At 39.7% G+C, this 144,179-nt stretch overlaps 1 protein-coding gene, 1 long non-coding RNA gene and 2 pseudogenes across 3 annotated transcripts; 3 read left to right on the forward strand and 1 right to left on the reverse strand.

Annotated features, from left to right (window-relative positions):
• Positions 1–5,008: 5,008 nt before the first annotated feature.
• LOC120584215 (uncharacterized) lies at positions 5,009–28,351 on the reverse strand. Its single transcript, XR_005647992.1, has 6 exons — positions 28,143–28,351; positions 25,243–25,353; positions 23,993–24,159; positions 16,109–16,177; positions 14,747–14,819; positions 5,009–5,132 (listed from the first exon to the last, which is right to left on the reverse strand). It is a non-coding gene; the product is annotated as an uncharacterized LOC120584215 (long non-coding RNA).
• On the forward strand, positions 15,908–16,026 carry LOC120590435 (uncharacterized; annotated as a pseudogene).
• LOC120590533 (uncharacterized) lies at positions 26,609–26,728 on the forward strand (annotated as a pseudogene).
• A 279-nt stretch (positions 28,352–28,630) lies between the features above and the next one.
• On the forward strand, positions 28,631–66,148 carry TMX3 (thioredoxin related transmembrane protein 3). 2 transcript variants are annotated; one of them, XM_039839917.1, is made up of 16 exons: positions 28,631–28,676; positions 29,660–29,714; positions 34,438–34,477; positions 35,659–35,782; positions 42,786–42,831; positions 44,152–44,232; positions 46,688–46,787; positions 47,451–47,528; positions 51,514–51,580; positions 52,541–52,639; positions 55,381–55,438; positions 55,604–55,657; positions 56,405–56,461; positions 59,741–59,870; positions 61,140–61,208; positions 62,669–66,148. In XM_039839917.1, exons 1-16 carry the CDS (start codon positions 28,631–28,633, stop codon positions 62,927–62,929), a joined length of 1,365 nt encoding a protein of 454 aa, XP_039695851.1. In that variant the 3' UTR covers positions 62,930–66,148. The 2 variants fall into 2 exon arrangements, with proteins under 2 accessions (XP_039695851.1, XP_039695858.1); XM_039839924.1 differs by lacking the exons at positions 28,631–28,676; positions 42,786–42,831.
• Positions 66,149–144,179: the final 78,031 nt, after the last annotated feature.

The raw sequence follows: 144,179 nt of genomic DNA on the forward strand, positions 1-144,179 counted from the left end.
TGTTAAATAGTTCCTCTTATTTTACAAAATTAAGAACAAATTACCCAGTTTCTTAGCAGTCCAGATTTTGCCCAAGCCTGTAAAACATAAAGCAAATGGAAAGTTGGCCATAATGCTTACAAAGCAAGCCAAGCCAGACAGTTTGGGTCAAAAAGCAACGTTTTTTACCCAGCGCTTAAATATTAGAAGTTATTCACAGCTGCAGATAATTTGTACGCTACAAGTTCTAAGAATATGGTGCTGAGTATAGTTTTGTCCTAATTATCTGGTTTGGCTGCCTAAGCTGACCAGCTTTACAGGCTGATTTCCAACTTTCCATTTCACCTTGTGCTGGCAACAAGAAAGACTTCAGTAAATAAATCCATTCGAGTGAATAAATCTTCATTCTGTTGAATGGTACTAGGTTGTGTACAAGGCTCTGGAGGGCTGTGACTTTGATAGCTGAGCCAAGGTGCTCAAGTTTGGGGTCGAGAACTCTTGGATCTTTGGCTGATGTCATGGGAGAAGAATTTGATTCTGCTCCTCATTACGTTTGATTGTGTACCTGGTCACATTAATCTCTAACCTTGGAAATGTGAAGAACTGAAACAATAAAAATCAAAACAATTGCATGGTAAAACGGTAATTCGAAAGCATTACAAAACAGGAGACATCGATTTACCTTAAGTGGCTGTGACCAGACATTTAAGAACTAAGCATCTTGAGAATTCTCACTTCCAAGCGATATGCGTGTGTGTTTATATTTCATAGTAACAACTCACATGTGCAGAAATGTAAATTTCTCTGTTTTCTTATGACTAAATTCAACTTTCAAGTGACCTGAATTTTGACCCCTACTTCCACTGATGGCAGAAAGCTCTGATTTTCCCCAGTTCAAGGTAACTCAGTCACGTCCACGTTGGAAATTGAGACCTTGTCAGTAGATATCCAGATGGATCCACGGCCACCTGTCTGCCTAACTCCAAAGCTCTTCATCCCCTGACACCACCTCATTCTGTAAAGCAGAGGACCCCTCACCTCATTTTACAAACTCACCCCGTGTGACACAAGCATTAAAATGTGTATTCAAGGTTCCTCCAAGGCTCCTTCCCCTTTCTTTTCATAGGCGTTACCTGGGTCCCACGGAGCGAGAGGTAAAGAGAAGCATGTGATTGTCATTCATCCTGAGTTGGAGATGTGGGCCGTCTTAGTCACTGCGATCTTGTGTCTTACTACATCCTGGTACTTGCAGGTGTTTGGAAGCAGTATCTGCCACGGGTGTCACCAGTCTCTTACGGCAATTAATCTTGACTTGTCACACATTCTACACTTTCTCATTCTGGCGCACGGGTTTTCTGAGGACTTCCTCTCCCATGACAGGCTTGGGAACCATGTAGTACGTTGAATTCGAAGAGGCTATCGTCAGGCCCATGTGCCTACACACCATCCCTCAGCCACTGATCATTTAAATAGATTTTATGTTTTGCCCCTTGCAATCTGGAAGGCCAGGCACGAAAGCCCTAATCTGTGAATCTCCTAAATCTGTCACTACCCCACTGAGAGGCTTCTCGTCATCTGCCAACATTTACACAAACCAAGGCCCCTCAGAACCATTTTTTCTAACCTAGAAACTAAAACGTTTTTCTTTCATGATAAAGCAATAAGTATTTTACAATATCAAAGATTTCTCCTTTGAATAGCACAAAAAATTATCAGATTTGTATGGGAGCACAAAAGACCCCAAATTGCCAAAGCCATCCTGAGAAAAAAGAATGAGGCTGGAGGCATCACTCTGCCCGACTTCAAATTATACTATAAAGCGACAGTAATCGAAACGGCATAGTATTAGCAGAAAAACAGACACACGGAACAGTGGAACAGAATCGAGAGTCCAGAAATAAATCCATATTTATATGGGCAAATAATTTTTGACATAAACGCCAAAAATATACAGTGGAGAAAGGAAAGCCTCTTTAATAAGTGGTGCTGGGAAAACTGGAAAGCCATCTGCAAAAGAATGAAACTAGATTGTTGTCTATCACCACACACTAAAATTAACTCAAAATGTATTAAGGACCTGCATATAAGACCTGAAACAACAAAATGCATAGAAGAAAACATAGGAACTAAACTCAAGGACCTTGGACTTAAAGAGGATTTTATGAATTTGACCTCAAAGGCAAGGGAAGTAAGAGCAAAAATAAATAAATGGTACTACATCAAACTGAAAAGCTTCTGTTCAGCAAAAGAAACCGTCAGCAAGGTAAAGAGACAACCATCCAAATGGGAAAAATCTATTTGCAAGCAACACCTCTGATAAGAGCCTAATATCCAAAATATACAAAGAACTCACACGACACAACAACAACAACAACAAAAAAATTCCAATCAAAAAATGGGCAGAGGACCGGAACAGACACTTCTCCCTAGAGGACATACAAATGGCTGACAAATATATGAGAAGATGCTCAACATCGCTAGCTATTAGGGAAATACAAATCAAAACCACAATGAGATACCGTCTCACACCTGTTAGAATAGCTATAATCAACAAGACAAGTAATAACAAATGTTGGAGAGGATGCGGAGAAAAAGGAACCCTCATACACTGCTGGTAGGACTGCAAGTTGGTACAGCCACTATGGAAAACAGGATGGAGGGTCAACAGAAAACTAAGAATGGCTCTACCAAGGATCCAGCAATCCCTCTACTGGGTATTTACCCCAAAGACTTGAAAACTCACATCCAAAAAGATATTTGCACATCGATGTTCATAGCAGCATTATTCACAGTGGCCAGAACATGGAAGCAACCAAAGTGTCCTACGATAGATGATTGGATAAAGAAGCTGTGGGACATTTACACAATAGAATATTACTCAGCCATAAGAAGAGATGAAACACTGTCATTTATAACAACATGGATGTTCCCTGAAATAATCATACTAAGTGAAATAAGCCAAACAGAAAAGGTTGAAAATCACTTGATATCACATATGTAAGATATAAACCAAAAAGCAACAAATGAACAGGACAAACAGAGACTCATGGACAGGGACAATGGACTAGTGGTTACCAGAAGGGAGTGGGGAGGGAGAAAATAAAAAAATGAAATGTTTTTTAAAAATTATGTATATATAGTATGAAAAAATAATAAACTAGATTAAAAAATAAAATTTAAAAAAAGATTTCTCCTTCAGTAGTGTAAAATTCTACACTCAGTATTCTGATCTTGGCTATCAATTTTTAAAACTTAGCTTTTAAGAATCACAGAGAATCCTGTCTGCTTTCTACAAAGCTTAGATCTTATGAATCGAAATGCATTCAGCTTTCCAATGTCATTACAACTTTGCCTTTGAGAAAAACCTTGCAAAATTACATAAGCTTCTTTATAAAAGAAGTTATTAGCCATCCCTTTAAGAACAACATACAATGAAAGGAAGCACTTTTGATTAAATAGTGAGGGGTGGGAATTGGAGCAAAGGAATTATCAGAAACCTTCCAGGATTCAGGGAAAGAATATGATCCAGCTCAGTTTTGTGACAGGTTGAGTCACCAGCCCCAATCCTCTGTTCCCTGATAACAGCGTGCAGCACGACCCTGCCCTGGCTTCGTGGAGACGGAGGACACTTCCCCGAGTTACCAGTAGTGGGCTTCGCCGTACAAGCTCCTTCACTCAGTGGAATATGGGAAGAAGGAGCGCAATGCCACTTCTAAGCATCGGTCTTAGGAGCACCAAGTACTTCTTCTTGTGCATCTGTCATTGCTACACAAAGGGCTTTCCCCTGGTAGCTGCTGCATTCCGGCCTGGGCCCCGGAATGATGAGCCACGATCATAACTGAGCCCAACCCCCAGAGGGGATCTAGGCACAGCCAGACCTGCATTCTATTCCTGAAGAAACCACGGCAAAGCCTAACCAAGACCAGCTGACCTCCAGCCGACCCACAAATGCATAAGAAATGAACACTTACTGCTGTACGCTGAGATGCCGTGGTGTTTGTCAGGCAGCAGTAGCTGACTGATACTGTTTCAAATGGAGAAATATGGGTATTATTTTCCTTTTACTGTGTCAACTAGTAGAGATTTAAAACCAAAAGAAATTGAGGAAATCGTGATTTTTAATAAAAGGCTTCTTCCCTTTTAGAGAAATCATCAGTCTCTTAGAGAAATAATCAGACAGCCTCTCAAAGGGTATTCAGAGGCGCCACTACAGTCAGCGGGCCAAATCTGCCATTAAATCCAGAAATGCTCTTTTTAAAATTCCAGGCAAGGGTCCCATGGCCTCTGCGTCCAACCTCCTCGTCTCAGCTACCACCCTTTGCCACCTGGACTGTTGCAATCGCCTCTGGACTCACCTCCCTCCCAACAACCACTCTTGTCACTACCTGGCCCGCTCTAGTCTGTGCTTCAGAGTCATATGCTCAGTGCAATTATGACCATGTTTCTCCACAGTTTAAAGTCCTTCAAAGTTTTCCCATTTGCTTTAAGAGAGAGACCCAACTGTCTAACACGCTCTACAAGCATCAGCCTAATGCATTTACCTTTCCAGCCTCGGTTCTTGAACTCGGCCAAGCTTCGCGCAGACCAGCCATTAACAATTACCGTCAGTCCCCGGGACAGAACTTGTCTCTTCCTCACTCACATCCTCACTTACCGCCAGCCGTGGTCTTCTAGCCTCTTGGCCAGTGAGTTCTGCAACTCTCCATCCTGAGAGTCTGCCTTCCGGTACCGACTCCTTCGCTTGGGTTCCTACTGAAAATAGCGTGAGACAAAAGTTAGGGCACCTGGGAATGTTCCAGGAGCAAAAGTAGGAGCAGAGAGAGTGAGGGGCATAAAATGGAAAACAGGTGTGCTAGGAACTAAATTGTGTCCCTCCAAAATTCATGTTGAAGCCCTAACCCCCCACATGATAACATCTGGAGATAAAGTCTTCGGGAGGTGATTCGATTTAGATGAGGGCATGAAGGCAGGGCCCTTATGAAGGGACTAGTGTCCTTATGAGAAGAGACACCAGGGAACTCGCTTCCTCTCTCTCGTTCCGCCCGTGAGGACACAGTGAGAAGGCAGCCAGCCATCTGCGAGCCGGGAAGAGGTTCTTACTGGGAACCTCATCAGCAAGCACCTTTATAGTGGACTTCCCGGTCTCCAGAACTCTGAAAAATAAATTCTTGTTTAAGCCACCCAGTATTTTATTATGGTAGCCTGTGTTGACAATACAAGGTGCTGACAAAATTTTAATTACTGAAAATCTGGTAGGTTTTTAATAATAATGTTTATCAATATTTTTTTTTCTTTGTAGTTAAAGATTTTTATGTCTTGTTTAAGAAATCCTATCCTGCCATGCAGAGATATTATCTATCGACTTAACGATTTTTAGTTTGGCTTTTTATATGCCTACCTGTAGTCCACCCAGAATTTTTTTAAGATGTGACGTGGGAGTCCAATTTCATTTTTCTCATATGGGTATTCGACTCACTCTGGTATGAGCCTCCACAAATTCATTTACACACGACTCCACGGTAATCTAGTTAATAACGTAAGCCCCGCCAGGTTGCTCTGTTGCTTAAAAACCTTCAACGGTTCCCCACTGTTTATCAAATAAATAAAGTCCAAGCTCCTTGGTATTTTATGTGAAGTTGATCATAGTGACAACTCCACATTCTTCCAATTCCTCTGCTCTAAGCACAAGAAATTACTTAACTCCCCAAATACATGACATTCTCAATGAATTTACCTTTGACTCATAACGGTAACCTTGCAATGATACAGATTCTGTGCAGTTAAAGAGAAAAAAAAACAGCTAATTTATGGGCTAATTTTCACAGGACTGGAATATAAAACCAAAAACTCAGTAGGAGAACTTCAGACAAAAATTTTTACCCGCAGAGATAAAAGTTTCAAGATTGTATTTTTCTCAAGGCCAGAGAAGAAGACGCTGGGCCATCGCCAGTCCTGAAGCATACCATCACTGTCCTCAGAAATTCAGTGACGAGGGACTCGGCCATTCCTTTGTGTGATCCCAGTGTGGTTTGGATTAGAAAAGAAGTGTATCGCATTGAGTAACAAACTGTTTAAGATTCCTCTCTGAGAAAAAGTTAATAAATCTTCCAACAGCCCTTTGAAATTTTTGTATTAGAATAGGATTCCCAGCTGAAAACACTTAAAGTGTTTTTTTAGTAATCTCCAAATGTTTTATCTCCTCTTCAGGTGATAAATTGCATTCAGACAGTTAAAGTAAAGGTAACGCTAAGAATCCAGAAATTATGCAAAGTTTGATTCCTTTGAAAGAAGCTCTTAATATGGTAGTGACATATTGAGTGACTGGTTTCCAAGCGTACATCTGGAGTCTATTTCTAAGGATTAGGACAAGATGTCATACATTATATATATTTTTTAAATTTGCTATAAGTTAGTAAAAACATTGAAGATTTACTCTCTGCTGTGTTAGATAACTTACACGACTGTAAACAATATAATTGAATGGATGACAGAAATACAGATGAATTGTTTTGGCACCATAAGGAAACCCAATAAGTGGCGCCCTTCATCCCCACCTGAGTTCTGAACATACTAAAAATGAGGCTGGGAATAAGGCCTTCGGAGGACAAACCATCATCTTTATCTTCCACAAACGTAAGTTGTAGGAGGCAGCACCCGGTAGGCGGTGAAATGAGCTCCCTGATCTGCAGAATTAGTCCTAGTCGCAGAAGCAGCTAGAAGGCCGCGTGTCTTCCTACAAGGACCAGGCCCCCTAAGCGGACGACACGGTCTACGGCGCAGAGGATGTGGGTTGCCTGCGGCCCGGCTGGCGCCCAAGAGTGGAGCAGAGGACCTGATGAACCAGGTTTCTCTTCTCAAACGTCTCGCCACTGCGGTACCACCACCCCCATCTCGTGGGGAGCGACGGAGAAGGTCACCGAAGAGAAATCTCACCTCCTAAGAGAGGGGAAGGACAGGTCGATCCCAGCAGGGAAGAACAGGTCTATCCCAACAGGGAAGGACAGGTCTATCCCAACATTGCTCAGCCGTTCATTCTCTTAGCTCACTGGGCCAACCCCATGGCCCACAGCATTGTATATTCTTCTAGAGGAAGGAAAACAAACGCCAATCCGGATGTCCCGTGTCACCTTTGCCTGACTGCATCCCGATGCCACTGACCACTCCCTTGGACAGACTCTGAGTCGAGCGCTGGCTGCAGCTGTGCAGATCCGATCACTGCAAACAGTGGCAACAGCAGCGGCGTGTCCACGCTCACAGAACGACACTGTGGGTGTCTCGTCTCTGCTGCACCTTCTCTGGGGCCTTCACCGGGGCCACTTGGCAGCTGGGGGTAACCGGTGGGGAGCCACTGAAGACGTCTTCGCGCACTCGTCTGGTGAACATCACTAAGGGGCTGTCGGATGGGACCTCAGCTGGTGCCGCTGGCCAGGGCGCTACGCTGCCATTCCAGGGGGCCTGAGCTTCGTCAGAGTCTGGAGACCTCGGTGCAGCTGGACGTCTTAGACAGTAGCTCCAGGCTTGAGACAGGAGGCCCGAGACGACCGGACGAAGCCGTGGGGCTCCTCCTGACGCAGTCCCCGGATTGAGGCACATCACTTCTGCTGCATTCTATTCTTCACAAGCGGGTCACTGGAAACGTCCAGATTCGGGAGGAAGGGACAATCCCCAACTCTCATGAGAGGAATATCAAACTGTTTCCAGACACGTTGTAAAACTTCCACAATCCAAAACCTGTGAGTGTTGATTCTGTCTCAAGAGGACCCGAAATCAGTCAGAAGATTATGTTAACCCTGGACACGCCCACCACCCAGACTGGACCTTACCTTTCTGCTCCATTTCCACCCAAGGTGCATCCAGGTGAGCTTGCAGAGAGCTCGAGGCAGGAGATCTAGGGGACATTTTTAGTAGACTTCTGACCACACAGTCGGGCTGAGTTGTCTAACCCGTAACGCCAGTTGAAAACCATCAGAAAACAAACTAATCCTCAGGCTCAGAACTTAGACAGCACTTTATAAACTCTATTACCCTCTGTGTGGGCTGAATCATGTCACTAAAGAGACATACTAAAGCCTGAGCCCCTGGTGTCTCCGGATGTGGCTTCGTCCAGAAACCAAGGCTTTGCAGAAGTGCTCCAGGTGCGTGTGAAGACGCGGTGACACTGGAGCAGGGTGGGCCTTTACGCCAGCAAGATGGCGCCCTCCTGAGGAGAGAAGGGACAGAGGCCCAGGGAGGACGCAGCGGGAGAACAGAGGCAGAGATCTCAGTGACGCACCCACAAGCCAAGTGATGCCCCGGGCTCCAGCGGCCAGCGGAGCCTCGGAAAGAGGCAGGAAACGGTTTTCCCTCAGAGCCCCAGAAGGAACCGACCTTGCCGACATCACGATCCTGGAATTCCAGGCTCCGGGACTGTGGCAGTAGATTTCTGTCATCTTAAGCCCTTGGTTTGTGGTCATTTCTTACAGCGGCCCAAGGAAACGCATATGGGCATACCCCAATTTATAGCGCTTCGCTTTATTACGCTTCGCAGATGCTGCATTTTTCACAAATGGAAGGCAAGACCCTCCACCCGCCAGAAGACTTGCTTTATTGCAGTGGTCTGGGCCGGACTCCACGGCATCTCTGAGGTCTGCCTGCACAGTCCGACTCTGTTTGGGGATGTTTGACCGCTGGCAGGTTTTGAGCCTCAGGCCTCCCTCTTTTGCTCCTGCCCCACATCTGGGAAAGCAGAGAATGTCAGGTGCTCCCTCCTTCGGCACCAGCGGGGACTTTAAAACACCTGCAGGGTCCCCAACTCTGGCCGTACCCACCAACCATAGCGAAACCCCATGCCAGTCTCCTCCGCCTGCCTCCCAAGCCGTTTGGGGATTTGCTGTGACCATCAACCCTGCTCTCACTGGTAAGCCTCACTGCGTGAGCGATCAACTGTTTTGTACCATCTTTGTGTGTCTATGCTGTCATCACTCTTGACATCTGAACCAAATTTTGGATGGCGGTCCTTTCTTTTTCTTCAGGATGGCCAAATACAGAACACACCTGCCTGACTGAAGCTGAGACATTCGCAGTACAGGTCAGCCTGCCCCCGAGTCTCATCTGTAGCACAATTCTATGCCATTCACCGTGTTCAAAACCTCGTCGTTTCTATTTCCCTCTTTGAGACTCATGTCCCCGGTGTCCCGGGACTGCACCGAAACAGGCCGTTTCAGAGAAGCATCGGTTCCCCGTGAGGAAGGACTTCAGTGCCTGGCTCGTCGTCTCGCCGGGTCAGCCCACTGAGCTATGCCGCAGCTGGCCTGGCCCCCTGGGTGTGAGCGCCAGCGCTGGGTCCAGCGCTGAGGTAGAGGCTACCATGGGTTCCATGCCCTCTCCCCTTGCAGTGTGCCCAGGAAACGTGACCACCTGAAATCCCAGAGAATCAGAGCCTGCACTGACGACCTGGATGTGACAGCAAGGAACGTGAGCAGCGCCCAGGGCTGCGGAAAACACTGTTGGGGGCCCAGATCCCCTCTCTGGCAGCCCCACCCATCCCCATCGCTGCTGGCCAAACTCACAGACGACGCCTGTGAGCCGCCCTCAGCCAATCAGGAGCCAGCGCGCCTTTGGGCCCAGGTTACAGCCAACAAGCGACTGCCACAGGCGGGAGATGCAAAGCTTGAGTATTTTGCCTTAAGCTAACGCCAACCTTCATGCAACCGATGCCCCAGAGCTGCTGTTGTCTATGGTGGCACTAGCCGCATGTGGCTATGGAACACTTGAAACGAGATACACTGTTTACACATTGGATTTTGAAGATTTAGTATCAAAAAGAACATAAGATTTCTCATCGATGTGTTTAATACGGATATATGCTGAAATGACAATATTTTGGCTGTACTGGTTTAAGTAAAATGTGTCTAAACCATCTGTTTCTTTTTACCTTTCTAAATGTGGCTACTAGACGGTTTAAAATTACAGACATGGCTCGCAGTGTGTTTCACGTATTTGCTCTGGGCAGCAGCACTGCTCCGGAGCGTCCGCCTGGACCCGTCTGAATCTAGTCTCCAGATGACACTCGTTCTTGCTGAGCTAGAAGCCCGACCTGCCCCACTTCCCCAGAGCACACCCCTCACTAAATCACCAAAACAGAACCCGCCTCAGAACCGAACCCGAAATACTTCATGTTTTGTATAACTTAGGTCTTCAGTGCTCCGGAAATAACTAGATAGGATGTAAATCATCCAGCTAGGACGAAATGAAGAAAACAGAACATATATAACAACAAGCACTAGGCATCAAGAAGATTTCGTAAGAACGACGTGCTTAGCTTGCGGCATGAGGACATAGTGTCAAGTGGCAGGCCTGGTGCAATGACGTAAATGATGATTTTGATCAGAATGCTAGAAAAATACAGTATAAATCATGCAGGTCTTACATTGGCTCCTAATCAGTCAACGTTAATTCACTCTCAAGGTGGGAGGAGACCTTTGAGTTTTACAGATGCTATTCTTGGGCTCAATATTTGAGATTATCATCACTGCTTTTGATTAAGTAAAAATCCACACGTCATTAAAAATGTGGGAACCCATAGAAGGTGATTAGGATTCAAATCTTAAATGACCTTAAATTTCAGGCCTTCTCAAAAATGACATCCCCTGGGAGCTTTGTACTTTTGCTCAGTGTTTGTCGTAGGACAGCCTTCAGAATCATTACTACAAATACTAATTTCAAAAACATGTGTGTTTAAAATTCTGAAAATTCTTGTCCAGTTTAACTCTACTATACAGTGACAAAATATCTGTTTCATAGAAAAGGGTAGAGTATTTGGCATAAAGGTGTTGTTAGAGAAAAGTGTATCTGGTCACTGAAGAGCTGACTGACTTCATGAGAAGAGTGAAGATTAACGAGGAACAGTGCCAACAAGCCGGCCTGCACAGCCTCGTACGACCACACAGTGGAGCTCTAACACAAGGTGCTAAGGATGGAGTAAAATCTTCAGAAGAGATTGTCAAAAGGAACATACCCGATAATGTGATCATTTTGCACAGTGACAGATGATTACTAGACTTAGTGTGGTGATCGCATCATAAGGTATATAAATGTCAATTCACTATATTGTACCCTTGAAACTAATATAATATTGTATACCAACTATACTCATATAAATAAGTAGATAATTCGCGGATAAAAAATGTTTAGTTAAAACTATTGTGAGCAACACAGATCTTACAATATTAGGTGTTTCTAATTGGTGAGTTTATACTGAATCTCACATCTTATTTTTCAAAAAAAGGTATCTCTTATTGGACTGTTCCGGACATATGACAATCTGCAGCTTGGTGAAGACACCTAGTAAGAAGTATGAGTAGTGTAGAAAACCAGGGCGTGTGTGTACTTGAGTTTCCTTACCAGACCTTAATGCCAAATAGGATACACACAAAAAAAGCATACCTGGAAATGCTAAAGTAAATTTAAGAACATCAAAGACATAGATTATAAAATTTACGTATTATAATATTATCATCTATATATAATACATAGTTATCTATTATAATCTCTCTATAATCTCTCTATAATAACATATATTATTAACCTAGGTTACAAATTTATAAAGCTTACAGTGAGTTAGAGATTATAATAACATATATTATTAACCTAGGTTACAAATTTATAAAGCTTACAGTGAGTTAGAGCAGATCACCTGCAAAGAAATAAGGATCAGAAGGATGAGACAGCACTTCAAAAATGCATGCAAGGGAACGAGGAGTAGTATGCTTTTTCAGTATTTAAGGAAAGAATTTCAGATATAAAAATATATGCCCAAGCAAATGTCCTTTTAAATACGCCGTTACAATAAAAATATGTCGACAATATGAAGCGTCAGACTTTTTTTTCCACAAAGGAGTCCTTTATAAACTTTCATGAAGTAAATACTGACATGAGTTGCTCCAAGAGATATGGAAAGGATATTCACATGTCATCATAAAGCGAAAACACCAAATCCCAAAGAAATTCAAACTAATATCCATAAGAACTCGGTTCTAAATTCTAGAAAGTATCAACAGGTTGAGAAAGAAGGAGAATCGACTAAGTGCTTGCGCGTTTCGCACACTCTGTCTTTGCTCTGCCAAGCTGTGGAAAATAGATGGACAATGTCTAGAGGATGGTAATGAATGATCAAGTGTTTTGTTTTGTTTTGTTTTTTCCAGAAATGCACTTAAATGGTTACGATCTAGGCTGAAAAAATATCTAAAAACGTGGACATTTATCAAAGCCTGAGAGGAAATAAATGTGAGGAACTCACTTTCAGAATCCTGAATTAGGAGGCTTTGCGTTAAATCTAAAATAGACTTAAAATTGTGACACACATAAAATCCTTGGCATTTATGGATTCCCATTTGTGGTTCAAATATATGGGATGCATAACGTTTCCCCCTAAGCCAGGTAATGAGAGTAATCTCTTGCTATTGTCAAACCCGTGGCATTCAAAACTGACTGAACCGCGCTGACTGGAAAATGTGGTTTGGACTTTAAAGACCCCGCTGTCCTGACTCATCTCCACACCTCTGATGTAATGAACGCACCGACACACAGACATGTCCCTAGTGTCGACTTTGCAGAGCCCTGGGCCTCCTAATGAGCCCTGAAAGCACCTACCCTGGGGGCAGGTGACTGTTCTTTCCTGCCTTTCCCAGAGGACAGGTCTCCTTTCGCTGCCATAGCAACCACTGCAAAGGGCTTTCGGACTTTTTAAGCGTCTTTGTGGGTTTCTCTGCAAAGATACTCTAGACGCTTTCAAAATCTTGTCTCAGAGAGCGAGGCTTTGTCCGTAATAAATCTCTATAAATAAAGCATGGACTTTGTTATTTCTCTATTTGCATGTGGATCTGGAACCTCTCCTGGGAAAGGCAGACAGAACTTGGGTCAAATTGGTCGGCTGCTCAGACCTAGCTCTTTGATTCTCAAACACATGGTTCCAGCAGGTAAATAACAAAAAAAAAATTCAAACCTAACGGACCTTCTAGGCAGATAGAAACAAGAGGAAAATATCATCACAATATGGAGTAAACACGTGCAGTCGAATATCAATTTCCTTTTTAATAATTGAACTTACAGAGATTAGTTGGAAGGTCACTTAAGTAAGTTCTCATTTCAGGCAAATAATCAGTATAGTTTATTTCCTGAATCTCAGTTTACTCATCTGTAACAGTTATCGATTCGTAACAGTTGAAGTTGTTAAAAATGCGTTATATGCCAACACGTGTGATGTGCCTGGCATGCCATGTGCCACAACAAATGCAAATTTACTTTGCTTCAAGAATGGAAGGGTTTATTTGGCAAAGCCAAACTATGGAGAACTTGGACCCTAAGCAGCCAGTAGTTTGAGCCAGATAGTCTCAAAAAAATGACAGATCCTTAATATTTCCTTAGAAAAGCATTACAGCCCCATTGAAATCTATATTTTCGGGGCCTCTTTCGCAGACCTTCAAGTCCTAACTTATGACTCGAAGTTCAGCCTGTCTCTCCCTTGGTGGAAATCGCAATGTCCTCTCTTCCGTCTGCTCCAGTGTTGACCACAGGTACTGTGATTCTCAAGGGGACTTACCAGGTTAGTAATTTTGATGTATTAAGTAAGCAACATGTGATGTGTATCCCTCCCCTTTCCTTTATGAGTTTCTCATGTGTTTCTTAATGAACAACACATTTTCAGTTCTGAGTCTGGGGTCTTATCTTCCAGGACAAGGACAGAATATGCGAGAGGTCTGTCCTTGGTGTCTTACTGTCAGACCCATCTCATTATCTCCCCTTCACTGTCCTGGCTGGCTCTGGCTCCAGCTCTGGGCTGCTTCAGTTCAGAAAGACTTGTGAGTTCACATGAGGATCATAAACTAAGTCTGTTTAGCTTCCACAAAACCTTCCCCAGCTCTTACATCTCTACGTTGTTCTTATAAATTGGATGTCCCTAGGCTAGGTCACCCTGTGGGAGCTTCTCAGTCCAAGGTCCTTCCACTCTTGTTAACCTGTCATGGTCCCTGGTCTTAGTTTGTAGCTGGCATGGCAGGAATGACTTGAAGTTCCAGTCTTCTACCGAAGGGGTTCAGAACAGGACTCCCTAAGATGTGCTACACTGGTATACAGATTATTTTGAGCTGAAAGCAATCGAGATCCTGCAGGCTCATGAGAAACTTGTACCTCTCCCCTTAAAGAATTTAAAGTGGGGGCCTGGCCCATAAGAAGAGTTGTCACCAGAAATAACTTTTTATAAGCTATCTGCAGGGCAGGGCAAACATCTAACTACTGAACATCTGTTCTTCTCATCATCCTGCCAACAACCTCTCCCCCCACTCTGAAGCCCCGAGGTGCCTTCTCTCATCTTTAGCTCAGAATGCCATTTAGAACTTAACTTTCTGCCTAATGTACACAGGTTCCCATATCTACATATTACATCCCATATGTACATCCCATTAACATCTTCTGTTATTTAATTATTCGACCAGCCAGAAGAAACTAGAAGGGCACAGGAAAATTTCTTCCTCCCTGAAACTGTCCATGGTTCTGTGAGCCATGACATCCTGAAACATTTAAGACAAAACTGGAAAACTTCAACCCTGAATAGATGAAATCATGTCATCTGTGGTCAGGTGAGAGTTACGAAAGAAAGATAACCAGGAGACATTCCTACGAAAAGCCCTCAAGAAAGGCCAAATGCCCACTCAGGGGAATAAGACCTCAAGGTATAATTATTTCATGAGACCTGAGTGGGGTCTTCCCTACAAATACTAGAAATACTTACACTACAGAGGGTACTTGTAAAAGCCTTGTACTCCAGACTCTGGCCCACATGAAAGAGGTTCAAGATTCCTTCCCTGAAACAGAATGTTACTGAAATTAACTGCCACTCTGAACTAGAACGTTTGAGTACTTGAACATACATCAAAATGGAGAAAGTTCCTCAGAGCATCCCGGAATACTAAACTCAGAAAACTGAGAAATTATTTCTATTTGGAAAAGAACAAGACATATTGAATAGACTATAAAAGTTAAATTTGGAAAGCTGTAAACTATTCTCCTTTGATATGAGATATAATCACAGTTTTATATAAAAGAATTTCCTTCAAAAAGAGCTCGGACTACACTGATTCATATAATTTTCTGAACTTTTATTAAAAGGGAAATGGCATTCAGAGATTTCAGTCTTAAGCGCAGTTGTCTCTTTGAAGCGCTTCCCTCCAAATGAATTTAACGAATGATATATACCCGAATTAACATTAATGTGTAGCAGATTATACAATGAGCAGGCACTCCCATATACATAACACACATGTAACAATTAATAAAATTAATTGTACCTCCCTGTCTACTAACATGACCTAGAGACGATGGCACCTCAGACTAATAATGTAAGCGTGAAGCCCAGATTATAGTTTTTATAAGCAATTTTCTATAAAAAGGAATCAGTGTGTTTTGGAGGGATAACTGATTCCATGTGGAGAAGGAAGGTAAAAGAGAAAACAGGGCTTCTTTATCAGAAGCCAAGGTTCTATTCAAGGGTTAGTAAAATCAGGTCAAAAGGACACAGGAACCAAATTCTAGAGGTTTGATTGTGACAATATGGGCATCCAAAATGGAATAACGATTGTGGTTAATTAAAATACAGTAAATCTACTAAAGTCTTGACTCCACGATATACAAAAAGATAAATACTTAAATATGCCGAAGAAAGTCAAGAGTTCAGAATATATTCCTATTGGATCTTATTACTCAGTCCTTTTGGTATCGTTGACACATTTATCATATTGATGAATGATACGGCCTCTAGTAAATATTAAATATATAATCTAAATGGCGTTTTATGACTCAGGGGAATGGCCTCATAAGTGTGGAATCCAGGCTGACGGAGACATATGAGTGCTATCATTGAAAACAGAAAGGTTTGCATACTTTTAAGCATATGGTCTATGGCCATGCTATCCTGAACAAGCCCGATCCCGTCTGATCTCAGAAGCTAAGCAGGGTCGGGCCTGGTTACTATTTGGATGGGAGACCACCTAGGAAGAACAGGTGCTGTAAGCGTAAAAAAAATGCAAGATTGCATTATGTTTACAAGTGCTTAAAGCTCAGAGGAAAAGGTATTTACAGATCTAAATGTTCTAACCTGCTTGTCCTCGGTGCAGCGGCAAACTTCTGTGAGCAGATGAAATTACCAAGTGAGTGAATCGCTCCTCTGTTGAAATCATGAAAAAATTGGCATAATAACTAAAAATAAGGTTCAAAGTGTTTCTTCAAGGTTACAGACAAGAATTTAAATTATCCTCTTGGTCTAAATCTCCAGAATAATCTAATTAACTGGAATATTAATTGCCTTCTATAATTGGGTTGGCACCTTTCGACCCTAGGGAGATTTAGAAATAAACATAGATATTTCTAAAGAAAAGAAAATAAAGCATTGACATTTTTGTAGTTTTGTATTTGTAATGGGTAAGAGAATCTGACCTGTAATGATGACAGCCTTACATCTCATCTGAAATACATAATCAAGGAATTTATTTAGATAAAATCTTACATTTTATATGTAATATTAAAACATCTAAGAGAAACTTAGGTGGACTGTAGTCTTATAAATTTTACGCACATCAACAGTATGAGAACTGCTGGTGTTCCTCAACCACATACAAAATGAAAATCAAATAGTATGTAAATGAGGTCTTACTTTGAATTACATATTTTAATGGCATGGAGCATCTTTGCATATTGTTTAATATCTCCTCTTCTGTAAAACAGTTGTTATATATTTTGCTCATTGTTATGTTATGCATTTTTCATTTTTTCTTAATCAATTTTTCCTTGATTTTTTTTTATTAACTAATCCTTTTTTAATTATATATGTTGCACATAACAGTTCCAGCTCTGTTGGTTGTTATTCACTTTACTATCTCGACGGTGTCCTTTCAACAAATGTATCAGTCTTTTCCTTCTGACTAGCAATTCATATGTTTTAGAAATTCTTTTCTTCACCACAATATCAAAGGTATTCTCACACATTTCTTCTAAAGAAATTAATATCTTGCTTGTTCATTTGTCTTCTTTCTTACTAGAATTCATTTATGTCAATCGTGTAAGATTTGGATCCAAATCAATTGTTTTGTCTTTACGGATATTGTCTCAGTTCAATCCGTTCTTGGCTCCCGTGTGATCTGTTATGCATGTCTCTGAGCTGCCTCTCTAGTCCATTGGTCGCTTTGTCTGTCTCTGGGCCAGCATCAAATCATCGTCATTTCTATGGCTTTAAGTGCTGATGTCCAGAAGAATAAGTTTTTTCACCTTACTCTTTTTCTGTATGAATGTCTTGGCTAGACTTGGATGTTGGCTCTTCCATACAACGTTTAAATCAGCATGTCAAAGTCCTTAAAAAAACAAGATTTTCAATGACATGCCCTTGAGTCTATAGATAATCTATAGATAACAGATAACTGTGTGATGTTGAGTTTATTGGTGTCTTTTTAGCTTATTTAAATAATGTTTATAATCCATATGGCTGTCACACACGGCAACATTTTTTAATAATATTAATGTTTTTTAAATGTATGTTTTCTTTTCATCATTCCAAAGAAATACAGTTAATTTTTGCATAGTAATCTTATACCTACCCACTCTGGTAAACTTTGTTAGCGCTAATAATTTGCATGAGTTTTTTAACTTTTTCAAAATACAGTCTTATCTATAATTAATGACAGTTTACTTCCCATCCTTATGCCATCCCTTTTTCTTCCTTATTTTACTACACAAGCCAGAACTTTAAATGCAATATTTAATAGGTATAGTAATAAACTTCTTACCTAGTTACTGATATTAAAGGAAATTTTCCTATTTTGTTTTACCTTGGCAATAACGTTTGCTATAAGTTATTAATCTCAATTATGTATCCTGGTATTTCCCAACCCTTTGAGCATGATCACACCCACAGAAAATGATAAATTTGCAGGGTGCATTGATGTAAATGGATGAGGCTGCTCAAGGCAAGAAACAGACTAGGTTGATCTGCCTTCTCCAGGTCATGCCAGCTGCTCCTTAGATAATTTGGTAGCACAGCTGCAACATATTCTTGGTGCACGGGTTTAAAGCTTTACTTTGATCTAAGGAATGCAACTAGGGGGACCAAACCGGCCCCATACTTTTGTTTCTGCCATTGTTCAATCCTCAGGTAGTATTAGCAACACTGGCTTCAGTTGCAGGTATAAAAAGCCAAATCAAGATTATGCAGCACGCCTGTACACGCCATCCAAGACCTCCTGGAGAAACAGGAGAAGAGCCAGCATGGTCTGCTTGCCTGCTATGTGCAGGACCTTCTCCCAAAAGACAGTCGCAAATGTTGCCTTTCCTGTTGGCAAGCAGCATCACTTTATTAGCAACGTGAGCTTCGGCAGAGCCTAGTGGCATGTCACCGTTCAGTCCACCACTGCATGGCCTGAATCCCAGCATGTCCACTACCGTCATGGACCCACTTTGCCACCTTGAGAGACAGAACTAGAGCATCAGCATGATTCCAGCCACCTTCAGAAACTAGAGGGGTTCTTTGCTGAGCAAGAGAATGTTCCACTTTGATACACGCTCAGAATGGCTACAGTCATCCCCAAAAGCGGTACCTGACACGGGGTTTAATGTCCAGTTCTCTACGGCTCACCTGCCAGGCCAAATTGCGAGCCCAGAAGCACCAGTCCAAGAGTCAATACGCACTGGCTGGTGGAGATTCTGTGTCCAGTTTTCACTGCCAGAAACGGGGCCTCTGACTCAGCCCACAGGCTGCTGACCTGCTTTTGCCTTTTTCTGTGAGGAGCTTACCATCTGCTAGACACCGGACAGCTGCTTTCCCTGTGGCACTCCACTCTGGAACTGCCACCTGTGAACCAGGCCAGTTCCCTTACATCCTTGGGAAATTAGTGAAAATTCGAGGCCCATCCATAACCGCAGCAGGCATATGCTCAGGTGGCTTTATGAGGGTCCAGTGGAAAATAGGCTGCTTGCTCACGGATACATGGAGTCCCACTGTGTACCATGGCAGGATGCGTCCGTACGGTTATTTCCATTATGATGGAACTTCTCAACATCTCCTTCCTTGTCAGAAAGTTTTTTGATGTTACCCATGAAACAAGGAGTATTTCAGCAGTTGATATACTTCTATGTCCTTCAGTTAAACAAGTCTTAATAAATGGCCTATACTAGCTAGTAACTGTCCTTCAAAGACAAACACAAGAGAGCAGTATCAGATAATTTTCTAGTCCAAAAATGCAGAGGTCACTATTGACCACAATTGTTGGCTTTTGCCAAAGACTCGAGTCTGCATGAAGGCGGATGGCTGACATTTAGAATACTGTTTCAGCATTAGATCCTGTATTAGTCAACTCAGGCTGCCATGATAAAAGACCATAGATGGATGGCTTAAACAACATTTACTTCTCATGATTCTGGAAGCTTGAAAATCTGAAATCAGGGTGTCAGGTTCTGATGGGACCTCTCTGCCTGGCTTGCAGGCGACGGCCTTCCTGCTGTATTCTTACATGGGGGAGGAGAGAGAGCGATCCTGTCTCCTCCCTTGTAAGGGCACTAATCCCATCATGCCCCCGCCCCCATGACCTCAAAACCTAAATACTTTCCCACCTCCAAATACCATCCCATGAGGAGTTAGGTCTTCAGCAGATGCATTCAGGGTGCCACACCGCCATACATGACTGTAACACATGATCCACGTGAAAAAGCCTGGGCTACAGCCTCCACAGCTCCAAAGCTTGTTCTTGTTCGGGTTTCCGATCACATATGACTTTGTCCAGATTGTTTAAATGGATAGTCCCAATAGTGCTCTTAAACAGTTCAAATGATTTCTTCAAAAGCCAAATAGGCCTATTAGGCATTTGGTCTCCTGCTTCGTCTGTGGACCAGGGAGCAAGAACATTTTATTCCTGGCGGTCTGCAGTGCGTCACAAGATGCTCCAGCCTGTGTAAACCCCCAAATAGTCTATGCAAGGTCCCGGGTTTTTTCAGCATTCATTAACGATCCTGAATCAGCCATATGATTTATGATCATTGTAAAGTTGCTTTTAGCTTCATTCTCAGTTTTAGAAATAATCATAATGTCACCAGGAGCATGTACTAGAACCCTGTACAGCTGTATGGTACTAGATACGTCTCAGTAAATTGAGACAATACACAGCGGAGTTCATTTATTCTTGAGGTAGATGCATCCTGAGAACCATTCTACATGAATGCACGTTGCTGTTGACTCTCCTTGGCAACACTTATTGAAAAAAAACCATTGGCTAGGTCAACCACAGAATCCCAGTCACCTTTCGCCTGTTGAAATACTCTGTTTAGCAGCTGAACAATCTGGACAAGCATTAGAGTTACTATGAAATGGGGTCCACTACACCACAGGGTCAGCCTCCACGACCTATCCATCTTCCTCAAGGGCATCAGCAGGTCATTGTTGAGTATGTGGCCCCAACACACCTACACCTAAGATGTCCTTAATTAGGGTGGTAATTTTGTATTGCCCTAAGCATATGACAGCATCTTTAGATTAACTGTTCCAGTCGGTTGAGGTACTCCAACAGCTCCCATCACTCATATCCAATTAGGACTGGGTATAGGGCAGATCTACAAGTATTTTTTCTCAGCAGAGTGGGGAATTTTTAACCAATCATTACAACCATACTAATTATATATTCAGGTAAAAGGAGACACCCCCATGGTATCTTTTTAAATCATATATTTCAACTTTTAAGGAGACTTTAATTTTTATTCTTTTTACAGTGGTATCTCCTGGTTCCCCTAAATTAATTCTATCACCCCTAATGGGCTCATTAGCAGGCCTAGGTAGCGCTCCTGTGTCTGGGTGACCTAAAATCTGCAGGCCATTCCACCCACACATTCATAAAAAGGCCTGGGTTCTCCCATGGGGATTTGGTCAGGAGATCCTGCCCTTCATGTCACACTGTTCCTCCCTGGCCACATGTGGTCGGCAGAATTCTAAAGACGTAAAATAACAGAATTCTGTTGTTTTAAGCTACAGTAAAAGAAAACTGCTATCTTGCCTCGGTTTTAAAAGGGGGCATTTTGGAACTCAGTGCCGTGGGCTCATGAGTCTTACTCTATCTGAAATTCCTCTAATCTTGGACAAGACAGCATATCTGCTTTGGTATTTTTTAGACCTTGGGAAGTTTGAGAGGCAGTGTTTTTCCTTGGCTTCCTCTCACATTCTATCAAGGTTTTGGTGGGCACTCTGCCATTTTCCTTTTTAATGCCATTTTAAACTAGTCATCTGAAGATTTCCAAACTACTAGGTCCTGAATTCTTGCCTTTTTCTTGTTTTGATTCCTTCCCTTTGTAAAATCCAAACCTCTGTATTATGTGAAGTCTCATAGGAGGAAACTGAGATAAAAGATCCAAAACTGCCTCTTTTACATCTTTTGAGGTCCTACGAGAGGTATCGCATATAGTGTGTGTGGTGGTGGGGCACCTCTTATCAAAACCTGGGTGAGGGGGACCCCACGGGGAGCTCATTTCATTATCATGCAGCCAGTCCAGCACTGTCTGCATCAGCAGCATTTCTGCAGCTTCAGTAGATACTGACATTTAAATGACAAGGGACGGGCAGACCAATTACCCTTCTCTAATGTGAACGTCTCCTGTTGTAATCCATTCCAGGCAGCAAGGACTTCTCCTTGACCTATCTCCACAAAGACAGCAGCCAAGGGAACACCCTCAACGAGTGCGAACATCTCCCTTAACTCAACAGTGTTCAAAGCCAGAGACACTGCTACCTGATCTAATTCTCAGATGCCATTTTAACAGAGGTCATCAGGAACTGCTTGTGACAATCTACAAAAGGACTGTTTCATCACTGAATAATCCCTTACTGATTTCTGCCCTGTCATCAACTGTCTCACTTGAATGACCTTATTGTAGTGTGTCTCATGGGCTTGGCCACGCATCAGAAGTTAAGCGTGCCCAGGCTCCTTCAGTTAGAGCTCCATTAGCCAGCCGGAGAGGATAAGGTTCAACTCAAGGAGATTCTGAACTCTCACTTTTGCTAACACTAAAAGCAGCAGCTAGAAAATTGATTTAGCCAGCCGGCCATCAGTTTGCACTTGTCTTCTATTATGCTAGTGTCTGGCGTTCATTTCTAGGTTGCAATGGAAAGTCTTATCAGTAACTGATTTCAAAGCCTGTGCTACTTTAAATCATTTACTGCGGCTTGGCAACCACCCCTGCGTCAATAGTTCATTTCCATCCCCTTTATCAGAATTGTCCTTTTTCTAAATAATGCCTAAGCCATACTTTTAGCAAAAATGAGTCAGAGTCTTGTAAGAAATCCCATCTCTAATGTCAACTGTACTAAGACAGGGTTTGAATGCTAAAGAAGAAAGACTGTTAGGACCCCAAATAACAATACAAATCTATAATTTATTAGAGAGAAAGGAAACCATATAACGACAGTGTTGCGGTAGGATTTGGATCACTGTCAAAGGCTGTCTCACAGCAAGGGGCCTGGGGAGGCCTGGTACAGGCTCCTACCTGTACCTTCCATACAGTTCATGGCTGTAAGCACTGTCTGTTTTGAATCAGGAACCACCTTCCTATATGTACACAGTACACCTTGGAACTAGAGAGTCCAGGAATCTCGCTGTGTGTGTCTTTGTTTGTTTTAATATTTTACATATTCCTGCTACAAAATCAGCCTCAACAGTAGTGATCTCTGGAGGTCTCCCTATGACCAGTTGCAAATCATCAGCCTCGCTCTTACCAATAAACAATGCTGACGAGTCGGTAAAAACCACCCTAAAACTTCTTGGATCCATAGTTACAGAAGCAGCAGTGTTAACCAGCATGTTTCCGGTACTGGGATCAGAGCTTAGCGACACAGCTCAGGCTAGTTACAAGACTGCTGGAAACAAGCCTGTTCAGAAAAGCATCCTGAAGGACTGTCCTTCTATTCCTAATTTACTGTTATCGGGAGTGAATACGTATCAGATTCTTTTATCACATTTATTTAAATGATTACATATTTTTCATCTGTTATGTTACTGTGGAAAATTTACATCACTTTTTTCCCCCTAATGTTAAACCATGCTTGCTTTTCTGGAAAAAAAAAAAAATGCAATTGCATCTTTTTTTTGCGGGGGTGGGGTGCACTGTTGTATCTGGTCTGTTAACATTTTATTTGGAATTTTCTACTTTTGCTCATGAATGAATGGACTTGTATGATTCCTTTGTCACGCGTGCAATTTCTTACAAAGTTTATACTAACCTTGTAGAATAAACTAGGGGTGCTTCCTATTTTTCTATTTTCTGGAAGAGTTCGTAATACATTTTTTTTCCATAAAAGTTGGATAGCAACACATTTTCTCTATGAGACAATTTCAAACTTCTGATTCGACACACCTACATCTAACATGTCCTTAATTAGGGTAATTTTGTATTGCCCTAGGCATGATTCAGCTTCTTTAATGGCTATCCAATTATTGTCTTTCTAGTTCCTGAACCAATCTTAGTAAGTTATATTTTTATAACTTTTTGATTTTGTTTAATTTTTCATATATAGGTGATGTTATTTATCATTTTAACCTCTGTTGTCTACATTTAAGTCTTTCTTTTGGTCTTCATATTATTAATGTAAATAACGTTGAATACCACTTCTGTCAACATTATTAAAATATAACTCATCATCCTCTCATCATGTTAAACATTTTTCAGAGTGGGATTTTTCCCCCAGCACTGTATGAAAATTCTAACAATCCCACTTGAATGATAGTTCTAACTAACTTTAAGTTGCAAACACAGTCTAATAATGGAAATATCCAGTCCTACTATTAATCAAAATTCTGAACGAGATTTACCATCAAAAATTTCTCTTTTATCTCCTCGAGACTGTTTTAGGCTGGAAACTTGAAGTAAGAAAGGGGGTCTTGATTTACCACCTCTTTTTTGCCTTCCCCAGGTAGCTAACTGGGGCTTTACTTTTCCAGGGTTGGTATAGCTGTCTTACTTGAACTGGTCCAATGTCACATTGGCTTCCGCTCCTCTGGGACTGTACCTTCTCTGGGCCTGAAGGGTTCAGCCTGCCTCTTGGAAGGGGCCCTGATTCTTGGCCGCTTCAGATGCTTTCTCACTTCTTCATTCTCTGTCCATGCTCTCACTCCATTCCTGAATTCACTGTAACGAGATTTGTCCATTTTACCGGTTGGTTGAAAACATACACTGCGGGATGTCTTTGAATCTCTCTATTGTATCTTGTTTCGTTCTCTCTCTAAATGAGTTAATCTATGTAAAGCATTTAGAGCACGGCCTAACTATACATATGCTGTATCAGTGATAACTCTTATAATCCACTCGGAAGTGAGCTGTGCTAGGGTCCATTTTGTTCAATGCTGCATTTTCAGTGCATGAAACAGTTTCTGGCAAAATAAAATAAAACAAAATGAATGGCCTCATTTATCTTTCATGCCTTCCTTTCTTCTGTTGTTATTTCTCTTCGTCAGGATAGAGTTTAGTTCACTAAACTCTAATATTCATTCTTTTTTTATTCTAAAATAAAAACATTTATGTGTATAAATTTCTAAATGAAGAGATTTTGCTGCATCCTACAACTGTAATAGGCATACTTTTTATTTAGTTCTATGTATATTTTAGTTTCAATTTACTTTTATTTTTTACAAAGATGGTATCTATAATTTTTTTTTTATATTTCCTGATTTGGGTCATATGTTTATCTTCTGTTATAGATTTATAATCTAATTGAGTTGTGATTAGAGAATATATTGATAATACTACATTTTTTTCAATCTGTTGAGACTTACTTTACGATAAGCTAGGTACCTGATTTTCTTTTGCCTTTTCTGTGTGTACTAGAGAAGAGTATGCATTCCTGTTTATTGAATACAGAGTTCTATAAATATTCACTTTGTCTTCAAACTTTTTGTTTCAAGACCTCTGTACATTCTTAAAAATATATTGAGGACTTCGGAGACCTTTTTTTTAATACTAACAATATTGAGCATATTAGAAATTGGTACTAAGACATTTAAAAATACATACTGTCATTTAAAATGAACAATAAAACCATTATATAACATTAAGAAATAACTATTTTTTTAGCTCATGTATTTTATCCACAGCAATCTAAAAATGAATAGTATTTCCTGACTTTATCTTCCCTCAACACTACTGAAAGAGATCTGCAGGCCAGAAGCAACAGCATCGCTTGGAAACGTGTGAGAAACACAAAACCAGACCTACCAGCTCAGATTCTGTAAGGAGTGGTCAGAAACTGTGTTTTGTCAAGTTCTTCAGGTAATCGATGCTTAGTACAATTGGAAAAGCAGTGCTTAACACTGTATAATGACTATTCTGTTATAAAATAAAATAAATAAAAATGAAACATATAGCTTTATTCTTACTTTTAAAGTTTTGGTAGAATCAATACACAGGATAATACACAAATTAAGGGCAGAGCTCAACGCATTTTCAAAGATGTGTAACTAATGCTCAGGTCGAAAAATAAAACATTACCCATACCCTTAACTTTTAATACTATTGCTTAATTTGCCTGTTTTTGAGCTTGTGACATACGGTATCTTTCTTTGTTTGCTCACTTCTTTTGCTCAACGTTTTGTTCCTGCTACGCATCTGTGTATTTTCTGTCCAGAAGTTCATTCTCTCTCATTGCTGTATTCTGCTGTAGAGGTACGGCACGGCTTATTTATTTTACTATTAGATATTTGAGTTGTTTCGTTTTTCACAATTACAAGCGAATCTGCTATAAATATCCTCATACATGCCTTTTGGTGAGGATGTGTACGCATTTCATACAAAGTATATATATGTTTAATACGTGTTTCATTTGAAAGGTTTTGGAAAAACAGTCACATTTAATATAGAACATTCTAATCTCAAGGAAATTCATCACTACTGGAGAAAAATAAGCAGGAAAAACACAAATTTTTCATTATTTAAAAATATTCCACATTGTAATATGAACTGACTAAACACAAGTTTTTAGCATATGTAAATTTAGCCTGTTTTCTGTACAAAAACTAAAAATTTGGGGTTTTTTGAGCATTTTAAGATTGGCTAGCTTAGTGGTATGTAATGGAAATATAATGCATGCCATATATTTAATTTTAAATGTTCTACTAGTCACATTAAAAAACAAACAGGTGAAATTAATTTTAATACAATATTATAATTGCAACATAATCAACATAAAATATTGAGAAATTTTACTTTCTTTCTTATGCTGTCTTCAAAATCCAATGTATATTTTACATTTACAGTATATAACATTTCACACTCTAAAATTTCATCAGAAATTTTTCAGCTATGCTTAAGTTTTCCAGTAACTGAATCGAGTATGTCTTAAATTTAAGCTTATTAAAATTAAGCACTAAAAGTAGACATTCAGTTACTCCATCACAGTAGCACATAGCAAGAGCTCAATAGCCACGAGTGGCTTGGTGGTTACGCTATTAGAAAGCACAGATCCAGATCTACAGTGGTTTTTGTTATCTTCCACATGCTAATTTAAGCTGTGATGAAAATGCTACACACACACACACAAAACATGCTATGGAAACTAAAATTGCTTTTTAAAAAGGAAATCCCCATCTATGGCCATGCCATCCTGAATGTGCCCAATCTCCTCTGATCTCGTGAAGCTAAGCAGCGTTGGGCCTGGGTAGTACTTGGATGGGAGACCACCTAGGAAGACCAGGTGCTGTAAGCGTTTTAAAAAAAAAAGAAAATCCTTTTTAAAAGAAAATGCAACGTAGAAGTTTTTGCTAATAATATTCAATCTAACATAATAAACATTATTTTACCAAAGGTACAGGAGATGAAAACAGCAAGGCAAGTTCTACAGGGAGCTGTCACTCATGCGCATAGTTAGGGGAGGGCGGGACTAACAGGAGAGAAGTTAGGGAAAACAGCTGATGGAAGTACTTGTACATAGCACATAGCTATGATTTTACTCTGTATTCCAGGGAGAAGTATTAATGTTTTAAGTAATCTGTTTTGATTTGTATTTTCAAAACACCGATCTGTCCATTGATGCGCAGGATGGTTTGGAGGAAAGTGAAACTAGAGGCTAGGAGCCCAATTAGGTTATTTCAATTACCCAAGCAAGAAAAGACGAGAACCTGACCTGAGGATAAGAGATGGAGAAATGCAGACAGATGCAAGAGATATTTAGGTGACAGAAGCAGCTAGATGTGGCAACCAGCTGGATATGGAAAATATTAGGTTGGTAAGTTACTAGCCTAACTCCCGGGGAATGTGACTGGTTTACATTTGTATCATTCGCCAAAATAGGATCATTGAAAAAGACAGGTAAAATGGAGGGAGATTATCCTAGAGCAGGAAGAAAACCTGAGAGGCAATGCAGTGTCCCAGAAAGAACACCAGCTCTGGAGTCTGAGACTTTGTTTCAAATAGCAACTCTATCATTTTTAGTTATTAATCTAAAAATCTCTGAGCCCCTGGATTCTCATCTATAGTTTCTACTTTGATAACTTTTATGAGGATTAAATATTTATGTATGTTAAGCTCTTAGAATAAACTAGATGCTCAAATAAAAAATATATTTGAATCTGAAGGTTTGCATTGGATACTATGCTGTATGCATAAAAGGGATGGAACCTAGGGTTTACTCTGTATCAGATTATAATCTAATTTTCTAGTCTTTCTAGTAATTTTCTAGTCTAGTCAAATCTCATAGCAATGTTTATGAGATTTATGCCTGCTGGAATTTTGTACCTAAGGTGAACAAGGCTGACATCACAATTCATTTCTGTTCTCATAACACACATTCAATAGCTAACAATCTAATCCTTTTGGTATTTTATTTCCTATAAATTTTTCATCTAAATTAGATGTAATCATTGTTGCAGAAACCATCATATAAAACTATATCGCTTTTATAAATTATTTTTTTGTGTAGAAAATAGATAGCAACATAAATATTTTATGGTATTTGACTTATCTCAAAAAGAAAACATAGAGGAACAAATGAGAAAAATATATCCCACGATTAACCATTTTTTCAGGTTTCGAGATAAGTTTTTAAAAGGGATTCCTCTAGTTGGAAAAATGAGTTAACGGAGCTTTCTATACTACCCTTTCTAACCACTGCTCACGCCCACCTCTCCAGGAATTCAGTCGCTCACAGCACGTGAGCAGCACAGCGAGAGAAAGATCTGGCAGAATCCAAACCCAAGCTGCATGGTCAGAAAGCGTCCACCTCAAGTTTCAAGTTTAGCGGGTCTTTAACTTTCCGGAAACGCCCCCGAGCCACACACGCCGCCCCGCCCTCACACGACGGCGACCGCACGCGAGGTTCCCACGCTCCCCGAGGCCGCCAGGGGCGCCAAGGCCGTGAGAGGGCGACTGCGCGTGCGCCCCGGCCCTGCGCGTGCGCCGTGGTTCCGCGCATGCTCGGAGGCGGAGGCCGGCGGGGGCCGGGGAGCGAATGGGAGGCCCGCCCGCCCCGCCCCGCCGCGCCCCGCCGCGCCCCGCCCCGAGCGCCGAGCCGCCCTGGCGCGCGCCCGCTTCCCTTTCCGGAGCGCAGGCGGCGGCCCCCGGTGTCTTCCTCTCGCTCCGCAGAGTCGGCTTGCGCTCCCCTGTGGCAACCATGGCGGTTCGGAAGCGCAGGGACGTCCTGCGGCTCTGCGCCACTGGTAAAGGCCGCGCGCGGGCGGTGGGGTGGGAGCGCGGTCCCCGCATCCCGGTGGGGTCCGGCCCGGGCGGAGCGTCTGTGGCCGCGGGTAGGGGAGGCTGCGGAGTCCGCCGAGATGTCCCCGCCGTCGCGGCTCCGCGCGGCTGAGCAGATGCCGTGCGGTCCTGGCTCCAGCGCGTCTCGGACGGAGACCTGCTCCCGACGCGGGAAGATGCGGCCGTCTTCCGTTCGAGTCTGATTCTCGGGGTGTCAGGAAGTTTCAGGAGCGCCCGCCTCACCGACATGCATGAGGGATGCCATCCCTCCAGCTAGCAGCCAGACCTGGCTTCGGCTTTAGGTTCTCAGTCTTGTCACGTCCAAAGAATTTCTACCCATCCAGGGCCTAAGAGAGGGGTGCCCAGGGACAGACGTCAGCTTGTCGGGCTTGTGCAGTGTGAAAAGTGCCCTGTGTGCCAGCACCAGATACCCTGGTTCGCGCTGTGGTGTGTTTCCATCTTCAGCAACTGTTTAATTTCCACTGTGTGACACGCTCTTCTGTAATCATTAGAGGTGTAGCCGAACTTTGTTGCTGCCTATAAACTGGAAGGAAAAAACAGACGGTATTTTGAATGGCATTTTGAGTTTATACCGAAGAGGTAATTGCTGCTAGAGAGAAAGGAGATATAGAAGAATGATTTGTTTCTATTCCAGAAAGATGGAAGGGTGAAGAGGAAAAAGGATGAGAGTAAATGTATATTTAAAAACAACCTCTGTGTCTTAGATTTTACAGCGTAACTCGCCTGTCACCATATGGTTGCATGCAGAGTAAAGATTTATTGAACACATGAAGTGTTGATGCTTTTGCATCACTTGTGCCCTGGGATGGCTCAGTGATGAATTTTTTGGTAGGCTTTAAAAAAATCAAAAACATGGGGGACTAAGCATATAGTACGAGTCAAATGGTAAATCAGCATTTTTGATATACGTTTTGTCTTTTTTTTTCAGTTCTTTTACTCGATATGGCTTTCTGTAAAGGATTTGTAGAAGACTTAGATGAATCGTGAGTATACATATTTTCAAATAATATCTTAACTTCCAACTGTGAATGTTTACATGAGTCTAATCTTTTAAGAGAGACAGTAATGACCAGTGCTTGTACAACACTAATTTTGTTCTAAAACTTGTCCTAAGTGCAGTATATGTACAAAATGAGGTTGTGCTCAAAAGGATCTTACTGAGGTATAAGACCAAAAAGACCGTGGCAAGCTTTTCTGTACTTTGTCATTTCACCTTGTATGCGTTAGTTTTTCTGCTTGAATCGCTCTTGAGTGTGTCCAGGTATCCAGTACAGCACCACTGCGGGCATCAGAAGGCCTTCTAGCAGCTGAGTCCTGCTCCAGACCTAAACCCTGTGTGTGATCTGTCAGGCACTTGTAAGGCTTTTCCTGGCAGGGCTCAAGAGGGGAGCCACCCTCCCACCCCAGACCTGGTGCACAGCCAACAGTCTCTGGAGGATGTTGGAGTCATGCACCAGCCTCCTGGGCCAGCCATGCTCCCACGTCTGCATTCCTAGCCCAGTTGCCTTTTTGGGGGGCCTCACCTACGGCGTTTCCTAGGCACCTCTCCCGAGACTTCCTTACTGAGGGGCTTAGCTGAGGCACTGTTCTCCTCTAGGACTCAGTGCCTTTCTCCTCCTGTCCCTTTCCCCTCTCCTCCCCTCTGCTCATGGGGGCACAAGGAGGCAGAAGCCTTCGGTTCCGTGCTCCTCAGCAGTGCCGCGCTTCCTGTCTGTGCCAGCCCACCTGACCTATGCCTTGGTGCCGTTCTGCTTGGGAAAATAGAAGCTGAGGAGCTGGCACCTGGTGTGCCTCTCGGCTTGCATTACTGCAGGAAGTGAATAAAGCCTTGTCACTCTCAGCTTGGCTTGTCCTAAACAGCCACCTCAGCACAGCGGAGCTGGCGTAGCAGCAGGGCGGTTGGTGGAGCGCGGTGCTGCGTGGATGAAGGGGTGCGTGGGGGCCCCGCCAGCACTTCGCCAGCCATGCCATCGGGGGTCGGGGACTACTGGTGGAGTGTTTGTGGACACTGATTCCAAGGGGAACCATTGTCAGCAGGGTCGTAACCTCATTATGCTGTGTCGCTGTACATGTCCTCCTTTAGAGTGTCCTAACAGCGGTGACTTTTCCTGAGGAGGAGGCGGGGGATGAGCAGACACCCAAGACCCTCACCTTCCTCAGCTGGGTGCTCTCTGGACCCTGACAGATGTGGCCCACCATCATGAGTTTCCTGTCACCGAAAACCATGTCTGGTCCCCCTTACAGAGGTTGTAGAGCCCCTGCCAGCCATCCCAGTGATCCCTTCGGTCTGCACTGAGGGGTTAAGAATAGTTCATAATGAAACTAAAACAGACGCGGATTTCTAAGTGTGTCCTCACTGCTCCTGCCTGTTACCAGACCCTGTTAAGTCTCCTCAAGAAGTCAGCTCAGTTGGTCTGTGACAGTCCAAGTCTTAACTGACAAATTTATGGGTATGGGAAAAGCAGCCACCACAAGAGAGCAGAGACGGACCAGCACAAAGAGTGACGTAGGAGTTGGAGCTGCGTGCCTTCTCTTGGATGACCTAGACGAAAGGCTTTCAGAAAAGAGATCCAGGTCTGGTTCCTCAGTAATAGGGTCCCAAGGGAAGAGATGGATAGGCACTTCACCGTGGGCCTGATGGCCACATTCCAGGCCATGAGGGGTCTGATAGGTGGTCCCACTAGGGACCACAGGACAGCCCCGGTGACTCCTACAGATGCTGTCCTTCCATCCTGCCCAGTGAGTCTGGAGACGAGTCAGAGCGCCCTGGAACAGGTGCCCAGACCCTGACAAGTTGTTAGGGTGAGGCTTCTCCGTCTCCTAGTGAGGCGGAAGGTTCTATGCCAAGGTCAGAGCTCACTAGGGAAGTGGGGCAGAATTGCACTTGTCAGGCCTTGTGGATTCAGTGCACAGGTGAGTGTGATCCCTACAATCCAGGATGAGGAGGAAACATAAGATGCCCTCCAGTCTTGAGTCTGGTAGCCACTACGAGCACCCTGGCCCAGGCTGGCTTCGGTGAGAACTTTCGGGCCCCTCCTTCTGAACGTGCTGTTGGGATGGACGTGGAGTGTGTGTGCACTCCCGCTCGCCTCTGTCCCCTAGGCCCAGTGGGAAGCGCTGTAGTCAGGGCCATCTTAGTGGAGCACGTGGAAGACTATGAACCTAACCCAGCTCCTAGTGCCATCGTCTCCCAAAAATAATAGGGGCGGCCTGCAAATAAGAGAAATGACTGTCCTGAGTGCCGAGCCGGAGGGACCCGAAGAGCCCTGTGGACTGTCTCATTCAGCAGCCTTGTCCAGCTTCGCCCAAGGCCTGGGTGCTGGGAGGCTCGCTGTCAGTTACAGGTAGCTCAGTGCCCTGGGGCTGCCCTTGACACTGGTGGGGCCTGACTTCAGGAAGAGGCACCAAGGGGTGCCCAGTCTGGGGCAGTGGACATCACAAATGCTTTTTTCAGGTTTCTCCCCACTAAGCTGATCAGGATCAATTTCTTTCATGTGTGACAGATTCGGCACACTTTAATGTCCTCCTACGAGGCTGTCTAAATCTCACCCATGTGCCATCAGTGGGTAGCTCGTGGTCTGGAAATAGGCCTGCTTAGGTGGGAGCATTGGCCTTCCCCTATTTGGATGACAACTTCCCAGAGGACCCAGACAAGGGCAGGGCCCAGCAAGGGCTGGACACCATGGCAACATGGCTGAGCTGTTCCTACAAACCAGGTACAAGGACCTAGTGCCCGACCGAAATGCCTGGGCATGACGTGGGAAGCAGTACAGCATCTCATTCCAGATGAGATTGCTACCAAACTTTTGGCCCTTTCTGACCCAAAAAATAGAACAGAGGCCCAGGAATTGATGGTCCAGTTCACCTGCTGATGCTGCCACCTAACCTGTGTGGGGATCTTGATAGCACCTATTACCAGGTTACCAGAAAGGCCACTGCCCTTGAGTGGGGCCCCAGTGAACAGGACCACCAGGCCCCCAGCGGGCCACCAGGCCTCTTTTCCCTAGACCCCAAGGACCTACATCTGCCATTACACATCTTAGCAACCTCTCAGTTCACTGATTGTGGCCTATGGCAGAAGGACAGTACCACGGGCCCGCATGAGCCCATGAGCTCCCCAGGTTGGCTGAAAGACATACACCGTTGAGAGGCTCTGGTTGGGCCTCGGTGGACGAGTGCAGTAGGCTCACGAGCAGAATTCCAGCCACGCCGCTGAACAGGGACGGCTCTGGAATCTGGTGAAGTGGAAATGACACACACAGGGTCCCGGCTGGAGTCTCACGGACGGCCCCACGAAGAGGCATAACTCTCAAGGAGCCGCCTCTGGACCACCCCTGAGCCAGGTTCACTGATGGCGCCTCCCAGCTACATTGGAATGGAATTGGGTGTGGCCCCCGTCCATCCCGAGAGAGACCTGTTCTTCAAGCGTGGCAGAGGACCTTCGCGCAGTGGCGCCCCCATGCGTTGTGGAGGACTACAGTTATCCGCCCCGTTGGCCTCTGCCGCGCACTCCTCGCTCCAGCCCCAGCATGTGAGCACAGCTGTGTTTTCACTGACTCGGGGCTGTGGCTCGTGGCTTGGCCGTTTGGTTGTGTGGCATATGAACAGACGAGACACTTGGTGAAAGAGTGTTTCTGCTCCCAGTGAGAGTTTTGTGACTTACGTGGATGCTTACCAGAAAGGCCCCTATTCTGACAGGAGGATGTAACTAAGGAGCGTATCCTGCTTATCAGCTCAGCACAAAAAAGGAATTGTTCTTCAGTCCAGAGCAAGCACACGTGCAACAGCCGCCTCCTGCATCCACGAGAGGATGACCCGTGGAACTTCAGATACTGTCCTACATTGGGCTGATGTGCACAGACCGACACTGCTGTAAGAAGACCCCAGAAGAGCATGAAAAAGCCATTGCGTTTGTCAGACCCTGGATCGGGCTAACAGTCCTCCCCAGGAGCAGTTCGCTTCCAGCGGGCCGGGGCCTCCCAGCAGTCAGCACACTGGGCCCCACATCCCACCCAGAGCCTTCCCCTGGATCCTGATCGCAGTTGACACTTTCTCTGGATTCGGCCTGGCCATCCTCGTGCATACCACTGATTCGGGCCACATGTCCAGACCCTGCGGGAACACGGTTTCCTGTCACGCCCCCTGAGAACTCTGCATCTGATGACAGCCCTGGGTTTGCAGTGCAGGCTACACATCAGGGGCCCGGTCAAGGGGCGCACAGTGGACGCTCCATGCTCCCTGTCATCCCTAATCCGCAGGGGTGGTTGAATATTTTAATGAACAATTAAGTTAAAGGACAGGCTTGATAAATTGTTGGGAGGGGACAAGATTACTCTCGCCTGGATTACACATCTCAGGCCAGCAGTCCAGGGTCCCCTGGGTGGTACTTTTCATTAGTACTGCGTGTTTGACCAAGGTGTCTGCTGGCCACCTTCAGCTGTACACTCTTATACAAAACGGGAGCAGAGCTTAAAGATTTGGATTCACCAGCGTCGAGGATTGACCGAGGGCGCTGTTTTTGTCCACGGCATAGAACAGACTGTCGCAGGTGGAGGGATGTGAACACCTTGGGACCTGAGAGCTCATAATGGAGCTGTGCTCTCTTGGCCTTCACTGTAGGTTTAAGAACCTTATGACAATATCTACCCCTTCGCTCGTGTCTGCCTAACTACCTAACAATTTGTTTCCTTGTTTTCTGTTTTTTAGGTTTAAAGACAACCGAAAAGATGACATTTGGCTTGTAGATGTGAGTATGAATTTTTTGTACTAATTAACCACCTCTACCAGTTTAACTTATGTTCTCCACCCAGATATATCCAGTTAGTACTTGCGTATTTTACTCAATTTGTTTTCTCTGAAAGTACTGTTTGGGTTTTTATATTAAAATGAATCTCAGAGCCTTATGGTTCCTAACAAGAAACATGGTTTTGATGAAATTCTGATGAGGTTGACTTGTGAATTATTTCCGAGAAAGATTATGGGATGATTTTATTATAGAATTTACCCTTGCTTTTTAATATTATCCAAGAGATTGTATGAATTAATGTCACTTGACAGTCAAAATCATATTTCATCTTAATAGTAAACAGAGGAACAGTTTTCGTCTTCCTTTCCTCACTTGCAAATCTGGGATGTATTTAAACCTTATGGTGTTTGGGATCCATGTTAACGTGCCTCCATACAGAAAGCAGACTGGCAGCAAAAGAGAGGGCATAACAGTGGCAGATTGACAGTTGTCAAAGCCAGGCAATGGGGCATGAAGGCCCGAAGTTTAAATCTCTCTCTTTCTGTGTATGTTTGATCATTTCCATAGTATAATGTTGAAAAATAGATGTCTTATTTCCTTAAAATACAACGAGCAGGTTGTTATTCCATTTAACTAGAGGTGCCTAATTACCGCCCCAGCCATCTGGTGTTGAAGGAGGAAGAACTGTGGTTTTAGTTTAATCAGCCTGACTTGTCCTGCCAAACGTTTGTCAACTTAATGATCTGCCACGTCTTACCAACGGTTACGCGTAAAGTAGCAAAGGCACCTACTTTGTTGGAATTTTTATAGTAGAAATAGATTGATGTTTATCATATACACGTAAGGGGCATGTACATGTACCTAGTGGTCTCGTGTATAACATGGACACACTTAGAAGCAAAGATGTTTTTATCGTAAATCATAGATCTGTTTTAAACAGTTATTAGTAGTCATTTCAAATGAACTCAGCGGTAGTGTCCATGTTGCATTACATGCTAGGAGTTAACCTATCTAGGCTTGCATGTGTCTTATTTCATAATCACTTCGAAAATTATATTTAGATCTTCTGTCTAAAACAGATTATTATCAGATCATTCATTCGAAGAAATTCTTTAAACATTAAGCTTGATCACCACAGTAGCACAGCATTTTCAGGATAGTCTTTTTTTTTTTTTGACAAGTTTTATGCACCATGGTGTGGTCATTGTAAAAAACTGGAACCGATTTGGAATGAAGTTGGTCTTGAGATGAAAAGCATGGGTTCTCCAGTTAAAGTTGGAAAGATGGATGCTACTTCCTATTCTGGTAAGTATTTATTTACTCAGTTTATTACTTCACTGTCCTCGTAATGAAAATGTTTTAATTATGCAGAGCAGCATTCAAGGTAAGAGGCAGAGAGACATATTTTTTTGCTCATGTAAAACTAAAGTTGTCTTAATTTAAGACTGCTTTATGAGTTAAATGAATTAACCATCGACCGTGTAACATGTGGTGTATGTTAATGTAAGCTATTGTTCCTGCTTTGAGCCCACCTGAGAAAATCAGCACCTGAGGCGGCTACAGAAGCGTGAATGGTAAACCATCAACGTCGCCGTGGGAGTTAAGAGCGAGAGAGTGTCTGAGCGCTCTGCGATGGCGTGGTGGTGGAGAAGGTGGGAATCTGAAGGATGAGTTGCGTTAGGACAAACACAAGTGAGGGTCAGGAAAGTATTCATTTAGAGAGACTGTTAAAGCAGAATCCTAGAGCAGGAAATGAGCGTAAACAAGTACTTGCCGGGGAGCAGACCGTCTTAAAGCAGAGGCGGAGGAGATGCAGCCACTCCCCGTGTTTGTAGATAGAGCCGCAGGGGACGCAGCCACACTCGTCCGTTAGCTGTCGTCCGGGGCTGTTCTCATGTTCCCGTGGCTGAGTTGAGCAGTGGTAGCGGACACTGTATGTCCCACAAAATATTTATTTACAATCCTTTACAGAAAAGTTTACTAATGCCTGTCTTAAGGGATTCGAGGAAAGACAAGTATGAGGTATAGAAATTTGGGAAGAGCGTGACTTCGGAAAACTGACCTGCATCCACATCCTGGCTCCGCCCGCTCCTGTCGTGTATCGCACCAGGAAGGTTTCTTCGCGTCTCTAATTTGTACACTGGTCCATGTTTATGGTAGCGGCTCTTTCATCGGTGGTTTTGAGATTTCGGTGATAACAACACATGTAAAGTCCCTTGTAGCATTCAGCAATGCAGGCTCCCTGTTTCTTAATGAGTAGATGGAAGTGAGTGGTGTGACTTCCATTTTGAGAAGTCAGCATTGTGCTCTGGGTACGACTCAGGAGACAGACCTATGTCTTCATTTCAGCTCTGCCGTGCCCTGTGGCTTTGGGGAAGTGCCACAAAACACCATAATTTCAGTTTCCTTGTTTGTAAATGGAAGCGTGGTGTACCCCTCCAGGTTGTGAGGATTGTATTAATATTTCCAAAACCCCTAAGACAGTGGTTCAGACATGTAGGGTGATAGTGATAGTGCCATAATTTAAGGGCCTCTCAGGTGGGAAAACGTGTTCTGGATTTTATCTGTTGTTAGTTGAGAGGCAATGCATATTTTTGAGTAGGCAAGTAATTTGAAAAAATATTTTTGGCAGCAACGTGTACAATGGAAAGAGCAGAGACAAGACAAGCCTCTAAGTCAACTTTCGTGTGCATCTTGGTGGAAGATGCTGGAAGCCCAGACTTGAGTGAGTGGCAGTGGAGCAAAGAGGAAACAGTGATCCTTACAGATAGTTTCAAGGGTGAAATCACAAGTGTGATGGATCAGCTCTGTGATGTGAAGAACAATAATAGTGTAAGTTTCTTAGTGTAGTTACTGAGCTACGCTACCACTGGTTATATGAAAAATAATAACTTTGATTTTGTGTGCGTTTTCATGAATTTGTTGTATTTTGCTTTGTGGATGTTTGGAAATAGGGAACAAGAGTACAAGATGTTAGAGCTGGAGTTACTGAGTCACAAACGAATTGTTGAAACTTTGAGAGGAGGAGAGATCAATAGCAGGAAGTTACTATAAAGGGAGAATAATATGCTTGAATTGATACTTCTTGCAATAAGCTTTTAACAGTGTTAAAGAAATTATTCAGCTGTTGCTCATGAAAGTAAATTATTGTGTTTAGGCATATGTGTTGATTAGATATGAATGTACATATATTCATTCATATAGTTCATTCATAGTCAATATTTACTTAACTACTATTTGTCAAGCCCTGTACTAGTCTCTATAGATTAAAGAACCAGAAGAAATCCTCCTTGTCATGGAAATCCTTACAGTGTAATAGAAGGAGAAAGAAGAACTAACCAACAAGTGCAATAAAGTCTTAAACATGGCACATTCTCGTGATCAGTTGAATTATCCTGCGAAGTAACAGTAATTTATAAAGGAAAGTGGAGTACAGAGATAATCAATAAAAAGAGTATCTATAAATCAGTAAAAATCTTAACGGTGAACTACTCACGCGATGCTACAGTGATAATCAACCCGTTACATAAAGTCAAATTTTATAGAATGTAATTCATTAGCTTATTATTCAGTATATGTTATGTGCCCCTATGATTAGGGAGAAAAATAACCAAGACTGTTTTCCTGAGTAGTTTAGAGAGGAAAGTATTTTAAATGCTGTGACTAAAAAGCAATGTTCTTATAGGTCTTAGCTTTTTACAGACTTTACGATGGGACCTAATCATTTTATTTTCATAAACCATTAAGAGGTTTAAATTTCACCTGTGGTGTCATGATTATAATAGATTTTATTTCTTTTTCACTTAGCATTTTGTTATCCATTATGTTGAATTAATATGAAAGAACTCTGTAGAGCTTGCAGTGTATGAAACATGTCGTGTAACACATCTCAAGCAAGCGTCTAGCTTTGGGCAGGGAAAGGGGCATGCTGTATGCCGAGGACCACTCCGCCAAGCGTTGTGATGGTGCTTCATACAGTTTCTGTCCTTTACTCCATGGATGGGGACCAACAAACCCCCTCCACCCCCTCTCCCAGCCTGCACCCAGCCTGCATGGTGATACCTGCCTGTAAATCCTGTGACTCCTCGAATTATACAAATCATTCAGCAGGCATTTAATGAGCACTTACCATGTGCCATGATACGCCAGGCACGATCTGGGCATCGGTGATTACACTAGTAATAAAACAAATGTTTCTGCTCTTATGGGATGTATATTCTAGTGGGAAAGACAAACAGTAACCAGTGAACATAAGTAAAATTAGTGTCGATGTTAGTGGTAGATGCATTTTCTACTTTATTATGTAGTCAAGGAGATGTTCTATGTGCTATGGAGAAAAAGATATTGTCTTCTTAATATTTTTTTAAAAAGTTGATAAGTGTTTAAAACCCACTGTCTAGAGATTACAAATAGATTTTTGGCATATAAGTCTTAAAGGTCTCTTAAATTCTTCAAGGCAGTTCCAGTACAGGCATTTGAGTAGACTTTGGAATCAGAAACGTAAAGAAATTAAATTTCTTTTTCAAGCTAGCTGCCAACGAAATTCTATGTCTAACTTTAGAATACTAGAGAATTGGCTGTTTCCTGGGTATCTCTTCCATCCCCTAGGTCACTTTATAGGCTGTCACAGAATCAGTGTTTCTCAGCATTTAGTCTTCATACTACCTGCATTAGGATTACTTGGGGCGCTCGTATAAATTCAGATTCCAAAGGCCATAACAGCCCTACCAAATGAAAATTTCTGAGACTGGGTCATGAGAATGTTTCTCCATGGACTTCAGGTGATTCTGCTGCACGCCTAAGTGGGAGAATCTCAGAGTATTATTGTAATGGCTAGTTATTTACGGGGCTTTGCTTTGGGGTGGGATGAGATTATTCAGTGATCAAGTATAGAAAATCTCTTATAGAGTGTTAGAGAATGGCTTATTTCTCAATCATGTAATTGCAGGAATTGGAAGCAAATATACTCAGTGTATACACTCTGTGCGTAGAATTCTTGAACTGGAGAAATTCGAACTATTGTGACATCCTGTCCTGTGTGCTTGGAATTGTACCAAAAATTTCTTGATGCATGGTATTAACTAATAATACTATAACCAAATAACATTAAAAAATGTATGTTCAACGTAAATTTAGATATGTATTTTAGCTTCTCTTTTTGTACATATCCCTTCAGAAATGAGTGCTAAAATTGTTTCATTTCAAAGTTATTATGTTACCTGTAATGATGTATTGATTTTTATTATGAAACCATTGAAATTGTGTATTCCTCAACCTAAGTTTGGCATAGTTTTACGGTAAAGATCATTTTTTACCTCTTCTCGATGTATAAACTCATCATGACATTTGGCCAATAACAGTCTTATTCCAATTCTTTGCTCACAGATTATATTTAAAAACTAATTTTAGCTTCTATACTCTAAGTCCTTTGGTTGGTGACTTGGAGCTGTCGGCACTTGGGGCCAGAGAATCATGCCCTGTGGGAGAAATGGTTCCACGCACTGTGGAGCGGCGTCCCTGGCCTCTAGCCACGAGATGCCAGTTGTACCCTCCCCGCCCCACCAAGTCTTAGCAGCCGGAAATGTCTCCGGACGTTGCCAGGTGGCTCCTGGAGGGCAGAGTCCCCCCACCTGGAAATCACTGCTCCACTCTTGTCCCTTTTCCCGTCAGACACGTAGCGACACCAAATACTAAGAAGAGTAGTACTTTTGAGCTGACGGGGACTTCGGATTGAGTTTAGCTCCCTGCCCTGCCCACCGTCCCGTCGTACAGATGAAGGAACACAGGGTAGTTAGCGGGGGAAAGACTGAGGAGTTTCAAACAATAGACTTACAGGCAGAAGCAGAATTCGGCCCAGAATCCGAGCTCGCCGCCATTCACCCCCACGCCAAGCCTCTACCACCAGCTGGTACCACTTCAGGGAGAAAACGGAGGTGAAATAGGGGACTTCACGTTTCACCTCCATTCACGAACATGTAAAATGACAAAACTTCAGGGCAAGTTATTCATTTTACAGATAGATTCTGTAGTTTGCAAAAACGATTGCTCACAGATTTCTATACAAACCATTCTCTAACATAAAATAATAACAAAAAAAAAAATTAAACTCAGCCCTGAGTTTCAGTGTCAGGCCTGCTGCCTGATCGGCGCTTGCTTGCAAGTTCCCACATCTTCTTAAGTATTAGTATCGTTATCTGAAAAACAACATGAGCACACTTTCCGCCCCGCAAAATGGTTTCGAGGTGTAGTTGAAGGTATATTCAGGCCAGTTATGAGGCATTCTGTACGTGCTGATTCTTACCACTGTTATCTACGTTGGCGTGTCAGCAGATAACTACTTAATATCAGGATCAAGAGTAGAGAGGAAAGGGACCTAGCACTTGAGGGTCTCCATGTGCCAGATTCTCTGTTCAATTCTTTTTCACACGTTTCCTCGTTTTAAAATCTCCCCCAGCAGGAGAAGTTGGAATCCCATCCTGGGTCTTTAACTCGTGCTGTCGTGGGGCGCTTTTTTTCTTATACACCCGATTGCCTCTAGGGAAACCTAAGTTTGAAGTTCAGGAGCCACTGTCAGTTGCAATTCTGTCAGAAATGAAAGTTCATGCTCAGGGAGCTGAGGGACTACCGCGTGGGTGGCGGTACACGTCCCCGTCTGACACGTGAAGGCCAAGGTCAAGGAAGTCCGTGCTGGGATTGAGTGTCTTAGTGAGTGATGGCGTCGCGTTTCTCTTGGAAGCCTGTTGTGAGGAGCACAGCATCAGGCTATAAAGTACCACCACTGTCTTCCCATTGATTACATACTCCATTTTTTTTTTAATTTGATTTTCATATCAGTAAATTTTACACAAAATTATATAAAGAGTTGTTAATGGGATGTACTCTCCTATCCAGTCAGTCATAAGTTTTGGCAGTTTTTCATGAGTCTTAGTCGAAGGTCATGAGGGCTCGTATTCTCCTGCCCCTTTGTTTGGGATAGGAGGCATTAAGAACATGCTTCACTCACATAATCTCCCCCAAATCCTTTCTGTGAAGACCGCGTCTGTAACAGCAGTCTTTAATTAGACTACACTTGACACATTAAGTCCTAAATTAGAGATGGGCACAAATGAATTATGTAATTGGCCTCAGTTCACATGACTATTCAGAGGCAGGACCTATATGTTTAGAACCTGAGTTCTTATTTTTGTTACCTCTGCTATTTCTGTTGCCTCTAATAAAAACCAGGTCGATCATTTTCCAGTCCCCTCTCTCTGTATATTTAAGGGAGAACCTCTGGAGTTGACAAAGAAAGGCAGAGAAATTTTGGATGTTATTTGTCACAAGTTCTCTTTGTCTTTATTCTTGCATATTGGTGGGGAGTGTTTTGAAACCCAAGATTAATGATTACTGAAGTGATTGGTGAACCAGAACCCATGTATACAAGTAGTGTCCTTATACCTAACTGTGATAAGGAAATATCCTGGAAATGAAGAAAATTAACAAAGGGAGAGATCATGTGAATAAATACGGTTTATTTATAGTTGTGTAAATATGTTTTATATTGTCTTTTAAGTGGGAATATTTTTTTCTTTTTTGTCCTAATTGCCTTGAAGCTGTAAACTAATACAGTATTAATTTGCTATTTTGATTTCTATAATTTTTAGTCCTGTTTGCTTTTGTTATTATTTCTTTCCTTCAAAAAAATGCCATTATGGCAGCTGCGTCTCATTTTAATGCAAGGATTTGAGAATAGTCTTCGTGACGTTTGGAATTATTCTAGGTTATTATAAAAAAAAACTTTTAAAACAAGTAGATAAAGTTGCTTTTAGACCATTAACTATAAAAATTAAATGATTTTGCAGATACAGTTTGTTTTTTAAATTAAAATGTAACGCCGTTCTTTAAAGTCTCAGAAGACATTAAAGGAGGAAACGACTTTTTTTTTAAGAAGTATTTGTCCTGGAAATGAATTCAAATGAGAAATGAGACTTTATTTATATATGTGTGTATGTATACCTTTTTTTTTTTAACAAGAATGTCTTTTTAAAATTAGTACTTTAGAGATAAAATTCTAACTATTCTTTTGACATTTTTTTATGTTGTCATACATAGTATTTTGTGCAGCCCATAGGTTAGATTGTTAAGTGATTATTTTGTATGAGAATGTTATGTTCGTTTGTTAGCGTTTATTCTTTTTAGACTTAAAAACAACATATCTCTGAGTTTGTGTAAATATGTTGATATATTTTTTAAATAAAAGGCTCATTTATTACTCAGTTTCTCATTTTTTAAAAAAAATTTAGAATTATTTATTCTTTTTCTTATCAAGGCATTGCTTCAGAGTTTGGAGTTCGAGGTTATCCAACAATTAAGCTGTAAGTTGAGTGTCGTATGTTTATATGTGTATTTTTATTAGTTCACTCTACTTACGTTTAATCACATTAGTTTCTAGTAGCTTCCTTGGAAGATTGAAGATTTGAGTTCAGCAGTTCTTTCTAGGTGCACTGTGTGGTCAGAGGAAAAGGGGCTGCATCTTTATGCTTTTCTTTGTATTTAAGTACATGTGTTGTTTATGGCTGATTCACTACATGTATTTTGAGTGCTGTGCGACGGGCACTGTGCAGAGCAAGGTATGAAAGGTCTTTTATTCTTGAGTTCGAGACTATATTCTGCTTTGTCATGTGAATCTTGTCTCCTAACAAAGTTTACTTTTCTATAATTGTAATAAACATTTCATCAGAGAGGAAAGAAACAGAGAATCAAATTTATGGATGTTAACTCTGATTTGTACGTGTCGAGCAAGTCTAATATATAGCGCATAAGCTGGAAGAAATGGTGTGATAATTCTAAAGGGCTTAGTTTATTTTGTAATCGTGATTTTACTGAATTTTCTTAGGAGCTTCATCCATATCCTTATTTTGGTAATGTAAGGAGTTGAATCATTTTCAAATTAATTTTTATAATAAAATGTTTTTATTTTAATATTTTAAGATCTCAAATTTCCAAATTTGAGTGATTTAAATTTTTTGTTTAATGGGTTTTGTGTTGACTTTCCCCCACTTTTTAAAAATATTTGCTAAACCTCTTCTATTTTCTTGTGTTAAGTAAATTATCCTTTCCATTTTTTCTGTTTAATTATAAACGTTCTATTGTGCTTTCACAATTTTTTTTTTAAATCCCAGTTGGACACATAATTCATTGGCAGGCTTTAGGAAAATACCTAATTTTCTAGAGTAGGTGTTCTTATGCATTGTTTTACTCTAAGCTTGGAGCATCTGTCAAGTTGCTAAGATGTCGTATTGTTTAAAATTTGTTTTACCTCTACCAAAATATTTTCAATTTCCTGTCCTTTTACTTACCTTTTAAAAAAAGAAGAGGCGAGAATTATAATGTTTTGACAGGCTCTTGACCATGAATGTGTAGGTTATTTATTAATTAGAAGGCATAGATGCATGTAGCTATCAAATACAGAGTAAAATATTTTCATGTAATTTTAATAAAATACAGCCTTTTTCTTTATATTTTGAGTCATCTGTCTTCTGAAGCCAGCTGGCTACATTTCATGTAGTTATGATACTTCTAAAACACCTCTGCATTGACTATCTTGCATACTGTAATTTTTATAATAAAGCGATCAACATTAAATATTAAAACAGTTGAAATAATTCAAGCTTTTTTCCTTTTTTCTCTTTAAGATTAAAGGGCGACTTGGCATATAATTATAGAGGACCACGAACTAAAGATGATATTATTGAGTTTGCTCACAGAGTATCTGGGTAAGTTTTACTAGGAAAGACCTTTACTGTATGATATTAATATTTAAAAATTAAATGTACTTTAGTAGAATGTTATTCAACACACATATTTTTAGGGACTTAACCTAAATAAAATTTGTCTTTATGAGAAAAGATAAGATTACATAGCATATATAAAGAGATCCTTTAAAAAAAAAAACAAAACAAGGATTTGTGATTTGTATTATAGACTTCTTAACCTCACATTTAAATTCATTTAGTGTATAGAAGAATTTTCCCTATTTTTAATAATACATTTTCAAAATTCGATTACTTCTAACAACCTTGTGAATCTTAATTTTTCTTTTATCATTTCGATTTTGTACTCCCTGGTTTATATTGTTACCTAATTTCAGAGTTTAAGAGAAACCCCACAGTACTAAAAGCCCAATAGACTTGGGCTTTTAATCCCTAGCCTGTGTACTGGAAAATGCTTTTTAGATGCAGCTAAAATACTTCCCCTGATCTGTCACCCTCTGCTTTATGCCTTCTGTGAGGTATTATTGCACATTTTGCTTAGGATGTGACATAATTAGAACCCAGAGATCTATTTGAGTTACAGATCTCTGAGGTTTTACTGATAAGGAAACAGATTCTTCTATAAGCATGTCCTGTGTATTTGAATGCAGTGATTTTGTTTTTTTAATCTACCTCTTGCTCGGTTATAAAGAACATTGGTGTTTATAATTATGGAAATGATTATGTGCATCTTTTTGAAGAGAACATTCACATAGATAGGTTAACTTATATTGACTTTGAAGGTAAAAGGAGTCAGATATGTGGTGACAGAAAGAAATCTAACTACGTGAGGTGAACACAATGTAAATATATATATGCCTTACTGTTAATACGTACAACTGAAACTTATCAGTTGCATTAACCAGTGTCACCATAAAATAAATAAAAAAATTTTTAAAAGCAGAAAAAAGGAAAGTATAGGCACTTTCTTATGAATTTGACAGGATATATTCCGTGATAGCTTTAAATAGCTTTAATATAAATTGAAATATTGGGATGGAGTTCTTGGGATTGGCATGATACCAGTTGGTTTGAATTATTTGAGAAAAGACACAGTTAGGAATGAGCTTTATATATTAAAATTTGCAAAGCTTGTTAATATAATTTTCACTGTATTTTCTCATTGTATACTACATTTTCTCTATTTGTTCTGTGAATTAATAAATTTTGAGATACCTTTAAATTATATGAGAGGATTGCTAGTAGGATGTACTTTATTCCCCCATAATTTAGGTTAGCCTTTATGTTTTGGCAATTTTTAATGAGGTCTAGTTTAAGGTTAGGAAGGGTTTCCCCCGACATAACTAGGGGTGACTCGATTACAAACGGAATTTCAGGAGTCCATTCTGAAGTTGCATCACTTACCAGTTAATTACCAAAGTAAAAATAAGAACTGGAATAGAGTGATGCAACACATCTAAAGAGTTGTGCATTTTGAAAATATGTTTGCCCTTGAAAAATATCTTTTGTTCTTTTTGCAAAATTGGTGGAGTAAGAATTTCATACGCTACATTTTTTAAAAGACTGTTTCTTCTTTTATTTTTTTTAATAGTATTTTGTAAGTGATATATTTTGTAACAACCTTTGACGTTAATTCATTTCTGAGTCTGTTTGGCTTTGAAATATGCTTTTATAATAAAATCTTTGTATTGTTTTTATCAGTTTCTAATGTACTATTTCGACTACCATTTTTTATTTTTCCTGAAAGAAAAACATACTTATGAAACATTTCAGATTTTAACCTCTATCGGGTATTTTAAAACTACGTAGCATTTAAATGGGGATAGAGTAAGACATAAATATTCTTGACATAGTATTATACACTCCTGGGATAGTATTTCACAGTGTGTTTGTGTGAATGATCTTTTGAAAGGAAGAAGAAAATAATTCTCATGTGGATTATTTTGTTTTTGCTGAAGAGTCTAAACAGATGTTTTTGCCTATCAAAATTGGCTAAGATGATAGTACTCTCTAAAGGGATGTATTTGAAACTTAGTCTTTAAACAGAGATTAAATTGCAGGTACTGTATTTTTGTTATATGACTGTAATAGTGGCGATGGCCCACAGTTTGATAAGATTTATGTGAATTGGGTGATACATTTAAAATGCAGTTAATAAAACATTTAAACTTTATGACCTTGGACACAATAGGCTGACACATGAATAAGAGTAAATAAATTGTGCACCATCTTTAGGTCAAATGCAAGTTTGTTTTCAGTTTGTGTTGCTTTTTCTCTTTTTTTTGATTTGGTTTGGTTTGAATTGTGATAAGCTTAACACAAAGCTTATCACCGTATCAATTGGACATGTGCCGTTCAGCAGTGTTAAGTGCATTCACACAGTCACATGTGTGTGTGTGGCCGTTCAGCAGTGTTAAGTGCATTCGCGCAGTCACGTGTGTGTGTGGTTTCCCATCAGGGCCCTGATCCGGCCGCTGCCCAGCGCGCAGATGTTCGAGCACGTGCGGAAAAGACACCGTGTATTTTTCGTTTACGTAGGTGGGGAGTCACCTTTGAAGGTATCAAACGATTTTATTTTTTAATCCAAAAACATAGGCATATTGCAATTTAATGTTCTGCATAGTCACAGCCTCACTAAAGACTCAGAATTGCTTCACTCTTATCGGAGATAATTTAGTTCAATCTAATTTGGAAATTTTTATAATAAAAATACTTTCTCAGATATAGTGTTTGCCTTTATGAAATAGAGTGAATAAAAAGTAGGTAGATGGTGCCTGCCTTTGTATTTCTTCTATTATTGATCTGGTCGTTTAAATTTTATATTGCTTTTTTGCATTTTGAGTCTTTGAGACCACAAAATGCATTTGAATGTAAAATTTTTAAGGGAAAAGATCATTGTCTTAAATTATTGTACAAATATGTATGTGTGTATACACACATCTTCCTTTAATCAAATTAAAATACACCGAGCTTATGCTATATTTAACAAACTATTTAGAGAGGTGTGAAAGCACTTGGTTACAGTGGTCTTTTGCTTTAGAAGTAGTTTATTGCATTTGCTTAAATTTCATCTTTTCACATAAAAGGACTTAAGGTAGAAAATTGTAATGAAACTGCTTAGTGATGATACCACTTGCACTGAATGTTTAATGAATGTTTAATGAGGAATGAATTCGGATCTTAATATTTAAAAATCACCTTTTTTGTTTGCATTTTCACAGGAGAAATACATAGATGCTGCTTCCGAATTAATTGTATATACATACTTCTTTTCTGCCTCAGAAGAAGTGGTTCCTGAGGTAATATTTAAAATTGAATTTTAATGACAATTTCGTTTTTCTAATTATTACTTGATTTTATCTATTGGATTTATTGTCACTGTGACATGTGTGGAAACAGTAAACATAATAACTCTGAGGGCCCCAGGTTGCTCATTGTTAATAAGCAAACGTCACCAGGTTGATAGCATTAGGGCTTATTATTATTACAGTCATGCTTTTTTTCTCTTTAAAATAATAACAGTAGTGAATGGTGATACCTCATGCCCTCGGTTTGTAAGTAGTGGATTTGCTTATATACATATATTTATATAAATTAAATAGCAACTTCCTATCCCCTAGTCATGTGCCACACACTATATTAAGCCCTGGATGGCGACAGGTGAGACAGTCAGGATTCTGATGAGATGGAGCCGACGTTCTCACAGGTGGAGGGAGCGGACTGAATTTAGTGTTACGGGTGAGGTGTTCTGTTGGGTCTTCAGAGTGAGATAGTAATCATCAGTAAACAAGTCTATAAACATTTCATAACTGCTATGAAAAAAATAAAGGAGTACTGTGTTAGTAGGGACATTTACAGTTGAGGTGGCTGCTCTGGATTCGTTGGTCAAGAAATGTCCGTCTGAGAAGATAATGCCTGAACTGGGACTTCTGTGACATACAGGAGCCTGCAGAGCTCTGTGGCCAGAGCAAACCAGAATCAGGGAAGTGATACTGCCGTGCATGCCCAAGCCGAGAGCGCGCCTGGCATATCTGAAGAGCAGAGCGGCAGGCCAGTGTGGCCGCGATGCAGTGAGAGGGGAAGTCGGAGGCGGGCAGAGGCCCTGGAGGCCATGGCCGGCGCGCGTGAGCCGGTGAAGCTGGTGAAGGACTGGGCGTTGAGTTTATTTTAAGGACATTGGTCTGGACGAAGTGCAGAATGAATTGGATGGGCATTTAAGTAGGTCTGGAGACATGAGTTGAACTCTTGAAGTAACACAGGAAGTTTGGGCTTGGAGGTTAGTAAGAGAACTGGAGAGAAGTGAAAGAATCGTCATGTTTTTGCAGACGGCGTTGGCTGAGCTTGCTGAGCTTGCTGAGCTGGAGGGAGAGGGACAAATGAAGGACGTTCATAGGGTTTTGATTTGAACCACTAGGGAGATGGTGTTTTCATGAGCTGTGGGATGTGGCAGAAGGAACACGTTGGGTAATGGGAACGTGATCAAGAGTTTGGAATTGTGCGTTTTGATTTGATTCGGTGTATTAGACATCTAGGTCCAAGGATCAGAGACGCAGCTGTGTATAGGGTTCTAGAGTTAAGGCTCTATAAACAGATTTCTTAAATGTGGGATGTAAAATTTTAAAGAAGTAAGAGGATCCAGGACCTAAAGGTGGCAAAAGAAAATGAGAAGAAATAGCCAATAAGTAGAAAAACAAGATGAGTGGCAAGCCAAGATTTAAAACAAAAGCGTGTAAAGCGGGCGTGCCCAGTGAGTGAGCTCCTTGCAGCGTGATCCTGTGAGGATAGGAAGGTAGCCAGAGAGAAGCAGTTTCATTCACACTAAGGGGGACACGTGCCTCCTCACTGGTGTCATTTAAGAGAATGCGGGTAAGAAATCGGAAGCCACAAGTATAGGCTTCTCTTCAGAAAAGTTTCACTGAGCAGGTGACCTGAGAAATTTGGCAGTAGCTGAGGGGAACCGTGGAATAAATCAAGGGAGCTTTTTTTTTAATCAGTATAAGTTATAAAAAATCAAAACAATTTTTTTCACAAAAGTATGTCATATGACACTTTTTTTGTTTAATTTTGTTACTGTTTATTTTTTATTAAATTTATTGGGGTGACTGGTTAGTAAAATTACATAGGTTTCAAGTGTACAATTCTGTAATACTGAGGCAAATGCAATCAAAACCCCGATGAGAAATCACATCACACCTGTTAAGTATTTTGTTTTAAGACAATTACAGTTACCTGGAGTATGTGTTTAATGCTTCCCGTAAAATTTACGTAGATGTTTATCTTATAAATATGTATTTTGAAATGATTTTCCACTCCTTGGGGAACTGCCACCAGTTTCCGGTCAGCTTAAACTCATTCAGGTTTGCCTGGTTTGGTCTAAGAAGTTATTTTGCCATATTTTTTGTGTATGCATTCGTTCTTGACAGGGAGGGAAGGTATGCTGGAAAATCAGCTATGCAGGCCATCGGAGTCTAAACAGATGCCTCAGAAGCTTATGAACCACCGTTTTGGAATGCCTTAGGGTATCTTAATGTGATATAAAGGCCTAGAATGGACCAGAACTAGAACTTTTAATACACTTTCATCTCCTAAGTGCAGTGGGGCCACACTGAGTTAGTGTTAGAAATGAGAATGAGTACCGGACGCTCACCTGTGAAGCTATTCAGGGTGTTTCACTTGGAGCGTTCCAGGCCCTGACACCGTCTGACTCCATCTCTGTCCTCAGATGATGATGGGGTGTCTAAGATGTCTGTAACATCTGGGTGGGCACAAACGGCGTCTGCTACATGGGCGGGCTTCTTGGTTATCAAGCTGTTTTTATTTTTATTATTAGCCTTCTAACTAGTTTCTTTAGCATTCTTTAATCCTGCAAATATAAATATTTGTTATGTCTTTTCTAGTTCTGAGTGTGTGGTTGCAAAAGTTGGCTAGAGGGGGGTGATCATTCTTTTTCAGAATAACATGAGGATTTTTACTCCCATAGAGAATTCTCAAATAAGGACAAAGCCCATGATTTTATGTTCTTCTCATACTTTGAATTTTAATGTGTGGTCATGCAAAGCTTCTTTAGCTCTCCAACTAGTACTTATGCAAATCTCAATAAGTGTAATAAGGGTTTGATGAAAAGATGAATTAAGACAATTTCTGACTTCAGGATACTTAAAGATGAGTGGAGGAGATTGTCGTGCAGATAGATAACTGTAATATAAGATAGTTTAGGGGGAAACAAGGAAAGAGGAGGGGGGATTCACAACACGTGGAGACAGATGGCTGCAAGGTTTCGGCTGTTTAGTAAGTCATGGTGTGGCCCACTCAGGTAGCTTCGAAAGAGAGATGCTTAATGTTAACAATACTTGGGAAGCACCTTTGTGGTTGAGTTGCTAAGACCGGGTGGTAGAGATGTGCGCATTGATTCAGCCTCACGCAAAAGCTTTGCACTGCCCTTAAGATAGTCATTCTCGTGGTGCCGTCCCGTTTTTTAGTAGTGATGTCACCAGATCCTTCTGTATTACCTGAGATATGCCTCCTCCCTTTGTAATCTGTCCAGGACTGCTGTTCGTTTTTATTTTATTGTTATTGTTGCTTTTTTTTATTAGTTATATACTGATTGATTTCTTTATTGTTACTTTCGGTATTACGCCATTCCGTGGCTTACCCAAATTGTATCTCTTCTGCTCCAATACGGATTTCCCTGCTATAATTTCACTATTTTGAAATAATTACAACACAGATCATTATTGTAAGAAGCTACCTTGGGAATAAATTCCTTATTAATTACAAGTTCCCATTTATAAAGCGCTTTACAGTATAAGCCTGCTCTCTCGTATGTCAGTAGATCTGACTCCCAACTCCCTGCTGAGGTGGGGCTCAGCGTCCCGGATTTTCAGAGGAGGACGCCGACTCCCCAGGTAGCACGGTGACTCATCACACAGCCCCGCAGTGGTGGGGAAGGGCTCGAGCCTGCCGCGCGGTCGTCCCTGAGGCGCTGCTCTTCTCCCGCCCGGGGCCACTCGGCCTTCGCTTCCCGTGGGGCCCTCAGTTCCCGAGCTCCCCAGGGTTCCGCCACAGCACGCGGCGCCGTGCCGGCGGATGGAGAAAGAGACAGCAGACGCAGTCTGCGAATGAACTTGAGACTGACTGTGCTCTTTGTAACTGCCTGTAACAATTTTGTCAGTGTGTGTGTGTGTGTGTGTGTGTTTCCGGTGTTACCCTTTAGTTGTTTTGAAAATATAGCTATCAATTGAAATTTTTTGAACGGTAAAGTTATTTACATGTCTGATTTTGCAGTACGTGACACTGAAAGAAATGCCTGCCGTGCTTGTTTTCAAAGACGGAACTTACTTTGTTTACGACGGTAAGTTCCCAAGTCGTAGCTCACATAAAACATTTCAAACTTAAAATGCTGTGCCTATTGTAGGACTTGGGTGTTGATGAAAGATTTAGTAAATGCGGCTGCTGCTTGCGTTTCCATTACTTGAAAGACTGATGATGCGTTTTTCTTACCCTTCAACTTTAGTTTTTCCATTTAGTGTTCTTTCATTAAAGGTTTCATTTTTCTAGGTCAGGTTGTTTGCCTTTTTGAGAAGTAAAGGCGATGCAGTTTCTATATATTACTTTAAGACATCCAAATTTAATTGTTAAAAAGACACGACATTTCGGACACACAAACAGGTGAAGCAGTAAAAGGTCTTCAGCAGTGGCGAGGCCTGTGGCTTCCTTCGCTCCGTCTCCCTGGCGGACGGGAGTAACCGTGCACCTGCCGCTCAGCGTGTCTCATCGAAGCAAACACTGGGTCTATTTTTTAAATATTGTCGTTATGTTAAACAGACATCATAATAAGGAGAATGCTGAAGTACTAAATCTCTACGTACATGCCCATCACCCAGCCTAGACACTTACCAAGATCTTAGCACATTTGCTTCAACAAGTTTTTCTTTGTTGAAGTGTTTTAAGCAAATCCCAGTGGCAGTCCATCACTGCGCGCTTCCTCACGCAGCTCTTTAAAAATGTGGACTTCTTTTTAGATAACCACATGCTGTTACAACATTTAACAAAAGTAACAAAATTCCTTGGCATTATCAGAAAGCTATTCCCACAGTTCCCAGACAGTGCCCTCAGGTGTCTCAGGGCAGTGTGACAAACTCGCAGTGAAGAATTGTTCTGTGTATTAATGTTTGTGCATCTGATCACTTAGAAGAGATTCTTATAAGTGAAATTTATAATTTCAGATTATGATCATGCATCAGCCATGTTATATGGCATTATAAACATTTTACAGACATAATTACACTGTAACATCAACTTTGTTTTTAAGAGTACGAAGATGGTGATCTGTCATCTTGGATCAACAGAGAGAGGTTTCAGAACTATCTGACTGTGGATGGCTTCCTCTTGTATGAACTTGGAGACACCGGTAACAAACATATGTACAACTCTCTCCCTCACCCTACAGAATTTTTCCTTAACTGATCACTTAAATCAGATTCGGTAGAAAATGAATTTTAAGCTCTATTTTATAATTTCTTCTTTAGACCTGAATGCCAGTTTTACCTTATGAGAATATAGATTAATATTACCAAAGAACATATCTTAATATGTAAATCAAAGATTAGCTAGGGATGGCTTATTAGTAGAACTGAGAGCAACAGGAAAACGGAGCCTGGATAATAAGGAAATGAGAAAAATTAACTAACCAGGAAGCTGATTATAACCAGCTCAGGAGGCTGATTTTGTGATAGAAGCTGAATAGAACTCACAACCTTTAAAGCCTGCTTTTGCTTGTGAGGAAAATACGAGTATCAGATTTGCATGATTTCTTAAAGCTCCGTGATCGAAATTGACAGCCAAAGCAAATACAAATATAGATGCAAAAAAGAAAGCTGTACGAAGCTAACCGTATGGTCTCAAATACATGAAAACGATGAAAATTATAAGAAGCTACCCCTGTAAGCTTTAGAAGGAAATGTTCCATAAATTTATAGCAAAGTTAGAATGGAAGTCACGGTCACTGCGGCATCTGTTTCCATTCACGACTTTGTGATGAGTGGGATGGAAGGGGAGTTTTAGATGGAAAGACCGGGGACTTTTACCGAAGGCTCAGCTGTTTTATTTGAGAAGTAGCAGGCGTTAGCTTTCTCTTCCTGCCGTCCTGCTCTTGAACCTGATTGAGAATACAAAGTAGAAACACGCTCATGGTCCTGCTGTTTCGTAAATCTTTCTTAGGATGGTGTTCGTTCTGGTCTGGAGCCTGCTTTTTAAAATTCTGTATCTGGTGGTAGTTCTGTCTCGCTTGTCCTTCTGTGGGGGCACACGTCAGCTCAGTGTTGCGCGTTGACATGGATACTGTCGAAGATTGTAGATTTACTTGCTAATTCTTTCAGGCCCATGTGAAGGGAAAAGGGGGAAAATGTAGGAATACAGTCATTTAGCTTTCAGTTATTGTGATCGCAGGAGACAGCCTGACCTCAAGGTAATTAAAATAGGCAGCTTGGGCCCGGTTTCTTCTCCCAGAGTAATTTGGAAAGAAGTTGGCTGTGGCAGTTAGTGTTCCTGTCGTGTGTCCACCATACCGCCCTTGCCAGGTATCACCTTCAGCCATCATTTCACCTGGCCACCCATCATAAAGGCGCCACCACCAACTTCTGACCCTGGTGGCTTCAGACACTTCGTACCTTCCGAGAGGGTCTGGAGCCCGCAGCTTCAGACTCCTGCCTGAGTCTCCAGCCTCATTCTCTGTCGCCCTTCCCCACCCTCTCCCTTCTGCAGCCGCACTGACCAGAGGCCATGTGCCTCGCGCCGGAGCACCTGCACACACCCTGTGTTCTTTCCCTGGACACGCGCAGTTAATTTATGTTCACGCGTCAAACTCAGACCGAATGTTGCTTCCTTAGGAAAATCTTTTACGGACCCCTCAGAACTACTGTGGTTTGCTGCGTCGGCCTCCTTTATAAAAACACCGTGTTTCTCCCCTTCGGAATCCTGACTGCTCAGCGCACATCTCTTTGTGATCGTCTCCCTGGCAGACCCGTGTCTGTGCTCATCGCCGCGCCTGGAAACTAGCCCAGGGCTGGGCACACGCCTCGGCCTCAGGAATCATGAAATTAATGCGTGAGAAGCTGCATGCTTGGCCTGTGGATGGATGCTCTTCATGATGTAGGCATTTTGGAAAAAACTCATGGAGCACTTGAGAATGAAAGAAGCACAGAAAAACCAAGCACTGAATAGTGAATGAAATAACATTTCAAGAGGAGAAGTCGTTATTGTGGAATAATGTTTTCAGTTGAGGGTTAAAGGAAGAGTCAAGATTGTGTAGAATTCAAGACACTCGTGAGCACTGTGGAATTAGGAAAGAAGCGTTAAGATGTGGGGATTATCTTGAAAGATTATTGATTTAATCCTAAATTTATATACCTGCTCTGAATCAGAAACTGTCCCAGTGTTGTTGAACATGTCATGTCAGTCAGCTCCCTTATCAACTTGGCAGTAGGTACTAGTTTCTAAAAACAAGTTGAAGTTTACGGAGGTGAAATCACACAGCTGTTAAAGACGGTGCTTCCCCAGTGTCCTCCCAGGCCTAGAACGGAACAGGCCCTGCTGGGTTAGTTTCTGGGTTTCCGACTCCAGTGCACTGGTTGTCATGTCACGGTGCCTTCCTGGAGGATATCTGTCAGAGGTGGATGTGATGTGTGGTCTGCACGGGGATAGGTAAATCTTACGAGCCGGTTTTATTTTGTGTATTAGTGCTGGCAGGTAGTGGCCCAGGGCACCAGAGGGAATAGCAGAGTCAAAGTCTTTCTCTTGTAGTAGACCATTCTTTAGAGCTACGGTAATTAATAGTAAATTTCCTTATCAACTTATTTCTTATGGTTTTAGCTTTTGACAAACCACTTATTTTAATCATTTTGCGTGTTGTATAGAAAAATACAATTTGTGTATTTGAATTGTTAAGTATTTGCTATTTACATTTCGAGGATGGGAGGTGGGAAGGGATTAGCACTTGACGTTGACTTACTGATTTCACTCTACTGAGTATAACGAGTGGGATAATTAGAATTAAATTCTAGAAGTAATGTTTACTGATTCCTGATTCACAGCTATAATAATGAAAAAGTTTGTATAGTTAAGCTTATTGATATGTATCATTCTTAATTTCAGGAAAGCTCGTGGCTATTGCAGTTATTGATGAGAAAAATACATCAGTCGAGCATATCAGGTATAGTGCCTTCAGATACCACCTAATTCCAACTTTACGTGGTTTCAGATAAACTTCATATAGTATGTTTTCTTTCAGTGTTAGCTAAGGCAGCAGGTATTATTATCGAATAATTACAATTTTTAAGTGAAGAAATGAAATACTCATGTATTTGTTCTTCTGCAGATTAAAGTCAATTATTCAGGAAGTCGCTAGAGATCACAGAGATGAGTTCCACAGGTAGGTGCTTACATTCTGGATGTTCTTCGGTCTTGGTTTAGTTTGTAGTATAGTAACCAAAAGTAATTGCATTTTATACTTTCAAAGATGAATCAAGAAGCTGAAGTGAATTATAGCATATTGCATTTCTGTATGAATTGTTTGGACTTGAAATTTGTTGAAATATGTCCCACAAGTAGAAAAAGAACCCTTTATAATTTGTATTACACCTGCTCCTTGATTTGGGGTGAGTTTGTGGTAAGAAGACATGCGCATGTGCTCATACATTTGAGATAAAGGTAGAGAAACAATCACAAGTCAGATAGACAAATGATGATCGTTAACAGGAACTCAGCATAATGAATGTAAAAACAAGTGATTTTTTATAGTGTGCTAAATCACTGCTGCCATAAGAGACACTCAGTGTAAATTCCTTATATTATTTAATTATTCCCCTTTTATTCTCAGTCCTCTAATGGTGTATTGGTGATATATACTTATTTCCTGTTAGAGTAAGTGGGTAATTTTTCTTAAACATGTTTACTTGGAAAAGCTTATGTTGCCTTGCACTTTAATTATATGTAAGCAAAGTAGAAATATCTCATAATTTAATTCTACCTGTGTGTATTTGTATCTCAAAAACCTGTAGCATTCACACTCTCCTACACATTGTGATTCATGTTTACATGCTTATCACCAAGTTCACTTGTTTTTTTTGTATTTAATATGGCGCTCTCTCTTTTTTGTTTGTTTGTTGTTGTTGGTTAGGGATTTTCAGTTTGGACATATGGATGGGAATGACTATATAAATACCTTGCTAATGGAGTAAGTAAAGTGCTAAATGATTTTGCTTTTAATTCTATCAATTTTTAAATTTCTTTTTCTGAGACAGACAGAAGGAGTAATAGCTGAAAAAAGCAAATAAGTGTTTGGTGTATGTTGTTGCAAATATTCTTCCATTAAATACTTCACTTTAATTTTTAAATCTATATTTGAAACTCTTATATTGTTCTATGCTAAAATATTTGTCTCCCAATTCAGTGTTAATAATTTATAGTATTTCGAAAAGAAGAGATTCGAAATCTTATAAATTTTGTGGGTTTTGTTCAATACAAACCATAAGTTCACTTTTAACGAACAAATGTAACTTAAGTGGAAAATTTAGCATTCAAGAATTAATAGCTATTCTAGAGAATTTATTTTAACAGGCTAAAATAACTTTATAAGAAAAATGTGCAATTTAAATTTTCATTGATTATGTTTATGACGTAAAGATCCGATTTTTCGCTTCAGAAAGTTGATATTGGAAAACATTTGCCATACCTACACTGAATTAATAAATTTCAGATAAAAACCTATTCAGTGGACACTTAGTGAATATTTACTGTATTTTATACACTGTTTGCCATTGTTGATGCAAAAAATGAGTAAGTTAGGGTCCTTGTCTTCGTGTGCTTATGGTCCGCTGGGTAAGACAATGTGATTATCACAGAACTGTGGGAAAAGGTCTGTGTAGTAGGGAGTTCTGGACACAGACCCTCACCCCCACCCCAGTGCACACAGGTGGAGGGGCTCGGAGAACACTTGCCGGAGGAGCAGTAACTAGGAGAAGCACTGAAGTTTGAGAAGTTAGCTGATGGGAGACCGCAGAGAGGTTATTTCCGGCAGAGCATAAGAGCAGACAGACACAAGAGACAGTAGCAAACGGGGCTTGGAAGGGTGGTGGCGCTCAAAGCAGCCCCTGGGACAGATGGGGAAGCTCACTAGAGGCAGGCGCGCTCGTCCAGCGGTGTGGAGGCCCAGGTAAGTCGGCCGTGGTGTGCTGTTTCTCCTCTCCCTTAGCTCAGGAGCGTGGGTGGAGCAGGTGGCTTCATTCACGGGTGCAGCGTATGGGGTTAAATTAGAGTCTTCCATTTTCCAGGGAAGAACAGTGGGGAAATGAAAACCAAACTTAAAAACTCAAAGTGGCATTCATAATTTTCAATTAAAAAGCTGAAATTATAGTGTTATTTTTCTTCATTTGTATTCAGTTTTTGTCTCTTTTATTCTAATTTGAGATTTGCCAGAGATATAAAGTACCAGAAATAAAATATAATGAAGAAATTGTGACAAACAAAAATAAAACAAATGATTTCTACAGTCATTAAAAGTACTTGAAAAAAATTGGTCCTGAATTTTTAATACTCAAAACAATGTAGGAAACCATTGTTTAAACAGAGTGAGCAAGAGGTCAAAACAATTTTGGTCCAGTGACCAACTGCTCGACCCAGGATGATGTTCAGGATATCTAGAGATAGGTAGGCAAGGCGTTCCTTCGTGAGTGTTCCTTCGTGTGTGAGTTGTGAGACAGTAGAAATTTTGAGCTGCAGTTGTCAGAAAACAGCAGTGATCTCTACCACCACCCCTTATAGTTTGGGGTGTTTCTGTTTTTGTTTTTTAATTCATATTGTGCTTTTTGTTTTTTCGAGAGAAGTGAGAAGGCATATGATGGTCACCTAACAATAATTGAAAGTTTTTATTGAGCTCTTACCCTGCAACCAACACTGGACTAAGTGGTCATTGTATGTTTTCTAACTTGTACAGTAACTCAGCCAAGTGTAAGTGCCATTATTGTCTACATTTTATGAAAACGAGGAAATTCATATTTCTTAGAAGAAACTCAAGGAAGTTAAATGATATGCCAAAAGGCACCCAACCAATAAGTGAGATCCAGTCCTCAAATCTCTTGCTCCAGAAGCACTTAACTGCTGTGACATGAATGGTGACAGATAAAGTCGTGTAATTTAGTAAAGATTGATGCCTAAAATATTTTTAACTTAGGACGGATACATGATATATAAAATAAGTACATTGCAGTATTGATTATATTTTTTATTTTTTCTCAAAATAGGGTACTGTCAGGCCTTTGGTCTATTAAATTATTTTGTATTGGGATTTTGTGAGTATAATTAAAAGGGAATAGAGTGAGATAATGCTATTTTCTATCGTTATTCAAACCGAATGATTTCAAAATGAATAGTTTCTAGTTCAGCTGTATTTAATTTTTTCATGAGATGTGTTTTTATAGGAAGGCCAGGTTCTAATCCATTCTATAAAAATGGGTTGTTTTTTTTTTTTGCTGCACATGCACTATAACTAAACCGCAGTCATTTATTCTCCCTCCCTTGGCTGGGTGTGGCCGACCATGGCTGGGCCAGTTAGGCTCAGGTCTACACCACGTCTTTAATGTCCTTGACCCTGGTGGGCCGTTTTTCCTGGGAATATTCTTCTCATGGAGCCACCAAACGCCAGAAGGCGAGCCCCGCCACCCCAGCAGGTTTCAGGCCTCTGCTCCGCCCCTTCTGTCGTCTTCCACTTGACCAAGTCACACAGCCGTGCCTTTGGTGGTGCTGCAGAAACCGATCTTGGAAAGAAAAATAATTTCAGTGCAACGACCCGCATGGGTACTAGTGCAGTTTTCTGTCTGCGAACTGCGGTGGAGTCTAGTGGCTCACGGAGCGGTGATGGCCTGTGTGTGGGACATGGGGGGTGCTGACAGTTTGGAACGGTATGTGTGGGACACATGTTATGTCCAAGGTGCTGAGCTGAATATTTAATCATTTGGTTTTTATAACAAGATAGGCGCCCCGCCCCCCACACACAGCTTTTATTCATCTGTAAATGAAAAACACTAAGCTTAAAAAACTAAATTATGCAAAAGCCCCAGTTCTGAAAACAAGCAGCGCAGCTCCAGAGAATATGCCCTTCCCACTCGCCACCTGAGCGCCCTCAGAGGTGGGATGTGTGTGATGGACAGTGATGTGTGGCAGGGAGTAATACTGCCCTGAAATTGACACTTCGTACGTAATCATTTTTACCCTTAAGTTTAATTGTGAATACTCAGTTGTCTGATATTGTATGTTAGAGTGTTTTTCATATCACAGTTTAGCTATTTTTTACATAGATGCAAAAACTGAAGTTTATGTAGGCAAAAGGAAGCAAAGCCATCAATATAGCTCCCGCCTTTTGTAATTATAATGACTTAGATATACTATAAACAGTTATCAGAATAGTTGTCATCTCTGTTTGATGTGTGTTTTGATTTCTCTGGTTTTCTGTTCTCAGCGAATTGAAAATCCCCACTGTTGTTGTGCTGAACACTTCGAACCAACAGTACTTTTTACTGGACAGACAGGTTCAGAGTGCCGAGGACCTGGTCCAGTTCATTCGTAGCATTTTGGACGGCACAGTAGAAGTAAGTCGTTCGTGTCCTTTTCAGAAGGATGGAGGAAAGGATTTCCTTTCCTTCTGATTCTGAAAGGGAGAGTTGGCCATCCCTGGGGGGAGGGGACAGTCACATCCTGCAGACAAGGTTCTTCGGTGGCAGAGGCCGCTAGTGGGGTGGACTGCCCCTTACAAGACTGCCCCTTACCTGGAGGGCCTTTTGGGGTGTCACGGTGATCGCAAGGCGCTGCTGCCTTGGAGTCAGGTGTGGGGTGTGTACTGTGCAGAGCTGTCTTCCTGGCTCGTAGAAGCTTCCTGGGTTCAAGAGTACGACTGGCTTCAGTTACTCAGATCGGTTTCCTAAGAAAACCTGTGAGTAGGACCACAGCTCCTAAAGAAATAGGAAATACATTGAGAATCAGAGCCCCAGAGGAAAGATCCAAATCCTGTGAAATGTTTCTCGGACATGAGAAGCAGATGGTCTTAGCTGTCTTTTTTTCTATAGTTCTTACTGCAGCGTTTTTCAGACAGTGGGTTGTGACCCATAGTAGAGGGTCATGAAATGACTTCAGCAGGCTGTGACCAGTGTGCACCTCAGCTCAATAGACTAGACTAAAATAGAGAATATGAACTTTGTGCTTTCATGAAGTTTAGTTTGTGAGAATTTTGTTTCAGCTTTACACGAACTTTACATGGCAGTTGGCTTACAGAGTAACAAGCATCTCTGCTTTGGAAACACTTAATCACGTAGTAGAATTTTGTGTTTGTGGAAAACACCTGGGTGAGTGGGCCCCGTTTGTTGTAAGGTGTTGGAACCCCGCTCAGACTGTGTGACGATGAGAGGTCTCGCTGGCTCACACGGCTCGGGAATCCGAGCACCGGGTCAGACTCGGGGGCTGCACGCCAGGAACGTGGCTGGTCCCATCAGGAACCTGCTCTCAGGCTTCCCTTGCTCAGCGTCAGCCTCAGGGGACTCTCCCTACGCAATAGCAAAGGTGTTTCACGACCTCAGATCAACTCAGGACGGGGCGGGCCTCGTGGACTCGGCCCGGTCACCACAGCCGAGCTGCTTGGATCGTGAGTGGAAGGGTGTGTTCTCGGGGGAGAATCAGAGCGTACACACGGGCAGCCGAGAGGCAGGTGGCACGGAAAACACCGGAAAGGTTTACCGCATGGCCCTCGCAGGTGCTTTGTGTAGTCTGTGCATGACCCTGACCCGCCGTGGTAAGGTTATGGAACAGGAAAATGGAGTGGTGGTGCTTCAGTGACGATTCAATTAACTTCTCCTGTTAAATTTAAGGCTCAAGGAGGTGACAGCATTTTGCAGAGATTGAAAAGAATAGTGTTTGATGCCAAGGCTACTGTTGTGGTAAGTTGTCACAGTTTGTTTAATGTCATTGAGAACTGAGAATATTTAGATACATAGTTCCTTTATGTCCAGCTAAGGTGAAATCTGGAATTTCAAAGGATTGGGTAAAAATACATCCTTTTAATTGGCAAAGTAAGATTACTAGTCTATTTACATTAAGAAATTGTCTTCATCAGGTGAAAATAGTTTCTCTGTTCTTCCCCTGATGGTTGGTGATTAACTGGAATTCAGAGCCAGCTAACTTGATGGCATGAACTGAAGCGTTTCAGAGTCTCTTCCCTCCTGCCCTGTTCAGCCCTTGGGTCTGCACCCTTCCTGCTTCGAACTCTCAGAAACCTTTATCAGCCTGGCCTTGACTGTCAACCACTGTGACAGCAGAGGCACCCTAAATTTGAGCCTCACACTTAGTTCTGGTTGCCTACTGGGAGCAAGCCCATCGGTATTTTCATTCATTCTGGCCAAAAGCAGTCATCAGATTAGAGCTGGCGAGAAATAAATTAACAGTATTTGGCTTATTCCATGTGTCCTTCAGTTTATTAGTGACCCGCCTTTATTTCTCTGTTGTCACCAACGTGGACTGGCCCTTAGCATATGTCCGGCCGCTGCTCTGGCTGCTGCTTGCTGTCCTCACTTCCTCTTGCCCTGTTTCCAGCCCACTCTGTACCCACAACAGAATTTACATTAGTAAAATGATCGGGTTTGCTCACTTTCCGTCCCTTTTCCTGCGATGCACATCAGAATACTCTTCATCCGGGGCTTGTCCTTGGTGTCTGGGCGCTGTGCCAGCCCCCCCGGGCCTTCTGGGTAGTGCCGACCCCGCAGCATGGCCGGCCTCGTGCTCACTCTCACCCAGACTTCTGCCTGAAAACACCATGTGTGAAACTGGCTTCTGCTGTCCCAACCCACAGTGACCTTGCTCTCCTCTGAATTTGTCTCTGTGGTTCACAGAGTCAGAGTCACAGCCCATAGACTGCATCAGAGTCGAAAAACCTATTCAGCGAAATTGCTTTTACTTTGGGGGAGCTGAGGAGACAGTATATAAATTATTAATGAAAATTATTAAGTCACTGTCGCTTTTCTACTAACCAGATGAGTAAAAGAAATGTCACGTGTAGAGAATGCGTGCGCACCTTCTCAGCAAGCAGAGCCCCGTTGTCCACGGAGCAGCTCGGGAGCTGCTGGGCACATGGCTCCGACTGCCTCTTAGAGACCTTTGTGGGAAGTGTGAGAAAAATAAACGCTTTAGAAAAGGTCCTAGAGTATTCGGTGCCTTTTGCCGCTGCCAGTAGGTTGTTAGACACACGCACACGTAAACTCTGTCTTACAGTTCTTTACCGTGGTCACTGCAGAAGCTGACGTTGCTCCTTAGAACTAGAAGCACGTTGGGGAGCGAGAGGAAGAATGGTGTCGTGGTTCTTAGTCCATCTGAGGGACACTGAGTCGTAATGCTCTTTCCACAGTCTATCTTCAAGAGCTCTCCGATCATGGGCTGCTTTCTCTTTGGCCTGCCACTGGGTGTCATCAGTGTCATGTGCTACGGCATCTACGCCGCCGACACAGACGGAGGTTACATAGAAGAGCGATACGAAGTGTCCAAAAGTGAAACTGAAAGCCTGGACCCGGTGGACGAGAGCGGAGGACAGCAGGAGCCCGGAGGTGGAGACGGCCCGGGGCCTGCCCTGCAGGAGCCCAAAGACGCCTCGGAGAAGAAGAGAGACTGAGCTTTCACCAGCGTCAGGTTCCATAGCCTGTCAGATTAGTCAAGAGTCTATTCATTGAATTCAGACACTTAATCATGATCTTTACAGAAGAGAATGTGTTATTTGTATTTTGCTGTTACCAACTGCATGGATTAAAGTGGTCCCTTGCGTAAATGGGCAGATGTTTGGAGCAGAGAGAGGAAAGGTTTGTCTAAAGCAAACAAAACACACTCCATCACGGTTTGTTTATCTTGTAGATGCTGTTACAGCAGATCAGTTCGATTTGCATGTTTCTCTGTCTCATATTCTGTGGCAGAATTAAGATTCTTGGGCAGAATATTTCAAATTGGTCAGTCAGGTAGAAGATTCGTATTTGATAGAGAAAAATAATACCTCTACTTCCATCCATTCTCCTCTGATATTTTGGATAAGATTTATATGGACAAAATTATGTCTTTAAAATTTAGGCACTTTAGGGAGAACCAACAACTTTTTCCATGGGTCAAGTTAAGATTATGAGGTTAAGAATAATTTGATTTTATATAGCATAGTGATTTTATTTTGTTGTTATTTTTAAAAGAAGAAATGTTACTTTTTAACTTAATACTTGGTTGCGTTATAAAATGTTCACATTGGCCTATAGAGTGGCAAAAAAATAGACTTATGTTTCATCTTTGCAACGTAAACTGGATTTCCTTGGAGCAGTGATTTCAAGCCATGCCCTGGGACACTCCTCAGGTGTCACTGCAGGAACCGGAGGCACTGTCACTCCTGCCCTGCTCTAGCCAGGCAGCCTACCTTCCTTCTGTTTTCTATTTTGGAGTTTCTTCTAAAAATTTCCTTTGATAAAAGGCTCTTGCTGCTTTTTAAAGAGTAATATATTTTTATGTTTATGGCATGGTAACTTATCTAATATGTGCTTGTATGTATGTACACACACACATCCATATGAACGTATAAAATGTATCGACATGCATCTGTTATGTAACATCATGGGCCTGTTCATGATGAGTAATGAGTGACATCATCATTCTGTCCACAAGATTCATGTCCAGTGACTGAAGAGGTCAGCCAGTTACCTTCTTCATCCTCAGTTCTGTCACCTGTCCTCTCATCCTCTCTCCATAATGAAATCACATACGAATTCGTTCTTGAGTAATGTATAGAAATTGGTATTTTTTAAAATACCAGTTTGGTCTGTTTATTTTAGATGAGTTTATTTTCGAGGCCTTTGTTTTAGCTAAGTTTTGAATTTTTATTAGGTAACTATTATTTGGGTGATTATTCATTGAGCAATTGAGTTATTCAATATAAAGGATTTTATTAAACATTTGAAATGTTTATAATCACTTTAAAACTCTGTAGTTCATGGTCCCGATTCTGAAGCTGTTTAGGGCTCTGGCCCCCAAGGGCAGCCTTGGTTATCTCTGATGCCACGTTGATCGCAGCTAAACCGAAACCCTGGATCTTAAGAACTAAGGGGTTGGCAATTGTTTTCTTGTGTCGTGTACTTTATTGGTGTATAATAATGTCACGCCATTATTACCTTTAATAATGAAACACATACGCAGTCACCTATGCAGGGAATTTCAGGAAATAGTAGAATGAAATGTTCTTAAATGGAAATTGGAGACACAGGCTCTTCATTTAGCAAGTGTATTCCTTCCCAAAGAGACGTGAGGGATTCTTCTGGAAGGTACACACTAATGTGCCCAGCGGTCAAGCCTGTTTCACAGCAGTGAAAAGCTCAGGTAAATACAGATGCTTCACCCGAGTCTCGGTGTAGGGAGGAAATTAAGGCTTAGCCACGGCCAGTGACAGGAGGAAGTTGTAGAAAATGTCGTTGCTTTTTTCCTTCATGTTTACCACATGTTTATCCTATGTCATCTGTATGTTTTTGTCTTAAGCATCACCTATAAATGTACAACCTCAATAGGGGAAAGTAAAAAAAAGTAGAACTCAGTATGTGTCAACGAACAAAAGTCCAGCAGTCTTTGTCTAATGAGATTTTTTAGGCTAATGCCTTAGTCTGTTACCTTTTTCACAACTCAGTGCTGCTGCCCCATATTGTTTGTTTTCACAATATATCAGGAAACAGAGTGTAGGTGGTTTATAAGTGAATAATTTGATTTCTTTCTTTTTGTATTAAAAGTTTGCTTTTTACTTACATCTTCTTTAGAATCTTGTCAGACTCCTCACAGAACAAATTTTAGTGTATGTGCTGCCGAAGCGAGCACTCACAAAACATTTAAAAATGTTTGTTTGCTGGTATGTTATTCCCTTCCGTGTGATAGCAGAGCTTACTAGGAATGCTGTTTTCATTTCCAGAAAAAAAAAAAATTCAAAATAAAAGATTTCTTAACAAATCTGGTAGAACAGATAGCATCCTAATTGATGGATGAATCTTACCATGATGACCTATCACTAGAGGGAATGTCCTTCAGTCTTGGAGTTTTTTGCCTTCTCTATTAGTCGCAATAAATTTCTATTTTTGACTTCTAAAATTCACAATCCTACATGCTCGCTGTTGCTGAACCTGGTGCTCAGACAATGGTCAAAGAACTCACAGAGAAAGGACGTGTTTCTAATCAAGCCGAGCACCCATCGCAGCTTGCAGTCCTTTCTGTTTGTTTCATTGTGTACATTAATATTTCTCTAGCAACCGCCTTCTGGAACTTATTTGAGGTGGATCAGACCTGGAATTTTCATCTTCTTCTGCATACACAGCGCTTCTTGGTATCTGACTGAGAGGTGACATTAAGAGCCAGCTTTCCAGAGGTCAAAGGAAGAGTCTGTCTGCGTAGTTCACCAGTTAGCTTTAGCTATGTTGTTTTTAGTGGATTTTTGTTGTTTCTTGTGTGTCGTTTCAGGGGCTTCTTTGGGGAGGGGCTCGGGTTTTACAAAAAGTAATTTAAATATTTTTGTCATCGCTTCAGTGTGACGTGGCGATAGGACAGAGAAAACTCAGCTCCTGTCATGATGCAGAAGTTGTTCAAATAAGCCAGTTTGGGGTGGTAAGACTATCAACTGGTGGGCTTAGGTTTGCCATTTTATTTTTATAAATATCTATTTTTTCTGAACGTGTCTGAGTCCAGGAGTTGGGCAAAAAAATAATTTTCTACTGTGGACTGCCTATAAAGTTTTGAAAGTCTGTATTACTAGTTGAATCCCGATGTCCGGCCTTAAGGCACCAGTTGTAAACCTTCGTTTTTCTAAAATAAATTAATTGAAAACCTGTAATCATTTATTTGTACTATTTATCTTTTGGTTTTTTGCGACACGAATAATTCCTTGTACAAACAAAGAGCACAACTAAGACTGATCTCTCACAAAATATTACTGCTTTTATTAAGTCATAAGTTATTTTAACTATCAAAACAATTTTAGAGTTTACACGGACTTGAGAAACAACGTTTTCTAATCTAATCCCCTTACATACGAAGAACCTGAGATTCGTAGGTCTAATGTATTTTGTATTTGTAAAACCCGCTTATTTTTAAATATTACAGAGTTTTGAGTCCTTGTTCAACTGCTAAATTGTGATCTTGGACACAGCATGGCCACCCCTCACTTCCCCTGTCCCATCGCAAAATGGGACTCTAAAGCCTCCAGATTTTCATTTTTAAAAATAGCATGCGATGGGGAGAGTATATTAAGAAAAAAGAAAACTTTGCATAAATGTCGATGCTTTAATTCGCGTTTCATATTTTGCACTGTGGGCGTATCACTTCGCGAGAATTGCTCTGGCACAGGAATCACAGCCCAGAAGCCGGCCCCGTACAGCTCACGGACGTGTGCAGACCAGCTAGGTCGAATGGGCCTCCTGCGGCAAAGTGACAAAGCGCGTCTAGCCGCGTCTGAGTCGTGGGAGCATGATGGAGGCCTCGGGCCCTGCATCGCAATGCACGTGTGCAGGCCCCGGGGTCTCACTGCCTGGATCCTGGTCCTCACTCTGTCGCTCACGTGTGCAGTTGGTAAGACTTAACCCCTCCGCTCCCGGGACTGTCATTGGCGAATGATGGCACCGGTCTCATCGAATTACAAAGATTAGATGAATCACATGTGACATATTTAGAACATGACTGACGTAGTAATAGCTCAAAAATTATAACAATTTAAATTTCTTGCTTCATTTAGAATTCGTTATTGTTTACCACAGAAGAGCCAAGGCATTAAGAATGTAAAATCCTAATATGTTTAAATTTGGCCTCTTTCTATAATTGAAATTTAAGTTCTAACATTTTGGATAGAAATGAAAACGTTATTTCTTTAACATTAAATTACACTTACAAATATGTAGGTTCACAAACATCTCCGGAAATCCTTTTCATTTTGTGCTTTTAGTGAAATGAATAAGCTTATGGGGTTATAAGTATCCAGTAGGATTATTAGTGTGTGTGAATAGATGAAATGTGATTTAAACAGATTTAGAATATTTGTGGATATTAAATATAGAAAGGAAAATTATTTGACTTTCCTGCATGTCTTTCTGATAATATTCATAAGTCCTCAACTTTTCTCTAAACTCACCTCATCAATTGAAAGGTGTTTCAAACCAATGGAAAAGCGGCAATTATTTTCTTGCAATTTATTTTCTCGTCAGCTGTATATTAAACGTCTTCTGTGCGCTGCTGAGGGTGCAGCAGCAGAGGGCAGCCATAGCCCCGGCCCTCGCGCGTTTCCGGGCCGTGACTGATACTCAGTGTTTATACCCACAATGCTCAGTTGCAAGTCCTACTTTTCTATTTTTCTTAGTTTCCCTTCTCATAGCATCTGTTGTTCGACACGGGATCGTTGCTATTGGACCTTTGGGACCTAGGGTAAGAGACGAGGATGGCACGGAGCACATCGGCTTCCTTGGACTACGTGGAGGGGTTGGATTTTCTCGCCCTGTCTGCAGTGTGACAGTACCAGGTGGGTGACGGAACGGGAAGAGTCTAAGGTAAGGAAGCACTCAGCAGGACTCTGCAGAGAGAGCAGCGATCCTGGGGGTCCAGGGTCCCGGGTGGAAACGGTTGCACATAAGCCGGACAGGACAGCCCGCCAGTGCTAAGCTCCCTTCAGCGACCGAGATCCCGTGAAGCCAGTAACATCATAAGCGCTGAAGCCACCTCTGTGCCCGTGTGCACAACAGTCCCTTCTTTTTACAACAAAAACAAAATCCAGATTTTTTTGGCCAGCGTGTACATATTAAATTTTAGTTGGGTACATGAAGCAGTCAAGTGAATTTGGAAAACATACAGTAGAAAAAGGAAATTTCTCCACTCCTTCAGACTTTTCGCATGAACCTTAGCATCACCGCCTTCATCACCATGGTCGCTTATGGGTTTATGTAACAATAGTCAAAGCCGTTTGATATACTGCAGTTTCTGAACGTTACGTCTGATGCTATCACGAGAAATTCTATACGAAATCATAAGAACCCAGTCAGAAATGCAGTAAGTGATCAGGTTTTAACGACTCCTTTGGCGACGTTTAGTATTTTGAGAATATACACACAAAAATAATGTGTATAGCTAGTAAGTCCGTGTTAACATCGCGTATCTCCTTTTTACAGTCCTGCAGCGCTTGGTGACCTGGATGCGTTCTGAGAGACGTGTCACTGCGTGACTTGTGCTAACATCCTACCATTTACACACACCTGGCAGGTAGAGCCTATGACTGTAGCTGTGTGTGCTGTGCTCTTACAGGCCCGGCAGCGTGGAGCTTACACCAGCACTGACTTAGCGTTCGTTTTTGTAATGCAGGTGCCTGACAAGCTTTGATTGCTGAGGCATCCCCCACTCCAAGGAGGGCTCTCAGATGAACACACTGCCCGCCGCAAGCTAGTTAAAAAGCTCGGCCTCTTCCCGCACGGTGGGCCCTTGATTTAGAGAGCTTGGCTGACCTCCATAACTGACCACTTGGGCTGGTGTGTTTTTATCTTCCCTGTGCTTTAAGTTCCCACTCTTATGTTCTAAATTAACCAATAAAGAGCGAGCCCATGAAACTCCAGTCCCCTACCCTGAACCCCAATAAAAGCAGAGCCCAGGCCCACCCCAGCTCTCTCTACCCAGGGCCTTGCTGTTCACCCGCCTGCAAGCCTTCTGTGTTCCGAGGCCTCTAAGTCATAAACTTTCTTCAATGGCTCCTAATGCTTATCCCTGAAGGGTGTCTGGGAATCGTGATATGAATGGTTAGGAGGGTCCAGTTCTAACACCGGTCTAGAAAGGGGGGGTACCTGTGGGAGGGAAGCTCTGTCCCTCTTTCCTTAGGTCACCTGACCATTCACATGTTTATCAGCCATTGCATGTAATTAGACCTAGTCTCCAGCTCCTCCTAACACCTTTACTCTGCTGCTTTATTTTTCATAAGCACATTTTTATAACATTATATATTGTTTACTGCCTGCCTCCCCCTTTAAATACACACTGAATGTGAGCTCTGAATAGTTAGACTTTTTTTTTTTTTCAAGGCTATATTCTCAGTTCCTAAAACATCCTTGGCATGGAGTATACATTCAATAAATATTTGCGGAATAAATGAGTAATTGCATATATTACATTGATATAATGTATTTATGACTACTCTGTTAAGAGTTGGTTTATGATTTTTAAAGGATCTAAACTATTAAAATCTGTACCATTGGTGAAACTAAGAATAGATTAGAGGTCAAGAACTATGGGAACTTTTAGGTAACCAAATAGCCTCTATCCCTCCAATACTATGGAAAAATAAATTATGAGCTCTTGAAAATGTCAGTCTACACTTTTTAGCCTTTGTGGTAATAATTACTGTATTAAAAGTCACGGATGCTTAGGGCAGCAGCGCTTATCAGAGTCACAAGCCTCGATCACCTCAGATGATTTATAAAAATGTTCGTAACCCCTAGAAAATCTGGTTGGTCCTGGATGAACTTCCACTGGAAGCCAGAACAAAGGAAAAACAACCTTTCTCCAGCTGATTCTGACGTGTACTCTGAATTTTGAAGCAATGGTGTAAATGATTATTAGGAGGAATAAAAATGTCAGTGCCTTTGAGAGAAGCTGTCTTTTTTGTGATTTCCTTGTGAGCATTCAGAGGTCAAATATGTTACAAAAACATGATATGCCTCAGTAGCCACATCGTGACTCCTAGACCTCGGCCAGCTTCAAGAAAGTGGTTTTCATTCTTGTAAACAAAGTATGTTATGTCCAGCTGGGGTGATATGCTTGTCTTCTCATTTATCATCCTTCCTCCAAAGATGAGCAACGGCTTAGGGGTAGAAATCAGCCCTTCCTTTTGGGCACAGGCGTGATGGGGGAGCTCAGGAAGGCAGGAACAGCCAGGTTTCAAACTTCCGGCTTCACCCTCATGAGTCATTTATGCAGAAAATGAAACTTACCATACGAAAGTATGTCCACAGTTTTGCTTCTTTCTTCTACACTCTCTGATGTAAAACAGGATTTTATGTGACCAGTAACTGGCCCCCAATATAAAACACATCCCAACATAACAAGCTGAAAAGCCCAGAAACATCCAAAATAACTGCTCTGTAGGAGAGGGTTTCTGCTCGAGCATCTGCAGTTCCTGTCTAGATAATTGGACTTTTGTGATCAAAAGCAGTTTCTTCCCCACGGACCTGGATTATATAACTTCAGATTGTAGAGTAATAAAAAAATAAGAAAGAAGCTAAAATTCCCAGTCTCCAGTGGTGCGATGCCCTTGGAGAGGGAGAAAGAATGGCACCGTGGCCTTGACCCCAATCATTCTGCTTTTAGTCAGTTTTATGTGTTCTAGTTTGAACAAAAAGTGTAAGGACTTCTTATTGTATATATTTAGAGAGTCGAAGAGGTAAAGCAAACATGGCTGAATGTTTACAATTGATGATTCTAGGTAAAGGGCCTGGGTATCACTTAGAATCACAAATTGTACTACACTTACAACTTTATGTGGGTTTGAAAAGTTTCGAAATGGTGGCAGAAAAAGTAGAATAAGCATTATAGTAAATTCTTTTTTATCATAATCTTGACTATATACCCAGAGATTTTTTTTTTTAATCTCAAATATAGAAATATGCATTGTGGCTTTAGATAAAATGTACTGTGGCAGCAGTATACGTGGACTTTTAGAAATATTGAATCTCAAATATCTTATATGCAGAATGGCCTTATGGCCTTATGTTCAGTGAAAAGCTTGATATCAAAGATGCACATGAAAGATTTGAACAAAATTGGTTCATGGAAACATTAAAAAGGCTCCTGCTGTTAATAATAAATGAACAAATCATGTTCAAATGTCCTGAGTTTAGATTGAAGTTCCATCTTTCATTCAACTTGGCAAATAATTACACTTGATTATCATTTTTTTATGAAAGTATTTAAATACTTTCTGACTACTGTCAGTATATATCAGAGTATGACTAAGTTTAAAAACAACAAAAATTTCAGCCTAATTCATAAATCATTCTCTCTTTTAGGTAATCCTGAAGAGAAATCAAGACCCTGAGTATCTGATGATTATGTTAGTTAAGTAACCACTCAGATTTGGTCATTCTAGTTCACCCCTCCTAAGACCCATGTTTTAGAGAAAATTCTCCAAAGTTACAAAAACTATTAAAAGCTTGCTTTTTGATAAAATTAACAATTGCTTAAAAACTATTCTCTACTCTTATAACCCAGCGTTATTATGTCCCATCTTGCAGATGAAGAAACGTCTAGTCAGTTTAACGTAGTTGTGTACGATCTCAAAGCTGGAATGTGACGGTCACCAAAACTCACAGCTTTGTCACATCTTCCCAGTTGCTCTCAGTGTGGCAGGAACTTGGAGTTGTCCTAGGCAGACCATTTCGAAATTCCCTTTTCCTGTCTTGGCTAACTCCTACTCGGTTTCAGTTTTTCTCAGGGTATGCAATCATTTCTTCTCCAATTTTATCACGGCTTTATCATAAAAGTTTCATTCTCATCGCAAAAGAGTATGCCTGTTATGTTTGTTTATATACTCCTCCAATGTCTTGTTCCAGAAAGAAACTCTCAACACATATGCCTTCATCACTTTTGAAGAAAAGAGGAAATGTCAAATGAGATCCATTAAATTAAATTCATTTGTTCATCTATTCCATCATGTAGCTGCATGAATAAGAGAAAGAGCCAATCCGTCTGAAATCAGATTTAATGAATCAGGTGTATGAGCACCATAAGATTACTGCACACACCGTTAAGCCTCACGAAGCTTGCAGTCTATTCTGGGAGGTAAGACAAACAGGAGACATCTGCTAGATCATAGCATAGACTCCAAGTGTAACAGCAGCTTGTGGATATTGAAGAGCAATTTACATGTGATAACTTGATTACTCTTTGGGCATTATTTTAATGTAGGGAGGAGGCGAGAGAACTAAAGTGTTAAATCAAGCTACATCCAGAGCCTGCAATGTGCTGACCAGCTCTGCAGCCAGGCCCGGAGGACACCTGCGGAACAAAGGAAGATTTCTGCTGGGGTTGCGAACCACCCATTTCCCCACACCGTGATGGGGAAACAGGAACACAGAGTCTTGAAGTGGCGCCCTGCACAAAATAAAATCCTTCATTCTCTCTGGCTAAAACCATGGGGAACCTGTGGATCGAAGGCTGGGAACTGCCGGCAGGCCTTTCCCGCTACATAGTCTTACCTTTTCACACCACAATCTCTCCCCCTTCCTCAGAGTCTGTCCATGTCAAAGGAAACGGGTAAACGAAGTCTTTAAACTGTAGCTCATAGAAACTGAAGAATGACACATAAACCACATTCCCGACCACTCTCGGTCCCTCTCGGCACCCTTAGTCTCTCTCTTCTCTCAGCATCATATCCCTACTCTTTACTCTGTCTCTCTCACCGTCCTAATCTCCCTCAGGCTCTCCCACTCTCTGCGCAGTGTGACCCCCTCTCCAATAAACTCTCCTTTGACTCTAACTTTGGCGTGTGCATTGAATTCTTTCTACACTCTCCGCCGACAACCCTCTTCTCTGGCATTCGGCTTGGTCTCCTCCCGCTCGGGGGAATTTGCCCTGTCCTGCATCCATTCATTTCATTTTAGAATAATTGTGTACTTGAGAAATAGTTATCATCCACTTTTACAACTGAGGGGTCCAAGCTAAGTGAAATGAAGGAGGCGACTCGTGTCCCAGGGGTAGTGAACACTTAAACCAGACTCCCACCAATTTTTCTTTGCACAGTCCGGAGAAATCTGTGGATTACAATAGTTGGGGCAGGTGCTTCGAGTAGTATCGGCTGTGAAATGATTGTTGCGATTTACGTGAGCACTGGTAGCACAGGAAGAAATCCAAGATCATAGACTAGAAGTGAGGCAGATGATGAATCAATGCGTTTCAGGTACTAAGTGAATTAGTATGCACAGCCTGAAGGGTTTGTGTGGAGAGTAATGGTGAATAATACTGTCCTGTACAAACAGCAGTCGATACTGGTTAGTGATTTGCAGTTTCCATGTGTAATATTGTGTCGATTACTGCTTCTGAATCCCTGAGATACACTGATCTATAATTTGGGCATATATAAGCAAATGATGCTGAAAAATGCTAAAGGCGGCATGATTCATAACTGATATATTTCTTAAACAATATACTTATTGAAAGCTCAGGAAAGTCTAAATGTACACTCTATATGCCCAGGTTTTTATTCTTCCTTTAGCTGAAGATGAAATATTACTATCTCAAGGGACCCGGAGTCCATGATGTGATATAAAAGAAGACAAAAATAATGTCATAGAAACTGAAAAATGATCAGCAGATCAGTGATTTATTGACAAGTCTGTTTCAGCAGAAAGTTGGCTTTAGAATCTTGGGAACCCTGGAGAAAGCTCAGCATTTCCACGTGAATAATAAGTATAAATTATAGGAAAGTTATGGTGATTTAATTCACATTATACTATTTATTCCAAAGTTTTCCACTTGCTTGAAATATTAATACTCTGAATAAAACTCAAATATCGGGCAAGGACATCCCACCTGATTCTTTATTTCTCCTTAGTGATGCACAGAAACAGCCAAAAGGTAATAAAATTTGTTTGAAATATGGCTACTCATCAAAAATATGATAGCCAAGAAAATAAAAATTATATAAAGCACTTAGCAACTCCAAAGTGCTATAGGAATGCTAAATGATGAGGCATAGCTGGCAAGGTGGATGACTGTCATTTGATATATAAACTATATATATCTATATCTATCTATATATATATACATATAAACTATATATATATAGATATACATATATATAAATTCAGGATTTATTTCATTCTTTAAAAGAGAACAAAATGGGTATAAGTAGTTAAATTCAGAGTGCTATCAAGAGAGAGAGTGTGTGTGTTTGTGTGTGTGTGTGTTTCTGGCTATGCCTATACTCACAGAAAAGAAACAAACGATTCCAGTTATTTTATTTAAAAATTGTATTATGAATAAAGTGGGTTATTTGAATTGAATTCAGTTCAACTGTTCTGCATTCATCATCCACTATATACCAAATGCTGTGTCTGGTAACTAGAATTAAAAAAAAGAAAAAAGGATTTAGACCTTAGGGGTCCTTCTCACTCTTGAGCAGGGAGACATAAATATGGGAAAATTCTAGTGGAATGTAGGTAAGACCATAAGGTGGTTCTCCAGCTGTGAAAGTACAGAAACCAGCACAACTGCCCCAACCTACACCTGGGCGCACCTTTGGGGAGCATGGATTGGAGGTCAGTGATGCCTTTCGGTTGGTCGTTGAGGTCCTCTTTTAGCACACTGTTCAACTCATCTGTAGTTGAGATTGCTGAAATCATACTTTACGGATAATTTTGAGGGTAAGAAAATACTCGTCACAAATATTAGAATAAATTGTGAGAAGCTCACATTTACAAACCATAGACCCAGCTCCAAGCAAATCTGGAATTATAAATTGTTAATATTCTCTTGCTCGTTTTGTCTAGAGTAAACAGCTTATCAAAACTAAGCATTTGTTAAAGGCGAAAGGGTCCGCAGTAGTCTTTTTGCACAGCACAGTTATTCTCTTTTGCTGTATGACATAATAGTGTTTCTTTGTTTCCAGTAACACCTCTGCAGACGGGTACACTGACACCTTGCATAGCTTGTTATTAACCTGGCTATTGAAATAGGGTAATAGAATTTTCTCAGCCTTCTGAAGAGGTAAAGAAAACTCTTCAAGGTAATTCCTTAATATTTAACTAAAAGTCTTGTAATTGCTGATAAATGATAAGTATTTTTACACCTTGCCATATTGCATATTTTTCTCTACATTCATAAGGCCAATCTTATAAAAAAAAATGGTTGTTGTTATAGTCCAATTAATAAATACATCACTTAATGTTGTCTTTCGTCAATGAACATGATCAATATTTGATTACTTTGGCATTGATCTTGAATCATAAAGAAATTCATTCTAACAATTTTTTCCTTTACTGTATGCAATTATTTCAGTCTTATTATTTACCACTCATTTTGATCCTTGAAATTTTAGGATCAGCTCTTGGTATCTGATTAATTAAAAACCAGAGATGCAGCTTAGATTATTTTCAAGAGGAAAGGAACTCTCTGGTGTGCTAAAATGTTCCTCCAGTCGTTTATACTTATTTAAAAAAATAGAATCCTGGCAGCAAGTAATACCACAATCTGTAAGTAATAACCTGTTGGGAAGGCTGCACGGGCAGCAGACTGACGACGACGATTATAATCAATAGTGTGGGAGTCAGTAATGTTACATGAATTATTTAGTTTTATGTTTCTTCCTCAGGAAAAAAAAAAAATCCAGTGGTTGAGCACACAAACGTTCTCATTACATCCTGTCAGTCATCTCTAACCACACATTATTGGTGGTTATTTAGAGAGAGATTTTATCTGGAGGAAAAAGTACCAACTCTTGTGGCTCTCCAAAAAAACATAGCAAAACTTTGAAAGAGCAGGTTTCCAGGAACAAATCACCCTCTCGTCTGCCCGGGGAAGTTTATTATCTCTAAGCCATGCTGAGCAATATTTCTTAACTTAAATGGTAGCTCTTCACAGATCCTCTTGAAGGAGTAGGAGGCAGAATCATGGAATGATATTAACCCAACAGTGTGCTGACCTATAGGTGAGAAACTCAAATGTTTCAGGTTATGAAATCTACACATGAGTAAACCCTAGGTGGCCCTCCCTCGATCACCGCCCACCCGCAGCTCTCCAGCCAGCTCGGGGCCTTCCACCGAGAACCAAAAGGCAACATAAAAAGCAATTAAAGGCCATCTCCTGGTGGAATCTGAAAAATCTGAACTTGTGAAAATACAGAGTAGAATGGTGGTTACCAGGGACTAGGAGGTGGGAGAACTGGGGAGATGTCGTTTAAGGGTACAGACTTGCAACTAGTAGATAAATAAGCCCTGGAGATCAAATGCACAGCAGAGAAACTTCAAAGTTGCTGGGAGACTAGATCTAAATTCTTCCTACTACAAAAAATTAAGCATGTGATATGACAGGCGTTAGCTAAGCTAGCTAAGCTACGGGGCGAGGCGGTGATCACATTGTAATATATGTATGTATCAAATCAACAAGTCCTAAGCCTTAAACTTACGCAATGTTGTGGGTTGACCATATCTAAATTTTTTTTAAGGCAACTCCTCTCATCTTCCCTTTGACAAGACTCACTCTCGCCTTCTCTGTCCATGGATTAATACACGAGGCAAACAAACACATGAGAAAGGATGATAATATCTTCAGGGTTTGACAGATAAAAGTTTTTATCTTATGATTCACCACCTTTTTACAAAGAAAAAGCAACACAATGAGAGAGGATGCCGAGAACCCAAGCAGCAGGTTTCCCTGCATCTGGCCTTCAGCGTAGTCTGCAGAACCCCGCAGTGACCGCAAAGGCCAGATCAATGCCTCAGCTGCTCCAACGGCCTGACCCGTGCCTCCCAAGCAAGTTACGGCCCCTCCTCCCCTCCACGATGGAAATGCCGGAGCCTCTACTGCTTCAAATCGAGTATCACTTAACATTTAAAACATGGGAGCAGAGAACGCTGAGTCCAATGTATCTTATTTTAGAATTATCGGATCACACGGCCACCCAACTGATTTAAATTGAAAGTGCAGAGTAATTGGGGTTTTCTCTACAGGTGGAGATTTTCTTTTTTTTTTCTTTTTTTTTTTTTTTCCTACCTCAATAGTTTTGCCTTTCTCAGAATGTCATATAGTTGGAATTATACAGTAGGTAGCCTTTTCAATTTGGTCTCTTTCACTTAGCAATGTGCATATAGGATTCCTCTATGGGTCTCACCCCACACCGCCCCCAAAGCTTGGTAGTTCATTTCTTTTTCTTGCTGAATAATATCCCATTGTCCGGATATACCAAACCTATTGAAGTTGCTTTCAAATTTTGGCAATGATGAATAAAGTTCCTATGAAATTTTAGTGTGATTTTTGTGTAGATAGAACTTTACAATGAATTTGGATAAATACCAAGAAGTACAAGCGCTGAATCATTTAAGAGTTTATTTAGTTCTGGAAGAAACTCAAACTTTTCTCCAAAGTGGCTGCTTCATTTTGCTTTCCCACCAGCAGCGAGTAAGAGTTCCTGTTGCTCCGCATGCTTGTCAGCATTTGGTGTTGTCAATGTTTTGGATTTTAGCCATTTTAATAGATGCGTGGTGGTGTTTCATTGTTGTTTTATTTTTGGTTTTCTAATGAAATATGAAACTGAGCATCTTCTGATATGTTCATTGATCATTTGTATATCTTCTTTGGTGAGGTATCTGTTTAAATCTTCTGTTCACTTTTAAATTGGATTATTCATTTTCTTGCTATTGAGTTTTAAAAATTCTTTGTATGTTTTGGATACCAGTCCTTTATTTTATATGTGTTTTGCAAATATTTTCTCCTAGTCGATGGATTGTCTTGTCACTCTCTTAATAGCATCTTTTGTAAAGTAGAACCGTATATTAAAAAAAAATTATCATGATAGCTTTTTATAGTAATTTTAGGTTCACAGCAAAATGAGAAAAAGATACAGAGATTTCTCAAATACACCCTGGACCTGTGTATTTTTAAATAATGTAATTTATGGACTACTATGGTCTAGACTCAAAAGCGATGCCTCCTGGGAATGTGGTGAGACCCACCACCTATCTGGAGTCTAATCTGCAGAAGCAGTGACCCCCACATCAATGGCTATGCACGTCTCTCTGTTTTCCCTTATTCTGGTTTTCCCTTGTCAGCAAAATGAACTAATTCAAGCTCAAATTTGTCAGAGATTATTGTTTGCAATTTTACTGTTTCCTTCCCATTGCCCTTTCTGGATCAATTCTGAATGAACTTTTTATGTTCATTAACTCTAGGTGTATCTAGAAGCAGGGGGGAAAAAAAACCTATGGGAAAAGACCCATTAATTTTCTTACTATTTTGCCATCAGCAGAAAATGTCACATCGTGAAGCAAACTTAAAAATTCACATTAAGGGAGGACACTAACTGGGGTACATCAATGTAGTGGTATCTGTATCTTTTCAAAGAAACGAAAGATTAAGCCATCTAACTCTTCAGTATTAAAAACATGCAAAATAGAGTCGACAACACTAGCTAGTCCCTTCCAGCTGAATGCATTTGATTTGCGAAGTGTATAAAATGTTTTCATACTCCGAAATCATTTTTAGATATTCAACAGTTTCTTGAAATGGTTAGCAGCAGTTTTAAAGAGGTAATCACCAGCCCTTGAGCTGTCTGACATAAAAATATGTATATACAAGGACGCTTTTCAAAGGGCAGAATGCAAATAGATCTGCTTGTGTCCCACACTTCATCAAACAATTGCTTTTTCCAAATGCATGTTTTTTCTACTGAGGAAAGGCACACATCTCTAGTTCATCCCATTATATTTTTTGAATGACTCACTCTAATCTTAACTTAAAACTTCACAAATGGATAATAGCTTTAATGGCAACTATAGATGTTTATATGTATACATATTTGTACCATTTTAGTACAATGTGTTGAGCTTTCTGTTTCAAAACGCGGTGGACTGTAAATTGGCATAGAGTCCTTCTTTTGGTGCATGCAGTAACTAACTCTTTTTTTTAATATGAACATACCAAAGGTCTGAAGTTTCCGGGAAAAATAATACATCTACGTGAACAGAAAATATCCGTAACGTGGTTTTGTCCTGAGTTTCGCTTTGTGTTTCCACATCTGTATTACCCTTTATGATGACATGATTTCCCCACACCTTATTACGCCTGCATGAATATCTGTTTTTTTTTTCTTTCCTATTGATACTGTCTCAAACAATCACAGCTGTTAAGAAATTGTCTTAGATGCGGCTAAACGCTGCCTTTATTCTATTAGGGCTGCCACAAAGCAGTAACACAGACGGGTGGCTTACACGGCAGAAGTTTGTTTCCTCCCAGTTCTGGCGGCCAGGAATCTGAGATAGAGATGTCAGCGGGGTCGGTTCCTTCCCAGACCACGAGGGTGGGGTCTGTTCCAGGCCTCTCTCCTTGGCTTGGATGTAGATGGCCACATTTTCTCTGTGTCTTCACAACATCTTCCTTCTGTCTGTGTCTTTGTCTGAATCTCCCTGTTCTTATCAGGACACCAGTCATACTGGATTAGCGCCCGCCCTAGTAACCTCCTCTTAATTTCCTCAGCAAAGACCCTATCTGCAAACACTGTCACCTTCTGAGGTACTGGAGATTAGGATTTCAACCTATGAATTTCCAGCTAGGCTACTGTTATGGGATAAGCTCTGAATAGGACCTGACACTTATGACACAAGCACGGGATTGTTTTTCTTTCTTGTAGAGCGACGTACACCATTGCATGTAGGCACTGAGAGTGAATAAAATCTGCAAATTGTTTGTTTAAATTCCCTTTGTTTAGGAATCAACTTGATTCTGTTTTTTGGTTTTGTATGCCTTTAATGAGAGATGCTTTCTGTTTTTTATTCCAAATAACATAAGAGGAAATTCTAATGGGACTTTACCATGGGTTCCCAGTATTTTTTCCCCCATGGAAAAGAATATAATATGAATAAACTTTGTCACTTAGCCACACAGATATAGCCTTTATCAATCATGGGATCCTGGCAACCTTCAGTAGTGGCCAACTCATTTATATACTATTATTAGTAGTAGTGATGATAATAACTCATGCATTTTAACATATTTGATGTTTTTTAATCCCTGCCATCGTTATTCTTTCTGCTACTTGAATTTATTTGCTTGTTTGATTACTTTTCCAGCCTTTTTGAGGTATAATTGGCAGATAAAATTGTAAGCTATTGAACATGTACAACGTGATGATTTGATGCACATAAACACTATGACAGGATTCTCCCATTGAGGTAATTAACCCATCCATCACCTCACATATAAATACTTTATTGTTGTTTTAATGAGAACACTTAAGTTCTCTCAGCAAATTTTAATTGTACCATATATTGTTATTAAGTATCGTCATCATGTTATACGTGAGATCCTCAGACCTTATTCATCTTATAACCAAAAGTTTGCACCTTTTTACCAATCTCTCCCTGTTTCTTCTACCCCCAACTCACACTTACCACCCCCCAGTTTCTAGAAACCACTTTTCTACTTTCTGTGAGTGTGACTTTTTAAATTTTTTTTCAGATTTCATATACAAGTGATACCACTGATATTAAAATCTAAGAATTAAATAATAATGGCTTCTTTTCACAAGAAATCGAATCTCAGAGAAGTTAATTGGATCACCCTATTTCACACAGAGTTGAGACTCGAGTTAGATGTCTCTAACTCAGAAGTTCATGTTCTAATTAGTGCAACGTATTGTCTTTCATTTGACCCCCTGTGTAGTCGGGGGTCAAATGATATAGTGAGTGACTTATGTAATTATGTTGGGTTAAAACCATAAACCACTGTTTAAGGGCAGAGTATTATAATCCACAATGTCATATAAAGTTGCCAAATGATTTTACCAGTTTGACTTAGCCTATGATGTTTATTGTGATGTGAAGATTTTTTTTTTTTTTAATTAGGTAAGCTTTTAGTCTACTTTTTTTTTCCTTCGCTTCTGGTATGGTGGTATCGTGGTGTGTGTTGACTTTCATGTAGAAAAAGGGGCTTTTGTGAACATGCATGTTTTGTAAAATTTAAAACTAAAAAGCAAATTGAGACCAACATAGATATGGGCTATAAGTGAGTAGAATTTGAAAAAAAAAAAAAGAATCCACAAAGAAAATAACGTTCTAAGATTAGAATGACGTGACAAAAATGCTATGTGAGTGAAACGTCCTTGAAATGCTCAGGAGAAAAAAAAGGAAGTGAAAATATCAACAACTGTACCTTTGAGGCACTGTGAGGTTAACTACCTGCAGAAGTTGTTAAAACTATAAATCACTCCGCAGATGCGAAGTGTTGTAACTCACGATGACAGACGAAGGTGGCACCATGAGGTAGAGTCTGCCAGTTCTTCTACGTGATGCTGGTTATGCATTTCCTCTAAAAGGGAAGGAAGTAAAGATGGAAGGAAATTGCACGCTTTCTGTGGCATGTTTTTTGCATCAATCAAATCTATCCAGCACTTGAGTGCGGTGAGAGGCCATATGCACAATGGCGGAGGAGTATTTGCTATAAATCTTTTATCTGAATTCCACTTAGGGTGAGAATCTGTCATGTGACTCCACAGTCCTGCTGCAGTTATTGTGCTCATGTTGTGCTCCATCTGCTCACACTCTTTATTTCCCAGCTTTGATCTTGAAAGAGTCTTGATCATCTTCAGAAATAACATCCACTTTTATAAGGTAAGAATGTAAATTTCACGACTGCAAAAAAAATTTTTTTACCTACGTTGTAAAGAAACCGTCTCTTGAGAGTTTGAAAAACAAATGGTATCGCAGTACTTGAAATACACAAGTGACTTTCCTAAGACTGTGGAAGACGACTTTGAATTGAATGTTTATTTATATATAAAACTTTATTCTTTTATTTATTAAACACTTACTGAGCTTTCAGCGAGTACCAACAAGTCAGCCAAGCATAGAGAATGCAAAAATTTAATAATTCAGAGTTGCAACCTTGGTGCAGTTTGTTCTGCCTGTGTTTGTGAAAATTCTTGTATGTGTGTTAAAAAAATCTCTAGATATGGATAGTCAGTGTCATGGACAGTAAAGCATACACAAACAGATCCGATACGTATTAGCCCCGTTACTTGCCTTTCTAAGCCTTAATTTGATATCTGCCAAGTGAGGTTAGTCACAGAGTGGTTTTGAGAGGTACATGAAGCACTATAATTAAATTCTTTTCCCCAGTGCCAGGCACATAGTAACCACTCAATAAATAACTGTATGAGCGCTATTCCTTTTTCTAGATTTTTGTCAAAATATTTTTATGTATTCATCTTTTTGCGTTTATTTTCTTTAGTTTTGGGAGCAACGATGTATTTATTTTCATATATAGATGCCATTTTACACAGACCTGAGGATTCATTCGTTCCTTCCGTACATGTTTAATGAGCAGCCACTGATTGTAAGGAAACTTTACTTATGTTACATTATTGAATCCCCTCAAGAAAGCTAAGAAGTAAATAGTAATGGCTTCATTTCACAAGTGCAGAAGCAGAGTTTCGGAGAAGGTAGTTGGGTCACCCGATTTTCCGGAGTGGAGACCTGAGTCAGGGGCTTCTAACTCAGAAGTCCGCGCCCTACTGTTGTATTGTCTTCCAGTCCTGTTTTGTTGGGGGTCAAAAGATATGGATTTGAAAAGTAATTATGTAATTGTTCTTTAATATTTCCCACTAGGACTGTAACTCCTCTATAAATATTTGTCAAATGAATTCCTGCAATATAATAGGAATCTATATACGATCTCCAACTTTTGATGACGTTTCTATAAAAACCTGGACTAGAAGGAATTAGGAGAAGGTAGAGAGGAGAATGATGCCAGGTGGAGAAGAGATTTTGAAGCAGGTGGGAGAGGATTGAGCAAGGAGGAAATCGCAGAGGTCGTCCCATGGATGCATGTGCAAAGGCAAGGCACTAGCGAGGTAGACCAGGTGGTTTGGATAACCCCTACATGTGGCTAGAGAAAGTGACATCGGATGGTGATCTGCAGCCCAACTTCACAGGGCCTTGAACATGAAGCAAAGTGGGTTGACAGCCTGTAGAGCAGTGGTCCCCAACCTTTCTGGCACCAGGGACAGGTGCTCCTATGAGATTCTAACCCTTGACAATCTGAGGTGGAGCTGAGGGGGTGATGCTAGCGCTGAGGAATCGCTACAAATACAGATGAAGCTTCGCTTGCTGGCCTGTCGCTCACCTCCTGCTGCGTAGCCCGGTTCCTGACAGGCCACAGCCAGTACCGGTCCACAGCCCAGGGATTGGGGTCCCATGGTGTAGAAGATAGAGGGTGGAAATACGTAGGGAGAGGGAAATTTAAAGAGCTTCTTTCTTCGACCTACTATGCTTCAGTATCGTGTGTCTGCATAATCTAAGATGCTGGCTGTACATCCTAGAATATAGATGTCCGATGCCATCCCAAAGCATAGACATGAAAGATGCAAAAGCCTTCGAAGAAATCATGAAAGGCAACTGCTTCCTTATGCCCCGCAGAGTTATCTTCTGTCAGAGGAGGAGGCTCCATTGTATTTACTTATGATGCAGTTTTTGCTGAGGAAGGACTGCCTGGGAGATCAAACCTCCGGTGTTTTATGGGGCAATGCATTGCCCACAGGGGCGATGCTGGGCCTCGGGGCTATTTTCCCCTTCACGGAGGTTACGACTGCTTTGCTCGCAAAGCGCCACATTGCTCCTTGGCTAGCGCCTCTTCTGAGCAGAAAATCAGAACAGAGAAGTGTTATCTTTGTGAAAACGCAGTAGGTTACATTGACTGAGCAGAGCAGAAGGAAGAGTGAGATCTGAACACTAATTCATTGGGATCTGTTTGAATGCATGTTTCTTACGGAGTGTTTAATGCCTCTTGGCTAGAGTATTCTGGGCTACTTAGTGGTTACAAAATGTGCTGTCACCTTGCATATCTCTTCCGTCTTAATAAAAATAAAGCCCTGACTCAACTGTAGGTTTTGTCCAACTAAGTGCTCATTCACTCCTGCCTTTCACAGTTGAAGGTATGGAAACGAAGCGTTGTTTACTCGATAATGTACCCTTTTAACACCTGGCAGTCACCTGTTATGTGCAGCTTCAGCGGAAATATTCCCCAAAGATCTCTCTCTCTCTCTCTCTCTCTCCTCCCCCCCTGAATCTAATAGACCATTTTCCTATTTCCTTAGCTAACCTCCTCAGGGCATTTTCTGATCTTTCTCTCACATTCTTTCTTCTCACTTTTTTGCTGCATGTGCTCTGTCTCCCACATGGCCGGCCACTCTTTCCCAGTCTTCGGATGTGCTTCTCTTCTGCTCACCCCTTAAATGTCGGCATGCCTTAGGGTTCCCTCTCTGATCCTCTCGCTCCTCATGGATTTTCTGCTTAATTTCATTTCCTTCTGGATGCCAGTATTTTCCAAATCCCTACTTAGACTCCCAATTTTTCTGCTAAAGTCCCCAAAGGCAAAGGAACACAGTACATCTAAATTTTTAGCTCATTTTTTTTTTCCCTTCAATTCCTGTTTCTGAACTCACGGCTAATATTTTCCCCAGATACTCCACAGATCCTGAGAATCTTTTTTAACGCTTTCAGTCTCTTCGTCCACATACCCATTTCCTCCATACCCCACCACGAGCTTGGCGAGGCGGGACTCATTCCCAAGACATTTTTTATACTACGGCTAGAATTATCATCCTTTTGATGATTGTCACCCAGCTTTAGAATCTTTAGTGGCTTCTCTTTGGTGCAGGATAAGTCCCAACTCCTTCAAATTCCTTTCAATGCCTATTCTCAGACTTGCGATCTCACATTCTATGTTCTGGCCGTGTTGGACCGGGAACGTGACTGCGTGCTATTCTACTTCAAATCCCTTCAGCTCCCATCGCGACCCTCCAGGTTTGGGTCGGGAGCCTGTGGTAGACGTCATAACATCCCCCTTTCTGAAATCTTGCTGTCATTGCCCTCCAACGCCATGCTGTTCCGGGGACTGTAGCTGGCTCTCGGGGTGGATACTGATGGATCTAAGCTACTGTGATTTACCTCTCAGAGGATGCTCCATTGCTCAGTCATAAAATAAGTTTACCTCGTGGTGACCAGAATGTTGTAAAAGTGAGATAGAATGGAAAACTATCAGAGTGCATTGCACATAGTTATACGCAGAGTTTCCTGAACCCTTCGCTGAGATCCACTTACAAGGAATGTTAGTTAATCTCATCCCTCTGGCCAGCAGCGTTTCCTCTGCTTCCTTTACACATTGTTGCCTTTGAATGAGCATCCGCTCATGCTGTAGCCCCCTCGTTATCGGCCAGAAGATGGATCCAACACACAAAGGAGGGCAGAGCTGGGAGAATCACAGAGAAAAGGAGACAGAATTGTAGCATTAAAAAAGCTGAGGTGCTTGCTGTCCCTCTGAACTTTTGCTTATATGATGCAGTACATGTCTCTATTGTGCAAGCCATGATAACTTAATTTTGTAATGCTGTGGAACAGCCCATCGTATGAATATACCGTTGTATGTGTATGTACGTGTGTGATCCTATCTGTACAGGTTTTAATAGTGCATTATTGCTATCAGTGATAGGGTGTTGGACATATTTTTAATATTGATTTTTGCCTGTAATTCTCATTTTAAAGCAGTCATGTTTTTTTATATATATTTTAATTTTTTTGTATAAAATGACACCATTGCAAAAAGACACGAACATGTGATTAATGGCTTGTAAAACTAGGCTTCTAAGGAGTCTTAAAAGACGCTTCAAAAGTTATTAGATATGTAAATCATTGTAGATGACTAAAATGCTTGAATGATTGATTTTGCTTGCAAAACATATCCTCCAACATAGTAGGGAACTTCATTTAGAAGAAAAATTAGGAGATAAATTCTTAATTCAAAGGAAAAATAAATAAACCTGGACCAACTTGTCACTGTGAGGAAGGTATGCCACAAACCCTCTAATCCCTTCCATCTCACAATTATGCCAGTGTTGTGACATACGAGAGCTTCGTAGGCTAAGGTCATATGATGGGGGAATCTGTGGCATAGATTTATCATCACCAGAATCAGAAAGCAATTGTGTGTACCCATCTCTAGTGTTACTCTCTAGCTGGCAGCCCTGCTGGGGGCTTCTCATTTTCCCTCTAGGATTGCCACTGAGTTATTAGCTGAAGGCCACACTCTAAACGAAATGGTTCTGTGTCAGGGGTTAAGTTTCCAAAGTTTTAGCATAAATCGCTGCACTTGGAAGATTTCTGTCTAAGATAACAAAGCGATGCGTGAAAATTAGGTATTTCATAAAAAGATGTCAAGATTTGTGTATGAAAAAACAGCATTCAGTTTGTGCAAACAGAGCAATACTATGAAGGAGAAATACAATTCTTTTTTTTAACGTATGGAATGTTAATGGGGATTTGGAATATTAAGTATTGCTTTTGTGCATAATACTTTCATATTTTTTCTTACATTTTTTTTATGAGTCTAATGGACACATTTTAAAACCAGGGCATTTATGTCTGTGATATAGCACAATACACAATAACTTTTAGTAGATACAAGATATAGAGATGACAGTGGAAAGATGTATTTAGGGGTTATCTGGGAACCAAAGCATGTTGGAAAGCTTCAGATGTTTACAAGAAAATCTTCTCAATCTATATTTAAATTGCTAGTAAATTTTCATGTAAGATGACTCCAGATTTTGGACTTCCCCACGACACACAAGCATTTCTTTATCTATGCGTCCTGTGACTGCCCGGTGAAGAGCATGCAACCCAGAAATCTAACAAATAACTACACGGTGATGGCATTTTTCAAAGTATTTAACCATTCAAGTTCTTGCCGCGGTCCAGCCACGACAGGATCCAGGGGGCCCCGAAGGTGGGCAAGGCGTCGGCGCGGGAGACAGTCGACTACACAGCTCAGAGGCGGTGTGACACTGTTCTGTTTTATTGTGATTTGAGTACAACTTTTATACTTTTTATTTTGGCATTTGATTATACTTTGTTGTTAAGGTAGCAGGGAGTTAAATTTCTGTGGTTAGGCGGAGCAGAAAATCTTATAGAGTATATTATTATTAATGTTCATGATTAACTAGTACATTTTTCTCTCAATCATTAGAACAGAACTACCTGATGGAACAATCTAAACTTTTAATTATTATATCTATTACGTAAGATACAGTTTGATTTAAGTAAAGGTGATAGATAGATGTATTCATAACAGCAAGCATTGGCTTGTGGGCAGACATTGTTCTTCTTTCTGCCTGAAGAAATCTTTTAAATGCTATTTGATTTATGCTATATCTAAAGTTCAAGCTGAACCTTTCTCATAGCTGTTCAAAAGTTTCCTTGGTGCAGTAATGAGGAAAATATTTATAAAAATCAGTTTTACAAAGCTGCTTTCATAAGCTAAGTTTCTTTTCCTTTGTTTTTAAGCACCAAGGAGATCCTGACCTAGCCAGCCTTTCTATGAAACTTAAACTACTATAAGGCACATGAATTCTATCTTTATTCACTACATGTATACTATCTTTATTATAAGCTTCTGTATAAGGCAAAGGAAGATCAGGTAATCTTTTCATACTATTAGCCCCCCTAGGTGTATACCAGAGTTTTCTATTTATCCACTAGGCCACAAAAGGGCTTCAAATAAAGGGTTTACGCATTCTGGACACGTCAGGGTGACTAGAGCTGATTCCATATGTGGGGAATTTACTATGTTTTCCTCAGAGCCAATTTTGAGGAAATCCATTTGTATAGCGTTTAGTAGGCACAGGCTTATGAGTAAATTTCTTATCCTTTACTAATTTTTCTACTAACTGCGTGGGAACAGGAGTATAAACTGGTTCTAGTAATTCAGCTTGTTATAATTTATTCATAATATCTTTAAGAGGCGCGTCAAAAGGAATTTCCCTTAATAATTGTTCAAATAAAGGGTTTACGCATTCTGGACATGTCAGGGTGACTAGAGCTGATTCCATACGCGGGGAATTTACTATGCTTTCCTCAGAGCCAATTTTGAGGAAATCCATTTGTATAGCGTTTACACTTACTAGAATTTGTGCTACCCAAATTCCCCCTATTAATAGGATCATTTCTAAGAAACCAATTATCCCTAAACACATGCCACGTCCTCGTTCTTGACGATGCGTTCCTTGAAGCCTCTGTCCCCATCCCCGGACCTTGTCACGCAGTAGGGTAGAAAGAGGACGCGGCAAGTTCTCAAACCTCTTTTTGTAATAAATAAGATGATCGGAACTGCAGTCGGAGTCCTTTAAAGCTTCTGCAATAGAAATAGGTCTTGCTCTGAAAAGCAGAAAACTACCTCTTTCCATGGCTGGCAGTTGCGTTGAGGAGAGCAGCCCTGTGAAAAGTCAGATTAATTTAGATTTCGATATACTCTGCGGCAAACCACAATCACCAGCTTATTCTATATATTCGACTTATGTAATATTATTATTCTGTAGGACATTTGTTAAACTGACAGATTTTTCTCCTTACGTAACTACAAATTTCACTTCAAAAGGCCATTGTTAATTTTGGCTAATCATAAACATTTCGGGTCAATTCCAAGATGAATGAGCCCTTGGAGTATAAATGAGCCATTTCTGAATAAATAATCTTCTTTTCCCAGATCCCTCTTTGACAGTGTCTGAGAAGCAAAATTAACACGAGATATATACTGTACAATTACTATTCAATTTCATTGGCCTGAGGTAAAAATATTTAGAAATTCAGTCATGGATTTTTTTTTTTTTTTTAACATTGCTCTTAAACATCCTTAAGAATGGGAAAGGATAAATGTGTTAGAGAAATTTCTGCTCCTGGATTAATGAATTCGGTGGATCCTGTTGCACATTTCACTCTGGGGATGGCAGTAGGTCTCAGGAGGCCACGCTAACACAGGGACAGCACACGTTTGCAGGACTGAGCTTTTACAAGTTGCCTGGGGCAAATGTCAGCATCGATTCACTTAAAATCCCCCCTGTGCAGAACACTGTGGTCTGCATTCTATGAACAGAATAGATACTCATAGATAACACTGTGTAATGAGCCTTAAAACAATGTCCACTGTTAAGTGAGCACTTTTACATTTACAGATATTTGTTGCCTGCCGGACCAAAATTCTCAAATAGTATGAATACTTGTTCACCTATTCCCAAAAAGTATTTGTCTCCCACCTGGACGATGAACTTCTCAAGGAACAAGACATTATCTTCTGCCTCATTATACTCTTCTTCAACCTCCCAAGTCTCTAATAGACCATTGGAGAGCCATTAAGATGTGTTTAACAAATGAATGTGGGAACCGAATCTCCATGAAAACTTCGTTCTGGAAGCCATTCATCTGATTGGTGGCGACCAATCACTGTGCCAGTCTGTTGTCTTCCTTTCTTTTCCACTTCAAGTAGTAACGTCTTAAAGCAGAGACCTCTATTATGCCTAAATGTCCATTCTCCACTTTGTCTATTTTAATAAGATCTCCAATTTATGGCTGGGTTGATGACTGCTCAGGATAGATAGTCACACTGCAAAGGAGCTTGGTGTGGCTGTGTGACTGAATTCTGCCTGTGCGATGATGTGTTACGTGCAATTTCAGGTCATGTCCTCCAGGGATCTGTTACCGCAGCCTAATCCATACCCTAACTACTAATAATATACATAATATGTATCATTTTATAAACAACATTAAATTCCAGGCTACGATGTTAGATAAAGGCCGATAACATTATTCTCATTTTTCAAACAATAAAATAGACTCGTAGGTGTTGGATAATTTGTCCAAAGTCACTCTATAGTACGAGCATATCCCAATATGCTGTGGGACATCCTTATACCACTGTGGGACTTCTCTTTAATCCGTTTTTGAAGTTAGTGATTTTAGATGAAACCATCTCCCAGCTTCTCTCCACTATCCAACAAGTCCCGGAGTCTTGAAGCCATATCTCTGAAGGAGTTCTAGATTCTGTCCTCTTTTGTCCTTACCAGTTGCCACTGCTCTAATTTGGGTTGTCATTCTCCCCTTCCACTATTCCTGTTCTGTCTTAACTGTTTTCGGCACAGTCGTACCCTCTCATTAGCTGGGTCTTTGAACGAACCCTTCCCTCCGCCCGAAATCTCTATTTTCTACCTTCCTAATTCTCGTTTCTGTTTTTCCAATTTCGTTCCAAACATTCCCGCCTGAGACACCTCCTTTTTTGCACAACTGAACATGTCCCTACTCTCTGTAGTCATAGCACGTGAGTTTGTACCCCCAGCTCTTTTTTGGGGGGTATAATTTTTTCCATCTTTATTTACATGTGATCGACAAATGAAATTGTATACTTAAGATGTACAATGGGATATTTTTATATACATACACATTGTGAAATGATTACCACAATCATGTTAGTTAGCATATCCATCATCTCACATAGTTACTTTTTCTTCTTTTGGTGGTTGTGGTGAGAACACTTAAGATCTCCTCTCTTAACAAATTTCAAGTATACAATACAGTGTTAATAACCATAGTCACCACGCTGTATATTATGCCTCCAAAACTTATTCTTCCTGCATAATTCAAACTTGGTAACCTTTGACCAACATCTCCTCGCTACCTCCACCATCCAGCTGCCAGCCACCACCATTCTAGTCTTTGCTTTTATGGGATACTAACCCCTTATCAGATATATGGCTTACAAATTTTTTCTCACGTTCCATAAGTTGTCTCTTCACTCTGCTGATTGTTTCTTGTGCTATGCGGAAACTTTTTAGTTTGATGTCCCACTTGTCTGTTTTGGATGTTGTTATCTGGGCTTTTAGGGTCATCCAAAAATAATTATTGCCCAGATAATGGCAAGAAGCTTTTTTTCATACGTTTCCTTCCAGTAGTTCTACAGTTTCAAATCTAATGTTTTAACTCTTTAATAGACTTTGAGTATGTTTATACAGGGTGTGAGGAAAGAGTCCAATCCATTCTTCTGTGTGTATATATCTAGTTTTCCCAGCGCCGTTTAGTTTAAGAGAATATTCTTTCCCTACCATGTATTCTTGACACACTTATCAAAGTAAATATGTGGATTTATTTCTGGATTCTCTATTTTGTTTCATCAGTCCATATGCCTGTTTTTATACTAGTACCATCCTGTTTGATTACTGCGGCTTTAATGTATTTTGAAATCAGGAACTGCGATGCTTCTAGCTTTGTTCTTCTTGAATAATGTTGCTTTGGCTTTTCAGGGTCTCTTATGGTTCCATATGAATTTTAGGACAGTTTTTTGTTTGTTTGTTTACATAAAAAACACCATTGATAGGATTGCATCGAATATGTAGATTGCCCTGGGCAGTATAAACATTTTAATAATATTAATTCTTCCAGTCAATGAACACAGGCTGTCTTTTCAGTTATTTGCATGTTCTTCACTTTCCTTCATCAATGTTTATTAGTTTTCAAAGTACATATCTTTTACCTCCTTGGTTAAATTTATTCCTAAGTATTTTATTCTTTTCATGCTGTTATAAATAGGATTGTTTTCTTAATTTCTTTCTTAAAAAAAAAAGTTTGTCATTAGTGCTTAGAAATGCAATGTATTTTTGTATGTTGACTCTGTGTCCTGCGACTTCATTGAAATCATTTATTAGTTCTAACAGATGAATACTGAAGACACATATTCTGCCATCTTGCTGACATCACTCTTTTCTGCCTGTCTCAACATAATTTGATTTTTATGTCTGTTTCCTACAATAGACAGTACGTTTCTCCAGAGAAAGGACGGTGTTTCGTTTCTTTATCTTCAGGGCTGAGCTTAAGTTCTCAAATAGTAATCATTGTCAAAGGAAGATTACAGAACCTACCGGTTCCCTGTATCTGTCCTTATAAGTTAAGCTGTGAATAAGACTGCTTTTATAATCTGACATCTAATGCATTGGCACTATGAATATATGATTGGTGCCACTTGGGTAATTATTTTCAGGGGCAGACAGTGATTTCATACAGAGGTGGATAATGCTAATAGATCATATATAATTTGGAAGTTTACATTTTATCAATTAAATTTTTAGGAAGATTGATTTTTATTTGACTAGGAAAGGATGATACACCCCTCTCAATTGGCTAGAATAATCTTATAGTAGCTTCTAAACAGTTTAGTCAATATGTTTTATTTTATCTCATGAAAAAGCAGATGAGTTCACATTTTAGTTTTTTAATTCATGGATTTTCCGTGATTATAAATAGAGTTCTGACGTACTTATATTGCAGCAAGTGGATATGCAATATTCTCGGAGTCGAACCTAAGTAGTGATTAAAGCACTACTAAATTGAACTGACAATACTTAAGTGGGGCTTTAAAAAAAAAAACACAACTTAAACTGGCATAACCAACAAATAACCCCCTCCTTTTTTTAGATTTGAAGGTATGAAGACACAAATAAAGTGATACATGCTTTTCTTTAATTAGTAAAATATACTAATTAAAGTATATAACAAACTAGAACAGTTTCTAGAATTTTTTTTTAATTCCATGGTTTATATTCAAAATACAATGCCTCTACTCCAATTCAGAGGAACATTCTCTAATAATACGGTCCCCATGGCGTTTGCCTCACCCTAAATCTAGTATTAAATAATGCACTAAATGAGGAAGTGAACAAAATTCAGAGCCACACATTTTCATTGAGAATATTTTGCTTCTTGCACTATATTCCAGAATTGACTGCAATAACCCATAGTTATTTGGGGAATACTGTCTTGAAATAAATTGTAGAGTGTGAATTAAACTCCCCCAAGCGATCCCAAGATGTTGATTCTCATTCTTTTTTAAGTACAACTCTTGGTTGTCTGAAAGTTAATATTTAAATCTTCACCTCTCTATGTTTAATTAATTCTCTATCTTTAATATTTTAAAGTGACATTGAAATAAAGTTTAAAAGCTCCAGGGGTCTTTTGTAATCAAGCGCCTTTTCTTCCAGGAACGTTTATTTTCTCTAATGAAATGCAAGTCTCCATAGCAACAAAATATTGTGAGAATTATATTAATTTCCCAAGGAAATTTTTCCAGTTCTATATAGAGTTTTTATTAATAGCCACGGAATTTTTTATCAAGTACCTTTCAGCATCTATTGATATCATCATATAGTTTTTCTTCTTTAATTTGTTGCCGCGGGAAAATTTGCTAAACAATTTTGGACGCTGAACAAATCTTGCAGACCTGATCTAGACGACGTGTCATGGATCTTTGTATTTTCTTGGATCTTTTAGCTAATACTTATTACATTTGCATATCTACTCTTAAGTCAGATTAGGGATTACTTTTGCCAGGTCTTGTGTCATAGGAGTCCTTAGTTTGATTCATGGCCTCGAATATCGTAAACAACGTTGGACATACCAGCCCTTTGAGAGAGAGAAAAGAACTCATTTGTGAATCCATCTGTTCCTATTGCCCTTTTCAATGGCAGAGGTTTAAAAACTTTTCAGATTTTGTTGCGGGTAAGTAGTTTTTTGTCTTATTCTATATTTTTAAATTTGATTTTGGTAACTTGAGTTTTGCTAAGAAATCATGTTTTCTTTCTAAAATTTCAAGTTCATTTAATATTTGCCTATGACCTCCTCACTCTTCTGATTCCTGTTTCATTCCTGATATTGTAATTTATGCTCGCTCTCTTTTTGCTTTGGTAAAGCTTTCATGGGATTAATGTATTTTATTAATCTTTACAAAGCATCATATTTCAGATGTATAGAATTTTTTAAATAGCTTTTCTTTTATATTTCAGTTTTCATCAGCTTTATCTTTATTAATTCCTATTTCTAATTTCCTGTTGTTTTTAAAATTGTTTTTCTAATTTCTTAAGACCAAGATTAAATTCCGTATTTTTATCTTTATTCTTTGCTAATTAAGATATTTAGGCTATACAACTTCTTTTAAACACAGCTTTTTTTTTTTCTGGGCATCTTAGGTTACGGTATTAAACATTCTTCTTTTTTATTTTTTCTTAATATTTGAATGTTCTGTCGGTCATTAGCATTAATGAATATGTTTTGATTTCACATTAACTAGTCAAGATAGATATTAGGCTTATTATTAGTTAAGTTTAAAAAATATTCTGTTTCACTTCATTTTCTACATTTTTTTTTAACATCATATGTAAAGTTTTACTGTTTTTCAACAGAAATGAGCATCAGTAAATATTATTGCTTCATTCACCCTTTGGTTCACATTTCCTTTGCTATCTAAGTTTTAAGCGTAGATCCATACTCATTTGCTCTTGACTCGACTACATTTGTCTGTAGTAGTGAAAATTGCTACGACATACTTATGATGTCCTGGGTTCACTTCTCAATTGCTTTCATGCCCATGTAATTGTCACAGCCACACTCTCAGGTGGGTGTTGTTATTACCCCAATTCCCAGGTAAATAAATCGAGGCACAGAGATCCGAAATAAAGACTGCACTGTTCATTAGTGAGGGAGCTGAGTCCCAAATCCACGCAGCTGAGATCTAGAGGCCCTGGGATAAAGCTTCAGAGAGGGTCAAATTTTAAAAGCCTTGTCGGAGAACTCATACTAATTTATAGAAATGAAGGCGAGCAACTTAGTTTTTTTCTTTTGTTCTGAAATTTTAAATTTGTGTAGAGTAATGAACATCAATGCCTGCCTTTCCTAGCATCTCGGCTAGGGCGTATTGTGAGTGTTCCATTTTCACTTTCTTTGCACTCGATTCTGTGAATATATGCCAATTAATCTTCAGCTCACATAGTCATCACCAACCTAAGGTCAGTTATCACAATATATAACATCCGGAAGTGTGGGTGTTTAGTTGAGTGTTCTCCAACTGAGATGAGGGGACAGAAATTAGTCCAGTCCTTAGGAGATGGGTTGTCCTTGGTTTTTACTCTCCCATTCACATCACTTCACGCAGAGGTGTGCACATGTGGGCTCTCCAGTGCTGCTGTGGTAAGCTAGGCCTTGATCTGACATTGCGAGCATCAGGCTCCTACACACCCAACTCATAGTCATTCACTTTCAAAGGTTTATGAACTTGCAGGGGTGTTGTTCATATTAATTATAAAAACAATTCTAAATTCCTTTACTTCAGAAATTACATGAATCTGATATGAGGAATCCAGCCTTCCATATATTTTTATTTAAAACACTGCTCTTGATCTTGTGGATTTCTGTTCAAGCATAGACGTTACCTGAGTCAAGAATCCCCTTTACAAAAAATACTGCTATTATCCACTTACTGGGTGAAAGAGTTAGATTTTATGCTTAAAAGGGAAAATATATATTCTATTGTGTAGCTAAATGACTATTAAAAGCTATATGGGAAGGAAATATTAAAGTTCTTTGTGTATGTATTTGAAGTTCTAAGGTATATGTGTTCCTCACTTTCCCAGTGCAGAGTTACAGCACAACCTTCTCTGACCTGCTCTGTGAAGGTCGGGTTTTATAGAGCAAATTAATGAGGATCCCTTGCCCCAGGCTTCCTGTAGGATCTGTCTAATAGAGGGATTAGAATATTTATTCATATAGTCACCTTATTGCCAAGCCAAAGACCATGGCTTCTGTCAGATGGCCCATTTGAGTTTTGCTACAGTCCAGTAATCACCCCTCTAGTTGCCCATTCAGTCCTAGATGACAGGTCCTCATGTTGCTAGCTTTGGGGTTCTACACCTTATCTCTTAACCCTTTTTATACCTTCATGATTATAGTCACCGCAGTAAACTATCGTTAATTACTAATTTTGTGTTGACATACACTTTCTGCTGGAACCCTGAGTGGGAAAATAATGGGTACTAAGAGTAACCATAAGTGGGAAGGGTGGGAATCTCAAAGTGGCATTTGGGGGTTGGGTTGTACAAATATTTGATTAGCATTAGAATGTGGGTAACTTATCTGCCAGGAAACACAAGACAGTGTCAACATATGCGGTAGTGTCAATAATTGCTCGAATTGTCACTTGATGTCACGGGATGGAGAGTTGATGGAGGGCAACAAATGGAAAGATAATGTGGCTGTAGAACTTATTAGTTATGGTAATATTATCACAGTTGTAGTGTGGCCAGCTGCTTCTGATGGCCTTGGAAAGAGCATACAGAGTCAAAGACGAATTGTAGTTTTAGAGTTTCTTAACCAGAGGAAAATTAGAAAACTTCTAAGGTAGCTTCAAAAATGTCCCTTAACTCATATAGCCGCAGGGAAGTTATATCTGAGCTCCAGGCCTGACTGAAATGCTGCCAAATTTCAGCACCAATTCATGCTCAGCATCGCCAGGCCTCTAAGTAAGGTAATAAGTAGGGCCTTAGAGTCCTGGGTCAACTGTGGGAGCCTAAATCACGACATGGAGAAAGTGGGTAGTAAAACTGAATACTCCGAACTCTCAAATTTCTTAAATCGTCCTTGCCGCTCCAGTGCTTCTTACCCTCCAGCACGTCTGTCTGAAGAATAAGAGCTCACCCTCACAGTATGTTCAAGGCTTACATTTGGGCAATAGTTTCACAAAAGGATAGCGATTATTTCAGAGTTAAACTCTCCCATCCTCCACACCACGTTACCTCCATGGATACCAGAATCATCCTGATCCACAGCATCTGATAAGGAAGGAGATCGCTTATGCACTGAAATAGCTGCAGGATTTTGCCAATTAGTAGGAATCCTGGGAATATTTATGAGAGTACATTCTAAGGGCATTATGTTCAGTAAAATGAAATCTAACATCCAAACAACTGAATTTATTGACATGGGCATACTCTCCTGAGAATCAAGATTTAATATTTTATTCCTGAGCACTAGACAGTATCTCTAATAGTTTGTGTGGATAATTCGCTGAAGGCCTGTCTCAGAAGGATTTCTAATTTTCTTCCTTCTTTATTTAAATGACTGTTTTCTATTTATTAAAAAGAAATCCCTGAAATCTAATGTTTTCCTTAAAGAAAGCAGGCATTAGATAAATATTGGTTAGTTGATTGGTTGGTTATTTTGAATCTAATCCCCAAAGTCCTCGATTGTATTTATACCCGAATAACCTTAATTTTTCTATGACACTCACCTAAATTTATCAGTAATAGTATCTACCTTCAACAAGTTTATAGCCACTGAGACCACACACACACACACACACCCCCCTCAGTATTATGAGATAGCATCACTAAAAGGCAAATGACAAGGAACACAATAAGTGTATAGAAGTTGGACAAGGGGGACATCACTAAAATCTAAAAGGTCATAACCTTCATTGCAATGTGGTAATTGGTTTGAAAGAAAGGTAGGTGTAGATAAGGTGAATAAACAGTTATTTAAGACAGTACAATTTTGAAGGCCTGGAAAAATGTATTACATCATTTCAGTGTTTGCTGAAAGACCAGTTCAGAAGTATGGAGATTTCTTGTAGGAGTGGTAGAAGAAGTTAAGCAAATAACTGGTGACTCGATCATGGGAGAGTTTTGAACATCAAGTTCAACACTTAGAATTGTGTTTCATGGGTACTAATAAAGCATGGAGTTCTAGAGCTGAAGATTAGCATGTGCGAAGAGGTGTTTTAGGAAGTAAGATAACGTTGAGGACGAACCAAAGTATGATGAGCTCGGAGACAGAGAAAAGAGGAAACTCCAGAAAAGTGAGCAAGAGATAAGGAAGGTCTGGATGAGGCTGGAGAGAGTGGAATTTCCCTCTCTGGACTCTCCAAGAAAAGGGACCTGCTTTGATGGTGACAGTAACTGTCGTCTATCCTTAGAACAGCATCCTTTGGCATACCTCTTTACTTGCTAAGTTTTAGAGAGTGACACAGACTAAATTTAGGTTGATGAATTTAACATTTATGAAATGTTAGACTTTGTCAGAGCTCCATGTGACCATCGTGAGTTCTCTTAATTTTGTGGATGGAGACATATATGGCATCAACTGTAGGCAGAGGAGGTTTCTATTGTTATCCAGGTGGCTGGTAGCCCATGAAAATAGAGCTGGTCAGAAGGGAGTAATTAATTAAAGGAAGAATTGAGAAGTTGGAAAGATACATGGGGGAGTTTAACTGATGTGGATCTTGCATGGTAAGTAGGAAAGTGTGGGAAGTTGCAAAGATGTTAAAAATGAGAGATCACATAGTAACTGGAGTGGAGGTAGGAGGAAGGAGTGGGTGGCTATTGACAGGTTTCTCTCACAGATTTATGCTCTGAACTAATTACATCTCAACTTTGTCATTAAATTTAGTACAGTAAATTTTAATTGGCAGGCAAACCCCTCAGTCCATTTTTAAAAGTGTTGATTTTTAACCATGTTAAATGTCTAGTATTCGAAATGCTTATCATCTTAAAATAGCCAACTTGTGCAACAGAAACTTAAGAATTCTTTTGGGAAAAAACATCCTTGGAGGTTACAGAGATTAAACAGCACTTACTTTTAAAAAATGTAAATGTTTTAAATTTTTGGTTTTTCACACTCATCTAAGGCTCACCACCAAATGTAGTGAACCAAATGTCATTTCTAAAAATTGTTTCCATTACCTGGAAGACCAAAAGATTGAATTTCATAATTGAACGGACGAAACTCATATTGCATGACGTTACGTCAAAGCAATGAAATTCAATGCAACCCGTTAGGTTTCGGGTCGGACCCAGGCTGACCCCTGGCCTTGGCAGGGCCCGATCCGGACGGGTTTCTACGTGGGACCCAGGATGACCCTTGACCTCCTCAGGGCCCGACCCGGACGGGTTTCTACGTGGGACCAGCCTGACCCCTGACCTCGCCAGGTTTTTCCTCGGGACCTAATTCAACTCGGCGTTTCCGGACCCAGTGTGTAACAGACGAGCCGGGATGAACCCGAAAGCTCCTAGTGGGGGAGCTGGGAGCTGGATCCGGGTCCGAGAGGGACTCCCACCGCCTCCGAGGCCGGGACAGCGGGGCTCAAAGGTACCTACTCCCCATCGCTTCTGGGGTCTGCTGAGGGGGGGTCTCCTTGGGGTCCCGCCGCTGACAGCAGAACTGTTTGGAGGTAAACTGAGGCATATTTAAAAAGTGCAAGAGTTTATTCGAACAAAAGCCGATTGCGACCAGGCAAACCCAAACCGGAAGTGGGTAGCGGCGTTGGGGGGACAGACTTCCGCCGAGAAGTGGGGGGAAAGCTCGGTGGGGACGTTACTGATTGGCTACAGCTGTGGGCTCGTGGGACTGGTGGGACTGCTGTGACTGGTGGCCCTTCGCGTCCGCTCCTGCAACCCGGGGCCATGGTCAGGCGTGGCTTGGGTTTGCTTCCTCCGCGTCAGTGTAACGTCCTCCTTGTAGAAGTTTGACAGACCTACGCTTTGTGCCGCCAGAGCTAATGCGATCTGGGTGTTGTCGCTAAGAAAAATGACGCACGTTTGTTAATACGCACAGGGCAGGTGTAGCAGGGATTCCGAAGCTTAAGCTCGGTGACCTTCACTGTCCATTTCTGAAGCAAAATGTGACCCTAGCGAACACAGTCGTGGGTGACGGCCCAGCCTGCTGAAGTCGGTGCTTCCTAGCCGAGAGCCGCAGGCCACCATGTCAGTGGGGGCCTCCTTCATGAGCAAAGCCTGACTCTCTGTCTTGGAAACTGGGAACTTCAAGGGAGGAGGCCTATGAAGTGAGGATGGTTATCGAATGCTGGCCCAGGCAATCGATGATCTAGATTGTCACCTCCCCCTTCCCTTTTCGTTGTCTTTTAGAGTTTTTTTCTTAATTTTATAATCCTACAACTCAAAGGAACCCAGTTGTACTGATTCCACAGTGCGTAGAGTCCACAGAAAGCTCTTCTTATAATCAATTTACTTATGCAGACGCTTTTAATTTAAAAGGCTTTTATTCTTCTGTTTTGCATGAAAAAGGAAAAAGTGCGATTCTATTGACATTAGAATTAAGAGGTGCTAACATCACGTCTTACTGGGACATACTTTGTTATTGATGTTGACTTCCCGCTGATCTGCTTGCTCTGATATTGTGGTATCATTTTATTTTGATGTTTTCAATCTTCTTTTTGGGTCACGTTAGGCAGCCAAAATGTAAGTAGATACTTTTTATATGCAAATATCCATGTAATTACTACATCAAGCTATTATATTTATTCTGGAAAGAAATGTAAAATTTAAAGGGTTGAAGATACTAGTAAGATTTCAAAACCTTTCTTTCCCTCTCTTTGTCTCTGAGTAAATGATTTTTTTAAATATAATTGTAACAACTAATTAAGATGTTTCTGTCTCAGATCATCCCAGCTCATCCTCCCTCGTTGAAGTTCTGTGTTAGAAGTAATAAAAATGCAAGGGGCATTCACCATACAATTATGTGTCTGAATACTGAATACTACACTGTGATCCACAGAAAAGAAAATATTATTCTGTGATATTTTGTGTACCAATTATAAACAGGGCTTAGAGTAGATAAAAAATTAGAGTTAAAGTGAAACAAATTTTTTAGTGGCTTGATAGATCTTGAAATATGATTTCATTCTTTTCTTAAGCTGTTTTTGTTTCTTTTTTCCACTAGCAAAATGGAATCTTCATGTATTATTGTCATTTCAATTAAAATGAAATATGATCTTTATTCTGTTTTATTATTCTGTTTCTCGTGTGCCATCATAAACAATTATTGTATATAGTGTTTGATCTGTATCTTTTTATTCCTATGTCCTTGAAAAATGTAGCATTCTGTATGCTTTTAAAATTTGTTTTCTTTATTTGTAAGATTTGCAAAGCTACAGAAATGTTGAAAGAGGAGTAAAATGAAAAATTTAGGTTTGTAGTCATTAGCATGTTGTCATTTCCTCAGTCTCCCTTTCTCTTATTACCTCGGGAGTTGCAAAATAATTATTTTCTAGCTATTATTTCTAACATTCATCTGTAAATAAGAGTTTTCCCTCTCTCTACCCCCTCCTTTATGATCCATTGATATTTTTAATTCAATGTGTCAAAATCCTTACTATCATTTTTCTTCTTGATGTTCAAATTGACCTAAATTTGGAATGTGCTGTCCCTTCACGTGGCTGCTCTATGCTTTTGATATGACCTTATTATCTCCTTAAGTGCTTTCTGGCTTCTTGGTTCAAGTTTATGTGCTTTAATTTATTCATCTTGTACTTTCTCTGCTCTGGATCTGGAATTACTCTAAGGAACCCTGGTTTCTGTTGGTGAGGAATGAACGCGGGCACCAAGATCTGGGTTTGTTCATGGCTACTGAGATCTTGTCACTCCTAGGGTGTTAACTGAAACACACATGTTTTAGAAAGTGTGAGTTCATACTAAAACCTGCAATTAAAATTCACTACTAAGTTCCTTTTCACTATCTTCCCTTCTTTAATTGTATTTCCCTTCTTCCCCAATGAAAACCCTCACACCCAACAATAATATATTATTCATTTGTTCAATAACGTGATATATAAATATAATTTCAAAATTACAACCATGATACTGTTAGGTAGCTAGTCAATATGAGTGAATTGGGAACAAAGAAATAGGGGCCTAGCCTGGAAACCACCCAAAGAGCACCCCAATGGTAGAATCCTGGGTACGTACATGCACACTAGGCAAAGAGTTATATAGCAGCCAAGTGTCAATCAAATTGACCTCACTTGCCAATCACCTAGAAATGCCTTTGGAATCACCCATAATGGCCCAAGTATAATGCAGACATTCCCACGTCTGCATGGTGGTTGCTGGTTGTCGTCATTACAGAGCTGTTACAGCTGTCTTCGCTGAAATCATGTGCCCCCCTGGGGCGTGCTTTGTCTTTCTAAAATATGCTTTTAATCTTTTCTAAATCTCACTGACCTGTGATTCTTCACTGTGTCAATGAGGAAGAACAGAGGAGAAATGCCAACCACACTTCTGCGCCATTATCCCTCTCCCCTTGCCTTTGGGGCAACGCCGAAGGTCACATCGGCCCAACGGGAACGATATCACCAATGATATACCTTCTGAGTTTAATATTTCTTTGCAATCTGAGTTATCCCGTTCAAGTGCAAGCTACCGTTCACATTCTTTGAGTCTTCTAGGTATGTATTCAACTTTTCCTCATGTTAATGTTATTGTGCATGTATTTGTAATCAAAATATATTATTGTAATAGACTTCATTTTGTTCTTTTCCATCAAGATAAAATTAAAATCATTTTAAGATCTTGCTATATTGCTGGATTCATCTAGTCCATTCCTTCTGACTGTCACGGAATCCCAAATGTGCATCCACCTCCTTTTACTTAGCTCTTTCCCCAGGGATGGTCAAGTAGATTGCCTCAAACCTTGCGATACTGCTTGCAAAGCGGCTCTTGACAGTCCCATGGTGTCACCTTATGAACCTCTCCAAGAATTTCTCTGGATTATACTCAGGAACAGCTTCGATAAATTATGAAATATAAATATACTTAGTTTGTTCATCAGGTTATTGTCCAGAATTGATATTTCTATTAAACTCTCACCAGAAGTGCTTGAGAATACCTTCATCTCACATTACTACCATTAACTGATATTATCCTGCTTTCTATAGTTTACTAATGTAAAGGTTATAAAGCAGTGCCTTGTTGTTTATAATATCTCCTCATGTTTATTAGCAATTTGCATTTCCCCTTCCGGGAACTGCCTATTTTTACTTATTGCTCATATCTCTTTTGGCTTTCCCAATTTGTCCTCATAGGAAATGATTTTTTTAGAGTTAAAGTTTTCATGAACTAAACACATTGGCAGTGATTCTATATTATTATTTCCAGCAATTCCTTTCATCTGTGTTCCAGGGATTCATCTTTTTCCCGTCACTTAATGCCATTTTAGGGCAGATTCTAACATATATCAGTCACTTCGGGTTATTCAAATTTAGTCCAGTCTAGTTTAAAATTTCAGTCTTGTATTTTTTCAAAATTTCTTCTCGCTATTCTCCTAGAGTACGCTTGACTTTGAACCCTTTTGTTCAGGGTCGAAGCGCATGCGTGCATGCGAGAGTAAAAGAGAGAAGAGAAAGCATGTGTCTTTCTAAATGAAAAAGTTTAAAAGTTCCCACTATTATCATCTCCCACATGGAATGTTTGTGGCCCAGAGAATGAAAGGTGGAATATTCAAATTCAAAGACACTGCAGGTTCAAGTAAACACAAAAATACCTGAGCAGGGTGAATAAGTAAAACAACAGTCAACACTTTGCACCTCCTGTTAGGAAGAAGAAACATTTAATGTAGATTGTGCTTATGGTAACTTCGAAGATGAGGAAGCAAGAATTTTAAAACTTAGAATTAATTACAGACACATCATGCTAACCATATAACAGACACTCTTCATTTTACTTTTAGTCTCCTAAGTCTTTCGGGTTGATACTTTCATCACCACTTTTATTTCAGATTAGAGAACCGAGGAACGGTGATATGACTCGTATATAACTCGTTAAAGAAGTGGCACAGTGGAGGTTCAAATGCTAATGCTCTTAACCTCTTAATCACTATGTGATGCTGGCCTTTGGTATTCTGGAAGGGCAGTTAAATGAGAATGTGCCGTATAGAAGGTCAAGGGAAACGTTGTAGGACACCAGAGGTGGACAAAGCAGTGAGATTTTAGAACCTTTCTGTGTAGCTTTGTAGATCTCTCGAGGAAGTGAGTAACCACTCACCCATAAAGGTGGCTGACTAATGGATCCTTGTGCTGGCACGTCTCGCTTTTCAGCTTTGCTCCGTTTGTCCTTCACTGCAGCTCCCTGGGACCAAACTCTCCCTGTAAATTGCTCATGCATTAGCTTTTGTCACAAGCTCTAAGGGAAACTAGCGCCTGGGCAGTTGGTAATGGCTCTATTTCAGGAAGTTAGACGTGAAAGTGGGAAGGAGTTTGTGTGTTAGTTACCGAGAGCTTTGTTTTGTTTTGTTTTAAAAAGACTAGACTTGATTCTCAATCCTGGCCGCATAATAGAATTATCTTGAGAGATTTTTTTAAAGAGTTTATTTTTTTTAGGGCAGTTTTAGGTTCACTGAAAAATTGAGAAGAAAGTACAGAGATTTTCCATAAATCTCTTGCCCCCACACATGCATAGGGGTCCCCATTATCGTCGTCCCCCACCAGAGTGTGACATTTGTGACTAGTGATGAACCTGCATTGACACATCAGACCCCATAGTTTACATTTGAGTTCACTCTTCGTGTTTGGATCAATATATAATGACATGTATTGGTCATCATAATATACAGAGTATTTTCACTGCCCATGACATCCCCTATGCTCTGCCTATTCATCTCTGTCCTTCCCCTCCACTCCCACACATCCCAAACCCTGGCAACCACTGATGTTTTTACTGCCTCTGGAGAGAATTTTAAAAATAATTATATCTGCGTCCCAGCTTCAGATATTTTTATTTGTTCTGAAGTTGGTCTGAGCATCAGTAGTGTTTGAGGGTTTCTAGATGATGGTGCTGTGCAGCCAGGAGTGAGAAATCTGGGTTAAATGATGCTTAAACTATTAGGGGTGCATTCAAAAGAGGAGAGATTGAAGTGGAATATTTCGTAGCTCATAGCTTTTCAGAAAGGGAAAGAAAATGGGATTCAGGATCCTTGTGGAGAGAAAGAGGAACACACACCTATATGGTAGGGGCTCAGGAATTTGTCTTAACAAGTAGTCATCTGCACACAAATTACCTGGAGATCTTGTTAACATGTAGATTCTGATTCTTTGGATCTGGGGTGGGGCCCTGCATGCTTTTCGTCTGACCAACTCCAGGTAATGCCGATTATGCTGACGCTTTAGCCACATCTTTGTTAGCAAGGATTTGGTTCTTTTCCAGGTAAGTGTGATAAAAGGGCAATGAGGAGGGAAGTTTGGGATGTATTTTAAATAATTCTTGTATGATGCTTAACTGATGCTGTCTGGAATCTAAGCTCAATAAAAAGAGAAGTAAACAGAAAAGGGGGCTAATAGGACAGAGGGGTCAAAGAATGGAAGATTCTGATGCCCTCGAAACATAATTGCAGCGACAGTACTGAAGCAAGCAAGTTCGAAAGATGGGAAGGTGTGGTGTTAAGAGACTGCGGTGTTTGCATGAATGTTATGGAGTAGGAATGCGTTTCAGGGAATCAGAAAAATCAAGAACTTAGGAGGGCTGAGACAAAGAAGAGGATATCATTGGAGATGAGAAAATCAAGGAATTAAGGGGCCGTGATGTTAGATTCCCTTTGAAAGAATTCAGGTTAGGGTAGAGAGGAAGTCATACAAACATAGTCTTTAATGAATGAAAGGGGCTCATTGATAGATTACTGCAAGGGAGGGCAGAGTAGTGTAAGTTAGTTGGCATGAGCCTCAGAGGTATAGGGTTTTTTTTTTTTTTTTTTTAACAGTAGTTTCCATTCCAACATGGCATTAGGACATATGGAGAGTATGATTCCACTGTTTTGGTCCGGAAGGACTTGGGACGTAAGAGGACAGACTGCCTCTGCTTACGGGCCCACAGAGATTTCAGTAATAGGAAAGAAGATGGAGCATGCGAAGTCATCGAGGACATTCTGAGGAAAGTTTGCTAATCACAGAAAACAAGTTAGAGCAGCCCAGCTTGCGGGGAGAGCGCTTGGAGGATTAAGATGGAGAGAAAAATTATAGATAAGTACTGGGGAGACAATTGAGTAAGTATAGAAGGGCTGTTACACAGTGACCAGGACACACATTATTTGGGTTGGGGGTGGTTATCTGCTTATTTTCTCTTTGACAAAGACGTGCTCTTGGGCATAATAGTAATCACGTGTTTTAGAAAGGACTTTCAACTCCCCGCAAAGAGCCAGACATTTCCAGTCCCCTTAGTTGGCTGATGTCGACAGCTGTAACACACAGCCCTAGATGGTGGCATGGAGAATGTGGATGATATAAACCAGGAAGTCACTATGTCTAGCAACTCAGGACCTAGAAGTGTCCAAATGAAGATGAGTCTTATTTTCTCCTAAGAACTCAGGACATGGATGTCAGATGTGTTATAGCATCATGGGTAAGGATACAGTCTCTAGAACCAGTGTCCGTGGGGCCACATACTGGTCCCACCTCATTCTGGCTTCCTGGCCCTGGGCACATCACTTAATCTTTGTGCTTCAGTTTCTGTGCAGTGGGAATGGTTACAGTGAGTGCTTAAGTCCCGGGTCTGTTGTGAAGATTCAGTAAGTTAATATATGTAAAACTCTAAAAACAATTAATGTAGGGAGGAGGCAAGAGAACTAAGATGTTAAATCAAGCTGTATTCAGAGACTGAAATATGCCGATCAGCCCTGCAGAGCAAAGGAAGATTTCTGCTGGGGTTGCTAAGAACCCATTTCCCCATATCCTGAAGGGAAAACGGAACACAGAATCTTTAACTGGCCTGAAACAAAATAACATCATTCATTCCCTATGGCTGAAACCAGGGTGAATCTGTGGTTTAAAGGTGGGAATTACCAGCAGGCCGTTCACGCTACATACTCTTATCCTTCCTCAGTGTATGTCTCACACAATCAGGGTGTGAGAAGAAACACTCGAGGTTGGCAAACGAGCCAGATCTCTCACTGCACTGGGAGTGTCAGCCGTACTGAGGTTGCTGTGGAATCCCATGGGAGGCAGGCTCTCTGGTGGACGTAAATCGAAGGTGGTTTTAACTACAGTGTTCCTTGATTCATGACCGAGGAAGGCAGCCTGCTGCCCGGGAAAGACTGGTGAATTATGTTTCATTCATGTTCACGTCCTCGCTGGCTTGTTTGATGCCTGAGCTACCTGCCGCCTGTAATAGACATGCTGGCCTTGAGCAAAGGGCGGGCTGATGTCCCCGGTGCCCAGCGAGGAGACGGTGCCCACATGAGCCCCTTGATCGTCATCAGATGGAATCAGGAACAGGCTATCAAGGCTCGATTATTATTTTTCATTAATTCCTTTGATTAAAGATCTTTTCTTTTGCATTAGGGAGAAATTATACATTTGTTTTGTACCTAGCACCCAAATAACACTTTGTCTTTAAACATTTTCTCGTTTTCGTGGCTTGCTTCGTTCATTTAAGCAACGTTAATTGGCTTTTATTATTTACCAGATGTGATGAGTAATTTCTTGCTGTCAACTTGACTGGATCACAGGGCGCCCAGATATTTGATCAAACATTATTCGGGGTGTGTCTGGATGAAGTTGACATTTGTACTGGTAGTCTAAGTAAGGCAGATGGCCCTCCCCTAGCAGGTGGCCTCCCCTGGGTAGGAGGAAATTGCTCCTGCCTGACTACTTGCGCCGGGACTGGTGGGGGTTTTGTTTGTTGGTTGTTTTTGTTATCCCCCACCCCCACCCCACCGCCCCTGGTCTTCAAAGACAAATGGAAACATCAGCTTTCATTGGGCCTTAAGCCTGCTGGCTTTGAGACCAGAATGACACTGTCAATTGTCCCGAGTCCCCGGCTTGTGGACTGCACATCCTGGGACTTCTTTGCTTCCCTAACTGTGTGGGCCGGTTACTTTTGATAAATCTTTCTGTGTGTGATACATATGTCCTACTGGTTCTGTTTCGCTGGAGAACCTGAGTAAGACTTGCAGGAAGCTACGCCCGATGGAGGAATTTGGACGCTCAGACAATTTTGTTAGAGGAAGGAGAATTTATTAGCTGGCAGAGCACGTGGGGCTTAACAGCACCAAAGCATGAGCACCCCTTGGTTAGATTTCTTACAGCTTATATACCCTTGCAGTGTCCAAGCAAGGGGCGCGTGATTCCTTTGACTGAGGTTCTCCATGCACGTCATGACTCAGGATGGGGAGGAGGAGTTTCGGGTGGGGGCTGCAAGCGGGGAGGAATTCCCAGACCTCTGGTCCTATCTATTTACAGATCGTTTATTTTGTAGGTATTGCAAGAGTTTCTAGAAGGCCATTTAAAAGTCTATAGGGTTTGTGGTTCTTCTATACCCGGCTGAGTTGGTTATTTCTACAAGCCCTTTCCTTTGCATTTTTCAGATGCCTCCTCTCCTCTCTTAATGCACCAGGCTGTCTGTCTGGTGTTAGGGTTAGGACAGTGGACAAGATGGCTGAATCCCAGGCAGCTCTGGGGTAGTGAGCATTACCAAAGGACTTTGTGAAACAGAGCTAAGGAAAACTTATCCCCAGCGTCAAAACAGCATTCACAAATTTACATTATTTTTTCTCTTTGAGAAGGAGATAACATTTTAGAATGATGGCATTTTTCTGATCCATAGGGATATTTCAATACACGTGACTTAGAAATAGTTCTGTACTGTGTGCTTTCCATGTTGGATATTTAATCCTGCTAAATTAGTTTGAATTTTCCCGGATTTGAATTTGAAACACTGTTCTAATCCTTGCATTGACAGAGTAATTCACTACTCTAATAAAAATTCAGACCTGATGCTATTTTAAAAATGGGAATATGTTAAATTTATGTTTTGAAAGATATGGCCCTGGAATGAGCAAAACCATAAAAAAAGATGGAAAAACTTTCAGACTTCCATATAACAAAAAATAAGTCTGTAGTTCAGATCCCATTGCTGACATTAGCCAGCTCAGTGCTGGGTAACCTTTGATAATGCACTTTTTTTTTTTGAATTTATAATAATGGGATTTTATTCTTCTCTGAAGTTTTATTTTTTCCCTGGGTCAAGAAGGCAGACTTAACCACTTCCTCCTTTGCATATTTCTGTACCACTTATTGACTTTTCTAATCCTATCCCTTCTCACTGTGGGATCCTGCTTTGGTGGTCTGTGTCCCTCAGGAGGGCTGAGGTTCCTCGGGGAAGCCAGCACCTGCTCTCAGTACCCAGCAAAGCCTGGTGCACATTAGATGTGCACGAAATTCTGCTTGAACTAATCTGGCCGCTCAGGTTCCTTTACGTCCTAACTCCTGATGACATTGTGATGACATGACTCTTCAAGTTTAGCAGTGGCTTTTGCCACCTCTTCTCTGGAGGCTGAACAACTTTCGATTGCTTATGAATGTTGTATGTTCTTCTGACTCTTTTTTGTTTTAATTATCTTTTTTTTCACACAGGTAGAATAGTCAGAATATTATTAACTAGATGCTTTTCATGTGTAACTATCAGAGTAATTACAATACCAAACCTCACTGGGTATCAAAAGGCTCTTTCAACGGGAAGATTTAAAGATTAGGTAAAATTACTCTGACTTTCAGATTCCTTTTAATCTTTCCTGTAGACAGTCCTATCTCTCCTTTTTCATTTGAAGGGACATTCTGCCTAATAAGAAAACTCCTCTAGTCTCCTGGCCCTTAACATACACCCTTCCTGTGCTATCTGTGGGGCCATCTGCCAGGCTTGAAGCAGATGCTCATGGAGCTCCTGCTGGGCCTGCCAAGGGAGTCTTTGTTCCTCTGGGATCTCATACTCAAAACAAATATCCTGATGCAAAATAATAGCAGGAGAAAGTTCAAGAATAAAGAAGAGCAACACATTTGATCAGTAGCTGTCCATTCTGTAAGTCTCCGAATCAGCTCTGTAGCATAGCGAGTGCTAGTTCCCTAAGTGAAGTGACTCATGGGGACAGTGCTGACCGTCTGCCAAGCTCTCAGCTCTGTTCTCCATATGCTACAGGTATTAATTCACTGAAGCTTCAAAACAAACTTACTGTCATTCAGAACAAAATACTGTCGTTATCTACAGTCTGCACGTTAGGCGATGAGGGCGGTGGGAGCTTCAGCAGTCCGTCCAAGGCAATGTCCCTAACGGGGGTCTGACTGGGGTTCAGGTGCTCAGTGGTGGATGGCGGCCACCTTCCACAGCCTCTGCAGATGTGGAAGGAGCCCTGCCCCCCACACCCCACGTGCCGCACGCCCACCTTTCAGTGGCTGCTTTATTCCAGGCTGGAAGGAACTTGTGTCTGAACATCGTCAGACTGGCCAAGGAGAGGGACATGACAGTGTGCGCTGGTTTCTCAAGCTTCTGCTCACAAGTGGCACACATCACTTTGTCCACACTTCATTTCTGAAGGAAGTCATGTGACCACTCCTGAGTCAACGGGTTGATCACATGATTTTTCCTCAGCGCGGGGCTCTGTAAGTCACACATGATTTCCAGTCTCACATCAAGACTGACGTCAGGGAGTAGAGAAGCACACGTACGCCTCTTCCAGGAGGAGGGGTGCATGTTTTAAACAGTAATAAATCTACTGTTCTGTGATATTTGTGCCTCTAAAATGGTATCTCATTGGGTGTCTTTTTATATGTTGAGTGGCTGTTTAGTCTGTGAATGTCATAGGTATGTCCACTTGCCTATTCTCTTGGTTTGCTTGCTTTTCTGAATATTTTCTATTGTATACATGGCAGAAAGGCTATGTTTTAAAAATGGGGACAGTAATAACTGATACGCTATATCAAGGAAGATAAACAGTGAATATGAAGATTTGATTATACCTGACATATGGTAAATTCTCAGTAAATAGGAGTTATTTTTTTTAAATCTTGTCCAGATTGCAGGTCATCAAACTACAACCTGTGGGTGAAATCTGGCCCTCTGTCTATATCTGTCTGTTTTTGTAAATAAAATTTTATTGAAATACATCCGCACCCAATGTTTAGGTATTGTCCATGGCTGCTCTGTGCTACTATAGAGGTGGAGTTGAGTGATTGCGACAGAGACTGTATGTCCTGCAAAGCCTAAAGGACTTATTATCTGGCAGGAGAGAGTGCATGTGTTTTCAGAGGCTGCCACCTGGCCTCTCCCACCAAGAGAAGTCTTACCTCAGCAAACCAAGACCCTTATGAAAGTTCTGCCAAATACTAAATATGTCCAGTGGTCCTAGTGGACCCAATATGAGTTGGAACAGGGCCAAGAGACCCTTATGACCTGGCATATAACACCAGCTGTCTCATATCGGGGCATGATAGTGCTTTGCGTTCCCAGATATCAGTGACTACTCAGACCCTGTGCCCAATTGACCTCAAAATGTATGAGTATGTCCCTTTTAGGTTTATATGGTTACCAAGGAATGACCATAGGCCTTTTGGGAATGAACTGGGAGAATCCTTGCCTTACACATTTACCATGATGTTTCAGGGTCCATCCTGCTTGAGACCCAGCCCCTCCTTCAGGACTTGAAAACTGGCTCATGTCCAGACACTAGGCAAGGGATTGTGACTTTTTCATGGGAGTGGTTGTTCTCAGACTCCTAAGCATCCATTCTTTCATTCTCTTGATTGCGTAGATTGGACAGTATCTTTTTCTGATGCCCATGTATCTGGAAAGGTCATCTTCCATTAACTACTTCATTAACTCCTGTAGCTCAGGTGGCTGCCACATCATTTCGGCTGCTCATTATGATAGTTGCACCCATGGAGGTAACACCTGTCCTCTATTATTTGGGGATCTGATGGTTCCCGTTGCTTTCAGAGAGCCCGGTGCTGTAAGAGCCTCTCCCACCATCATCCCCGATTTCTTATCTGATCACCCGAGATGAATATTCCTTATTGCTTTGGAAGGGAGATCCTTCTGACAAGCAGGGTCATGTGGTAGCTATTTGGGTCCCATGTAGCAGAGCCAATTCCACAAACCTTTTGAGTTCAACAGAGTTTACCAGTAGAGTTCTACCATTTTCACTACACTTAATACAGGCTGTCACTTTTTCTAAGCTTCTAAGTGTCATCCAGCAGTAACATTAGAAAAAGTCTCCTGAGACTTCTCCCGTCTCCTGGGAATGCTCCCAGACTGAAAAATTCTCTTCTCCAGCTCTCTGTTCTTGTCCCATCGATCCACCACTCTCACTCACTGTGGGACCACGCGCGTCTCCGCAGTGTCTCGCAGCCCATCCTGCAGCTCCTCTGGTCTGTGTATGGCCCCGTCTCTCCCTAGGGAATCCAGCAGTTCTCTTGTCAGTTATTGATCTGGTGTCCAAGAGAGGGTATGGGCTGAACTGAGGATCGAATTGTTGGATAAGTACAATTAAAAACTATTTATTTTCAACCCAGAGAACCTCTCCACGAAGGCAGAAGAAAAAAACAATTTCATTATCGAATAAGCATTATAACAGAAAGTGATGCGCATCACAGGAAATCCATTAAGAGATTGCCAAGACAGAAAGAAATCTTACCATTTTATAGAGCCAGGCAGATACAACTCATTAGACACGTTCTCAAGATAAACAATAACTAGTTCAAGCCAGAGGACTTCACAGACCATTTGTCACACACAGTTATCCCAGATTCACCTGGTAATTAGAGTGATCATCTGTGTTTGCTAATTGGCTTTTTCTAAAGGACAAATAAGGCTCTCATATCATTATAACTAGAGGAAGTTTTGCAATTTGGAGTGAGATGCCTCTGAAGTTAGGCTCCTACCCTCCCACAAAAACTGGGAGATAAGGGAGCTATCTTTCTTAAAGATACATTTCAAAGAGATGGTTCTCAGGTTCTTAAGAAAGACACTACTGTGTTGTAAAGCTGACTAAAGGATTATTTAGCTTTTAAAAAGATTTACATACATTTCAAAGTGAGAAAGAATTTACAAGTTTTCTAAAGTCCATGCTCAAGGAAAAGAGAGTGGAGGAAGTCATCCCTTGTTAAAAAAGGGAGAATTAAGCCTCTTATTATTTTTTATTTGTATTTGCCCTTCCAGGGTCACATATTTACCTGTCAGGCAGAGTCCACGTCGTCTTCAAGCAGTGGCCAGTTGGGCAGTCTGAGAGGGTTCTTGGGTGTCTGGGAACACAGGTGCCATAGCTCTTAACTCATGCTGTCACTCGTTCAGGGTTCTGACCTTGACAGAGGAGGCCTTCCAGAGCTAAGAATCCAATACTTTCTTCAGTTCTGCTGCTCTGATGACTAAGTCCTGGACCTCAGCCTTTTCTGTTGCTTCCATTATTAACATCAGGCTTCCATTGTCTTTTCCAAAAACGTCTGATACTCCCAGCAACAGCTATTCAAGTTCGTCATCATTCTTAATTACTATTCCCCAGACTTTTCAGATGCCTGGTACTTTCTCCGTCCTGTGCATCCTTTTTCACAGGTTTGCCCTCCCAGTTTACTACAGGGAGAGTGTTAACAGTTGTACAACTGCTAGATGCAAAGGTCCCTCTGTACCCCACTGACCGCTCCGTGATGGCATCGTGAATTTTTACCCCAAACTCATTTTGCAAATTTTGAAAACTTTGGAAAAGTGGTACAATGACTATCCATGTCTACTTAGATGCGATAAATACTGATAATTTGGTATATTTGCTTCATATCTGTCTCCCTCTTTCCTCCTCTTTCCATGTATACAAATGCATATAGTATACATGTATGTGTATATAAAGTTATATACATATATGTATACACGCATAGATTTTTTGTTATACCATATGTAGGTAGCATCATGGAATTAAATAATAATGTGGTTTGTATTTTGATAACTGTTCTGTGGTAAGAGTTTTTAGAGCAGATGCAAATTTCATAAAACGTTAAGACTGCCAATTTCACATAAGAAAAACTCTATAACGATATTTGCTTCTGTTTATATGAATCCATTGTTTAACAGTTGTGAAAGCTGCTGCACATTCTTTAAAAACAATTTTTTATATTTTGAAAACTTCTGTTTTCATGCAGTCTTAAATCAGTGATAATTTAACCTGTTAAATCAGGAATGAGGTATTGACTAGTACAGAAATATAATTTTTGAAAAGAATATTGAAAACCATGATATATTTGATCTCTATGTTCAAGCTATCAGCAAAGTATGGAAAATCACACACAAGATCATATAATTGCCTTGTTTTGCTAACAGTTTCAAAATGTGGCAAATAACAATTGTTTTTTAAATATTCCATAATACCGATTTGTGTACTTAGCATAGTGCTCTATACCTGAGTAGCTCTCCGTCTGTATATAAATCTACATGTTCATCTACACCTGTGCTTATATCTACATCTGTATATATGTAAGGTGATTTGATGAGTAAAATACTATAAAACAATCAATCGTTCTCATCTCCCTCGGTTTTCACCAGCCCCACATCAACAATGCTGAACCCTTCATAACACTTACAGACTGTTCTTGGGTCAATTCGTGACAGGAAGGCCATCTTGTAATTGCATTTGTACCTTGGATTAGTATAATAATTTTCTTCTAAGGAAGTTCTTTACACTTTCTGAAATATTGCCTCATTTATCTTTCTAACATCCCTGGAAGGCCTGAGTTAATCTTATTACTTCTTTCTTATATGTGTAGAAACTGGCTCGCAAAGAAGAAAAAGAATTTGCTGGGAGTTACAGATCGTCAAGAGGCAAAGTAGATTTATAATTCAAATTAGCAAGCCATCTTCAGTCCAGGATGAAGGACTCGTTTGTGTACTGAAATGGAATTTATCTTCACTGCTATTTCTACCCTTGTCAGGTGTTCAGCTGCGTTTTTACATCTTTTCTAAAAGGATTTAGCCTCTGACCCTGTCCTGCGACCCCTTTCCTCTGTTGCTTAAATTTGTTCTCTGTCTGTTCCCTGAAGTAAAAATCGATGGTCAAGGAAAGGTATGTTTTTCTGGGCAAACTTGCTGTGCATTAAATATCAGCAGACAAACAAAAGAAAGACAGAGCTGTCATTCTCTGGGGGCTGCATTTTCGTTCAGGTATCTTCTGTCAGTGCAGGGATGACTCCACCAAGCCTAAGACAAAATGCGACCACTACTTGGCACGTAGAGGAAAAATAAATTTGTCAGAGTAATTAGAAATATGATAGTGGTTTACACCAGCAGTTCTTCCTGTATACCTGTTCCCTCGTTCCCAACCCAGCCTGTCAAATCCTAGGTCCTGCACCCCAGGAGTGGCTGCCCTAAATGCAGTGGCGAGCACTCACTCTCTGTACTGCCTGCTGCGTGTTATCATTGAGTTTCCCACATGGCACGCTTATGTCTACAATGGGAATGCACCCGAATATTGGTAAATGCTGAAGTTGTGAGTTTGGAGGCCATTTTTAAATGTCTTGAAGAGTGAGAAGTAAAAACAACCAGATAGCTCTCTCAGGACCTGTTGAAAGGTCGGGAGTGAAGGAGACGGATGCCTGGAGGGACCAGAGGGTTCAGGATGCCTTGTTGTTCTAAACGTGAAAATGCTTAGAGCTTGTTAAAATGTAGATGAAGAGAAAGCAGTTGCAGAGAAAGGGTGAAGATGTACCTGGACATCTAATTCACGTTGTTTACATGTGAAAGTCAATTTTCGAGAATCCAACAATTAACTTAAAGCAAGTTATTGATTGACTCATTCACATATTTATTGGTGATGCTGGTAGTTTCTAAATAATTGTTTTTCTATTTTTTTTTTCCTAAATAATTTTTGTAAGTGGTTCTGACCCAGAATTTTACATCGGCATCACACTAGGGATTGCTCCAGCTGTAGATGAGCCTGCACATGTGCCCGTGTTTGGGGAAGGCTCCCATCTGCTGCTAAGATCATGTTACACACAGATGTGAAGGCTGGGATTCTCGCAAGTCGCTATTAAACATGAAAGTTTTGGCATAAAGAGGAAAAAAAAACATAAGAACACAAAAATGAAAGCCTTAATCGAGGGAAGTGATAATTTCAGAAAAAAAGTGAGTTGGTCATCCGATATATTTGCATACGTTAGATTGCAGTTATTTTTCTCTGTAAAAGCAAACTCCGTGTCTCTGATTCATTTGCTGTTGTTCCGTTGGACTCAAACATAGCTGCTGGCTGTTCTTCTCTTGAGAGCTTTGATTTTCAAAGACAGCACGTGGGAGTGAAAATGGATCTTATTTATAAGAAGCTTCTGCTGATGAAACTCATTTGCCTTGCCGGAAAGCTAATTAGAACCTTCCTCACTAATATCAATTATACACATTTTTTGGCTTACTCTTCTTCTTGGCCTGGGTTGAAAAGGTTAGCAGACGACTTTCAGTTTTCCTCCCAGGGCCCAGGAGGTGAGTCCTTCCTATGCTGTGTGTGCTGTGTGTGCATAGTGGGCAGATATACACTCTGCATATCCCATATACCCTATATTTACATATATAATACATATATAAAAATATTCAGTGTTAATTTTCCAAGGAATAAATACGGATGTAAATATGAGCAAAGTGATTGTATCTTTTGAAGACAGAAATAGAAAAAAAATAACTCTTCTATAAGTCTTAGAAAAAAAATATTTTTAAGGGAAATCTGCTCTAAAATCTAAACTTCTAAGATAATAAGCAAGCAACACCGTCCTTTTTCAATGTATTCTTTAAGTTTTAAGAGAGAAAAATACTATGTTTAAAGCGACCACTGTGAATGTTATTTCTATTTTTACAAGGAAAAATAGATTCTAAACTATGACTCTTCAAATCTAGGGAGATTACATAATAATTAAAATTTACTGTTTTAGTTGTGAGAACAGATGATGTTAATCACAACTTTCCATCTTTCTAGTGTTGATTATCTTTGACTATTTCAAAATATTCTCCAAATTAGATTGTTATTTTTTAATGCTTGTTTTTGAGTTAGTAGAGATGATTTTACACAATTAAACAACAAAGACAGATTGTCGAAATTATAAAAATGTTGTGACTCATAACTCTCAGTGCCCATTAGATTTGGTTACATCTTTTCCTCCCCACTGGATTGTAATTTTCCCAGGGTGCAGATTATAAGTTGTACCTGGTTTCTCTTCTTTATACCCCACTGAGAACATACTCTCTAGACTTCACTGCGCATCTCTCAGTTACCACATCAAGTGGTCCTTCACGGATCTTTGGTCATATTTTTCCATCTCGGAGACAGTGGACATTGACTACTACTTACTCTTTTTTAGACTCTCTTCTAACTTCTTTGATACTATATTATCCTTTTACCTCTTTGAACTCTTCTCTGTCTTCTTAATTCACTCCCTTTCCCGTTTCCATTCTCTAAACAGGCGTGCTCTACAGGGTCTGCTTCTGAAACGTCACACAGCTAAGCAGGGTCTCTCCTGTGCATGCCGCTTTATTGGTGGCGAAAACAAGACATGCTCTTGGCCCAAGAAATTTATGGCACAGTGAGGAAATGGTTCATGTTCAGTGTACAAAGTCAAATTCAAAATCCTAGCATCAGCTCAAGGTTCTCCCAAAATGGACCCTTTTCTAGCTAAAAGCCCTTAATTACTCTTTTGCAAAAATGACTTTGTTTATGCTGTTGGCTTTTTGTTTGCCCAGATGCATACTTGATCTTGTGCATCTTGTGTCTCTGGAGTTTCTTTGATCTGCCCAGGTGATCATAGCAAACAGGTAGTCAGGAAGGTGAAGGGTCTTTAAGTTAGGCCCAGGTACCACCATGGAGCGTGTGGTAATGTCCCTGACAGATGCAGATACTCCAGGGAAGGCGCAGAGCTTGGGGATCACGATGGCCCGTCCGCCACTGGGTCACTGAGGGGATTTAACCAGTTTACGTATCCTCTCTGTGCCTTTTCTCTTCACCAGAAATAATCCTTAATTCAAATGGTCGTGAGAATTAAATGAAGTAATATACAATTTTCTTCCAACTTGAGGAGTTGTATCTTTGTTCAATTCTGGAAAAGTCTCAGCCAAATACTGACTCTATTTTAGTGTCTCTATTCTTTCGTTTTGAAATTTCTCTTAGACAAATATTGAAGCTTTTTGATCTATCTTACATTTCTCTAATCTTTGAAAATTTTCATGTCTTTTCTTATATCAATATGTGGCATTCTAGTAATTCCTTTTGATCTTTTTAGATCCTAATTTTTTCTTTATGTCTAGTCTATGTATAATCTGCGTGTTCCTTTTGTTTTAGTTACTGTATTTTTACTTTTAGATCTTCATATTCTCTTTCTTATTTCATTATTTCCCACTTTTTTAAAATGGGTTGATTATTTCTTTTATATCTTTAGATATTTTAAACATGCCTAATGTAAAATTCTTTTTTAATATAACTTAGCCGTAAGAGTCAGATCAGTACACAGATGTCAGGGGCTGTTTTTATTTCTATCTCAGTCAAAAATTATAATAGAATTCAAGCTGAGACTACTCATTACAGTGATCTTATTTGTATAAGCAGAGTTGTAACTTCAGTAGTAAGAAAATGATTCTTTGTAACCTCTTGTATTTTTAGCTGAGTAAATAACAACAATAAAATACTCATACTTCCTTGTTTACCTATACCAGTTACAGAGTACGACTCGCCACACAAGATAATAATTGTTAATCACTTTCTTGGTAATAGACCCCCCAGGCTTTTAAAAATATTTACTACTTTAAGATTTAAGCACCTTTGAGATTAGTTAGTACCCATTATTTCAGTTTTATAGCCAAGGTAAGCGACTCCTACCATGACCTAATAGGAAGATAAATCTTGACTTTTTATGTGACCTTGTCCTAATATAGTCTTACTAACGAGTAACACGTATAATCAGTTCCCAAGGGTGTATGTGTGTGTGCGTGCGTGCGTGTGTGCGTGCGTGTGTGCGTGTATTTATTAGTTTATACCTTCTAGGAACTAGGAAAGTATTGACATCAACTTAGTTACCTCTACTACTTATCTGGCAGACAGCATTACTCACCTTTGGAAAGCAGTACTGCACTAAAGAATACTCAGGCATAATTCATTCTCACATCATCTTGTAACAAAAGAAAGACAGGAAAACTACCATTCCTTTCATTTTTCTAAGAGCAAATTATAAATATATTTTCGAAAGAATAAATTTTCCTTTATCCAGCACAATCAATAATTATCTGTGATTAATAGAAGTTCAACATATATCATACTGTCCATGGGTAAGTGAATTGTAAAGACAAAATATAGAAAATAGTAAAATGACATTGAACTTTATACTTTCTTTGGATATTTAGATAGTATTTGATGATAATACAGAACCTTCTTTTCATCATTGAGAACTATAATTTTATCGAATCTTTACTGCAGAAGCAAAGTTAATAGATTTTTGACTGTTACGCTGACAGATGACCCCACTTTAATTTTGGCTCAATTCGTCTCTTGAGTTGACCGGCGGTTTCTTTGGCTTAATTGTTTTTCTCATCACTGTAGAAAGTTCACAGATAGTGTAACGCAGTTACAGGGGAACGTTTGAGGGACTGGAAGTGGCCCACACGGAGACAGCGGTGCCGATGGATTGCGTGCAGGCCACTCCGTTAGAGCCCATGCTGACTTTTACTGTACGGACGTGCTTAGATGAAATGTCTCACATGCAAGATCGATTGCGTGAAAAGATACACGGATAAAAATCCTATTTGCAAGCATCTCCTGGCCAGTGCGGGGCTGATAAATGTTTAAGCATCACCAGAGGGGAGGGGGGTGGGGGGAAAGGCTCTGATTTGTAGATTTGATGATTTCTGTGGTGTAAAAACTCTTACAATGGCAGTTTTAACTAAAACTACTGAAAATTTAACAGTTGGCTCTCACGAGCCAGGAAAAGTCAACCCCAGCACGCCACTGAAATTTTTCCCCATATAAGTGTAATATAAAAGGAAAAAATAACGAGATTTGATGTGCAGTGATCCTCTCAATTAACTGGAAATCTCTTGAAAGTCAGGACTAAGTTCTGCACTCAGAAAACAGTAAAAGGACAAAGATGAAAAAACCCAACAACTGTGAAGCAAACCTCCTTTGATCAAGGTGGCTTATGTGCTCTGTTTTATTGCTTTTGCTGAGATTTATAGAGAGAGCATGTGTGGTTGTTGTGTATTAGTCTCCTTTTTTTCATATCTAAAGAAAAATTCTGTGTGCTTGAAAAGGGCTAGATCAATAGAAGGTGAGAATAAATATCGCTTTCTAAGTCCTTTAGTGGCTCATAGACTGACAAAAAGATGTTTCTGCCAATAATTAATCTAAAAATATGAACATATTAAAACACATATTAAAATACCATTGTTTTATGTGATATTGTTTGTATCACAACTATTAAACCCATTTCCTTTTATTTCAGAGAATATAGAAAACCCACTTCGTATTAGTATGACATTTTATTTTAATTTCTTTCAGATATAGTAACAATAGTTTCAATAGTTTTTATTTAAAAATATTTTTAATTGTTAAGAACAGTATTTCAGTAGCATTAATCAAAATGTTAAGATAATGAATTACTCATAATTTCATCATTGTAATTAGATAGTACACATTTCTTTCTTGTCTTTCTAAATGCACGTTTTTATATTGCCATACCTGTCATTAACATTAGGACATCACACAATTTTTTCCGTATTGTTAGTCTTTGTAATATGATCATGGTTTATAGCTGTATGGTACATTGAGTTGGTATATATCATAATTGGATTACTTATGATTGTTTTACTATTATAGATAGTATAATAGTGTGTTATAGATTTTAAAATAATTTATTTGAATTATGGATTTTAAAATAATTTATTTGAATTTCCCAAATGGAATTAGCAAGACTCTATTCTGTCATCATTTGATGAAGTCATTCAGTAGCATCTGTCTGTCAGTGCTGAGGTAACAAAACAAGTGGCTTTACCACGTGTAAGGCAAGGTTTCCGAGCCACATTTCTCTGTATATAAGGTAACTAAATGTTTCTTTCAAGAAGCATTATCTCTCACACAAGAGTCTTTCCCCAAACCATGATTCTTCTTTTATTCCTAAAACTTACAATCTTAGTTAAAATATTAAAATAAAATTTTAAATGAAAATAATACCCAGATATAATGTTTTAGAAATGTGACTGAACATTCTCCCATTTTAAATATTATTAATAATGATAGGAATGTTTATAGACACTTAGATTTATTATCATTTTACTTTTAATTCTCACAATACTTCTATGACATGAGAAATAATATCACCCTCAGTTTACAGATGAAAACTCTGAGGCACAGAGCAGTTAATTAACATGTCCAGCGTCACAGAGAGCGGCTGACAGGTAGGATTTTCAGTTGGCTTCTCTCTGATACTGGTGTCCTTACCAGTTTATATGTTTACTTCTGTAGCTGCATATTGACAAACAATCCGAGGAAACCCACTCCTAGACTTTCGTATGTATTTTCAAAAAGCTTTCAGTCAAATATTATGAGCATGGATAATGTGATCATACGGAGATGTTTTCCTTTTAAAATTTTGGTTCGGTGGGTTTTTTAAAAAAATATATTTATGGATGTTTAGAAACTAGTAGCCGTGCTGTCATAAGCCTCTGTTCTATAATGCAAACAATACACTGCCGTGGATGAGTATCGTGACAGTGTCAGCTAGTGTCCCAGGGGGTCATCTCTAGTGAGTGTGCTCGCAAAGGTCTTTCTAACGGACAGATTCTGGTTTCGCCTACTAAGCATATCCCCTCTAAATAATTTACTAGATTTTTTTCTACCAAACAGTCCCAGTGTCATCTATATAAAGATTTAAAAGTTGTGAGAGTCAGCCCCTAAGAGTTGAGTTTGGAGAAGTATCGCTTTATTCAAACCTGACATTGCAGAAGGGCACAATTCCTATCATTGTATTCCATCTCATTTATAAATTCTCTGAAGAGGGGTGAATTTTTTAAAAAATTTAGTTTTTTACCACTTATAGGAACTTAGATTAGTTTCCATATGGAAGTGTTGGACGATAAGTCTGTAACTAAATCTTTGCTAATTGGGTTTATGCCAATATCACTAAAAATGATAATCTCTTATCACTGTTAGTCATTGTGTATTCAACTTTCTTAAGTTAACCTTCTCCCTGAGTCACCTGGAAAATTATAATGTTTCAGAACCAAAATTCTTTTTTTTTCTAACTTCTGTGGAGCCATTGACTGATCTGCCACATAATTTCCTGCATGATGGAGTTTACAGGACTTAGCTCTGTATTAACATGTCCTCCATACACATTTCAACTTTAATAATTTAGTAAAAATCACTCATAGTAACATGTCCCTGTTGGCTAAGAAATACTTAGCTTATATATTGTCCACAGCTTCTACCCAGTAAGAGACATCACAACTGGAGTAAACAGTCACGGGTCCAGGGTGTGTAAAATAGGTTTTAGATCCTACATCAGCAAAAACTAGAAAAGATAAAAGAGTCTGTTTTCCTAACTTAATGAGGAACTTGCACGTGAATTCAATCAGCATTACGTTTGTCTTTTTGTGGAGAATAAAGTTTTTGTTAATCTAAGGTTAATCTGAAAATGACCCTTCTCATATCATGATATTCCCTTCTAATGTCACTTACTACAAAGCCAGTGGTGATTGTGTGGCACCTGTTGAGATAGTTTTGTCTGTGCTCTCCAGAGGTTCAATGCATGTATTTAGTTATTTATATAATATTCCATAGCATATATATGCAGAAACGTTATTCTTTATTGTGTGAAAGTTAATCATGAGGCACTTTTTGTTGTGTTTTCACAAGACACATTCAAGTTAGTCTCCTGAGGCATTTTAAAATGTAAAAAGTGTAAACTAATTTTAGTGGTTTAATAATAGTGAAGTAATATAAAAAGTCATCAGAGATAATAAAAGTTGTATAGAAATTGAATAATGGAAAAATTCATTTCCGCTCCTTTCGAAAGGAGGAAAAAGAACAAATCAAATTTAAAAATTAATCAGACATAAGGGACAAGATGAAGATTTAAACAACCAGGTAGATTCATTTGCAGTAATTTTGAATAAATTATATTCAAAATTAGAAAGTACTTCATTATATGTTTCTTTAGATGTGTGTTTATTAAAATCTAATGTTCTTCCATGTTATTCTGCTGAGTCTCTTGGGTATCAAAGATGGACCAATAATATATAGAGCATTAGAATCTGATTGACTGCACTGATATCTGTTGTCTGTTTATGTGTCTGAATCGTTTTTTTCCTCCCACCATATAGGCTCTTCCTATAGAGAAAAGAAAAAGATGTTATTTGGCTTAATATCAGTTAAAAGTCTTGGCTCACATGGAGCAGTTACTCTGTAAATACTTTGATAATGTTCAAGTCAAGAAAAACTCTCTGAAAAAATATAGCACTAGAAAAAAATAGAAGAGATATACTAAAACATTTTCTGAAATGTGGGCAAGTTTTCGTAAATCAGTAATTTTGATGCTATGCAGCTTCCTAAGAGACGATTGTCGTTTAGACATAAATTCCTCTAGAATCTTTTAGAATTCTTTGAGAGTCTTACCCCTTCTTGGATAGAGAGAAACTCCAAGTCTTTGGCAATCTAAGCTGTTTATCCCAATGTTAGATGCTAATGATTTTTCACTTACTTAAGCTGCTGGTTTTAATGTGCGTAGTTCAGTTACATGTTACTGTATTATTAATGTTCATATCTGTGAGAGTGTTTTTCTGTATGTGTGTTTATAGTGGTTATTGTAAATAAGTTACCTCAAATTCTACTTGAAATTAGGTGGGGTAATTTCTAATAAATAAATAGGTATTTGTGATAAAACACATTAAAATTTTTTTAGAAGAATCTATCTTTGCCATCAGTTTAATGGCAATTAGTGTTATCATATTTAAAAGACTAAACTTCCAGAGTTCTTCTATATTTTCAGGGAAATTAGTGCCCAAAAATACCAGGATTATCAAAATCTGTATTGGTCTATGGCAAAGACAGCCAGAGCTGCCAGTTTCTTATATATTACAATGTGGCTTCAATTGTATGTAGAGAAGTGGGTAGGATACAGACCTCACTTCCTGTGTCCATACAAGGTAATGTAATTCTTCAGCTTTGGGTTGGGATAAATAGGGTAAACTATGTCTGATGGAATATTCAGTTCCCAAAATCATTTTCTGCATAATCTCTGATTTTGTATTGTATTATCTCTATGGGTTTAATTACTGAATATCCCTTTGTATGGTATGGGAATACAGATGAATAGTTTACACAAGAAAAGCTGCAACCTATGTATTCTTTCAAGTTCAAGATTTCAAAGACTCAAAAGAAGGAAAACTTCCCAAGTGGTTCCAGCTGAGAAATTTTTATCCTCATTGAAACCTACTCCCACACATTACCTCTCATCCTTTATTTCTTTGCCTCTCTAATACAAAGCCATTTCCCTTGAATGAAATACTTTGATTTTCAATGAAAGAAATAACTTTTAACTCTCTTTTCCTTGTGTTCCCAAATGGAAACTGAACCCACCATCAGAGTTAATCTCTTTCACCCATTAATACTCCATGTATCTTTTTTCCTCCTCATACAGAATCAACTTTCTGCAACTTAAAAGGAGGTTTTCAAATAGTTACTTTCAAAAAGAAGTAATGTATTTTGTACTAAATAAGCCCAATTGGGAAAAGATGTTCAGTTTCAATGCAGTTCAACAAGTCTGTCAAAAAGTTATATTGTATCAGAGTAACTCCAAGTAATCTACACACTCATGTATTGTCTTTAGTTCAGAATGAATTTCTTTAAAACAAAAAAACTCTACTTTTTTTCTCACATACTACTAAAGACCTATTTACCTAAGGCAAATTATATGGTTGTTAATTTTCATTAGTAATCGTTTTATCAGGAACTATGCCTCAGTTTCCTCGTCTGTAAAAGAAGTAGGTTTCTTGCAGTGGATGATCTTTTAGTTTTCCTACAGATAAAATCTAAAATTATTCTATTCTGTACTGTGTCAGTAGTTAAAAACCACTGTTGGGATAATACAAAACCCTTCTTAGGAAATTCAAAAAACAATACTTAAGATACTTTGAAATCTAAGTGCTTAGAAATAAAATCAGTGGAAAAAAAAAAAAAAACCAGAAAATAAAGTGTGTTTGTGGGAGGGGCGGAGGACAAAGTATTCTGGGTTGGCTTTATTAGATAGCCTTCTCCCGGCTCCCCTCCTGTTCCAGAGCCACCCATCGCTAAATCCCCGCTAAATTAACAAAAACGCAGCATCTTCACGATGAATCTCTGTGTTAAGATGTGAATATGTGAAACGTTGAGGATGCTCCATATCAGAGAACAATCAATTTTCCTTTTTTTAGCTTTGTCTTCCGCAACTTCATAGACTCAGCGCTCTTGCAGGACCACAAGACATCCCCGCAATAATGACATATTCCACGCACCTCTGCTCACCTCTTGCTGGTCCCTTTGTCTGAAGCCTGCATTCTCTGTCCCAGCCTTTCAGATTTCTGGCGATCACGCAGGGCCTGGCTAAAATGCCAGCTCCTTTCTGAAGCCCAGCTTGATATGATTTCTTTCTCAAGACTATTTCATACAGCTTTATGTTTTTATTTTACAGAGACTGTAATAGTGCATTTTACTCACTTTTGTTTTCTTTCTCGTCCCTTATCTCCTAATACAAAGCAAGTAACAGGCAGATTTAAGATTTGTACAGATTCATCTCCTATCTAAAGACTTTTTTCCTGCATTTTATAGATGCGAGAGAGAACATGGCAGGGCAGAGAGCATGCAGTAGGTAATGATGGAGTGAATGACGTGTATTTTAACATTTTTTAGAACGAACTATATTTTCCCTAAGTAGAACATACATTTTCAGTTAATATATCTTATCGGTCTTTATAGACAATGAGTTTTACTTTTCTCTTTTCAAATTTCGTAGTATGGCCTACAACATATTATTTAAAGATTCTGCTATTCATAGATAAGACTTTGAAAAAATTTTGATATTATATACCATGTAAAATGAATGTTTTTATAGAAAAGATTTCCAAAAGTAGCTGTATTGGATCAAAAGTTGTGCATGTTTTTTATTGACAGATTTTATCAGTAAACAAAACAGTGGCATGAAATTTCCCATTTTTGTACACTGTCGCCGACACCCCAACCTTTATGCTTTTTGCAATCTGATGGAAATGACGTGTGTCTCATTGTGACTTCTAACCACCAAACCACTGTCTGTGTCTGTGAGTTTTCGTTTGTCTTGTTTGCTTGTTGCTTTCAGTTGTATGTCCCACATATAAGTGAAATCATACGGTTCTCAATTTTTTCTGTCTGATTTATTTCACTTAGCATGATCATCTCAACATCCAACCATGTTGTTGCAAATGGCAGTATTTCATCTTTTCTTATGGCCAAATACTTTTCTAAAGAAGTTTTATAATTTTTCTCAGCAAGATCTTGGACATTTATATTATTGTTCACTTCTATGTATAATTTAATTTATTTACTCTTATAAATTCAGGTTTCCTTTTCATTATACTTAATTAAATATTGCTGTTTTATGGGATAATTATTTGTTTTTGCCTGTTGATTTTGTGTCTAGTCACATTACTGAATGCTCTTATTCATTTTGATTACCTAGTTGATTCTCTTGGATGTTTAGATGGACAGTTAAATTATTTACTGATAATATCAGTTTGGATTGTTTTCCAATAGGTTAAATTTTATTTTTTATATTCTTACTACATTTGCTGGAGTTCTAGGGAAATGCAAGATAATTATGGTAATAATGTGCATTCTCAATTTTTTCCTTAACTTTAATAAGATTCTTCTAATTTCCTTCTGTAGTTATATTATTTATAATGAGGTTTTTGTATAACACCTTTATCAAATTAAGGAAATACACTTTTTTTTTGAGTTGTGAATGTATTTTGAATTTTTCCAAATGCTGTCATGATTTAGGGAGAATATCATATGCTTTTGGCCTAAAATTGGCTAATATAGTAAATTACCATAACACATTTTTTAACCTTTAAAACATCTTTACATTTTTGCTTAATCTATTCAATCTTGATGTATTTTCCTTTTAATGTGTTGCTGGATTTTATGTGTTATGATTATATTTAGGATTTTTGCATTGGCATAAATGAGATTTAGTTAGAGTATTGTGTGTGTGTGTGTGTGTGTGTGTGTGGACTAGTGTCATTATTGCTCGGTTTTGTGCCAGAGTTTAGTGAATCTTACAGAATGAATTAGAAGGTATGCATCATTTTGTAGGTTCTGATTTGCTTGTTTCTTAGTTTGATCAAAGAGCATTTACTCACATATAATAACTTCTCTATTGCCATGTCATCATATAATGCTATTATTTCCTTAGTCCCATATGACTGTAGCCAATGTTGACTCATAGAAATGTAATACATCTCTTCTAAAGTCAGCCTATAATTAACTTGCATTTTAATCATTTAAGACAGATTAAATCCTAGATTACTTATTTATAAATAAAAAGCAATATAATTACATTTTAGCAAAACATGCTTAGCTATTGCATATATATTGCATTTGCTTGTAATATTAAATAAAACATCATTAAATAACATAGCAAAATATGTTTGAGTTGCAGTGCCATGGATTATTATGCCTCATGGTGAAAAGTCCTTCTGTCTCCCGTTTCATTTGTTGTTTTTATCTTTAAAGTCAAAAAGGGATGATGATAAATTTAAAGTTTAGCAATGCTTCTCCAACTTGACTCTAAATAGAGACTGTCTCCCTGAATTGAGCTGCATATAGTAACAAACTGTGCAATTGTTTTCCAGTGTTTATGGGGGGTAGTTTTCCTTATAATAATTTATCCAGGTATTGATAATGATCCTGGTGGATTTTTGCTTCTCTTTGCTTTCCTTCTGGTTTTTCTTCCTATTTTCTATTAGCATTTCAAGTGAAAAGTCCTAGGTGAACAGCTTACCATCAAAGGAGAATCTTCCTAATTTGTGTTAAATATCTAAGATAAAGCACCAAAAGTAATATTGATTTTTTTGTGTTAATTTTAAATATATCTTTCATATCAGTTTACTTTGGGGGGGGGAAAAACAATTTTAATTCCTTGGCAGTGTATAATACACCAAACACAGAATTTCTCTGTACATATACAAAAATTATATAATTGTGCTTCTCTGTAAGCTAAAGGTTTTACCTTTCTCATTTTCAAAGCTTTACATTAATCCTCTCTTTGATTTTCGACTGTGGATTTGGGGGTAGAAAAAAAAACTATGTGCTTTTGGGGTTTGTGCAAAAATAAGATAAGAAGTAGTCTTATATTAGCAGCTTAAAGAAATCCAAATATCAATGCTTAATAGAAAGACTCGATGTTGATTTAAGTGAAAGTGAGATATAAAGCAGTAGTTGAAAACTTGAGACTACAAACATTATAGAGACTATGCATGGAAAGTGATATAAGGATCTCCAAGAATTTTACGGCGATGCTTGAAAAACGCTAAACATTTTGAGAAAACACTGATGGAATGAAATTAATATAAACTTTTGCTTTATATTACCATTTAACACGAGATTATCAGGTTGTTAGAGGCAGGTGTACACTTTTTTTTGGTCTAAAATAAGTTTTTATGATTTTGAAAGGAAAATTTTACATGACCAATATCATTTATCAATGTATTCCTTAAAATACTCGTATTTAAATACTCGTATTTAAAACCATAAAACGATAGATCCACAAAGAAACTTGATCAGTTAATAACGTCCTCTGATATTTCAGAGAAACTTTAGTCAATATCAAAAGCCGCATAGCTAGAGAATTTCAGAACCAGGGTCCTAAAAGATTTGAAGACACTAGATTAGTTTCATTATAATGTTTGACATTAAAGCATCGTACCCTTCTGTACCACAGAATCAGCCAATACATGCAATAACTTTAAGCACATTACTGCCTAAAATTTGTTACCATCACTACTCTTTATTTGTTAAAGACGTGATCATCCTTTTTCCTTGTTGGTGTCTGTTCACTAATTGCCTCTTTCTGTGGTTATATATCAGGTATAACTCCTATCAAAAGCCATACGTAAGGCAGATAATCATTTCCATATTCCAATAGACAAATAGAATCCACATAAGTGCATTAAATAATTTCACTGAAAATATTCAAATTTTAGGATCCTTTAAAGGGGCTTTATATGTATGATTCATATGGTGATTTATGGATGTGCTCCCTCAAATATATTATCTTCACCCAACTTTCACCCAAATCCTTGTCTTGGGTTCTGCTTTTAATGGGACCCTAACTAAGAGATAGAAACATAAAAATATAGATATATATATTGATTCAGCTTTCGAGTATGTATTTATGTATATACATGTGAATATGTTTTGTAAAATTCATTCATGTACATAAGATATATGCTTTGTGACAATATCAGTATGTCAGGAGACGCTACTGAAAATATTCTTGCTACATCCTTTACTCTTCGTTGATTTTTAGGGTTGGTCAAGTTTAGCTGTCAAGTTTCTCTTTGATTCTAGTGATTATCCTGAAGTTGCTCAGTCAATAAGCACAGTTCCCTTTTTCTCCTGTCTCTACAAATTCACTATTTATTTATATTCCCACCGCGTGTGTGTATTTGTATTTTAAAACCACACATAATCCACTCTGATGCCGATTTCTTGCTAGAAATTAACAAATTCTTTTGCCATTTATGAAGGACACATTCTGTAATTCTTTTCTTAATGCTTCCAATTCTTTCTCCCATTTACAAAAAATCTTAATACATGTATAAAGAATTTTTTACACAGTTACTAGTCATTCTTACACTTTTAGAAAGATAACGTATTTAAGCATGAAAATACGTTCTTTCTCTCCTGCACTTACGAAATCCCTCCGCTCGTTCCAGACAGCCGCACGGTCTGATCTCCTGGGCTACAAGTCGTTCACTGTAAAGTCAGAAAAACAGTCATGACACACTGAATTCTTGAGTTCACAGGTCGTAGCTCTAAGTATGAGAGAATTGGGGTGCACACCACACTGAGAGACCAGATGAGACGACACCATTGGTGGGCCGGAAGGGGAAGCTGCTGTTCAGAAGCACGAGCCTCTGGCAGAAACAGCACCCCCTTCCTCACATCAGCAGTGAGCGAAGTAGTCTGCTCTGCTCGCAGGGAGGATCACTGACCCACAGTGACCCCACATCAGTATCGTTTGTACGGTGCGTAGGGACTTTTGTCTGGGTCCTGAAATTCTGCATGGGCATTTGTGGAGGCCAGCCTGGGAAGGCAGCCTCTTGGCCTCAGGTTCAGGACAGAGCATGGGCACTCTGGACAATTTGAGACAAGGAGGGGACATAGAGAGAAAGCCCAGCCCTGACTCGGTGGATGAAGTTCATGACTTGCAGGCTGTGATCTGTAAATGATGTTCCTTTTGGGGAGGAAAAAGTTATTGATTATAGGCGTGTTTCCTTTTTTTATTATTGGTAATTTTTTTCTACAATAAATATGTATTGAATTTGCACCTAGAAAAATTAGACCTAAAATATATATCTACTGTAGATCAGTGACAAAGTCCACTATCTATAAGTGCAATATTTTGCTTTTTAATTATTTTATTCTTCCACTGGTTATCTGTAGACATGAATATTCATGTAAACATGCACAATTTCTAACAGCCTTCCGAAACTCAATACATTTTAGATTATTATAATTAACAATTGATGTTTTATGCAGTATTTTTACAAAGTAAAGCAAATATGGAAAGTTAATACAATTATCGTCTTATGGAATTTATAAAAGCTCTGACAGCTTGTCTCAAATTTGCCTCTACTTTGCTATGTAATGGACAAATAATTCTTTGTAGTACCGTTTCTCTAAGAAGGCCAGAAGTTTCAGCCATATTCATTTATTTCAGCTTCCTATTTATAGAATAAACGGAAATCATCAAACAGTATTTCTTTGGAAGAGAATTGCACAGAAATTCAAAATCAGTTCATTATAAAGCCACCGACTTACTGTCATGTGCAAACTTTGACCCTAACAAATTACAGTAATGTTCTAAGTAACTAGGAAGATATTTCTTTCTATGGAACACAAAGTGCATCAAAAGTAAACGCAGTACTTGAGGGAAACATACAGCCATCTGCCAGTGGAGTCTGCCAGGAGATCAGACGCTGCCACTGAAAGAGCCACCTTCAGTGACTTGGCATCTGGACATGCTTGATTTGATGAGGTGCATTTGATTACATTGCATTTGGGCATTTTCTTGGCTGTGTATCCTGGGATGAGCACAGTCCAGCAGCTATGGAGGAATACGTGAATCCTGCTCTGAGTAAACCCAGAAGGGTGTAGAGGAATGGAAGGACAAAGACATCAGTCTTTTTCTTTACTTGCCAGTGAAATCAGCGAGGAATGGTTAGTTTATTTCTGGTTTCTCTATCTCCTTTTGTAGTTCCCTTTGTGAATAAACACAGCCCCAAGAATTTCCTGCGATCAACTCTTAAGAAGAGGATGATAAGCTACGTGCATCCCACGAGGGTAATAAGATAACATACCTAGGGACTAGCAGAGGATCCGGCAGGTGGGTGATGGAGACAAGAGCTTATATATTTAGCAGTAGAAGCCTGTTATCTCACGACCTCCAAGAGGAAGGTGGTGACCGGAGAAAGGGGGCAGTGGATTAAGTGCGAAGGGGACAAGTTGGAGCATGCTTTTGTCTTTATAGGTCTGGGTCTTCATGTACAGATCGGAGCCTCTGTCCAGGTATATCACTGAAACCTCGCAGCATGCCTGGTACATGGCAGCTCTGCTCAGTAATGTTTGGTGAGTTGAATTAAATTGAACTGATCAACTCAAGGAAGTCAAATGATAAGTTAAAGCTGACAGCATTGAAGAAAAACAAGATTTGGAGTACGTGACAAGGTTTTCTTGAGTTGCTCAGAAGAAGGCATTGGGGAAATCAGCAGAAATCATGTTGATGATATGGTAGCCTGGAGTTCAGTGAACGGCCTTGAGAGCTTTTCAGCACTTTACGTGTGATAGGATTCGTAGTGGTCCCAGGGTAGCACATTTGCCATACCCCGTGAATCCATTTTGCTGCATAACTGATAGATTCGACAAAGGGTAGGTATGAAGGCAGCCGCAGTGGAGAGTCGTGGGTTTTCTCCGTCGTTGGCGGGCTGATAGAGATGAGCAGACCACCAGGATTTTAAAAGAACAGCACTTTCAACACGAACAATCTTTGTATCTAATCATTGTGTTCTTCTGGGCCTCCTATTAGCCTCTCTCTTCAATTATTTACTGAGTGTATAAATACTTGTCAAATACGGACATGTGTTTCTGAAGCATTTCTAAGCCAAATTCTCCAGTCTCTCATTACCTCAGGAACTCGTTTGCAGAATTTGAACGCCACATGTGGATGTGGGATATTTCTGCTTTCCTCGAGGCGGTGTGTGTGTGTGTGATGAATGTGTCATTCTGAAGTACAGTAGTTCTTGTCTTCAGTAGAAAATTATTTAACATTCTTTGTTGAATAAGATACTTTAATTTATAAGATAGTTCTTGTATAAATTTTAAATAGAATGAATATATTGAGGTTCGAGAGAATACTATATAGCTTTAAGATCTCATATTTTAAATTTTAAAATAGACATTAGGGTTATTTTTGCAATAGTATGATGTTCGATTGTAATGGATAGATCAGTATTCAGTACATTTAATCCTACAGAGGAAAAGTTGGTTCTAATTTAAAAATGGGATAAGACAGACAGACAATTCAAGATGTTGGAAAAAATCAACTAAAATCTGAGTGAAATGAGTAGCACTATTAGTCATATAAACATTTCTATGTGACAAGAGCCATGGTGACACCTGAAACATAAAGATTGGAAAGCAAGAGCTTTCAGTTCGATTTTCAGCTCTGCTGTGTGATGGTGGAAAACCTCTTGCCTGACTTTGTACAATAATCAGACTCATAAGAATGGAATGAGGATCAAATGAAATAATTTATATTCCTCAAAATATCTCAGGCACAGGTATAATTATCAATCATAACAACATCCTTTCTACAAATTTCTTGTCTGTAATACGATGTGGTGCTTATATAAGCCATGAAATGTCGATCCAACATCCTAAAGTTGCAATGGGATTTCTTTTATATTTGTAATATATTTCTTTTGTATTATAGTCAGATATAGGGTTTCTTACATAAGAGAATTCACTGAAGAACAGTGTAGCAGTATCGCTGTCTCTTCTGGGTTGGGTATGTTTGCCAAAGGAGCCTTTCTAATAAGATTAGAAATGAGATTTCTCCTTTCTAGGCTTGTCCTCACTTTTTTGGTCTAGTCCCTTGGCATAATAGGTGGTTTCACAAAGAGAATAGATCATAAATCAGCAGATTTTTAGGAAGGACTCCTGAGGGTTTCATGCTTTGCTGAGCCTACTCATGGCAGTGCACTTATTGTAATGAGCTTTGGTATTTAAAATCAGAGAGTGAAAGTATTTCACCTTTTTGAAGGTCAACTTTATTCAATAATTTAGAGAAAAAGGTTAAATATTAAAATACATTTTAAAATTTCAAACAAGATGAGAACTTTGTAGAAGAAAATCCAATATGTACACAATAAAACATGAGGCGTGAGGTCAGTGTTGTGACTTCTAAAATGACAGTCATCCTCGCTTCCGCCTCTAAGAGCAACTTTGGACTGTTCATTAGAAAAAAAAAAAATCCCAATGTCATGGCTCACAATTAGACTTCTGAATTCAGTTGAAGATTTCTTTGAAGCTCTATTAGTGCTTAGACAACATTCCTCTAAGGACCTGCAAGAAAAACACTGTTTGCCAAATTCACTTGAAATTATATATTTTTTCTTGGTTGTTAATTTATCAGCTTCATATGCAGTTAGTTTTATCTATTTCAGGTTTTTTTTTTTTTCAATTTTTAGTAATTTATTTTTTCATTTATTTTTAGTGTATTTATATTTCCTAAAAATATCTAACTCTTATATTTTGAAAAAGAAAACTGTCCATAGAGAATTCTCACTTCTGGATTGTCCTGTTATACTCCCTGTCTCCTCCTTTAGGGAACCATTTTTAGTTTTTTGTTTTTCTTGCCAATATTTAGTTTTGCAAATATTGTAAACACTGCTCTGGACTTTGTTGTCGTTTCGTATTTTTCTCACTCAGTGTTTATGGCCTCGATAGTGGCGTTGGTTTTGTGGATATATACTTACTGCAAATTCATCAAGTTGTAGACATTAAAAGTGTATAGCTTTTTACATATCAATCATACCCCCATACCCCCATAAAGTGGTTTAAATAAGAATAGTAAATGTTTTACTAAATAAAAAATCTAGTGTACAGATCACTTTGTATCAGTACACATATATTTTCTTCTTTTTGAGGCTACACGGTATTCAGTTGTACTAATGTTCCATATTTTATTCAACCATTTCCCTAGTGATGGACGTTTTAGTTTTTTCCAATGTTTGGTTTTGGAAATAATGCCACAATAAAGGCCTTGTTATTTCATGCCTCTGCCACTTCGTGTCAAGGGTACATTCTCATGCTTATTATTCTCTTGCAGTAATTAATGGTTTCTTCACATACGTATTTATGCTTGAACAATATACCGTGGGTTTTAGTTGCTTCGATATTTATTGATAAATAGTATCAAACTGTTTTAAGTATTTTAGGACACTTATTAATAAAAGTGTTAATTAGTAAAACTTATCTTGCTATGAGTAGCTATAGGTCATTTGTTTTTGTGCTCTGTAATATTATTGCTATGAGCATTCTTATGCCTCTCTGTTCTGGTGCATGTTTGCAAGAATTTCTGTGTGTGTGTGTGTGTGTGTGTGTGTGTGTGTGTGTGTGTGTCTGTGTGTCTGTGTGTCTGTGTCTGTGTGTGTCTACAGAAAGTCTTCTGGCTGGACAACATTACCATCCTCTGCTTAATATCCAGTAATGGTTGCTTATTATCTACCAGATAAAGCCCAAATGAAAGTATTACAAACATGTCTAGTTATCGTTTTCAGCTACTCTCCCATGAGCAACTGTTGGTAAACTTTGCCATGCTGTGTCCTATCTCTGTTAGTTGGGACTAGCTAGTTCCTTTACCTGAAATGCACTTTACTTCAGTTAATGCTAAACTTCTACTTGTCTTTCAAGAGTCAGTTCAAGTATTTCATCCACTGCTCTCAGAGATGAGATACTTGTCTTTCTTGACTGTTCTTGTGTTGAAAACCCTTATTCGAATACTAAGCACACTATGTTAAGTGTTTGTGGACATAACTGCCTCTTCCCCTTAACTGCGAATCACTGAGAGAGAGGAGCAAGTTCTGGTCATCATTGCATTACTGGCATCTAGCATAGTGTTTGGTTCATAGCAGGTACTCGGAATGTTTTTGTTTTTTTTAAATTGATGAATCCGTGTTTTAAAAATGCTGAATGTGCATTATGTGAGATGCATAAGATGCATAAGATCTCAAAATTTAATCTGGAAAATTCTCCCAATTCTCTGACCCTAAGAGGAGGCAAACACCCAGAAAAGAGTTAAATATTGAGCTAATACCTTAAGAAAGGTGGGGGTGGGGAAAGTTTTCATGGTCAATCAGAGGCACCCACAAAAATCATGAAAAGAATTAGGATTTTTAGAGCAGGAAGGCCAAGAGAAAGAAACAGTTAAGGGTTTTGTGTTGGTTTTCCTTAATTGTCTTACATTCAGTTGAGAACTTTGAAACTCAAAAGGGAAGTCTCAAAGGGTAGTAGGCCATAGAGTTAGTATCGTAAGTATTAGAATGAAGAATAAAGAAAGATGGTCGTGACCTATGTTCAGGGGAAACAGAAAGGATGGGGGTGGATGAGGGTGTTTAGAGGAAGTTCATTCCTCCCTTTGTGAGTTTCCTGGTCCTTTACCCATACGGTAAGCCACACGAGTTCTCCTTGGTGTCATCAATAGTTGCCATCTGTTTGTTGGTATTGTCTAGGAAGATGCCATATGTTCATGCCCTAGGTGATCCTCAGCTCTGAATTGAACTTCCACTTTGTCATCAGCCTGAGACATTAGCAAATAGTCTTCACTTCTGCCCAACAAATGGTAGAATTCATGACACCTAGAAGATCAGTATCTACGTGAAAGAAAATAGCCAAACATGAGTGTCTGGGTAGGACTAGAAAATGGGGAGGGACACCTGTACAACAACCTTGAGAAATTAGTACCATTATATATATCTTGCAGATAAAAAAAAAAAAAAATGAAACTTAGGTTAACTCACTGGGTCAGAGACACACATCTAGAAACAGAAATGTAAACTCATTGTTGTCTGGCATTATTGAGGATTTGCATTAAATTCTCCCCCTTGCATTGAGTGAAAAAGAGATGCGTTATTTAGTTTGACAATATAAGCTTTTACTCTGTCCGCTCTGACCGCTGCTTATCTGCAAAGGATGAGTTCCTGCTTGGCAGGTGAAGTGTGACGATTTATGTATTTTGCTTCGGACTTAGCTGTCTTTTCCAATACAGAAAGTGGCTTAGGCTATTTTTTTAATATATGTGTGTATTAAAGACAGGGTCGAGAAGAACATGGATTTAGACTTCCGGAGCTTTGAGCTGGTACTTTACTGATCTGGCTTCTTGTAAGCTGAGGGACACTTAGCTCTCTGGTTATCTTCTTCACCCACAGAGGGGATAATATATGAATCGATTTTACATTTTTGTGATGATCAAGTGAGATGGTGCCTATAAACCACTTTAGAAGTATAGTGGTATGTTAAAGTATTATTCGTTCAACACATTTACTTAGCCTACATATTTATTAAATACAAGCATGAATCATATATGCATCTTGTTTTCAGAATGTTTTTTTTTTTCATGATGGTAACAAGACATGAACAGAAATAACTATGAAAGACAGTGGAAAAAAGATGAAAGAAAATAGAGATTAGAATATTTCTCATGAAACTGAAAAACACTCATTTGTAATGTAAATGTTGTTAGCATTTGAAATGTCTATGTAGCAAGAAAGATTTTTTGTTTTATATGATATGTGGGCTTTCACTGAGAAAAAACGATTTCCCCTAATAAGACCAGTGGACTTCAGTAGTATTGACTTGCCACTCTCGAAGCGGTCCCGTGGTTTATATATCTCCTGTTACTGGAATATCAAGCCTTGGAGACTTTTACTCTTAGTATTATTAACAATATGTAATAAGGTTAATGATATTTTAAATTAATTGAAGCTGTTCATTTTCTATTATGGATAATTTATAGACATGACAAGTTACTTATATGTCAATATGGCTGACAGTGAAGACAGTGAAGCATCATGTTAATTTTTCAATCAAATGTATGAAAATGGCTACTAATATTAGTTATTAAAGCACAGTAGCCCATCTTTTTCATGGAGAATTTTTGCAAGTAATTAATTTTTCAGTCTAGGTGATAGACTTACTTTGAAATCAAAACCAGAATGTGTGTGTGTGTGTGTCTTGCACTGCTACTGGATGGTAAGGGAGATAAGAATAAAAGTTAAAAAAATGGTCATTGAAATTTCAGCAAGCAATGTTTATCTCAGTGATTTGAATCCAGTTCTCACTGTGCACCTTTGAGCTGGCACTAATCCCTTTTGCTTTTACCTGGCAGTTGTAGCTTCAGATTTGGAGATATATTTAAGGACAATAAGCCAATAAAATCAGCTAAAAACAAAACCTCTGTGTACTTGGTAAAATTTCTCTTGAGGCAACAGCAGTAGATATTATAGAACTCTGAAAATTCCGCCCATGCCTTTCTTTTGACAGAAGCCCAAGGCTTCTTTCTCCTGTGTCACAATTTAATTTAGAATCCCACGTCTTAGAACGGAATTAGAATTTTATGAATACTCTAAGATTGTATTCTGTCTTTTTAACTCGTCAGTTTAGAGAGAGAGAGAGAAGAGTGTGTGTGTGTGTGTGTGTGTGTGTGTGTGTAGTAGATACGAGAAACCCATGTTCTGATCTCAGTGTGATTCTGCATAATATCACAAAACCGTATTTTTAATGGACTGATCATTTAAGGAAAAAAAGTTATATAAACCGATTTTCTATTTCTGTCTTAAAAATACTTTGGTCCAAAACTTTGAATCTCTCTCTGCTTTAGTTTTCTCACCTATAATATGAAGTCATTTCAGTAATCTTATCTTCACCGAATTCTTAGAACAATATAATTTATATTTACAAGATGTTTTGAAACTTTTCAAAGGAAGTGTTTCATAGTTATAAGATTTAATCTTGAGATATTTTTCTTTGAAATTAACTCATTGCTTAACATTTCTCTTTTCTATTATGGTCTTAACAGTTTTATTTTCCTGTCACTAGATAACCTATTCTTCTTCTGGCATAAAAATTTAAATGGATTAAATTAGTGAATATCTTATTTTATGCTTTACTGAATATTTTGTATTATTTTTAGGAAATAAAATCTTCATTTAATTAAATAAAAGAAGGGGCGAAATATTTGGTAGGTATATATTATATTGAGCAAACATCTATCTATATACTTAATAGGGAAAATAAGTGTTTAGTGAGAGCAAAAAAAAGAAAAAAATTATTTTTAAGAATAACGAATACATTAATGCAAAAAGTAAGTTAGAGATAACATTTATTTTATGCTAAACATGAATCTCTCCTGACTACACCAGTAAATAAAAATATTGAAGAAAATAGGATAATACCAATTTCGGTAGCAAGACATATATAAAGAATAATTTAATAATCATTGGTAAATATAGCAATAACATTTTATTAAAATTTAAGGCCCTGTTAATAACATTAATAAATAGAAGAGGCATAAGAACAATAGTATTGAAATTTAAATTCAATCTTGATAATAGATATTAGGAATTGACAAGACAAAGCATTTAGTAAAACTATTTTCCTCTGGCTTTTTAAACAATCAAGATTCATGTGTATTTTAAGACAGGAAGATGTCCCTAGGAGACTCAATAAGAGGCATTTAAAAAAAAAAAGAAAACAGGCATAAAAGAGGAATTTCAAAATGGCCCACCGCTGGCAAAGTGGTTGGTGTACATTGAAGATTCGTCTTCTAAGACTTGCCTGTGATTCTGACATTTTCACTATGTCTCACAAAATTCTCTTTGATCCCGACTAGAGCCTTTCCTATTTTTTGTTATTGTTCCACTACTTTTGTCACTGTCGGCTATTGTCTAGTATTGCCTTTAAGTCTAGAGAAGTACACTATGTCATATGTAAGATAAATTCTAGGGAAAATATTGAAGTTATATAAAATATGTTCAAAAACTAGTCCCTGTATCAGTTTCTTCTATCCCACTTATTTCTTGGTTGACTTTTTGTTGATTGTTACTCATTCTTCTAGTTCTTGTTTGCCTGTTAGTTCCATCTTGAGGCAACTACATAATGAAAGTTTATGACATTTATTAATTAAACTAATGAAATTATTTTTATCCAACAAAATTGTTTATTAAACAATTGATATGAAAATTCTGCCTCTGGGGAGATGGAGTAGTTTTATTTTTCCCTATTCCTTCTAAACACAGTTAAAACCAGTGCGTGTTACACACACACACACACACACACACACACACACACACACACAGAACACATGAAATGTGGAAGGAGGGCAAGTCAAGTGGAGACTCTGGAACCTGTGTAATGACATGGTGATGAGTTGTCAGGATTGTCTTTTTGCCAAATATTTCCTAGACTTGGAGCCGAAGATGCCCACGACCTGGAAAAGTCAGTGGATACAGGAATATTTTTTAAAAAGCTTACTTTCTCTAGTCAAAGATGCAGAAAATGAACCAATAGCAAGGTATATAACTTTGAAACAATACCACTCTATTTCAGCTGAAGAACACAGAAGAACTCTCACTGTGACCCACCGATGCCTATACAAGCCGAGTAAGGAGGCTTTTACATCTCCGACATGCCCACCACGGTCAGAGGCCAAGTGTGAGCTGGGACTTTCATCACCACCAAGTAATGAGGTGATGAGCACCTCCCCGTGGTGTCGTGGAGACTGCGTGGGGGAGTGAGACTTTTGCCTCACCTGGCACTAACACAGCATCCTGTCCTTCAAATAGAAACTCTATTCCTCCCCTCTTACATAGACATCTAATCTACTGGGAAGACTGGCCACCTTTCGATGGCTACCAAGAGAAAAAATAAGATGTATATGCATCAATTTACTATTAGGAAAAAGAAGAAAATAAAATGTGATAACATTCTAGCAGATAATGACAGATACCGGAAAATAGAATCGTGAGTTTATAAAAGAAAATTTCTGAAATAAATCAAAATTTGAAATCTACATACTGACAGAATCACGTGAGTCTGGGAAAATCAAGCCAGAATAAACAACATCAATGTATATCCTTGTAAAGCTATTTGTCTTGAAAGGAAAGGAAAAAGAAATCCCTTAGGCATCCAGGCAAAATATCCAAGAGAAAGAAAATGAGATAATTTTCATACTTTGCTCATTTGGTTTTGTGCCAGAGTGGGAAAAAAGGACCAATATTTTTAAACTGGTAAGGAAACAGCATGAGAAAAAAACAAAACAAAACAAATTATATTCAGCCAAATCATTGTTCATATGTAAACATGACAATCACACATCTGGGAAGCTGAGGGAATGTTGTTTCAAGGAGCCTTCCAGAGGAACCTACTAGAAACAAACTTCAGACTACTACAACATATTGGAAACTTTCAGTATTAGGTCTGGAATTATCATCGAATATATCTAAATGTAGAACTAAGATTTTTAAAATGGGGTTATAATTAAAAGATAGATGTAATGATTATATTTCTATTAAAATGGGAAGGGACATAGAAGAATCAGAGGAAAGTAGAAGAGCTTTACAATGATCATAATGTCGACAAATCAAGTGTCGCAGAGTAACACCAAATATAATACAAAGGATTAGAACTGAAAGGTGAGGTAGACGAAGGCAAAGGTGGGGGAAGAAATTACAGCACCAAAAGAAAGAAGTGTCTAAGGATGTTATGATAAGTAACCAATAGACAAAAGAAAAAATCCTAATTATTAAAGAAAATAATAAACAAAGAATGAGTAAAGATAACAGACCACATAACACCAAGTAAAAATATAAACAGCTTTAAAAACTAAGACCAAACATATGAAAAATGTGAATGAATGTAATCTATTAAAAGAAAAGTCTCACTTTGGCTAATAGAACAATTCAATTGTGCTATATGTGATAGACATACTAGACAGAGTAATTTGATGAGGTTATAAATAGGATGGGCAATACACATCAGGCAAAGGCAAATAAAAAAGACAACATAGATCACAATCTTGATGACAGGATAGAATTTGGGTTAAAAAAACATTATATAAGACAAAGAAGTTCATTTTACTACTACAGAATATAATTCACATTGAAGATAAATCATTTATCAGTACGCATTCATGAGACAACACAGCAGCCACTTGCGTACAATGTTAAGTTATGGGGTGCAAGCAGAGACAGAGACTGAACCACCATTAATAACAGGAGATGTTAGCACACTTCTCACAAATCCGAATAGATCAGCTGACAGAGATTTAGTAAGGACATGGAGAGCCCAAACAACTAAGTCAGTAATAGTTGATAAAGAAGATTGTTTTGCTATGTGTGGATACACACACACACACACACACACACACACACACACACACACACACAGGAAGGCAGGAATGAGAGAAAAAATCATGGATGTACAACATTAAAAGATATATGTATATATCTTTTATATATTTTATTTATATATATATCTTTTATATATATATCTTGTATATATATTATTTATATATGTATTAAATAACTGGAGAAATTTATGGGCAGAATTTTAGGGGACACCAAGGAATTCTTCATTTTGTTAGCTGTAAAAATGATATTGTGGTTATATATGAAGGTGTCTAGAGTTTTCAGAGATGCATACTGGAGCAAGTATTGAAATTATGAGACCGCCTTTAGACTGCCTTAAAAAAGACAGAAGTAAAACCCATTCAAAGATTGATAACTGTTGAACTTTTACATTGGGTATTTGGGGGTTCGCTGCACTATTTAAATTTAGGTCTATGTCTTTCTAACCATAAGACTTTGTCTTTCAAACTGTAACCTTATTCACACTCAGTTTTCTAGACTAAAAAATCACTTCCACAGCATCTGCCCCATTGGACTGTTGTGGGTGCTACACTCAGTGGCAGCTCACCTGCTTACACATTTCCTGCAGTGATTTGCTGGGCACATGGCTTGCTGGTGAGATAAACTGGCACTTAGGAAGAACAACGTCGGGCTTATGTCTCAGGTGACACTACAAACTATCTTTCTATTGGCCTTGTCTTTGTGTAAATACAGTTTTTCTTAGATTTAAGAGAGTAAACATTTTGGCACCCTGATATATTCCTCACCTTCCAGGCTGCCCAGTTCAGTAGGCATGTTGGCCTGTCATTATAGTAGCCAAGAGAGTTAGCTGAGTGAGGCATGGAAGCTTCTGCCATATTTCAGATCTGGAGTCTGTCAGACTTACGGCTTTACTTCTGATTATGCTTTGTATGGTTTTTCTTTTTTTCTTTTTTCTTTTTCTGTTCGTGAGAGCTTAGATTCCTATAGAACAGTGGTTACTAAAATTATCCAAGGTAAGTCTAGAACTAAGCTCAAGGTTGTGGGTTGAACTGTGTCTGGGGCAGAAGCTGAAAAAAACAGATTTACTGCTCTCTAGGGCTATGGCTAATATAAAACAAATTACTTAGGACAGCCAGCAAGCACAAGCAAAAATACCTCGGTCCAGGAGGTGTGACAAGCCACCCGGCTCTGCAAAGTGATCTGTGACATCGGAAGTATTATTTCTGGATGGGGGCTCCATGGTGCCCTCTAAGGACTGTTTCTGGCTTGAGGTTCTTAGGTGTTTGGAGGAGGCCAAATAGCTGAGGTAAAGGCAGGCAGAGAGGGAGAAACAACGAATTAAAAACAAAAACAAACAAAAACACACAACACCTATTTAAGATGTAACTGCAAAGAACATAAAGGAAACTAACATAAAAAAGTAAGAGCCTTGATGTAATTTCCTCTGAAAAGGTAAAATAAACTGAGTAATCTAAACGTGGCTTTAAGAATGGTTAGTATCTTTGAAGAGGTAAAATAAAGAACAGATGTGAGAAATGCTAGCTAGATGTGAAAAGAACCAAATGGAAATTCTAGGAAAAAAATATTTTTTGTGTATAAATAAATCTTTCGATAGACAGGATGTGATGCGGGATGGGGTACGTCCCCACCCCTTTCCAATGGGGACTGAAGTCCTACACCGAGCGAGAGGGTCTTTGGCACGCAGGAAAAAACGCAAGCCTGCGCCAGAGTTAGACACAAAAGGAAAGAATAACGCTCCTCAGACAGAGATGTTGTCTCCCCTCAAAGACAGAGAATGAGAAAGACCCCCCCAGTGTTCAAAGAACACTTAATTTCTATGAGTTACAGTTTAAAGACTTTCCCTGCGTTCGTTCCCTTGATGGTGCGTGTATGCAGGTGAGAGGCACGTTAGCATCTCAGCCTTTGTTCCGTAGGTTCCCCGTGGTCTTGGCATAGGGGATGAATCGTTGGCTTCATTTTGTGTAGGGTACGACGTTAAGACTTTGTTTTCCTGTTTCCCTTTCATGGTGTGGGGAAATAGTTTGTTAGTCACCCCAGCAGGAATCTTCCTTTGTTCGGTCGTTTCCCGTGGTCCAGACAGCACACGGCAGGCTCTGAATACAACTCGCCAATTTGTGTAGTTCGCACACCTCTTCCCTGAATCAGATGCGCTCTGAGTTGACGAGACAGGTAGTGAATCTGAAGAAATGAGAGTGAACCTCGCACAAAATGTCCTGGAGATACATGAAAAGATGGAGATGATGGAGAGGCTCTGAGACGGGGGGCTGATGCATGGAGATTAAGTCAAACAAAAGTTCAAGAAAAAAGATTTTAAAAAGTTGGAAGGAAGTAGAGACTTGGAAAAAGCCATAGTAAAGCACAAATTCACCTTCTGCTGGGTTGCGAGGACTGATGAGCATGTTCGGCTGGGACCCGCTACAGCACTCGGCTGTTACGGCATTTATGTCATGACCCCTCGTCACCTGGCTCAGAGGCAGAGGGAGCAGTTCCCCGCAGAGGCACCTTCCGTCCCTCAGTTTTCCAGGCGGGGGTTCATTATCCTGCTACTGTGTGTCTGGGAGAGTGGCAGAATAATTAGACATTGTCAGTTTGAACACCGACCCCAGAAGAAACTGGGTCCTTGACCCCTCTCTCTGTCCTCACAGCCAGGGCGCAGCCCTGTGTCTCTGCTGCCCACAGAACATGAAAGGGTGTGTGTTTCCTGCCCCGGTAGCCCGTCTCATCCCGGACTTGGCCTTCTGCAAAGTGCAGGGTGGTTTTTTCCAAGCTTTTACTTTCTTGGGTCCAGAATATTAAACCATTCTCTAGCCAGGGCGTTCTCTGCCACGTTCTCTGCCACGTTCCGCAGTCCTGCGTGCGGGAGATGCTGCGTGGTCGTTCCTGCAGCAGAAACAGGCACTGCTGAGACGCATCCTGGGTCCCGGTACCCACAGGTTACATGCATCCTTTAGATAATAGGGTCACTCACATCTAAAGTGATTAACGGAAGACGTTTCCTACTGGAGCTCATCTGGGAAGCTCTTTCGCAGAGGTGGGAACTCTGCCTCTCCCTGCCTCTCCCTGCCTCTCCCTACTTCTCCAAGAGCAGCTTCACAGGGGCTGAATCTTGGTGGCCACACCCATTCCAAGTCTCCCCAGAAGCCTCTGGGTCCATCTCCTCTGGTTTATTCTCCGAGGCAGTCAATGCGAC

This window comes from Pteropus medius, unplaced genomic scaffold (assembly GCF_902729225.1).
Source record: "Pteropus medius unplaced genomic scaffold, Ma_sr-lr_union100, whole genome shotgun sequence".
Lineage (NCBI taxonomy): Eukaryota > Metazoa > Chordata > Mammalia > Chiroptera > Pteropodidae > Pteropus > Pteropus medius.

Coding starts and splice junctions, on each gene's coding strand:
- TMX3 (XM_039839917.1), top strand. CDS start 28,631: ATGGCGGTTCGGAAGCGCAGGGACGTCCTGCGGCTCTGCGCCACTG. Junction 34,478..35,658: donor ATGACATTTGGCTTGTAGAT/GTGAGTATGAAT, acceptor TTTTTTGACAAG/TTTTATGCACCATGGTGTGG. Junction 47,529..51,513: donor CAGAAGAAGTGGTTCCTGAG/GTAATATTTAAA, acceptor CTGATTTTGCAG/TACGTGACACTGAAAGAAAT.